The following is a 144,179-nucleotide window of genomic DNA, read 5'->3' as shown; positions in this document are numbered from 1 at the left end:
GGTGCGGAAAATGGTAGAGCAAAACGTCGATTTTGTCTATTCTAACAAAAGGTCTGACACGCAGTTGTCTTTTTCGCACAGTATCGTGAGGCATCTGCAAGACAGTGACAGGAAAACAATGTTCGATCACCTTTTTATCAAAATTCTCTGTTCTCACAATTTATCTAAACCGAAACACAAAAATAAGTTTACGTACATATCTAATTTGAACTAAATACAATAATTGAATTTATTGCAACAGAGAGGGAAAATATTATTGAGAAAGGAATATGGAAGTCTAGGCATTTACAGGGCTTATGACCTGTCGTTGGCTGGTTCAAATGGCTACTTTACACACTGTGTAACATTCACCATTTTACCCATATTTAAACATCCACATTTCCTCAACTCTTCCATCTGTTCCGGATGTTTAAAGTATTTCCGGGTTCAGCTTGTACTTCATATAGAAGATAAGTACATTGAAACATAAATTGTAAAAACCATCAATAATCAGAGATAGAACCGTCAATAAATCGAGACGGTATAAAGTAAAATCGATATTTATGTACGAAAATGTAACGAAATTATCTTCTTCGGTAATCTGTTATTAAACATGTTGAAAAAAATATTGCACGCGTATTTTCCATACAGAAAACCTAATTTTACTTTATAGATAAAATTGAAGATAAATTTCAACATTTCATTGTAAAACTGGCCCCGTTCTCTAAATTATTCAAATAAATTATTGAATAAAATAAGTGTATACCATTATTTAATTGCCCTTGTTTGTCTTTGTTAAACAGTTTAATGTTCTTTTTGTTTATTTTCTTGTAAATATATTTCTTCACATAACTGTTGTAATTGGCTTAGGCCGTGTATATAATAAAAGAATTAATCTATAATATGTGAACACAGAATAAATTCTTTTACTTCAATTATAAACTTTTGGGTAAAATTAAATGGGTGTTCATGAAACCCTTCTGTAAAGCTCCCTTGAGAAATTATCTATTTTGATATTGTAGCTAACGCGCTACCGGCGTCGTGTTGTGGTTCCGCTGCATTCACCAACGCACACGTCCCGATCCACTGGTTGTAAGGCAGCGGAGGCTAGGCGATCTTGTCTAACTCGTCAGGGCCGGAGATGTCCTCAGAAGGGCCTCTTACTTCAGGTTGAAGTTGCCGGTCCGCCGTGGTCAGGAATCCGTAGGGAGAGAAGTCCAAAATCCAAGTCCAGGGTGAAGCGAAGGTGTCAAGCGAAGTGAAGTAGAATCCAGTAGAAAGCCGGGTCGGGGAGAAGCGAGTAGAGAGGAGTAAAAACCAAACGTCAGAGAAGAAGTGTCATTTATTTTAGAGTGTACGCGTTATATACCGTTCGCGCTACGTGCCCCAACACTCACCCCGCCGAGCGGGTCTAGCAGTCGTATGCTGCGCGGAGAGAGCGAGAGCGATGGAGAAGGCCGCACGCCCGCTCTATCTGTCTCCCTCCCTCCACGTATATAGGCACTACCCCCTCCAGCTCTCACGGCATTCTTGCGGCGGCAACGCAGTGCGAAACGATGAACATTCAAAAATATACTTAAAACTAATTTACGAACTAGATGCCTATTCTAAATGTCTCGGTATGGAAAAGGCCACCCCCGAAAGTGACAAATACTAGTCTTTATTGGAGGGGCAGCTCATTTCTAAGACGTACCGAGATCCCTAAATCTAAACACTTAGTCTAGCGCAGTGGCGGTCCCTACAAGGGCCGCTTTCCGTCTTGACGTCCGTAACAGAAATGTTATGTAATTGTACACGAAGAACTAAAACTTGAAAAAAAATAAAGTAACGTTGACAATACAATAATATCAAGACAATATCACACGCAACATTCTAAAACGAGACAAGGACAGTCGAGACTAATAAACCAGGGACTGAAATTATACAATAAACTACCAGACAAAACTGAATAAAAGACTCAGACAGCTTTCTTCTTCTTGAGGTGCCTTGTCAGGTCCCCCAGACGTTGGCGATCACAGCGAAAACATCTCGGTCTTGCGGTACTCCGCAGCCAGAGCAACTGCTTATTGGATGTATTCGCCATAGTGATTCCTGGGAAAAAATGACTAGAGTGGTTTCCCGTTGCCTTCTCTGGTGGATTTTTCTGTCGGGGTTACCTTCCCTTAGCTGGCCGGTTCTGGGTTGGAGGCGCCATAAACTCGCCTTTTACCCTCTCGTTATCTGCTGTGATCACACCGTTATGAATGTGATCCCATTGCTCGGGGTTCGCGACGTGGACGCTAACGAGTAGGACTAGTCAGTAGTGTTGCCGGTGGAATCCAACTGGGCGTTCGCAGCATTTTATAAAATCACACCCTCCAGCAAGATGTGACTCACTGTGTTCCTACTGACAGTTTGAACCCCTACAGACAGCTTTCAGGGTAATTAAATAAGTGAAAAATTTAACCATCTGTAGAAATATCATCTACTAGTAACGTGTTTATAAAATTATGATAAGAGGGTATTAAATGCAAACTTTAAAATTTCCACTGAAGGAACTACTGAGATATTTGCGAAATACTTTGAAAAAAGAATTGTGAGATTTCTAATTATGCTTCACTAGCAAAAAGGAAAATGCTTTGTTTGCGGAGTCAAGAAGTATAATTAAAATCGGTTTTTCCAAGATTTAGAGATGGTTTTGAATTACGCTATTATTTAGGTAGGTAGGTTTTTAATGTATAGTTTATTTTGACATCAATAACTCATTTTCCGTTTTTGTGGAGATTTCTAAGTTTGCTTTTAATACCCTCATACTCGTATGTTTTTGATTTAATGCATTAATTTAAAAACAAAACTATTTGGAAAGTTGTATTCCTTGTCTCGTTCTTAATTAAGCTAGTCTATGTACATACCCAGTATGATCCTTGCATAAGGGTTTGTCAATAGCCAATATCAAAATATCACATTTATTACCACCCTTCCGAGAGTTGGGTTACCTACCTTCATTATATACTCGTATGTACTCGTACATGTCAGGAGGGATTGACATAATCAGGTTGGATCACGCGCCTGTCACTTAAAATGACATTCTAACCACCTGACTTCTCAGCCATTTCCCGACCCACAAGTTACGATTGTATTAGGGCCCAACTGCATTTTGGATTATTTTTTACAATTTAAAAAACAAAACAAATGAAACGAAAGGATAGAACGTCATATCACGGACATTGGGAGCAAATGGACAGCGAAAGAACCGCTAAAAAGATGAACGATGGGAATGTTGATGGATGCAGAAAACGAGGAAGACATGGTATTTTTTTATTTTTTTATTTTATTTTATTCAGAAAACATACAGTCATATAAAATAAGTATTAAAAACAACAATTTTTTAACATAAAAAGACCAATTAAGTTTTCATAAATTAAAAAGATATAAACATTAAATGTGACAAAAAAATAAAAAAGAATTTTAAGTGAGAAAAGAATAATTGTTGACATTTTCCATGGAGGTAACAAATTAAAATAAATAAAAATACCGAATGTACACTCCGAGCCATCCACGCAAACACATGAACGCACATATAAAACATACACAAACATATACATTACATGCGGCACATATACATAGCATAAACCACTCAAGATGCACATTCAGCAACTATGACCAAATCCAAACAGTACTTGAAGATGGACATCTCAAAAAAAAAATTCGGCGCGCGTGCTTGAGAAGACGTGAGAAAGTAGAGGAAACGTGGTCTGTATGCAAACACATAGTGATAATGCGTTCACATTTTTTTTATTACACTGAAGAACAATCGAACGTTTTGATTAGCTTTATATTTTCGTGTTTCTTTTTTTTTCTTTACCATCTTTTCATATGTGTGAAAAAAAATAAGAAAGTCTCGTTGTAAAGTGGTTGGCGCGTTTGAGCACCATTTTTGAGGTCCTGGTGTTGTTTTCTGGCAGCGTGGACATGCAATATCGATTGACCTTTATGTAATAGATCATTGAAATACTTTGATTTGGTTTACGAATGCAACGCTCTATACACCATTGGATGCAAATGGCTGCATCGACTACGAAATCAATATTATTGACTGAAAATAAAATTGTAAGCTGGGAAACGCCAACGAAACGGTTCGAATTTCAAAAGTAAATATATATTTTTTTAGTACGAATTATCAAAAAGAACAATAATTTTAAAAAGACGCGTGATTTCAATTTGGTATTGTGCTTTAATAAATAAACACTCGATATTTGAATACCGAACGATATCTATAATAATAAAAGATCTTACACGATAAAAACCGCCTAAACAATTTTTTTAACGAAGCCGTTCCCATTTTCTTCAAAGTCTCTTTATTTATCAGAGCCTTAAAGTGGATATCCAAAGAAGATTAGTTTTGAAAACTTCCTAGCTTTTTTTTGAAAACTTGAAATTTATTCATTAATTTATTACATAAATCACATATATATTATGTATTAAGGGTAAACATAATTTCTATCTGTTTTTTTTTCAAATTTAAAAATGAGCTAAAAAAAGAAAACAAAATGTTAAAGGTCATCATTCAAAAGAAATTTTTCTTATCCATTAGACATTTTCTTTTCTTTTCTTTCGTTTATTATTTTATTTGATTACAAGCCATGAAAATGAAATGTTAAGTTGACAAATCTGAGCATTTTCGACACATCCTTTTGTTCGCGTATAAATAAAGGAGAAAACAGATAAAGAGAATAAGGATAATACATTATTGACTAATTTGTTGGAATTTGTCTTCAATTTTATTATTCTCATAATTGGATAATTTACATAACGCCATTTTTGTGAAAACCGCTTCAAGCTTACTGATTCTCGCATGTTTTCTTCATTTCGAAAGAATCTTACAAAACTTAGTCTGTTAACACCCATACTTAAGGTAAAAGTTTCACAATGAGACTTTCATAGCCGTTTCCGAGAAAGGCGTTCTTATTTAATACCGACCCCAATAATTCTTTTTCATTTGACAAATTAGTCAAAAATGTATTCCCTCTTAAAATGTATTCACAATTTTTGACTTTTTTTATTGAAAGCAAAAAGAAGGAGAAATCTTAAAGCTAACTTTCGTCTACATAGCTTTCTATTTTAAAGGCTTGTAATCAAATAAAATAAAATTTGTAACGTAAAAACAAACAAAATATCTTGTAGGAACAGAAAAATTTATTTCAAATGACCTTAACCATTTTATTAAAACTTTTAGTGCTTAATTTTTAATTTGGAAAAAAACACACGCAACTTATATTAAAACTCAATTTATTCTTCACGCCTGCGGGCTCCCGCCGCGCCATCCTAAAAAACCGTCCATACGATCTTTCGGTTTTATTCAGCGGAACTAAGGGACGTGGGTTCGACGTAGGAGGAGGCGAGTGTTAGCTGGCGATAGCGTCTGCTGGAGGCATTCGGTGATGAAGAAAAGAAGAAAGAGATTTAAATGAAAGTTCTGTATATTTATTTTGATTATTAATATATTCTTAGAGCGGTTAGCAAACTAATGCATTATTGCAGGGTTTTCCAAACTATGCTCCTTAGTGTTCTGCAAAACAATTAAATAGCGAAATATCAGGTTTTTTTTTACAAGTTCAAAGTAATAAGAGTCTATAAAATAATTTCTAGTACCTACCTAGTAAAAAAAAAATTCATTGCAACGGTCATTGCATTAGCCACGCCCTTAATACGCCACAGTTCATATTTATTTTGAACTTTGTAACCGTTAAAATTTTCATAGAACATCGTCACGAATCTTGACGTCACAAAAGCAATGCCTAATATTTTGCGTTTTTCTAGGGACATATTTTTTTACAATTTCTTTTTTTAAGTTATGTATAAAAACATTTCTCTACAATATCCGTATTAATTTTAAAAATTCATTTGATTTTTCTAAATGCATTTCATATATTTTTATCGGTATTGGTAGTGTGTGATGATGTAATTTCTTTATTATATTCGATAACAACACATTCGCAATTTTTTTCCAAAACTAGTAAAGATGATAACTGGGTTTGGAATCCATTTTCCGTGACTGATAAAGTAGACTTAAGCGATCGTGATTATGAAAATTTTATTGATTTCATCAGTGTCTCTGATCCGAAACCAAAATACTAAGATTTGATGATTTCAAGACGAGCATGTGTCAAACAACCTGTCATTGTTTTACCTCTGTTTTCTACAACGTATTTACGTAAGGTGTGATCTTCTAATTATTTATTTATTTATTTTTGCACCACAACAGGCCAGGAGGCCCCATCACAGTGGTGAATTACATCACAGAACACCCAGGCTTGAGAAAAATCACATTTTTATTTTTTTGTGTTCTCACCGGGAATCAAGCCCGGAGCCTTTCGTGTGTGAGTCAAGCGTCTTGACCACTACACCACGGAGGCCGCAAAACAAAGTCAAAGTGCAGAAATAGGCTCGATGTCGCAACGGATACATGTGAGAATTCAACTCACCAAGTGTCTGATATCAACAAAGTTTGCGATTCAAGAACTCAAGCCATCGAGAGTTTTATTCACTCATATTTGTAAATGTAAGGGTATATATATTTTTAATTTATTTATTGTTATTTTTTTATTTGGAAAAAACAACTGCTGTTTTATAAAAAATATAAAATGTAAAAAATATTACATGCATATAGTTAAAGTTTTCCACAAATATTATGAGAGAACGTGTTACACAGTGAAGAGAAAAAAATAATATATTACGTATGAAAAGAGAAAAAATGAGCAAAGACAGATGAGAAAATAAATTGGAGGGGTGAAGGAAAGGGATTTTTATAATATAGTTGACCGATTCAAATTTTGGTATGATAATAACATGAACATATATTTGTTTATTTTTATTTATTTTTCATATTTATTACAGCAATTTACAATGAATTATTTTTACAACAAATTAATTAAGTAGTAAAAGTAAACAAATGTATGTTTTATTTTTGCTGGTGGTTCATATAAACTGCCTAACTAGGGATAGCTTCCCCGTTCTAAGGCAGTAAATTATGTATTTTATAATAATATGAAACAATCATTACAGTTTTATTATTATGTGTGCTTTTTCAGTCTTAAAAATAAATATAAAATATAAAATTTGAATCGGGTTGTGGTCCTGTGGCTAGTGTCTCGGACTCACGGACCGAAGGTCCGTGGTTCGAATCCTACTCTACCCCGACTTGATTCCCATTTTTAAATAGTGAGTTATTTACAACTCGTTGAAAATGGCCCCTTAAAATTCAATATTTGGGCAAATCATAAGAACGCAAATATTTCTTTAAAAAAAAAAAAATGGAAACATAAATAATACAAAATTTCTATATCCTAAGTCATTACTAGTAAAACAAGAAATCAGCTTACGCCCTTCTACATCGGACTACAAGTTCTTTGATTTCCTCCGACCAATATAGATGAAAAATGCAGTCAACACCTTTCTCAGCCTAGCAATCCCACCACATTTCCATGAATCTAGGATAAGGTTATACATCTTCGGGCCTATATAATATTGCTGCCTTTGAGCCAAAAAAGTATGAAGGTACATCAACTTATTACACACAGACAAATGTTTAACTTTAGACTGTTTTAATTCATCATTCCCTTTTTGCACTTAATGGTGAATAGGACACTGCATTGATGGACAAATCGCGGGGTATCTTGATCATTTTTATTGCATGAAGGTAAGATGATAAGTCTTTCATTTCAGGTGCCAATCCAGGGAGTATGGCTTGTTGTAGTGTAAAAACATCTTTTAAAATAAATATTTCATGTAATCATGTCGGGAATCGAACCCAAAGCCTCTTGCATGGTAGATAAATGCGCTGACCACTACACTACGAGGCCGACAAATTAATTGATAAACGTTTTACAAACACTTTTTATTTTCAACAATATTTTGAGTTTGTCCAAATTTTTGTAGAAGAGGACTGGATTCAACTCCCTGGGGAGCTGTTTATATTAACATATTACAACAGAGATGGAGAACATTCAAGAGAAGGTAATATAGAAGTCTAGGCATATACAGGGCTTATGACCTGTCAATGGCTGGTTTAAGTGGCCACTTTACATACTGTGTAATATTCACCATTCTGCCCATATTGTTGATAAATCCACCTAGTCATAAATAAAGGTTTCAGCTCTTTAACTTCACAAACATCAACAGATGAAAGAATTGAAGGACTATAGATGTTCAAATATAGGCAGAATGGTGAATGTTACACAGTGTGTAAATTGGCTCTTTTAAACCAGCCATTGACAGGTCATAAGCCCTGTAGATGCCTAGACTTCTATATTACCTTCTCTTAAATGTTCTTCATCTCTGTTGTAATATGTTAATTGAAGAATAAGTGTTCCGTTAGAATTTTAGGATTTGCGAAGTCATTTGTCACTAAAAAAACTTTGGTAAATCCTGCGTAATTGTAAATTTACGAGCTTAATAAATAAATTGAAATATAAAACGCATAAAAGTCTTATAAAATATTCCATTTTTTTCAAAGCAACTGGCCCTTAATCTAATCCTGTTTGCAAATCTGAATTCAGGTCAGCTTACAGCTTACAAGCTGATGTGATTGCAATGTGGAATAGCTTCATATTACAATCTAAATGCAACATGTCTATTGTGAACTGTTTATACACTGGCGCCGCACAACCAAGCACAACAAACGGACTTGTTAAGCTGGTTAGATTGAAATGCTAATTTTGGAATGATCAATTGTAGGGTAGGTTTAAACTTGTAACAAACACAGCATTTCATTTTACTAATAGATTTACTCTCGTAAATATTAAAATTAATCAAATGAATTACTCTAAATATCAATCTTCTTATTTTTCTACTTCTTCCTCTGCTTTCTTTAGGACTGCGTCCTGTCATTTCTCGGAGCCTGTTCCTGGGATATGGGCGTCCAACTGTCCCGCCCTCTTTTTGGTGGTCTTCCGTGCTGCCAACTGGTATTGCACCTGCCACCATATTCACCACTCTTTCTGAATCTGCTCTCTCCACGTGTTCTCTCCAGAAACGTCTTCGTCTCTCCATCACGCAACATATTCGACATCACAGATCCTTCTTATTTCGGAGTGTCTTACTCTGTCTCGGATTGTCGTTCCCGTAATGGGTCTGAGAGTTTTCATTTCACTCGTTCTTCGGAGGCTTTTTGTTATTTTAGTGTCGGCCCTTGTTTCAATGCCGTGTGTCATGATAGGTCTAATGCAGGTTTAATAAACCCGTGCTTTGTTCTCCTTCAGCATATGTTTGTTTCTCAATACATCATTTCTTGAGCATCCAGCCACAACGGCGGATTTGTTTGTTTGTTTGTTCCCTTACTATTTAGAGGTCGTTGCTGCTGGATATCTCAACATCAAGGTGCTGTAACGCTTTGGACCGGGAGCATGGAAAATTCAAGAAGAGTCGCTAAGGAGATCCTCCATGTTCCCTGTCACAAAGGGTATTCACCAACCGACTCAGTCTTGAAGGCACTCCAAAAATAAAATATGTTTCACTTGATTCTCGCAGATTTTCCCAGGGTGATCTGACGAATATTAAATGAAATATTTCCAAATGGTATATTACAAAGTTTATTACAAGACAAATGCAAAATATACGGATACGTCTAATATGAGGCTCTAATTTAAATTTACCAAAAGTTTAAGTGTTTATTTAGCGACTAGAAAACTTCTAAGCTACTTAACTAGGTGAATCCAATAAAGTGCAGTTTTCGTAGAATCTCAATCAACTTCTTGAGTATCTTCATCGTCAGATTCCATCTCAATCGTCATCTTCTTAATTAATTTTTCCTTATTGAATATTTTATCCCCCGAAAGTTTCTTATTACGTGGGTAGTTATAACTTTTAGTTACTTCGAGTTTTGTACTTTAATAAAAATAATACATGTTTTTTACGGAATAACCACTAGTATGACACAAATATTTAGTGAATTCTTTATCCAAAAGCTTAAATATTACATCTTACTTGGAAGATGCGATTGAAAAATATATTCCAACATAATTATTAAAAGTATGTCATTGCGATTTAAGATAAAGATTGAGGGAGCCTTTTGTCAAAAACTGTATCTGTATCTCAGGGAGTGTGGATTTTACCCGCGGCTTTTCCCGACTGACTTCTTACTAGGAATGCTGGGCTACCAATCATTGTTGGGGAGAAGGAATATTCATTTTGGTGTTCACTTTTTTCAACTCATTGGTGGTCGCATACATAATTCTGATATTCTGAATGAATTCGGTCTATTTGTCCCTGATCTTCGACAAAGGCAACACAGGTTGTTCTACTTACCACGATGCAGAACCAACCTGTCAATGCTTATGCCGGTAGGTAGAGCAATCGTGTTATTCGATCGTATCGCCTCTGATGTCGATATATTTCATGACAGTGGTATTACTCTTAGGAGGGCAATTTCAAAATTGTACTGTATGTATGTCAATTTTACATGACAATTTACATTTTTTTCTGTTTTCTATTTAATAAATCTGATATGCATATTTTGTAATGTGTTGAAAATTAATTGGATACTATGTAATGTTCTCAATGTAACTAACAATAAATAAATGAAATGGAAATGAAAATCAAATAATATTCGATACTTGTTCAGTTCTACATTGGTCAAATTAAAGATGGGGTGGTTTTGACTTTGATTTGATTTCGGCTCCCAGCTTTCGGGTTTATTGTGACATCTTATTTCAGTATTTTTGTTGGAGCGTTCTGAAGCGGACGTATTTTCGCTGCAGCGACATTTTTTACACGAGCCGCGTTTAAGTAGCGACCTGCTTAACCAACCGACTGTAACGCGGGTTGCCACCCTACGAAATAAATCATCGGAATATTCTTTTGTCACGGTACCTTCTTAGTTGGTAACATGGCAGTACTTACAGTGCATTACTTGCTTTATTAAATAAATATCAATGAAATCATAAAAACATTTCTCTTTCTACAAGTTTCGACACTCATCAGTCTCTTTGTGAGGACGCTTATTATTTTTTATGGCAAATTTTAATTTAATAAATTTACAACTTATCCTACTCTACCTAGGCTGCTACTTTGAATCGTCTCTACTTCCCAGAGAGCGAGTAATTTAAGGAGTTCTATTTTTTGCATATGTTGACACGTTTATTTATGTTATAGGAACATACAGTCATAAATGATTTATTTATTTGTTTTTTAGTGTCTATATTATGCATATCCAATGATGGCTTATATATTTGTAGGTAAAGGTGCGTGTTTGTGTGTATTTTTATGAAAGTAAGTGCGTGTTTGTGGGTGCGTAAGTTAAAAAAAGGAATTTAAAACGTACATTTATATTGAAAAGCGTATTTGAGAGAATTTGGTAAGCGGTTTGACTATAAAAGAAAATAAAAAAAATGTTTCCACCTACTGTCAAAATCTTTTCAAAAATATTTTTATTAATATTATGATGCTTTGATTGAATTTTTAAATGTATAATAAATTTCGAAACCTATATATTGCCACACTTATGATTAAACGTCAAATGATACTTGAAACTTTTTAATAAACGGAATAAAATGAATACGGTTTGGTCAAATATATCTAATTTAGTGTTAAGGGTAATTTGGGTAATGTAATGCAATCTCTCAGACGAATGTGTGGGAAATCAATGAATGACAGGATGACCAACGAATGATGAATTCAAGCGAGAGTGTGAATCTGAGGCAAGTATAATTGATTAGATTAAGAAAGGGTCTCTGAGATAGTTTGGTCACGTAGAACGAATGAACGACAAAAGGATGGTAAAACAAGTATATATGGCAAGAATAAACTGTAACGTGAGACGAGGACGACCAAGGAAGAAGTGGCATGATCAGATAAACCAAAATCTTAAGTGCGGTCATGTCAAAAGCAGACAGAACCGAAGGGCATGTATGACAATATGTATGAATGTGGAGGAATGTATGCCAGGATAGACGTGTATGGCGGTTCATTCTCTATGCCTACCCCTACGGGGAAATTGCGTGATGGTAGTAGTAATAGTAGGGTAATGCTTAAAGTCGCAATAATAATCTTAATGAAAATCATCATGTTTGATTTCTCGGGTTTATATTTATTTTACGTTTAATAATCAGTGTAGCCATATATAAAGCAACGTACTCTCAAAAATTTATTTTAATGTCCTCTTTTGCGTTACACGAAATAAATATTTATTCCATCTGACAGTCTGTAGCACTAACTATGCACAAAACTCTTACGTCTATCGTTCTTACTCAAACTTTAATTCTTCTTTTCATTTATTGACATTTTTAACATGTCCCTTAATTTATTAAAAAATAATTACAACTCATTATCTTTGAGTACAATACACTCTCACTTGCTTGTTAATGATGCACACGCTTACTCACATCTGAACACCTTCACACATGCATTCACACACGCACGTATACACCACACATGAATACAAACGTCGCACACGTACAATTTTGTGAATTCTTTTCTTTTATATTCATATTATGTATTATTAGATTAATATTGAATTTTTTTAATTAACTCTAGTATCGTCAATATATTTCTACTTATTCATTATGACATGGTTGTAAAAATCCTGAATAAAATAAAATAACAATAAAATAAACAGAATATGAAGCAAAGTATACTCGTATGGAAAAAATAAAAATCCTTCCATTTTTTTCTTCTATTCCCCTGCGATATGATCCTCAAAAGTTTCAAATAATATTTTTTATACTTACGCACCAACACACACACACCCACCCTCATTTATTCACATATACACACATTCACATATACACACATGAATACAAACGACACACATATACAATTACGTTAAGTCTTTTCTCATATATTATGTATTATTAGATTAACAGTGATTTTTTTTTATTGGCTCTTGTATTGTTAATATATTAATACTATTTTTTTTGTAATAGCTGTAAAAATCCCAAATAAAAAATAATAATGATAATAATAATAAATGCACTCCTGCTCCTTCAAGGTTCCGAGTTCGATTCCTGGAAGGATCAATAAGAAAAAATATCTTTAAGGTCGTTATCATTGCAATATTTCATTGTCCATGGACTGACTCCTGAAGCTTAAGACTGTTTACTTTACCTTCCTGTAACAAATTATCTGAAAATGTTGCATTCATTGAACTAACGCAGTGCCTTATGCACCATCAGGTGCGGATAAAGGTTTGATGATAACGCGACTTAATCGAGAAAAAATCAATTAAATAATTAAAAACGTGTAAAAACAACATTAAATTTTAATTAGTATGAATGTATTATTGTTTTATTTTTTTCTTTATATATCCTATGTTTTTATTTTTCTTTTTCATGTACTCGTATTTAAAATGATATAAACTCTTATAAATAAACAAATAAAACAGTGTAAGTCGCTCTCCAAGCACTAGAGTTAGTCTCTTTTTTTGGAAAGTTACAGTGATAACATTTAGTAGATGTGTAAAAGTAGATATGTTTATAATTTTACAAAAACATGTACTTTTTATGAAATTTATGAAAGAAAAAATTTAAAAAAATAAAAATAATCAATTAAAATACAAAAGTGTGCAATCACGAAAACAATATTTTGTCGATAAATGCTGGCTGAAATTCGAATATTGACTGCTATTCAAAATAAATTAATTACCATATCCTTCATGTGAATAGTCAAGACTGACTTCACAAACAAAATGGGATTCCAAAATGTTTAATTAACTTTATTGAAATTATTATTTGGTCACAACTCTGATGCTGTACACATCGACGCCATTTCTCCCGCGTCTATAAATTCAATCACAGTAATTAAAGACTGTCATGTAATTACATTAAATTACTTTTCAGGCTAATAATGCAACTATATTTGGAAAAAACATTTTTATACGTTGATTTCATACATGGTATTATCCGTATTTCCACTTTAAAAAGAAGCTGAGTCTTATTGACAATAATAATATTGAGCCTTTCATATTAAGCCTCTATTTTCTCGCCTCGTTTAGGAAAAAAAAGAAATAAAATATCAACAACGAAAAATATAAAAATACTTTACGGATGTTTAAACATGGGCAGAATGGTGAATGTTACACAGTTTGTAAAGTGGTCACTTAAACCAGTCAATGACAGGTCATAAGCCTTGTAAATGACTTTACTTTTATATTCACTTCTCAAAAATGTTTTCCCTCTCTGCTGCAAAAATTCATAATGTGTTTGATTACATGTTTTTCAGTTAACTTTTAAAAAAATATATTTTCGCACCTGCTTACATAGAATTAAGAATAGTCTAGAAAGAGCGTAGAATCATATTTAAATATATCGGACTTTGTCCAATAATACTCTTACTACGCCCTACTTTCACCGCGCGCATTCGTGATGTCGCCGCGTAATGTTGCTTGATGCGGAAAAAAAATCATAACACAAATATAAGGTAAAAAAAGAGCAATCCGCTTAATATCTCTAAAATTTTATCGAAATATTGATCAACACAGCAGAGTAGATAAGTAAAGGGTCATTTAATTAGAGTAATTGAATTAATGAACTTTAAACTTAAAATATAAAACAAATTTTATTTTACATAAAGCGAATATTTTTATATCATGTCAAATAATATTTGATGTTTTGAAGATAATGTCGGACAAATGTTCACCACAGAGTTGTTTAATCTGAGGTCCAATTTTTATTAATTCTCTCATTAGATGAGCAAAGTAGGGTAAAAAAAATTACTACCCTGGCAACACTAACGAAGTTTCCATTTTGTTTCTTCGACAATCTGACAGATGGAAAAATAACTATTTTTTTAAAAATAAATAAAATTTGCTATTTAAACATTCGTTTGCTAATTACACATGAAATGTGATTGTATCGTGTTTCAATAAGATCCTAGCAGTATTTCTACACTATAAAAGGACACAACACGGCATAGTTGAATTCAAATTATTGTTGCGTACTGAGCGACGTCTACAAAGAAACTAATGGGTCAAAACATTGGTTTTAAAGTACCAGTTAGAGTGACTAGGCTAGTTTAACTTTATCACTGCAACAATCATCTCAATATATTCTAGCAATTCAGTACTGAATCGTCTACATGCGCTGGGTAATAAACATTCGGATTTAGGTGACATATTTTTATTGAAATTTCCAGCTTATAAACAATTACTTGTAAAACATTTTAGTGTGGAATCAATATTTTAATTATGTTCTTTCTAAGTAAGCATTGAAAAAGTTATTACTGTAAATACTCCACTGTAAATACTTATGTATGTAAGTACATACTTGTACCGTTAATTATGAGTAGTTTAGTTGCTTTCTGTTTGATGTGCGTATACGGTTTCTGGATTATTTTTAATTCTATGCCTGCATATCAATTCCTTAATTTATTTTAGTTTATTCAGAAAAAAATATATTTAATAAACTGCAACCTACCAGCATATTTATCGAAAATAAAACCATTGGTGCGGTTAACGAGTACATTTACTTTGGGTACGAAATCGAATTGGAAAAACTAAATTAAACTGTGGAACTGCTTAGACGAATCGTGTTAAGTTAGGCTGCTTTTGGAAAGCTGAAACACGTCTTCAGAAATAATGAAATTACAAACAATTTGAAGTCCAAAGTCTACAACTTTTGTGTTCCGCCGGTGGCAACATACTGTCTTGAAACCATGTCACTCACTGCCAGAAGTGTTCACAAAATTAAGTGCCCTCAGCGATCTACGGAAAGACAAATGTTGTGCGTCTCCTTAAGAGACCGAGTAAGGAATGAGGAGACAAGACGCCGTACAAAGGTGACCGATATCGCAGAAATAGTGGGAAGACAAAAATGGCAGCAGGCGGGTCATGTGGCGTCACAAGAATTGATAGGTGGACCCCTAGAAAACTAAATTGCAGACCCTAAGAAAATTGAAGAAAAGTAGGCCGCAGAGCAGATGGACTTATAACATCGTCGACCTCGTGGGACCTGGATGGAAACAGAAGGTTTAGGATATAAAAATATGGAAAAAATTGGAGGCCTACATCCAACAGTAGAAATAAACGGGTTGATAAGAATAAGAAAAAGAAGAAACTAAACTTAGGGACCAATTTGTTATTTAGCTTAGTTTACCAAATATTTCTTAACATTTCGGGTTCTTAGAACATGCATTGCCCATATGCCAGAACAAATATATGTTTACAACTTTTTTGTGTTTTATTACTTTTTTTTCAAAATTCCACTCGTTTACAAAATAATGAACTTATTAAGGCTCTTGAGGCTGTGCCCGTGTCGAGCCATAATAATTATCTTTAAAAAATATATGGTAAAATTAATTCAATCAAATTATAATGAAATGTGATGCAATAGAATAACAATCCAGAAAAAAACAAAGTATAAATAATAAATAATAAAACTCCAAAAAAGACAATAAAAAAAATAATAATCAGATATAAGCATTGAAACACGAATTAGATAGATTAAGATTCATTTATAATCAATCAGTAGTATCGTTCCCCACATTGATTATTGCTCCAGTATTTTATATTTAAGTAATGAAGGAGATCTAAAAAGACTCCAAATAATACAAAACAAAGCGATGAGGATAATATTTAGATGTGGGAGACGAACAAAGGTTGAGTAAATGATTCAACTTCTAGATATCATGACAATTGATCAAAGAATCAAATTCAATGTTGCTAATGAAATAAACAAAATTCTTAAAGATAGTTCAGAGATATTTTCAAAATAAACTCAAAAATAATGAGTTTAACTATGCAACAAGAGGATCTAAAAATATAAGACTGGAAAATAAATTTAAAGCAATGTCCCAGAACTGCCTCATGTACAAGGGAATACAATTATTTGAGGAAATGCCAGAAAGCATAAAAAATGAAATAAATGAAAATATATTAAAAATTAAATGTAAAAAGTATGTATGTGAAAAATATAAGGTAATGTATAGTGTAAATAGTGAATATAATTAATGAAAATGTACATATGAAACAGTGAATATTATAAATTAGGATATTAAGTGTATAATAGTGATAAATAATGTTAGAATAAGTATAGATGCAAATATATATTAGACTATGTTAATCATAGAACTAAATAAAATAAATAATAATAACAACAACAACAACAAACCATCACGCCGTTTCCCCGTAGGGGTAGGCAGAGAGGATAGAACGCCATAACACTCTATCTTGGCATACAGACCTCGCTTCCTCATTTATACATCTTCTTATGCACGCACGCCGATTATTCCTACTTTTGACATGTCCATCTTCAAGTATTTGATGGACTTGATCGTGCCATGTCTTTCTCGGTCTTCCTCGTTTTCTGCATCCATCAACATTTGCATCGTAGATCCTTTTAGCCGTTCTTTCGCTGTCCATTCGCTCTACATGTCCAAACCAACGCAGCACCCCTTTCTTGATTCTGTCAATAATGCATGTCTCAGCCTTACACACTTCACGGATCTCGACATTTGTGCACCTATCATACATGGTTTTACCACACATTCGCCTGAGGGATCGCATTTCGACAGCATTCAACCTACTTTCATCATTATTTTTTTTTATAATAATAATGATAAAAAATTATACGAAATAAAAGTATCATTGAAATTAATAGAAAAAAAATATTAAAAAACATAATTGAAATACGGTTTCTGGAAGCTCACTCTATACTGTAGTAAGGAATGAGAGTAATAAATTATATGCCAATTAACAGTGAGTACTTAACAATATTTTGAGTTTGTCCAAATTTTTGTAGACAAGGACTGGATTCAACTCCCTGGGGAGCTGTTTATATTAACATATTACAACAGAGATGAAGAACATTTAAGAGAAGGTAATATAGAAGTCCGGGTATCTACAGGGCTTATGACCTGTCAATGGCTGGTTTAAGTGGATACTTTACACACTGTGTAACATTCACCATTCTGCCTATATCTGCTCCTTTAACTTCACAAACATCAACAGATGAAAAAATTAAAGGAATATAGATGTTCATATATAGGCAGAATGGTGAATGTTACACAGTGTGTAAAGTGGCCACTTAAACTAGCCATTGACAGGTCATAAGCCCTGTAGATGCCTGGACTTCTATATTACCTTCTCTTAAATGTTCTACATCTCGGTTGTAAGTGAGTATTAATTAAATAAAACAAAAATACATAGTGAAAAACATTCTGTGATCTATTGTATTCTGACATCGTTTGAGTTTATAAGGCGTGTATTTATCTGTCTATCGAACTAAATATTTCCATCGTCAAAAAATACACGTAGGTTTTTGTAGGTTTTTAGAAAGAAAAATCTTTTTAAATTAGTTACTCCACTATATAAAATCAGTTCAAGTCTTTTTTAAATACAGCCTCATTTTTTTTCAACGCTCATCTTTTGTACAATTCTAATAAAAAAATATATATTTAATTTGTTAAAAAAAAAAATACAAAGGAGATGATTTAACGCCCGTACGTAACAAAAAAAGTATTTCCGATAAACTTCGATACAAGGCTTCTAAGCAAGCTCCATACGTTCCATGGAGCTCTGTAATCCCCCAATAAAGAGCTTTAACTTTACTTTATTAAGTGAAGACTAACTCTTGACTCGTTTAATTATGGTAAAATATCTTACGTAATCAAGACTAGTACCGAAATATACATAAATCCTCGAGCCGAGAGAGACTTGCGTAGTGTTTGAAGGAAAATTAATGCCTGAATTTCTGAACGATGATTTAAATAATTTAGACGAGTTGTTGAATTGCATTTAAATAATCAATACAGAGGGAGATGCATTTTTAATTGACAAGGCGAACATAAATTAAGCCGGTGAATGAATTGAAATGAATTTTAGGCGTTATCTTTACTTACCACGGAATTATTTATTAACAATTTCTTATGTACATATTTTGTGCTGGCTGGCTTTAGTAGATACATTTTGGCCGAGTAGCTTAAACAAAAGCAAAAAACTTGATATTTTTTATTTCTAGTTGCCATTTTTTCTCCTTTCTCTATGTCCAGGTGGATGAAAAATACAGATATATATATGTGAAATAGAACCACAAACCTGGACGCGTGTTTTCGACTTGATTGCTACTTTTGGGTAAAAATCCTGACTAAGGAAATGGAGTGGAGATCGCCCGTCTCGTGTAATTGTTGACGTTTTCGTCTATCATTCTTGAGGTCTAGCAACTACGATGCATTTGGTTTTTTAATGCAGTGTCCTATGCATTACTGGGAGTGGAAAGGGAATGATAATGATTAACAACCGTTTTTTTTTCCACATAGTAAACAATAATAATAATAAAATAATGTGACCTCACTGGGGTTAGTCTCGTACCGAAGACACTTAAAAATATACTTTTTAAAAATATTTTAACATATTAGAATATACAAAAAAGACTTAATATGCAGAGGAAAATAACAAAATTTTCAGAAAGTTTTAAACACTACGTATTTATATTTATATTTAATTTATGAATACTTTTATTATATAACGCACAAAGTTTGTCGCAAAAAGCAAAATTAGCCGTTCACAATGAAGTCCTGGTCCCGCCCCTTATGTATGAGAGCGAAGTATGGCCTTGGAAAAACAGGGATGAAAGTAGGCTGAATGATGTCGAACTCCGATCTCTCAGGCGAATGTGTGGTAAAACTATGTACGATAGATGCACAAATGTTGAGATCCGTACATTATGTAAGGCTGAGATAAGCATTATCGACAAAATCAAGAAAGGAGCTCTGCATTGGTTTGTATATGTAGAGCGAATGGACAGCAAAAGAACGGCTAAAAATATTGACGATGGAAATGTTGATGGATGCAGAAAAAGAGAAAGACCGAGACGTGGCATAACCAAATCCAACATATACTTGAAAATGGACATGTTAAAAGTCGGAATAATCGGCGCGTGTGCATGAGAAAATGTATTAATGTAGAGGAAGCGAGATCTGTATGCAAAGATAGATTAATGTGGCGCTCTATCCTCTCTGCCCGTCCTAACGGGGAAACGGCGTGATGGTTTTTGTTTGTTTGAAAAGCAAATACAATACCAACAATATTTTGAGTTTATCTAAATTTTCGTAGACAAGAACTCGATTCAACTCCCTGGGGAGCTGTTAACATTAACATATTACAAAAAAGATGAAGAACACTTTATAGAAGGTATTATAGAAGTCTAGACATCTACAGGGCCTCTGTCAAAAAAGATTTCAGCTCTTGAACTTCACAAACATCGACAGATGAAAGATTTGAAGGAATATAGATTTTCAAATATGGGCAGAATGGTAAATGTTACAGTGTGTAAAGTGGCCACTTGAACCAGCCAATGACAAGTCGTGGACCTTGTAGATGCCTAGACTTCTATATTACCTTCTCAAAAGTGTTCTTCATACCTGTTGTAATATGTTAACAAATACAATGTATTGTAAAGAAGACTATATTTTTTTAAATGGCATACAAACTTCACTATTTTGCATCACTTTTGGTGCTTATTTTAAATTTTAAAAAAACGGACAGTTTATGTTAACACCCAATTCTTGTTCTTGGTTGTTTGCTCTTAAAAGGTCAATCATGGTCACGTTGGCAGGAGGGAAGCACGTCGTTACGATCCGTCTCCATCCTCTTCTACCTTCAGCGCTTCTGGAGGCCTCCTGAAGAGGGACATCAGTCGCTACCACCGAGTCTGTCCATCTGGAAGAGCTTCTTCCGCAAGATCGAGTTTCTTCTACTCGTCCTCGAACCACCAATTTTTTCATATTGTCTCTTCGTCTCGTAACACGGCCAAACTACCTGAAATCAATACTGTACATCTTTTCCCTTTAAATACGTAGGCTTCCATTTTCCCTAATGGAAAATATTTTTCATCTCTGACACAATATTTGTCGAGCAGTTTATTGTCTGGATGGAAACAAGATCATGTTTATGTAATTAATTCTTTGATCTAAATAGTGTCAAATTTCGTTATTTGAGAAATACAAATTAAAAATTAATTAACGAAAATACGGAGTAAGAAAAGCGGAAAGGAATTCGGATGGATTCAAGAAAAACTTAGAATTGTAATAAAATACTTCCCTTTGAATTAATATCTAAGCAAATAAACCATCACACCGTTTTTCGGTAAGGGTAGGTAGAGAAGATAGAATGCCAGGCTAACACTTTGCATACCTACGTTTCCTCCAAATTCATATATCTCCTCATGCACGCACTGCAATTGAACGTATTTATACAGAAAGCAGCCAGCCATAAAAATTTAAAAATTGAGATAATTACACCTTTGTGAAAATAGTGAATTATCAAATCAACGCAACAGTTAGAATGTTTTGACTTTAACAAATGATAAACAATGAATACATATTCTTTTTTTATTATCACAAACAAGAATTTTATTTTACCTATATATTATATATTATAAGAATTTTATCATACCACTAATTTAGTGGTTAAAAACAAAGTTGTTTTATTTATTTTTTTATAATGAATAACCACAAAGTTAGTGCTTCAAATATAAACTTTATATAAGAATTTTATTATCTAATTGACCAGTTATAATGATTTTTAGAAATGAGAACCGTGAGATTTTTCTAACATTGTGGGTGTTTCCTGCAAATTAAGAAATGCCGCTTTTGTAATCAACTCCATTTTCAGATAGTGATTAATAAAAAAAAAATGTATGAAAGCGTTCCTGTTTTTAGCAGAACATAGAATTGACCTTACTGCACCCGATAACATCAATCTCTTTTTTTTTTTAATTGTGGACTGGCTGCTTTCTGCATAACTACGTTTAATTATTCCGACTTCGACTTATCCATTATCCAAGCATTTGTTGAACTTGGTAATACCATGTCTTTCTCGTTATGCCTCGTTTTTTGCATCCGTCAACATTCACATCGATCATAAATCCTTTCAGCTGTTCTTTCGCCGTCCATTTTCTCTACATGTTCAAACTGACGTAGGAATCCTTTTCTGATTTTGTGTGTTATGCTGGTCAATTTATTCAATATTTTAGTCAAATTAATTTCATCCGCACCATTCAAGGTTCAGTGGCTCAATCACAAATAACTATCGACGTGCTTAAAAACATGCCAAGTATTTCACAAACGATCACAGCGAACAATAATGAACATGATTAAGTTATCGCAGTCATAAGTCAACGCGTGTGTAATCTCTAAGTCAACGCTCGTATAGGTTTGTTTTTTGTTTTTCTCGTAAATAAATACAGTTCATTAAACCTTATAGGTAGCGGTAAGGGCAGGTATGAAGGTCATAAAAACGTTAATAAGATGTTGTTACAAATTGAATATTACAACCAAAATTATCCTCTTTTTTTTAAAAAAGAAAATTATTCAATTCTATAAAAAAAGGTTCCAACTAAAATATTTCAAAAAAAATATATTTTTGAAAGTATTACCAAAGGCATAATTTTACGTAGAAATAAAGGAAAATGTCACAAAAATGTATGTGATTTAAAATGCTTGTATTTCTTTTCTAAAACAAAAAAAATAGATTTTACTGCCACCACTTTCATGTTAATATTATTATCTTCAAATTATTCCAACAAATTTTAGTTCAATACTTAATATTTATAGAAATCCCAGATACCTAAGTTAAGTCTAAATTTTAAATGGCGTAGCCTGCCGGTTCAAAAGTAATTATATTTTAGTTACATTAAACTTTTAAGTATATTTTTTTAATATAAATACCTTTCTAAATTATTGTTTTTATCTAATTTATGTTTTTTTATTTTTTCATTATTGCGCAAATAAAAAAAATATTCGTTTTAAAAAAGCAAAATCGTATGATTTCCTAATTTTGCGCGCGTTTTACCAGACTACAGCCTTAACAGCTTCCTAGGGGGCCGAACTCGTGACGTCACAGTCAGTGTCGTTTCGAAGCATTGGTAGGGATTTTTAAAATTTTAAAAAATATATTTTGAGATAGTTTCATAGTTCATCACAAATATATATTTTTATTTTTTGACCACTGAACTTGTATTGAATGTGTCCTAGCTTAAGATTTAATTAAATAAATATAACATTGTAATGTTAATTAAATGTTATTTTTGTTTGTTTCAGACGATTACAACAGAGTAGTTCTCAACACCATTGAAGGGGAACCAGATTCAGACTACATAAATGCTTCTCACATAGATGTAAGTTTACGTATATTTTAAAAATAGTGTGGTAGAAAAATATTTATGTTATTTTGGTTTGTGCCACCGCTTATTTCTATCAACTTTTTATGTATTTTTTGTTTTTATTAATTATTGTGTATTTTATTTGTGTTCGAATATATTTGGTGAAAAATAATATCGACACTTGAAAGAAAAAGGATACCAAGCGACATGTAGCAACTTTACGGAAGAGCCAATTAAAGTTGTTTTTTGTCAAAATCCCAGATGCGTAGACTTCCATATTTCTTTTTTTAAGGTATTCTTCATCTACATTGTAATTTGTTAATCTTAATTTCAACTCAAATGGACTAATCGAATTGAAAAAAATGTTAACAAACTGAGATATTTGACCTATGTTATCAAACGTTTGACTAGTTATGTTCATCCAAACACTAGCAGAATGGTTGAACGTGCTCTCGTACAGTCTTCTCTTTCTTATGGAATAATTGGATGGGGAGGAGCCTATAATAATCATATTAAGCCTTTAGAAACCGTACAAAAACTAATTATTAAAATTATACTTCACAAAAAGTCAGCTTTTCCCTCCATCCAATTATTTCAGGAAGCTGAACTTTTGAACTAAAATAATTCTATTGCTAGCTAGAATATGATTTTATGCGCCAAAATTTATTTCCTAAAAATTTTCATAGATCTAGTCAAAGATTGAATTATTTACTTAAAATCCCTTATTGTAAATCCAGACTCGGGCAAAGACACTCATTTTTCATAGGTCTTAAACTGTTCAATGCATTTCATAAGAACAGTTTGCTATATATTAATTATTTATATATATTTCGATGTAAATTTTTGTTGAAATTATGGATTAAAAAAAACGGATTTAACTACTTTCTTTTTTTGATGAATAGAATATAATTTTACTTTGATTTTCTCATTTTTAGTGACAAAAAAATTGTGTTCTAATATCACCACTCATTTTTTAACATATTGATATCTATTGTATTCTTCCAGTAGTCTTTATTTCAATTAAAAATAAAATATATACCCACACACAGGCCATGCCTTGGTGGGATTTTTTTTGTGTTAATGTAGTAGTTTTTTTGTATTTGTATCTAATGTATACCTATTTTAAATTCAAAAAAATAAATTTTTAAAAAAATGACTCCCGAGGGGGTGAAATCCAGTATTCTGTCTACAAACTCAAATATTGTTGTAAAACAAATTCAATCAAAATATTTTGCAGCGAGGAAAATTGTGCGCTGGTGTTTGTAGCCAATGCAATAAATATGGCTGCAATCTTTACCAAATAAAAGATCTTGATAATAGTGGACTGTATTCAATTTATTTTAAAGCGCAGTGCGCTCCGTGACGGCCGAAGACTTCGAGAAAAAACGAAATAGAGGGCGATTATAGCCCTTGTGCTATCTTTATATACTATGCTATTAGTGCTATCTTTATATACTATGCTATTAGTGCTATCTTTATATACTATGCTATTAGTACCCACCAGAGTAACAATACTCTGGTGTGGCACTCACAAAAATAAATAAGAATTTAAATTAAGAACTATTGAACAAAAAACTTAACACAGCGTGTTGCAAATATTTTCAAGACGTTACTTTATCTTGATTTCAGAGTCTTCTGAAGCCAAATGCATACATCGTGACTCAGGGTCCCACAGAAGAAACAGTCACTCAGTTCTGGAGAATGGTTTGGCAGCAAAGAGCCGCAGCTATAGTCATGCTTACTAAGACTTTTGACTTTATCAAGGTAAGATTTTTATATTTTTTTATTACATTAAAAAATGCAGCACTTCAGTAACAAGTCCGAATATATTAGGAGGCGATCATTATATTTATTTCTACAAAAGACAGCATAACAGGTTTTACGGTGGGAATGTGTATGAATGCCGAAAATGAGGAACATCGAAAAAGACATGCCACGATCAAGTCCAACGAAAACTTGAATGTGGACATGTAAACAGTCGGAATAATCGGCGTGCATGCATGAGAAGAAGCAAGAATGTAGAAAAAGCGAGGTCTGTATCTAAAGACAAAGTGATCAGGCGTTTTATTATCTCAACTTACGCGGAAACGGCGTGATGGTTTGTTTTTTAAACAACTTGCACAGCAAGAAAAATGGATATATTCGAAGACACGTTAAGAGTACTTTATACTTCCACAAAATTTAATAATATGAGACAATAAAATCGTACAATAAACAAAACAAAATATTTGTTTATGGCAATAGCACTATATAGAAGTGCTCCAAAATATATTTAAGTGGTCTCGTGACAAAATATTTAGTTAAATCCATTTAACAGAAGTAATTGTTTCAATTACTATTAAAAAAAATACCATATTATCTTTTACAGAATACTTTATTTTTTCTTTCTTATGTTATACAAAATTATTATAACTGTCCATTATTTACTTTAGGAGCAAAAATTCTTTAACATTCTCTTATACCCACGAACAGGCAATGCCTTTGTGGGATTTTTTGTTTACTATTTTTCTATTAATATGTACTTCATTGATATGTTATTATGCTTTATTTTTTTTAATACTCTGTTTTATTATCACGTTTATTGTAAAAAACAAAAAAAAAAATTACTACGGAAACTAAAAATTTAGTTCGTATGAAAGTTAAATGAATTAAGATAGTAATTAAACGTAGACATATTTTACTTTCATTTACCGACAACTATTACAAAACTAAAAATACTTTGTAAATAATCACAAAAACATACGAAAGTGCAAAATCGTTGAAGATTATATTGAATTTATTTAGCTTTTTAGTGGGGTATCCAAAATAAAACACTTTTATTGGATTTAATTTTCATTTTATTTCTAAAAAACATATGTGACGCGTTTATGGGTATTTGAATATTAATAGATATTGAATTAGTCAGCCTCGTGGTGTAATGGTCAACGGGTTTACCGATGCGAGAGGTCTCGGTTTTAATTACCGATGGGGTTGATGTAAAATATTTATTTAAAAGAGTGTTTTCACACCAGAATATTTTATAGTCCCTGAACTGGTACCTGAAGCGTAAGACGGATCATCTTACCTCCATGTAACAAAATAAATATCAAAAATACGCTGCGATTGGTGAACTAATGCAGTGCCCTATGCACTATTAGGTGCGGGAAGGTAATGATGATGAATTAATTCATACTTAATAGTTTAATGATATAGGTGAATCATAATTTTAATAGTTTATGGGGAATTTTACAAGTATTGAGGATTTTTATATAGACCAAGTAAAGTAACGTAATTGAAAATCATTAGGGTATACTAAGTTCATCTGTTATTTTTTTAATCTGTTAATTTATTAATCTGTCATCACCATCAGTGGCGCTACAGCCCGTTGTGGGCCCTGGCCTCCTCCAGAATTTGTTTCCATTCGTCCCTGCACCCCGCGGCTCTTCTCCAGTTCGTCAGGCCAATCGCTCCTATGTCACTTTCCACATTATCCAGCCATCTTAATTGTGGTCTGCCTCTGCTTTGTCTGCCTTCCGGAGTGGTATGGAGAATCTTTTTTGGGTTACGGCTATAATTCATTCTGTGCACATGGCTCAACCATTGTAATCTTATTATTTTGATGAATTCTGCAATGTTGACTTCGCCATACAGTGCCTCTAATTCATGATTAAACCGTCTCCTCCACACTCCGTTGTGGTTAACAGCACCAAATATCTTCCTAATATTTTTCTTTTTAATACTAATGCCATATTTTCATCTCTTTTGGCCATAACCCAGCATTCGGCACCATATGTAATGACCGGTCTGAGGAGAGTTTTGTAAATAATGGTCTCAGTTTTTCTAGTAAGCAATTTGGATCCCAGATGTTTAAACAAGCCATAATAACATCTGTTTGCTGCCCATAGCCGTGCTCTAATCTCGGTACTATAATTGTTATCATTAGTCATTTCAGTACCTAAATATTTAAAGGAATTGACATTGTCTATGTGGTGTGACCCAACGTCAATTGGCTGTTGTACATAGTTTATTTGTGACTTTCTTGCAAATATATATTTAGTCTTAGATGTATTTATTTTAAGATCCATATCATTTGCAGCCATTTCAAGCTTTCAGAAATCATATTTTAATCCCGGGACAGTTCTGGAGATTAAGTCTAGGTCATCTGCAGAGGCTAGGTGGTCTTTCTAAAAATAGTTCCTATTGTTTCTACTCCTGCATCTCTTATTGATTTTTCAAGAGCAATATTAAACAACAGGCATACCAGTGCATTACCTTGCCTTACACCGTTATACGTCTGAAATGGATCTGATTTGTTGTTTTGAACCTTCACCAAGCATTGTGTTTTAGATTTGCATTTGTATAAAACGTAAATTCAATGTTCCATTATTTTATTTAAATATTCATTAATGCATTTCATCAATTTTATTTTATTTAACTTTTGGTAAAATATATAGTGTTCAAATATCATGTAAGTGCGATTTCTTTTTATTTATGATATTTGAAGCAACCTTTGGAAGAGTAAAATGAGTACGAGTATTGTGATATTTTTTACTGTTTGTGAACTGAAAATAAATAAATAAATAATACGCTACATTACAGTCTCTGTAATTTGAACCTCCAGTAATTCGAAGCATTGTATCTGACGAAGGGTGAGGGATTGAAAGAATCAAAGTTGTTTCCAAAAACCTTATTATTACATGACAATGGTCATCCAAATTGCACCGATTTGATAAGTGATGATGACAAATCACAGTTCTATTTCATCCCCTAATCTAAACTATATTTCACTCATACAGCCCATGAATCAAAATGTTTGCAAGGACCCTTTGAAAATATTTTTTGATAAAGGAGATAGTATAATATTATCTACCGTAAATGTATCTATCTAATCTACCGTATGACTTGGCAAAATGTTGGGAGAAAGTTACTCCTAATCCAATTGCGCAATAAAACATATCAGAATCATGCAGAGGATTCTTGCCTGAAAAATTCTAGATTTTTAATACCAAATACATAAATAATAACTACTATGACTTATTATGTGCGTATATCTCAGATCAATAATAAAAAAATATGAATGACAAACAATATTATAAAGGCTTGTTTATTTTTCAAAGATTCCAGTAATCCGAAAATTCATCAAACCCAACAATCTAAGTTACTTATGAGGAAATTCAATGTTTTTTTTTAAAGACCAATAAATACTCATATAAAAGTCAACTGAATACAACATAACACTACATTTAGCTTTTATAGACTATCGAAAAGCGTTTGACTCAGTTGAAAAATGGGCTGTTATTAAAGCACTCCAAAATGTCCGAGTTGATTCTAGATACAGGTGATTAATAAAATGCATTTATGACAACGCTACTATGGATGTGAAGATTGATAAGGATACAAAAACTGATAAAATCAAAATAGAGAAAGCTGTCAGACAAGGGGACACAATATCGCCAAAGCTCTTTACGCTAGCCTTAGAAAATGTATTTAAAACCCTAAATTGGGAAAATAAGGATGTAAAGATAGATGGCATGTACTTGAGTCACCTCAGATTCGCAGATGACATAGTGGTCATAAGTAAAGACATAGATGAACTAGGCAAAATGATAATGGAATTACATAAGGCTTCAAAAAGGATTGGTTTGGAAATGTATATTCATAAAACAAAGATGATGAGTTCAATAGGGAAAGACATTTTCATTAACAATAATAAAATCGAAGCGGTTGATCAATAAGTATATCTAGGACGCGGAGTCAAATTTGGTAAAGATAACCAAACAACGGAGTTACAAAGAAGAAAAGGGCTAAGTTGGGCTGCTTTCGGCCAACTAAAATATATTTTTTTAAATATGAAGTCCTCTCATGCTTAAAAAGACAAGTATATAAATCGTGCATATTACCGGTGACAACATACAGACTAGAAACCATGTCTGTAACACAAAAAAGTAGCCAGAAATCAAAATGCACGCAACTATTCATGGGAAGACAGATGCTCGGTGTATGTCTAAGAAACAGAGTAAAAAATAAAGAAATAAGGCACTGAACCGGAGTCGTAGATATCATGGATCGTGCAGCGAAATTAAAATGGCAGTGGGCAGGATACGTGGCGAGGCAAAATAATGGCAGGTGCACACCCAGAATGATTAAGGTGGAGACCATGGGCAAACAAAAGAAGTGTTGGAAGGCCACAGAAAAGATGGGATTACCGGTAAAACATGGATGATGAAGGCGGGTGATAGGAAGGAATGGAGACGTTTGAAAGAGGCCTTTATCCAGCGAGAATAAGGCTGAAGAAGAAGAAGAAGAAGATTGTGAGCTCTATGATTTGTTAAAGTTTTGCTATTTTGAAATTACTCTGCGTATGACCCCGCAAGTTCTTTTCCTCTTCATTTCGGTGAGTTCTGCTGATTGATTAGTCGGTTTCCTGTAAACTTGAATTTTATTATAATTCTATATTATTGGTTGGTTTGAAAGAACTATTGATGTCGTTCAAATCAATTAGTTTTCATTAAAATCATTTTTATTTTCTAGAAACTTTTCCGAACAATGAAATGCTTTAATTTTAACGGCGCGTTAAAAAACATTTTTGATATCCAATTTCCCGTAAAACTTAACTTCTTTATTGTTTGGATTATAGAGACTGTACTGCATTTAATACCATCCGCGTGAAAATAAAGAAGATAAATGATTTTTTAATTTTTGTTTCTTAAATATGAAATATTATTTTAAATCAACATTTATTTGGTGTCATCTTACCAAAATTCTAACCGGAGACCTTAAATATCGGTGAAAAACAAAATTCCAGACCACAAAGCAGACAAATATCTGTGGAAAGATTTTCTGTAATTTAATGGAAAAAGTTGAGGTTTTATAGAACTTCATCACGTTCTTTCAGTAGATTTTTCTTATTTACTATTTGATTACAAAATACCTTGACTTGCACAGCTTTATTAATAGTAAAGTAACTTCAAAGTTTTGTACGTATTTTGATTAAAAGTTTGGCTACGAACGAGATTTTATTAGTTACCCTTGTCTATAGCAAACGCGCGATGCTTTATTGTGTTCATACTTACGTATTTGTTCTGGCGAGAAATAAATTCATAAATATAATTTCTGTAGCTCAATCGCGGATGTTTATTAAAACCGCCGTCGATTAAAATCCTCGGCAACTTGACCGATCACAGTGAGACTGGACCGCGATAATAAACTCGCGGAAGCGCCATGGAATGGTTTGTAAAGTTTATTGTAGTCATGAGGCAAAACCCTAAACGCAATAAATTAAAATAATCCCAGTACCAAAAATTTAAACAAATATTTCATTTGGATTGCTTAAATGATAAAACAATCGCGGTGAGAAACGTTAATCGCGTCGATTATTTCCGAAAATAGCATCCATTGTGATTGAGCTGCTGATGTGAATACAAAATATTTTGAAATCCATTTTTTTGTTCAATATAATGATTAAGATGCTGGTACACATTTAATTTTACTGGGTTTTTACGTCGTGTGTGGTCCGCACCCTTTTCGACTTTTCTGATCACATAACAACTTCAATGGGGTTAATATACTTTGTGTGAGTATTTATGTAACCTTACGTGAGTAGAATAAAACCGAGTGAAAATAATTCCACATCGTCTTGAAGTGGTTGGCCCTTTTGCCTACCATTCTTGAGCTCTTGGGTTGATATACTGTTTATTTCCTCAAGCAGTATAGCAAAAATTTATACTATTTATTTGATAAGGAGAACCCATTTTTTATTGATCGAAGTAACGAATATGATGGTTTAAGAAACACAAACGTGTTTTGTTCAAATACAGCGATTACTTAACAGACTGCCCACAGAAATAAAAATGTTTAAAAGAAAATAATAAAAAAATATTTTAACTTTAAAATCTGTAAATACAAATCAAACATAATAATGTGTATGTATTATGTACACATGAATAAAAAAATTCAAATAGAATAATTTTCTAACTTTGTTGCAACTGAAGGGGAAAACTTTTTTGAGGAGGAAATATGGAAGTCTAGGCATTTACAGGGCTTATGACCCGTCATTAGCTGGTTTAAGTGGCCATTTTACACACTGTGTAACATTTACCATTCTGCCTATGTTTGAATATTCTTATTTCCTCAACTCTTTTATATGTTGACTTTTGTGGAGTGAAAGAGCCGAAACCCTTATCATGCTGATAAAATTCATCCGGCTGAACCAATTCACCTACTAGGCAACAAAAAAAAGTAAGTAATTCCAGACAAGATTTTATTACGCTCCATTATTTTGCTTTATGTGGCCAGACAGATAAAAAAAAATTATTTGACTTTTCATACATAATTTAAGTTGTACATTAAATGGCAATTTCTTCTAACAAACCAATAAAATTCAAATGTCATTTCTTTCATTTCAGTTTCAAGGCGTTTTCAATAGAAAATTATATTTAAAAAAAAAGGAAACTTAAGATACACAAAAATGGAAATATTTTTATGTCATTATTCTCATCACTTTTACAAGAGAGAGGGTAGACATCGAGAATAGAAAGTAGAGAGTAGAGATTTGATATTGAATGGGAGATGACACTAAATGAGTTACAGAAGAAAGAGAAATTGTAGATAGGAATTAAAAGGGAGCTTTAAGGATTGGAACGAAGAGGTAAACCATGAACTGATAAGGACCATTTTAGGACTATGAAGTACAGTGAACAGAAGTGAGGAGTGATAGTCTATTCACTGTCTAATTTTGAGCTTTTTCAGTTACCCGCGATAGTCAGATATGTGGTCATATTTTAAAAAGATTAAAAATATATCTAATGCATGTGTTTTGAAGTTGTTCAAGTTTATATAGTAATATAGTTCTGTGTGTGAAACAAAACCAGAATCCTGAACGAGTGTCTTAGACTCGATGGCTACTCTTAGGTAAAAATCCTGAAAATTGAAATCGACCCGGGATAAGTTGGCCTCTTCTACCAGGCTTAAGATTCCTGATTCGATTCCTGGCAGGGTTGACGTGAAATATTTGCTTTTAAAGGCGGTTTAACGATGATTTCTGTACTCGGACTATTTAAAAAATAATATTTTGTGTTAGTTGCAGTATTATTGACTTTGCTAATAATGTAAAAGGTTTATATGTATTTCACAAGTGGACTTCTTTTCTTGGCTATCTTTATTTGAGTTGTGTTGGGAAAGTGACGAAATTTTGGCAATAGTCCTATATAGTAACTTTTGAAAATTATTATTGTTGTATTTTTTTAATTTATTTATAAATCGTAAAACACAATGTATTTTACAAGTATAATATGTTAAATTACATTCCCAGAAATAACAACAACTCAATTCGGGACATAAATAATATAAACTTACATAAATATATACACAAGCAGAATAAATAATAATAATGAATTAAAAAACGCTTTTAAGAATAAAAAAAGTAGTGAATCTACTAAGGGAGATAAGGTCATTAACATCACATGCCACGCAGATGATGCAGCCATAGTGATAATGAGAACATATCTATCTCTGTTAGTAAACATTTTAATGCCTAAGAAATGTCGTATAGTACAATGAACACGTGATTATTGGAAACATAATTCGGATAAACAAAACGTGTGTCAGACCGATCATGGTGTATGCAATAGAGGCGAGGATAGATAGAAAGAAAATTAAAAATACGAAAAACCAAGTAGAAAAACTAAATAGAAAAACTAAATAGAAAAACCAAATAACTGCTCCAAACGTCAGAGATGAAAGTACTAAAGGCAATCGCAGGGAAACCCCAAAGAGGCGGAATTCAAAATAGATTATGGAGAGATTACGTCAATAATTCCATTAATGGACAGCTCCAAAATCCCCTACACCATTGCCTACTCATAGAACTCAATTAAGCTAGCCAATTTAAAAGAATATCTTTTGTAAAAAAAAAATCTATGCATGCTGTGTTCCCATATAATTGATGAACAATACCTAAATTATGTGATTATCATACCAATTTCATATGTATTGTTTATAGTTAGTGGACCATAATAAATAAATAAAATAAAAAATTACGTTACCATTTTCTTTTTGCTACATAAAAAACAAAAAAAAGATGTTATACTGCGAGAAATGAATTTAAAAAATGCACCAATACAAGTCGTAATGGTTTTTATAAAAAATATTTTACATAGTTGTTTTTGTAAGTTGCGAAATTTAAAAACATGACGGTTGGAATGTTGATTTTAATAATAATAATTTTGTCAAGCGAGATTTCATTTTAAGTTACCTTTGTCGGTAGCCAATTTGCAATGCTTCGTTGAGTTTATACTGTCGATGTAAATGAAATCGTGAATACACGAGAGTGTTTTAATTTAAAAGGACGGTGTTTTGCAATTTAGATGCTAAATTGAAAATTTTTACTAGTGAGACGCTGGTTTTAAAGAAAAGTTTACATTTTAAATATTACCACAGAGATTGAGAACATTTAGGGAATGGAAATATTAAATTCTAGGCATTTATTTATTGTAAATTTTATATTTAAAGCACTCACTTTGTGGTTATTCATAAAAACAAAATAAATAAAACAATTTCGTTTTTAACCTCTATTTTTTTTCCTCCGACCAGTTTCATTGCAAACAAGCTTCTTCGTCAAGGCTTACGTAACTAATGCATTATTTTTTATTTTATTTTATCCATGTTTACTAAATACTACACGTGGAACTAATTAATCAAGTATTTTTTTTTCCTAAAAGAGTGGTAATTTGAGATACATATTTTTGAAAGAAATTTTGTTTATTTGGTTATAAATTGTTTTTTTCTTATGATAAATCGCTGTTTTAATCCTCTTTTCTTCTGAATTTTGCTCTTGCCTTTTCCATAGACAATAAGAAGTTGAATTTTTAGAAATTCAAGCGATATCTGGCAAGAAACCTCGTTTAAAATGTAATTTTTTTTAAAGTCGTCAATATTAATTTTTAATTTATTTATTTCAACAATGTTTGAGTATGTCCAAATGCTTGCAGACTGGCTGGATTTCCTCCCAAGGGAGTAATTCATTTTTTAATTTATTTCAACAGAGAGGGAAAACATTTTTGAGATGGGAATATGAAATTCTAGGCATTTACAGGGCTTATGACCTGTCATTGGCTAGTTTAATTGGCCCCTTTACACACTGTGTAACGTGAGATTGTCTCATTCGCCCAAACCAATATTAAATCAACTGCTCCACAAGCGTATAGCTTATGTTAGGTTTTTTTTATTTTCATTGTGCGTTTTGTAATATAAATAATATAAATGTACATGTATACCTTGTTTTTAAAACAGTCTAAATATTTTGTTAATTATCTCTGTTTATTAAGTTAGTCTTCTTTGTTTATTCTCAATTGTAAAAAACATTTCAAAAAAGTATATTGTTAAGTGTTTTCGGCACGGGTAACCCCAGTGAAGTCAAATTATTTTTATTATTGTTTATTGTTTGTAAGAGTAAAATATGAATAAATAAATAAATATACAAAGTGTGGAAGTATGAAAGCATTACGTATCATTAATTTTGTTCTTTTATCGAAGACTTCGAGAGACTATACAAATTAAATTGCCGCTTTTCGGGTCTTATTTAAATTCGAGTCCCGATTGAACGTGGCACCTGGTAGAAAGTAAAGGGACATTTGTTTGGTGATAGCTCCTAAGTCAGGTCGCACTCCCGAAGGAACGATTCTGCAAATCTAGATAGGATTCCTGGATAAACGTCTTGGGACCTTTCTTAACCCTTTACACAGCAAGACTCTGGAGAACTTAGAAATTGTCTTTTAAAAATGCTTTTATGCGTTCATAAATTATTGTATTCAATGGACTAGATCTTTTTTTGGAAAAGAAAATACATGATGATGGTAAAACGCTTTACCAGAGAACGTTTTAAGAAGCAAAATATCACTAAATACATAATACCACTTTATTTCCATGTGTTTTTTAAATTGGAAATTGTGGTTATGTTTCCACAATCTCTCAAACAAGAAAGTAAAATATGTCAAACAAATAAAAACTGAGACATTAACTTGAGCATTATTATAAAATAACCACAATTTTTCTCTGGCGGAATTCTTTCATAAATAACATATTCGCGGCTTGACTGAAATAAAACGTTTAAATGAAAAAAGGTAAAACAATTTAAATATTTTTACAGAAACACAATTATACACGGGATTATTTACAGAGTAATGGCTTGTTTTATTGGTTTAAAAGTGGTTTTATAGAAATCATCCTTTGTAGGATGAATTGCCAATAATTAAAATAAATAGTATATTATTAATATTTATAGCATGAATTTGTGGTCAAAAATTAAAAAAAATGTTATTAAATATTTGTACATAACCACTAATCGACTTTTCTATGACTACCAGTATCGAGACGTACCCGTCTCTTCGTTAGAACACCAATTAAACCAACATGCAAAACCCACTATACGCCTTCACCATATTTGTTGCACAAAAATATAAAACCAACACGACATGCATTTTAATAAGCACATGCATTGGTTAGGACAAACATGCTTGTCTTGCAAAAAAAAATGTTTTAAGGGTATTATGCCTTGTCCAAAAGCCACATGGCCACAGTTATCAGTTAATTAGTTCTTGAAAACCTCTGTAGTGGTTATATAAACTAAAGGCTAAGGAGGCATTTTTTATCAATCAAAAAAGTGTTAAAAAAGCATTTTTATAAGTATTTTACATTATAGCGATAAATAATAATGTAAAATTGATTAAATTATTTTTTTTCTTCAGCTAACGAATAAAACAGTCTAAAGCACAAGCCATAGAATTAAGAACACTTCAGAAACCGCATACGCGCATCAAACAGATGGCGACTAAACTACTCTTAAAAGAGTAGATTTACGTTTTGACCCATTAGTTTCTTTGTAGACGTCGCGCAGTACGCAACTCCCGATTTGAATTTAACCATGCCGTGTTGTGTCATTTTAAAGTGTAGAAATACTTCTGGGATCTTAAAGAAACAGGATGGGTAGGTAGCAAATGCATTATATAAAAATTGGATTATTTTTCCATCTGTCAGATTGTCAAAGAAATCAAAACGGACATTTCGTCAGTGTTGCCAGAGTAGTATTTTTTTTCCCTACTATGCTCATCTAATGAGAGAACTAATGAAAATTAGACCTCGGATTAAACAACGCCGTGGTGGACATTCGACCGACATTATTTTTAAAACATCAAATATTATTTTAAATGATATAAAAATATCGGTTTTATTTAAAATAAAATTTGTTTTATATTATAAGTTCAAAGTTCATTCAATTACTCTAATAAAATGACCCTTTACTTATCTACTCTGTTGTGTCAATCAATGTTTTCGCGTGCACAATAAAATTTTAGAGAAATTAACTTATTGCTTTTTGTTTTACCTCACATTTGTATTATGACTATATTTTTTCCCATCTGGCAAACATTACGCGGCGACTTCACGGATGCGCACGACATTGGGACAAAGTGGGGAGATTTTTAGACACAGTCCAATGGATTCAAATATGATTCTAAGCTCCTTCTGGACGTTTCTTAATTATATGGCACAAGCCGTCAAAACCATGTCTGGATGATCGAAAAGATGCACACTGGAATAACGTAATTACCACTTTTGAATTTTCGTTTATGTACTTTATTTTCTGCGTACAGTTTTATGAACCGACTGCCGCGTAATACAAAAAGGGGCAAACCCATTTACCAGAGAGCGTCTGTAAAATGAAGAATTGGCAATAAATATTATTTTTCCATACTTTTTGTATGAAAGATGATCCTTATGGCAAGTGGTAAAACGTATTACCAAAGACCGTTAAGGGGTTAACTCCCTACTGGGCTATGAAAACCTTACTCAGAGAGGGTTCTTACATCACCCGGTAATGTCTTCAAGTAGATTCTGAAATGCTTTCATAAAAAGTTTTTTCATCTCATATTTTTATATTCTTTTATTTATATTTTACTTATTTATGCATACATTTTATGTTTTTTCGTCCGCCCCGTGGCCTCATGCTCAGCGCGTAAACCTACCATTCAAGAGGTCTCGGGTTCGAATCCTGACATGGTTGACATGAAATATTGATTTGATAGGCTGTTTGCAACTAGAATATTTCATAGTCCCTGGACTGGCACCTGAAGCAAAAGACTGATCATTTTGCTTTCGTATAGCAAAACTTATCAAGATTCGCTGCTTTTTTCTAATTATGTTAAAAGAAACGTATACTTTTTGTGTAACTAAACAAAATAAGTGTGGTCATAGTCCATGATCGATGACACACACACGCGCTAAATCACTTCACCTGAAATATAAAACGACGACCGATGAAATTAATCATCGCTTTATACTGAATACAATAAATTATATTTTTCAAGACACGAGAACAACGTCATGCAGGGCATTAAAATCGTTCCTCCACTATAAGAAAACCACATGGTGCAGTCAACGCACAGTCACATTTGCAAATGATTTATTCGCCGTGAAATAAATACGCATTAATCAGAAATTTTTTGTCATCTGTCAATCTCTAATTGAGTTAGTTGCTCCAACTCTCAGCACCTTAATTCTTGCATATGTTTTTATTGTAATTTTTGTAAAAAGCAACTGTGCTGTACAAATTAAATAAAAATAAATATTATTCATTGTATCTTAGCATTATTTTCAATATAACATGAACACTTAGTGATAAATTAAAGTTTTGTAATCAGTGTTAATAATCGTTTTTGTAACATGAAGGTAAGGTGATTAGTATTAGCGGCCTCCGTGGTGTAGTGGTCAAGACGCTTGACTCACGCACGGAAGGTTCCGGGTTCGATTCCTGGTGAGAACACAAAAATTAAAATGTGATTTTTCTCAAGCCTGGGTGCTCTGTGATGTAATTCACCACTGTAATTAGGCCTCCTGGCCTGTTGTGGTGCAAAAAAAAAATGTAAAAAAATAGTATTACGCTTCAGGTACCAGTCTAGGGACTATGAAATAATCTAGTGTAAAAACGCCCTTTTAAATAGTAATTCATATCAACCATGCCGGGAATCAGACCCAATCGAAACCGAATCAGTGGGATACATTTATTTTATTAAAAGTAACATTACTTTAATTTCGGAAGAGCACTGCTCCCATTGACAGAAAATACAAAACTTATATGATAAATAAACAATAAAAAATACCTGGTCCGCACCATGCGAAGGAACTGATAAAAGGGTACTCGCAAAGGTTTGCCTTTGACCTAATAAAACTCAGCCGAAATCATGTTAAGGTTTTCACTTAGGCCCTTACCGGGCACTGCAGATTGAATAAACACCTTGCTTGAATGATTTTTTCCACAACTTCTAGATGTAGGTTTTGGAGTGCAAATGAGAAAACACCTACACATATTCTATGTTAATGTGATGCTTTACATCATAAAAAGAGCCTCATCCTCGGGCTATCACTGGTTAAACCTGAGGATGTTAATGAACTCGCTGCCTGCTTTATTGCCTGATACTTTACAAATATGGGCTGAGCAAAATGAAAACTTTCGCTTTTCACACAACTTATTTATTTTATTTTATTTATTTTGTAAATTTATTGCATAAAAATTAGTAAACATATTTAATAACAGGGAATCCATATAAACTAATGAATAGAAAATGAAAACGGAGTGTTCTCTGTTTATGATAGTCTCTATCTTACATGGCTCAGCCTGTTCTAAGATGGAGATTTTTTATCTTTTAGAGCATAAGTAGTTCTATACTAATAAAACAATAAGAAAACAAAAAAAAAACTAAAACTACTTAATTATAAATATCTAGCTAATCAAACGTAAGAAATTAAACATTATTATTATACAAATATAAATTATAAATATGTGCCAAGAATACATATAAATTAAAAATAAATAATTTAGTGTAATATATAATAAAAAACTAATATAAAGTATAAAAATACATAAAATTAAAAATAATATGTGTACCAATTATATAAAATACTACGTTTTTTGATCTACATATATTTTTCAAAAAAATCTCTCGCTACACTATTTATATGTGCAGCTATTTTTATTTTAAAATTTGTTTTACATTTTGAGTATTTTATATTTGGCAATAAATCATTTAATATTTTTGGAGCAATTAAATTACATTGCTTTTTACCAAATGCGGTTGATACAAATGGGACAATACAGTTAATTTGTGTTGTTGAACGAGTGTTTATATTTTGTTGGGTTCTTTTGACCTCTCTTAATTTATCATAAAATTTAAGTAGTAGCCAATAGGCTTTTTATAGATTGAGGCTTGGAGGGCGAGAATTGTTCATGAAAACCCGTCACAATAGATCTTCACAGGTTGCAGTGGCGTCAGGAACTTGCATAGCACTGACCCTCCACCTACCTATAAGAATAAGGAAAAGAATTAAGTATCTTTACAAAAAACAAACAAATAAATCAGGGGTATAAACTAATGCCGGATTGGTGGGTGGTATTCGTCTTATCTAAGGTGTTAACATATATATACATATACGTCTCCTTGTTCCAGTTATAGAGGAGAGATAAGTAAACATGATCAATGGAGGCAAGATAACGTTTAACCTGAAATAGGTTCTTGAAATCTAGGCAACTTTAGTTGTGTTCTTTTAATACAATAAACGCGTAAAACTTATAACAGAGTTTTTATTTTATAGTAATTCATAAATATCGTTTATTTTCTTCGTCATTGAATAAGTTCTTGCTATTTCCCGACAGATAGTGTTATCTTAACCTTTTTACTACAGTACTTTATCCAAATTCATCAGGAAACTTCATCATTAGGCTTGAAATGACAGTATTTGTTCTTCCGCCAAATTTTCATAGCGTTTAACATGTCGTTAAACGTCTTCGATCCAAAATAAAAGTTTGTGCTTGGAATTTTACTGCATCAATTTCCGCAGCTAAAACATACGTAATAGGGAAATATTAAGGTTTTTTTTACATTTGAAGTAATAAAGATTTATGAAATACTGTCCAGTAAAAAAAAGTTATTTGCTAATTATTACTATCATAAAAAGTACTTTCAAATTGTAATTTAGAATTTCTGCAAAAACGATCATTTCATTTGTAACGCCTCTAATAAGTCGCGATTCATGTTTATTTATTCCTTGCCATTTAATTTGTGTAGAAGAATATCACGAATCTTGACGTCACAAAAACCAAGGCCAACCCCTCGCGTTTTTCTACGAACGTATTTATACTGAATTTCCTTTTTACATTTATATTTAAAAACATTTCTTTACAATATCCATATTGATTTTGAAAATACAATTAATTATTCTAAATCCATTTCGTATATTTTTATCGGTATTCGTAGGATTTTTTTCCTATTCTCCCGGAGACTTACGGTGACCATACTCTGTCAGAACATCACCGAATATTTTCATCATCATCATATCTGCTTTGCACCTTAATCGACTGGGGGTAGTGAATTTTTTCATATTTTTTATATGTGAGTAGCATTTATTATTTACCTTGCTTATTTTGTACAAGGTTCATCGCATACATATGAAAAGCAATGTTCGTATGTGTGTCTTCGATGGGCTGAATAACTACTGGACCGATTTACGTGCGGTTTTCAGCGAAATGTAGATCTTTGCCATGAGCATATTTATAATTATTAATATCGTCAGTTTATTAAGTAGAAAAATGTAAGAAGCGAAAACGTTTTTTCCATCGTTCACCAGGACATAGAATATGAAAAGATGTTATTTTTTTGAAAAAAAGTTTTTTTGGAATGTTTACAAATTTTCGTTTTTTAATGGACAGATTATTATAAAGAGTGGAGGAGGAATGCGAAGGAAAGAAAGGGAAGAAAGGAAAAACTTAAATATTTTTATGGTGATATTAAAATATTGATTTAAATGTAAATAATGAAGGGGTGGCTCTCACCATTAGTGGGTAGATTATTATTACACAGTCGAAAAGCTACTACTGTGAAAGAGGAGGCAAAACAATAAAAGAAAATAGTGCAGAATGTAAAAATAAACAAATAAGCAAAATTAATATCTAAGCAAACATATTAGGCACTGTCTATTTTTACTGGGCATAATAAATACCTGTTCTTAAGTAGACAGTATTTTCCTTTTTTTAAATTTTAAATACAGCATATTTTTTATTAGAAACAAGTGGACCCGACAGACGTTGTCCTGCCCGAACGTTAACTTGCCTGCTATTAGCTAGTTGAACAAACATTTTTTTCGTAATTAATTACACACGTTATTTATTTTGAATTTTTTTAAGCTAATTTATATATTTGTAATAAGGGTTTGTTTTTTTGTTTTATCTCCACGTGTGAAGAGGCCTCGCTGTGTTCAAATAGAAAACGTGCAAAAATCACTGCTATAGTGCCATAATCCATGGAGATAATACGGAAATACGTGTTAATGAAGAAAAGTCAGACAACGTTTTACCCTGAGCCTTCTAAAATTATGACATTTAACTCATGCCCAACGCAAATTTAGTCATTCTTAAACAGCCAGCCGTGTTTTTATGTCTAAAGATAATTAATACAAAATTGAATAACATATAGAAATATGATAATCTTACAAAAATTAACGAAATAAATTAAATCAAAACCGTCAACGTATGTGAAACTGAAAAAAAATATCATAATGAAAAATAAATGTTCACAGACAAAAAATAGAGCGGTGAATTAAATGCTATCTTAATTTAAATTTGTTGCAACAGAGAGGGAAAACATTTTTGAGAAGAGAATATCGAAGTCTAGGTATTTACATGGCTTATGACCTGTCGTTGGCTGTTTTAAGTGGTCACTTTACACCCTGTGTAACATTCACCATTCTGCATATGTTTGAAAATCCACATTTCTTCAACTCTTCCATCTGTTGACTTCTGCGAAGAACAGAGCTGAAACTTTTATCATGTGGGTGAGATTCATCCGGCTGAACCAATTCACCTACTAAGCAACGTCTGAAAACAATTTTCCAATTTTGATACTTCTTCTTTTACCAGTTAGTTAATTCAACAAAGTTTTGAGCATGTCCAAATGTTCACAGACTGGCTTGATTTCCTCCCTAGGAAGAGATTAGATCTAAATAACTCCTTAGAGAGGGAATCCAGCCAGTCTGCCAACATTTGGACATACACAAAACTTTGTTGCTATCATAACCATGCTATCTTCTTAAGATTCTGAATATTGTATTTGTAAATGTAATTTATCAACATAAAGTATCAGTAAACTCTACGGGCGTTGAAAAAGTGATGAAAGTAAAAATATATAGCTCCACCCGCGGCTCTTGGGGGGAAAAATAACTCGGGAAGTTGTAGAAACGGGTGTTGGGTTCACAAGAGCGGTAAATTGCGACTACAAAAGAGCGAATTCATGAATAAAGATTTCTGAAGGAATTACTTTTCTAGAGCTTTGCCCAATGGCACCACATCAGAATCACCTCCACCGTTGGGAAAAGAGATGAAGACGAATCACTGAATCGGTGACCCAGTTTAAATCTTCAATGAAACGAAGCAGTATAAATTGTTCAGCATAAATCTCTATAAATTATTTATCTTGTAGAATCTATTTATTATTACTCCAGAAATGATTGATTGCGTCTGTCCTGTACGGGCTTATTTTGCCCACTGATGAAAAATGTTTTTAATAAATAATAATAATAATAATAATAATAATGTTTGGATAATTTATATAGGGCCATTTTTGTGAAAATTACCTCAAGGGCGCTGTACAATAAATAAATATCTCAACACGTCTTGCAGCTACAGAGCGCATGGACAATAAGAAATCTAACTCCTATTTACATTTTTATTTTTAATTTTTTTATTTGACAATGAAGTTTAGAGTTTAAGTGATATAATAAAAACGAAATAAAAAGCAAATTTATAGAATTAGAATTTAGATAACAACAAGTCTTGCAGCTACTGAGCGCATGGGCGGTTGAAATTCTTGACCCCGTTTTACTAAATTTAGATATTTGATAGTTGATAACATTTACATAATATGATAAAAATAATATGATAGCTAACATCACAAAAAGTCTTGCAGCTTCAAAACGTATCGAAAAATGGAATTTCAACAATATAAGAATGATTTTAAAAAGTTAATATTAAAAAATAATTTCAAAAAACGCAATAATGTAAGTATGGCAATTAAGTGAACACGTTACAGCCCAAATAGTAAAATATAAAAAACTAAACAAAGATGGCATTCCTTAACTTATTATTAAGGTTAACAAGACAACAGACGATACTCAAACTCAAACTAGTCCCTGTTTTATTTTGGTGCGCAGTAAACAGGATCTATTGTCTTTTTCCTAGTAAATAACTGTAAAAACACTTGGTTCTCATTTGGTTGTTCCCTGGGAGATGATAGTAGAAACGCATCTGTGTGCGTAGTGTAGAGTGTAGGTACCAAGGAATATATCCGGTTATTTTTAATTTTGTTTGTTATTACTATACGCATGTTTCCCGCTTAAAATTTATGATTATATATGTACTTCCAAAGCAAAAAAAATCGTGAACGAGTTAAAAGTATGTGATTTTGGTTCATATATTGGATAAAATTTTGGTTTCAAGTTTCACAAATCGGCCCCTAGTTGGCAGAATATTTTGATGTTTTTATTTTGCTTATTAAATTATTTTTTCTTTAACGTAGGTATAATTTACACGCTTATTGAAAGGGAATATATACATATACGAATAAACGAAACAACACAAAGAGATAGTCAGGTTTCAATAAATAACTAGACATTCGACGACGAATAAACACCTTCGCTGCCCTGCTTCGCCAAAGAGCCTGGAGCCTATGGGAACGCCTAAAAAAGTCTAATAACGAAATTCTCCAAGCTACTGCGGAGTGGATCCAATCACCGTTGTTCAAGCGATGGCGCGATATGTTAAGACCACCATAAGTGCTGCAATATAAAATTTTATTTTATGTTTATATTTATGTTTATTGTTATATTTATTTTTATTGTTATATTTTTGTTCATATTTACATTTATGTTCATGTTTATATGTTTATATGGTTGAATTGGCTCTGCACTTTATAGCAATTTTACTGGAATAAAAATTTAAATAAAATAAATAAATTTTCAAAATAATCATATAAATTAACATAAATAAAATAATATTCTCAGTTCTATATACTACTATCTTCCATGTACTCATCTAGTCCGTAATAGGCCTTTTTAAATGTATGCCGTTTACCTAAATTTTGAATTTATTGTCCGTCATAAATAGGACATTGTCGGGTATTCTATTGTAGAAGCGTACACAGTGCCCCACAAACGATGTGCTTACCTTACTAAGCTTTAATTTCGGGATTACTAATTTGTCGTTACTTCTAGTATTGTTTTGAAAGAGAGATATATATTTACACGCAAACATAAACCAAAACGCTAAAACCAATACCATACAAAATAATGTTTACCATCGCATTCCGTATAAAATTCTATCAGGTTTGTAACATTTCCAATAATACCCCATAAATTTTTGCCGGTTAAGAACAAATAGCAAAAAAGAAAACATTTCCCATGATTGGTAGCATTCTATGTATAATATTATTCCTTTCGCAATGTCGGGGCCTTATGCTAGAATCATTTGTCTTAAGAATCGTATGCAATTTACATAAATTGATGAACATTCTTGAACCCCCGCGCGCATGTGAGTTTGGCCGGGTTCTTTGATCTGTAGAAATAGTAAAAAATCAAAAGTAAAAGTTGAAGTTTTGAAAAATAATATTTTCCTTTTTTCTTACAAAAAAGATACCTTTTTTAAAATTGTCTCTTATTACTTCTAATTTTTAATGATGACGAGAATGGTTGACTTCTTCGTTCTTATTTTCAAAACATCCTCTTAATACCCATCCACAATTGAACGTTGTAATGCAGAAAGCAGCCAGTCCACAATTTAAAAAAATATATATATTGGAGTTATCAAGTTTGAGAAGGTCAATTCTATGTTTTGCTTAAAACAGCCAGGCCGCTTTTGTACAAAAAAACTGTAATAATCACCGTCTGAAAAATCCTGGATGTCAAAATGTCATGAAAATTTATATCACCTCATAAATTCTGAGTTTATATGAGGTTTCATTCTATATTGGATCTGGCTGTTTTCTGCAAAATGCCTATTTTAGGTTGCGCAGTCTGACGTAATAGAATCATTAAAATCTACTTAAAACAAAATTTAACTATTTTTAAAGTTTTTATAAAAAAAAATATTTAGGGATTCTTTACAATTAAGTACTCTGATCAATTTACTCGTTTATCAAAATTTAGGTTATGTATGTTTGTAGCCGGAAATTTCGGAAAGTAATCGATAAAATAACTCAATTTTTTAACATATTACAACAGAGATAAAGAACATTTAAGAAAAGGTAATATAGAAGTCGTCGGCCTCGTGGTGTAATGGTCAGCGCATTAGCCTGCCATGCAAGAGGTCTCGGGTTCGATTCCCGACATGGTTGATGTGAAATATTTATTTAAAAGGGTGTTTTCACACTAGAATATTTCATAGTCCCTGAACTGGTACCTGAAGCGAAGACTGGTCATCTTACCTTCATATAACAATAATGATCAAGATACCCTGCGATTGGTGTACCAATGCAGTGTCCTATGCGCCATAAGGTGTGGAAAGGGAACGATGATGATAAATATAGAAGTCTAGGCATCTACAGGGCTTATAACCTGTCAATGGCTGGTTTAAGTGGCCACTTTACACACTGTGTAGCATTCACAAACATCAACAGATGAAAGAATTGAAGGAATATAGACGCTGGAATGTGGGCAGAATGGTGAATGTAACACAGTGTGTAAAGTGGCCACTTAAACCAACCATTGACAGGTCATAAGCCCTTTAGATGCCTAGACTTCTATATTGCCTTATCTTTAATGTTCTTTTTCTCTGTTGTAATATGTCAATATAAACAGCTCCCCGGGGAGTTTCATCCAGTCCTTGTCTCAAAAATTTGGACAAACTCAAAATATTGTTCATTTTTTTACATTGCATTTGTAGTAGCATTGCACATAGTAGAAAATTTTTTCGATATACTTTTTATTTGGAAGTTCTAGCGGAAACGGAACATTCTATGCGTTTTAAATAGACTCATAATTTGTCATAGTAAACAAGTACTGAATGACAGTTCTACTCAGTGCTGCCATTCTAAGAAAAAAATAAATTTCAATGGATTTAAAAACTGAATTATATCTGAAAAATGATATTCCTGCTTTCAATTATTTTTTTTGCCACAGCAAAGCGTGGCAGGATTCAGCTAGTATAAACATAAATAATATAATCAATACATTCAGTCATAACACACATCAGAGTTTTACCAGGGCTGACTGTTTGCTGCAAAATGTACATCTTAGATTGTTTGGTCAGCCCGACTCTAAAAATCATTCAATCTTCTCATATATATTATTGGATTATTTTTATATTATAAAAATACGAATGCATGCATTATTTATCATCAATCAAATTAAAAAACTTTCCAACTGTTGTGTAGATTTGATTATTCACCCTTTTCACAAAAGTGCTATTATCTCAGTTTCATGTTTCTTTGGCTGACTGTTTTCTATATAACTACGTTTAATTTCTTCTTTTTCTCTAACTTATATAGTTTCCATGCGGCTTGACTGTGTTTTTTCTCCCATCTCCCATCCACTATCAAAGATGTTACTGCAGTATCTCTGTTTAAATCACACCGAAAAAATATATCCTTTCTCTTCCTTAATATCTCCTCTTTTCCTCTTTCCTCTTTATTCCCTTATCCCATCGAGTAATAGTATTGATTTAAGGTTAATTTATATACAAATACAATTATTTCTACATTTAATATATTTAAATTAAATAAAATCACTTTGTTTTTATGTACCACTTATATTTCTATAATTTGACAACCAACTAGTTTTGGCAACACTATGATTTCTTCAGGGTTAATTACAAACTAACATAACATTTATAAATATTTCGCAGTGAAGGTAGAGTGGGCGTGGCTACGGGAGTAGAGAAGAGAGGAGGTTTGTGTGAGGATTCCTACAAGATCCATGTATTTTATTATGTTCCATGTATTTTTAAAATTTATAAGGTTTGTCTGTTTTTTCTGACTTGTCTGTAATATTGTTTTGCTCCCATTTAACAAACACTGTTTGTTTCTGGCTAGTTTTACCAAGAATGGTTAAGGCCATGATAAAGAAAAAATAAAGAAAAAATATGTCATTTTGGTTTCCTGTTTCCATATAGTTGTTGCTTATAACATATTTTAGATTTAACATAGGATTCATACATATTTTTTTTTTCCATTTTCGGAACAAATTTTTTTATTTTCGCAAAAAAAACTCGATAATTTTGGCAATTTTGCTAATTAAATTATTGATGTGAGCTGTCCATGTCAATTGTCTGTCTATTGTTAATCCTTAATATTTTACATGTTCAATTTTAACTAGTCGTTCTTTGTTTATGTAAGCATTTATTTTATGTATTTTTTTTTTAGATTCAAAATTTATAATATTACATTTTTTTCCATTAAGTGTAAGTTAGTTTGAATTTGTTCATTTAGTCAATATAGTTAAGTCATCGTTTATGTCTTTGTTAGTAAATGCGTCAGTTTGGTTTTTGTAAACTAGTTGTATGTCGTCGGCATTCATAATTATTTTTACTGTAAAATTGTACAGTGATAAAATATGTAATAGTGGACCCAAAATAGATCCTTGTGGTACTCCAAAATTTACTGTTTGTATTTTGATTTTTTTTTGTTTACATATGTATACTGCTTCGGATTTGCTAAGTGTGATTTCAGTAGTTTATATTCTTGAAATTTTACTCCAATATTTTTCAATTTTTTCATCATTGTCTAAACATGTACCGTATCGAAGGCTTTTTTAAAATCTAAAATTACTCCTGTGATTGGAATTCAAGTATTCATGTTTGTTTGTCTTTAATTTATTAAATTTACTTAAACGGTTCCAGTTCCTTTTTTTTTATCGAAGCCGTGTTGATTGAGAGATTTTTTTAGTATGATCCATTAATCTCTTACAAATGTATTTTACAAATATTTTGATAAATACTGGTAAATTTGCGATTGGCCTGTAATAATTTTGATCTATTTTTTAACTTGATTGTTGCTATTTTTAGCTCATCCGGATATGTACCTTCTTTTATGTGCAGATTGATTCGGAAAAACTGGTGATGTCGTTCAAAGTCGTTTGTTTTTATTAAAATAATTGGTAATATTTTATTCACACCTTTTTAAGAAACTTCGCGTACAATTCAATGCGCTAATTTTTACCGCGCGTAAGAATACGTTTTTATGTCCAATTTTCCATGGGGCTGAACTTCCTAATTAAAGTTACTATTTAAGAAGAAGCTTCTTATTATTTATTTATATGTATCGCTTGATTTAAGATCACCAACAAGCTACAGAAAGTGGCTTGGTGGGATTTTAGTTTTAGTAAAAATATAAAAAGTGAATTTTTTTTTAAATTGTAAAAATGTATAATTTTACTATTAAAATAAAATTAAAAGAAAAAAAAATAAATAGAAAAAAATTACTATCTGGTATTAAATTAAATTTAAAAAAAAACGAAACTTTAAACGGTTTGACAAAAAATGTCGAATCGGTGACAAATTGTCGGGTCTTTCTAGCATAAGGCCCCCGGTCGACTTTCATAGGTAATGTCTGGCGAACATTTCTTTAGGCGCTTTCCGTAAACTTCCACCTAATATTATACTTTAGTTGTAAACTTTATGAAATATGTAAGTATTCCGTCTGAGATATTCCAGATTCCAGAGCTTACAGTTAGACTTAATATTTTATTTTTAATTTCGCTAATGGAATTTAAAAGTCTCGAGAGAGCGCTTGTTTTGCAAAATCTCAAGACAACTTTTATATCAGTTACACGAATTCAAGTATTCACTTAAAAGTTTCTTTTTTATTTCATTTAAGTTTACGTCCGTATTGTGTTTGTTTTACAATTGTTGTGGATTATTTTAAACAACCCATATTATTCAATAAACTAATTTATTTTCAACGCCTGATTCTGAACAAATGTGTTTTTTTAATTTATAAAAAAGCTTTCTTCAAATAAATATATTGGGTGTAGCCGTTGTTTTTTTGTGTTATTTTTACTTTTAAAAAAGATACATATATGCAGTGGCGGTATTTCCATAGAAGCCCATAAGCCGGGCTTGCCTATTTATTTTATTTCTAAATTACCAAATCTGGACTAAACGCTTAAAAATAATTCATTTCGTTGTTTAAATTTTGCGCCAAATGAGAATTAGAGATCTGTTCGACGTTAGTACTGTTCGCATCCCGAGATCCGAACTGTATAAAATCCGTATGCGCGAACGACACTATGTCTTCTTATCTCGCTCACGCACGTGGGGTTCTTATGGGGCTTATTTCACGGTGCAATTCGCATGTGATGCAAACAGTAAACTCATAAAATGTTTGTATATGTTGAGTTTTATATGGGAATCTGAAGCCAGCTTCTTTAAGGTAAAGTTGGCAGAGAGCGCCTCTTGTATTTCGTATCGAACAAACTTTACGATTGTTTATTATGCTCTTTTTTACGGAATTTGATAATTTTAAACGGTAATTTTTATCTTAATTGATTAAAGAGCCGTACTGGTTAAGATTTATGATAATTTACTTCATTTTGTGCAAACGTCATATATAAAAAGAATTCGGAGATGGCCGACGTTTCTTTTTTATTTGCCTATCTACTTTCCTTTTCCTTTTCCAATATTCTATATCAATTATAATTTATCTTTATTATATTTATGTATCTATGGGTTCCGATGACTATTATTCAGGTCTACGCATTCTTTATTTTATTAATGTTACTTATTGGTAACGGTTGATATCTGAGGAATTACTTTATATAAAACAATCTTGTTTTTTCTTTATTTCATTTATTTAAACGAACTCAGAAAGATTATCCAATGCATGTTTTCATAAAATATTGTTATTCGTCATAATATATCTTTTGGATGCTTTGTAGACTGTACAACTGTAGTGAAGAAAGCATACATCATGTCTTCACACAAGTGAATTCATCATCATTCCTTTTCCGCACCTAATGGTGCATAGAGCACTGCAATCGCAGTGTATCTTGATCATTTTTGCTACATGAAGGTAAGATCATCAGTCTTACGCTTCTAGTACCAGTCCAGGGACTATGACACATTCTAGTGTAAAAACACCTTTTTAAATAAATATTTCAAATCAACCATGTCGGGAATCGAACCCGAGACCTTTTGCATGGTAGGTAAATGCGCTGACCATTATACAATGAGGCCGTCAGGGAATTACACCACATGTGAATTAAAAATATATATACGGGCTTGCCTTACTCGTAAACCCTATGCATATATCAATGCTTTGTTTTATAATAAAAATATATACAAATATACCTTCAACATTTTTATATACCGCTGATTTTCTCAAATTGAACGGTTCGGGTAGGTAGGAAGAAATTGCCTTAAGGCAATATGCCCGCCCTTATGCATATGTATGTAAACTGTACAGTACAAATATATATAAAGTGTTGAAATAAATAAATATCTCGATTGTCTGTTACCCGAAAGCAAGGTGATCAGTATTAAGCTGCGGGTCAGGGGACAATAAAATCCTGCAATGTAAAACCACTTACTACTACTACCATCACACCATTTCCCCTTAAGGGTAGGCAGAGACAATGGACCGCCACAGACGTCTATCCTGTCATATATTTTTAACTTCTTCATCTTGTCATACATGGCCTTCGGTTCTGTCTGCTTTGGACATGACCAGACTTAAGATTTTGGTTTACCTGATCATGTCACGTCTTCCTTGGTCGTCCTCGTCTCACGTTACCGATCATTTTTGACAAATTTACTTAAAATAATAAAAATACGTTTGTAGTTTTATTCCACTTTCATTTATAAATTTACCAGTGACCGGGTTTCGTCGTGACCGACATTGTCAGACTGGTGGGAGACTTGACGAATTTCTATGTTATATACCAGTGCAAGCAGGGGTTGAAAATCCCGGTCACTGGTAAAAACTTATTAATAAAAGTGGAATAAAACTATATACTTATTTCTATTATTATAAAACATTTAAGTTTGTAAGTGAAAATTCTTGATGGAAGTTCATTGTAATTTATTATATAAATAAAACACGAGTGATACTTTAATCCACAAATTTGGAATATCCAGTGACCGGTTTCATCGCTTTCGCGACATCTTCGAGACTGGTATCTTTATTAAAAAGTTAAATGTATTTATACAGAACAGAAGTAAGGATAGATAATTCAAAGTTATATGTAAGTAAATTAAATAAAGTTATTTTTATCTTAAGGATCATTATCAACAAATTTTCTATGGGTTAACTAATGAATTGATATAATGCTATTTTAATGAGTTTAAGTATTTTATTTTATTTTTGGTGTCTCATCCTTCGTGAGTGTTATTATTTATATATTATTTACAAAACCAAATAAAAAATAAAACAAAACTTAATAAAAAATAAAAAAAAATACTTAAACTCATTAAAATAGGATTATATCAATTCATTAGTTAACCCATAGAAAATTTGTTGATAATGATCCTTAAGATAAAAATAACTTTATTTAATTTACTTACATATAACTTTGAATTATGTATCCTTACCTCTGTTCTGTATAAATACATTTAACTCTTTAATAAAGATACCAGTCTCGAAGATGTCGCGAAAGCGATGAAATCGGTCACTGGATATTCCAAATTTGTGGATTAAAGTATCACTCGTGTTTTATTTATATAATAAATTCTATTATTATAATTAAAACGCAGTTCTACCAAGAAATGTCAGTAGAAAAACTGTAAATTTACTTGTTTTACCATTATTTTGTCCTCCATTCGTTCTGCAAGACCAAAACATCTCAGATACCCTTTCTTAATCTTATCAATTAAACTTGACTCAGATTTATACTATCGCCTGATTTCATTAATCCTAACCCTGTCGTTATTATAATAAAAGATACAATATCGACGCTGTCTTCATTACTATCCATATACATTATACATACGTTTATGTGTATATCATCTTTGAATGGACTTAAAAGTGATGCATAATTATTTTGAAATATATGTTTTAACTTTATTATTATTTTTATTAAATTACATATTCTACCACAAATGTAGATATGTTACAATTGTATTGTTTTGTATTTATTTTTGCTATCAATAAATTACCGAATTGAATTATAATATTACTATAAATTATTAATAACAAATTGCCATGTAATATTAAATAACGTTTCTGCATTCCATTTTTAAACACGTATAAATTTTTATTATTTATATTTTTCTATTATTATTTATTATTCTATTCATTATTCTAACGGCAACGTTAGACGAGGACGACAAAGGAAGACGTGGCATGATCATATAAACCAAAATTTTAAGTCTGGTCATGTCAAAAGCAGACAGAACCGAAGGGCATGTAAGACAAGATGTATGAATGTGGAAGAGGCTAGGATTGTATGCCAGGATAGACGTGTGTGGTGGTTTATTCTCTCTGCTTACCCCTACGGGGAAATGGCGTGATGGTAGTAGTAATAGTAGTAGTAGTTCTATTATTATTTTGTATTTTGTTTTGATTATTTTGTTTATTGTTTTAATATGATAAATGTTTTTGAGTTATATATAGAAGAGTCCCGACTTAACACGAAATTTTCTAACAAGTCGGGACATAAAAAAATATATTTATGCTGTATGATAAAATTGTGTATTTTGTGCATCAAATAAATAAAAAAATATTTAAAAAATATTTCCCACACTCTTAAGAGATCGCATTTTGACCGCGTTCACTCTGCTTTCATTCTTCTTCTACCAGTTTCATGTTTCACTTCCATAAATAAGTGTCGGGTCTAAAACTTCGTTGTGCACTCCCAGTTTAACACTTACTGTGCTTAGTGCGCCGTTCATTTTGTTGCCCGCATTCACTCTCTCATTTCTGTTGAGCTTATAAAACTCACCCTTCTGCAGGTATTTGACAGGTATATGCTGTTTCTAGCTTTGCAATCAAATAATAATTATCATTGCATCGATATACATATCGCACTGCTAGAACTACAAGGCCGTAACTGCGAATAGCATCATTTTGAGTAATTTGAGATAAAATATTTGAAAATTCATCCCAATTCAAATATTGACTGTGGATAACTGAAAATCGTATATTACCAGGATAATTTATAGTTTTTTGCCTTGCTTTAGTTAAATATATGACTTTTATCCGGAAACTGAATTAATAAATCATCAACAAATTAGCATATATTATGGCTTCATAGTTTTATTAAAAATATATTGAATCGGGTTGTGGTCCCGTGGCTAGTGTCTCGGACTCACGGCTCAAAAGTCCGTGGTTCGAATCCCACTCTACCCCAATTTGATTCCTATTTTCTATTAGTGAGTTATTTACAACTTCTTAAAAATGGCACCCAAAAATAAATATTTGAGTAAATCATAAGAACGCATAATTATTTTTTTTTTAAATATACTAATAAGCCCGTTTTGATCAAGAAATTACATTTTTAAAATTAAAAACCTGTGTTTTTTATCAAAATTACTTCTTGTGTGAATTTTGGAACATTTTTTATGTAAATATGATGCAAAAAACTTAATGAAATGCCTCAAAAAGAGTAAGTTATAACGCCATTATAACTGAAAAACATCGTACGTATGTGTAATATAGTGCCAACTTTGAAACCCCAGAGCCAAAACTGCAAAGGTGACGGTCTAGCATAGAAAATTTTATTCCACAGATAAAATTCAACGTTTTTTTTCATATTGATAGAAAATTCCATGTAGTTTCATTTTATTATTCAGATATAAAATTACCATACGGACACAACCTTAGAGTAATAACACACCACTGGCTATTAGAGTCGCCTATGTGGACAAAACTATTATGTGATTATCAACCACGAAGTTAGCTACAGGTCACAGCAACACAACAGGCCATATGTACTCGGATCAAGAATAGCGAGCAAAAACCGAAACCGTCCGTTTCACGTTTTTTGTTAAACTAAAAGCCAAACCGAAAATTGGGTAAATTCCAAATTATTCTCGCTGCTTGCGTTTATTTATTTTTATTGGTTTCTTTATTTATTTATTTAAACACCTTGTAGGTTTTTACATGTTTTACATATATTTATATTTAAAGAACAGACGTATTTTACACAAAAGTAGCAAAAAATTAAAAATGAAGTAATAAGAAAAAGAAAATAAAATATATAAAACTAATCTTACATATAGTACATACATGCATACATATATTCCAGTAGAGAGAACAGAAGTTTATTTTTTCTCATCGGTTATATTAAAAGAATCTTAAAATTAGAAGACTGTAGAATAATAAAATTCAAGAATACAGATATAAGTTAATAAAAGGTATACAATATAAAACAACAAAGTATTATTTAAGAATTTAAATTTGGAGATAATAAATTGATACACTGCCTTTTAAAATTCAAAAGTATTGTATTAAATATATCTATATCATTTGCGTATTCATTTGCAAACACATGAATTCTTCTTATGGGCGAGTGTGCACTGTAGTTAGTTGTAGATACATTTATATAGCAGAGTTTATTAAATCGAGTAATCCGGCCGGGCACGCGCAAGTTAATTAGTTTTACAGTTCGGAATAGTCAAATATTGAATTTAATATTTTAAATAAACGTAACAATTTTTTTTTCTTCTAGTTTCTAATGTGTGTAAATTTAACTTTTTATTCAAGTATGTATAATTAATATGTTCAACTGGAATACCTAATTTAAAATTAACGAAACGTAAAAATTTATCTTAAATTATTTCGATATTATTTATATTCACTTTATATAAAAGTTATAACGGTTTTCAGTATATAGTATACTACCGGATACCTGTATGGCGAAAAATCTCAAGACGAAAGCGGGGGAGAGGTGTGGAGTTTTGAGTTATAATTAAGTACCACATCTAGAACACATGTGCAAAAAATCAGCTGGATCTGAAATATTTGATATTTAAAACATAAAATTCTTGCGTCATAAAAGGCTTTTCTATGGGAGACTATTGGTACCAAATAGCAATTAATGCCACATAGAATAAAAACTTTCATTGATAAGTCATTTTGGATTTTTTTGCAGATGCGACTCTTTAGTTCTCGCAGAGCGATATGCACAAGTAACATTATGATACAATTTAAATTCGAGAATTTAATTAAGTTTCAATTATTGTTTTCTATATTATGTGTAGGCAAATCAATTTAGAAATTCAAAGCGCTAATAAAATCACAATAGTTGGTCATAATACAATCAAAATTACTATTAAATTTCATTCAATTTTTGTATTTCGATGGCTCAGTTCCATGGAGAGAAAACTAAAAAAAAAAAGTTTGGCGGTATTTATTATGATTTTGAAAAACACCCTTTTATAATTCTACAAAGGTTTAACTCTTAAAAACTATTGGTTTTCTCTTTACAAGGGTTTTATTCATATGGAAATAAATAAGCTAAACGATCTTTTAGCTTCATGGAGGGATAACTAAATAAAATGAAGTTATTATTTATGCATTATATTTGAAAAAAAACACTCCTTTTCAATTTTTCAAAGGTTTAACTCCTAAAGACTATTGGTTTTCTCTTGGACAAATAATGTAAAAATAAATTGAATACTTAAACATTGTTGAATGACTACCTGGTAAAAGAAGAAGTATAAAAATTGGAAAATTGTTTTCAGGCGTTGCCTAGTGGGTGATTTGGTTCAGCCGGATGAATCTCACCCGCATAAAAAAGGTTTCAGCTCCTTTACTTCACAAAAGTTAACAGATGGGGGAGTTGAGGGAATGTGGGTGTTCAAACATGGGCAGAATGGTGAATGTTACACGGTGTGTAAAGTGGCCACTTAAACCAGCCAATGACAGGTCATAAGCCCTGTAAATGCCTAGACTCCCATATTCCCTTCTCAAAAATGTTTTCCCTCTCGGTTGCAATAAGTTTAAGTATGAATAACTCCCTAGGGAGGAAATCCAGCCAGTCTGCAAGCATTTGGACATACTCAAACATTGTTGTAAGGAGCTTAGTATTTCGTTTCAGGTGCCACTCCAGGAACTTTGAAATATTTTAGTGAAAAAATCATTTTTTTATAAATGTTTCATGTCAACCATGTCGAGATCCGAACCCGAGACCTCTTACATAGCAGGCAAATGCACTGATCACTACACCACGAGGCCGACAAGCGAAAGAGTTAGCAAGATTACTTTTTTGCAAAAGAGTTTAAAACATTTGTGTGTGTGGGTGTTTGAAATCCTAGGCATTTACAGGACTTTAGATCTGTCATTGGCTAGTTTAAGTGGCCACTTTACACAGTGTGTAATATTCACCATTTCGCCTATGTGTGAGACTTCCATATTCCCTTCTCAATTTCAGTCAACGTTGTTTAATTTATGTTAAAATTTGAATCGGGTTGTGGTCCCGTGGTTAGTGTTGCGGACTCACGGATCAGAGGTCCGAGGTTTGAACCCCGTTCTACTACAACTTGATTTCCATTTTCTCATACTGAGTTATATACAACTCGCTGAAAATGGCCACCAAAACTGAAATATTTGGGTAAATTATAAGAACGCAAATATTTTTTTTTCATAAAAAAATAAATATGTTATTTATGATTGTCTAAACATGCAGATTTTTCTTTTTTCTACACACTTTTTGAAATTTATTTAAGTTTTTACCAGACAAAACAAAATACTGAAATTTCCAATCCGATACACCAGTGACAAAATTAGTTGGCTGGGTTTCTACCCAAACCCGTATCGGGATATGGTATAATCCAACTAAGCGTTGGCGTTGTTGACTTTTATCGACCTTTTCCCTTATCGCGAATACGTCCAAATGGCAATCGACAGTGAAAATATATTACCAGGGCCGCATTGAAAGCGAATAAATTAAATATATACACTTTATTATCAGTACCCGTATGTCGCAATTGCGCGATAATAATGGCACAAGTCTAAAATTGACATTTTTAATTTAATATGCAGAAATGTTACTCAACATATTTTAATCGGTACAATTAATGACATCATTTAAAAATATGTAAATATGGCCCTAAAAGCAAAAATTACATTGTTATATCTTTGACCATATCGGCCATTCGTCAGTATTATTTTTTTATAAAAACACACACTAGGATTTCCTAGTGATTAATTTAAATATTTACAACCAAAAGATTCTTCTTCATTTCATTACTTCATTTCATTTTTTTTTTGCACTACAACAGGCCAGGAGGCCCAATTACAGTGGTGAATTACATTACAGAACAACCAGGCTTGAGAAAAATCACATTTTTAATTTTTGTGTTCTCACCGGGAATCGAACCCGGAACCTTCCGTGCGTGAGTCGAGCGTCTTGACCACTACACCACCGAGGCCGCCTAATTCTGAATTTGAATTCTGAAATAACAACAGCAACAAACCATCACGCCATTTCCCCGTAAGGGTGGGCAGAGAGTATAGAACGCCATATCACTCAGTCTTTGCATACATATCTCGCTTCCCTTACATTCATACATCTTCTCATTTACGCCCGCCGATACATGTCCATTTTTTTTTTAAATCAGCATTTTATAAAAAAGAGATAGCTAAAATATATATTTATTTATTTATCTTACAGAAATAAACAGTTTTCAATGATATAATAACATAAAAAAGATACAGTTTAAAGACGGACCAGCGAAGTCTTTAAATAAAAAGCATACATTTTAAATTGAGGTACAACAAAAGGGTGTGTCTATGTGTATTTGTATGAGAGTAAGTGTAGAGGTGTGTTTGTGTGTATTTGTGTGGGAGTAAGTGTTCAGGCGTGTGTTAGTGTGAGCATCATTAAATAGCAAGTGGGATCGTATCGCAGCCAAAAAGAATCAGCCTAAATTTATTTTTAAATAAATTAAGGGGCGCGTTAAATATATCAATAGATAAAAAAAAGCATTATAGTTAGAGCAAGAATGATAGAGGAAAGAGTGTTATGCATAGTTAGTGCTACAGACTGGCAGATGGAACAAATACTTATTTCTTGTCACGCGAAAAGGGACACTAAAATAAATTTTGGATGGTAGGTATATATAAAAATTTAGGATTATTGAAAGCATACTTTAACAAAGGATTGAAGAAAAATAGCACATAATTTGTCTAATTTAAAATACGTTTGTTTCTTTTTAAAACCAAAATTTGGTTTTTTTCTTTATTGTTTGTTTTTTCTTTTTCAATTCATTCTTTAAACTTATTTTATAAAAATACTTTAGTACTGTGTTTTTATATGAGTAGGTACCAATGTAAAAGAGATAAAACCGTTTTTGACGATTCACCAACTAGGGCAGAATAGTGAATGTTAGAGTGTGTAAAGCTGTCACTTAAACCAGCCAATGACAGGTCATACGCCCTGTTTATGCCTGAATTTCCGTATTTCTCTCTCAAATATGTTTTCTCTCCCTGTTGCAATTTTTTTTTTCTTGTCCAAACTATTCTAATCCACTGAAATTTGAGTATTTTAAGTTAATGACGCGGTATGAACCTTTAGATGACGTATCGTGGAGTACTTTGCGTTATAAATTTCTTAATACGGTCCTGATAAGTACGAAAAGTCGCTTATTGGGTTTATGACGTTTATCTGAAGTGTCCCACACTTTAATATAACGGGGCCCTCTAGATTAAATATTATTCAATCTTTGACATTCACAAATATTATTTTATCATATTGATGTTTAACAAATTAACAAGTACATGTGATATCTATTATATTATTATTCTATAATCAAAGCCCAAATGGTGTTGCTGTTTTACGCAAATAATTTTTTTTTTTTTTTTTTTTTCAAGAATTAACGGTACAAGTACCTTTTACATTACATACATACATAAGTATTTACAGTGGAGTATATACAGTAACAACTTTTTCAATGCTTACTTAGAAAGAACATAATTAAAATATTGATTCCACACTAAAATGTTTTACAAGTAATTGTTTAAAAGCTGGAAATTTCAATAAAAATATGTCACCTAAATGCGAATTGTTATTACCCAGCGCATGTAGACGATTCAGTACTGAATTGCTAGAATATATTGAGATATGATTGTTGTAGTGATTAAGTTGAACTAGCCTTGTCACTCTAACTGGTACTTTAAAACCAATGAGGGCCAAAATTTCAGGGCTGTCCAATACTGATTTAAGGATTTTAAATAGAACTAATAAATCATTAATACGAGTAGTTCTCCAGTCCCTTAATTTAATCAATTCATTACGTATTCCTAATTTAAAATTAACATATCTCAAAAACTTATTCTAAACTCTTTCTATGGTAATTTGGTGAGAGACATAATAAGGGCTCCATATTGTAGAATTATACTCCAAGATGCTTCTCACCAAGGAGGTGTATAAAATTTTTAAAGTGTTTATATTTTTAAAGTCCTTAGTGATGCGCAAAATAAACCCAAGCGTCTTCAAAGATCTACTACTAATATCATTAAAGTGACTGATATAAGACAATTTCTGATCAAAAATCACACCCAAATCCCGCATCTCAGTAACTGAATCCAATGCAGTGTTACCAATTGAGTAGTCAAATAATACAAAAGGTTCGTTTTTATTTTTATTTCATCCAGTATCTTCCTTCATTATCTTTATCTGTTGATTTGAGGTAATTACTTTTTTCGTATTTTGTTACCGTTAAGCTAAAATATGGTTATGTAAACTAACAAGTCGAAAAGTTCAAAAGTCGTCAAAACTTTCTTGCTACCCTTTTAAGTCTGCTCACGCAGGTGTTCACTATTTAATGTCGGAACGATTATAGTGAATATATTCTCTCTAGCAAGATAATAATTATTATTTTCTGACGAAATTAAAAAATAAATAGCGAGAATATTTTTTTAATTCCCGTGTAACGTAATGTAATATTTTCATTTTCAATCAGTTGTGAATCCGTAATTGAATTAACATTATTAGGTTCCTGAGGCCGCTTTAGAAAGTGATTCAGAAATATTTATTTGAATTTATTTTTGGTTTAAATATAGCGCACCCGAGATTCTAATTAACCAAGGCCCGTAGAACCGTTTACCTGAGGCCCAAATGGCCGATTAATTAAGGCTAAGAGGACAGATTCTCTAAGGCCCGTAGGGTCGATTGAAAGAGGCCCAATTTACTAGCATGTAACTTATTAAATATGCAAATAAATTTTGTGCGATTTTAGCAACATTTTGAGTATCAAATTTGCCTTGATTACATTTAGCTTGCTCCAGACAGTGAAAATGAAATTGTGAAGCCCAAAAAGGCGATATTACTTGATGCCCGAGATTCTCATTAACCGAGGCACAAATGGCCATTCAACTAAGCACTGTTAGGCCGACGAAACGAAGTTCAGAGGGCTGATTACATGAGGCCAATGGGCAGAAATTGTTATCATGTAACCGCCTGCGATAGCCGACTGTTTCCTGCTACTTAAAATTATTATAAGAAAGAAAAAAAACATAAAAATTATATTTTGAAATTAAACCTATGATCTAAAATTTAAAAAAAATAACATATATTTAGTGATAATATTAATTGACTAAGAAGTTGTTAAAATGTTCATAATTTTAACAAGACGTTTTGTTGTGTTTCAGTGATTGTATTTTCTTTTTTAAATTGCAAATATTGTTTTTGTATTAGGGGGATAGTGTTATGTCTATTTTTAAAAGTTTAATCAGCCACTCAACAAAAGGGCTAGGCCGTTTATTAAATGCCGGTATTCAACTAAATGGCTAGCGTTTAAAGAAAGGGTTGAACGTCGCTTACCCTTTTCAATTTTAATACGACAGTAATAATTGTTTAATTTTATTTTGTTACGTGAAGTTAGGTTAAGTTAGGATAGGCTGGATTATGATTTTTATATACTTTTTAAAAATGTGTTTTTACCCAACTTTATCCTTAATTTAATCAATGTATTAGTAATTAAGTAAAAAAAAATAACCAAACCCGGCGGCTTTTGGTTCGGCCATTTGCAAAGGGTTAGCTTACAACCAGCCAAGATGTTGAACGTTGAATTATCTTAATTCTTTCGGCATAGCCATTCATGTGCATGCCGGCATTTAAGGCTCTGTTGAGTGGCTGAATAAGCTACTATGATGATAAGCTATTCATGATTTATAATACCACTGAATTTATTTAATCTCCAATTTCGTAAATTTCATAAAAAAAAAAAAATATATATTTATTGTTTGACTCATTCAAATTTACAATAACAAATTGAATTCTAGAATACTGAATTAATTTCAATATTGCTTATAGTTTTACCACCAACTTTCGTTCAACTCGTTTGAACTTTTGATAAATTTGAATAATTTCTAGGTGATGTGCGTCCAATACTGGCCCCCCTCTAAAGACAAGGATGAGAATTACGGTGGAATCCACATTGGAGTAGCACAGGAAGAGGAGCTGGCCAACTTCCACATCAGAACCTTTCGGCTCTACAAAAAGGATGGAGACGTGAGTAAATAGAATAAGTGGGCTGTATTTTATGAAGGGTCGGATATCAATATAGAACCATCACTTCGCATCATTCCAACAGAAGAAATATTTCTGATTATTGAACAGTTCATTCAATACAGATATTTAGGTTAATACTGTAAACGAAACCTTAAATTTATTTTTTTTAAATCCCATCGGAAATAAATTCAGCGAGTTAGGTAAATGCTCGCGAAAATGCGTTTGTGTTATGCTCCGTGCGCCTGTTATTGACATTTTACTGGGAAAATCCTTTCATAATCCCAAATAAAATAAGTCATTACAATAAAATTAAGAATCGTCCAGAAGCCGCATACGCACATCAAACAGAAGGCGACTCAACTACGCATAAATGAGTAGGTTTACGTTTTGACCCATTAGTTTTTTTGTAGACGTCGCTCAGTGCGCAACTCCTGATTTGAATTCAACTATGCCGTCTTGTGTCCTTTAAAAGTGTCAAAATACTGCTAGGATCTTAAAGAAACAGGATATATAAACAGAATATTTTTTCCCATAGTGCAACGTTACGCGGCGGCATCATGAATGCGCGCGGTGAAAGTGTGAATTATTGGACACGGTCCGATGTATTCAAATATGATTCTACGCTCCTTCTGGACTATTTTTAATTCTATGGTCACTACTCTAAATGTAATAAAATCCCTTCAAATAAATTAAATTATCACTGTAATTCACTTCATTTCTGTTAGTAGAAGCGAGCAAACGTGAGTGATTACAAACCGTAAAGTGTCATAGTCACAACAATACTAAAACTTACCTACATATTATTATAAAGCGTACGTTCGGACGAGCGACGCAACGTGTGACATTAACATTGAAATAAATTAAATAATTTCAAAAATGAAATAAGCAAAATTACTATGTTAAAGATTTTAAAATAAAACTCGTTCTTGAACAAAAAACTGGAAGCTTTGGAAGAACAAATGAATATCGAAATATCACAATTATAAAATCGAATAATAACTTTACAAGAAAAGATAATAAAAAATAATAAAGACTACATTAAAAAACTTGAAAGATTTTTAAATAACAACAGAAAATCATACGCCACTACAAAACAACAACAACTTAACCAAAATTTGCGATAATAATAACCGCAAACAATTTTATAAATTAAGAAATAAAAAACAAAATCGAAAAAATTGGAGACAACAAAATAATAAATAATTGCTCAAAAAAAATATGATCTAAAAGCATAAGGAAAAGCAAAGGAAATAAACAAAACATATGAAAATGAAATAAGTGCTGAAGAAAATTCAAAGTAAGTTTTAATAATTTTTTTGCACAACTGCATTAAATTTTTACTAGTATGAATGTAATATTATTTTATGTTTTTCTTTTTATACTCGTATATTCTAAATTATATAAATTCTAATTAATAAATACCTATAACAGTATAATTCACTCTCCAGTCACAAGAGTAAGTTTCTTTTTTTGGAGAGTTACAGTTATAACATTTACTAGATGTGTAAAAGTAGATTGGTATAGAATTAAAAAATATGTACCATTTATGAAATAGATCGATTAATAAAAAGTTTAAAAAATTCAATGAAACTTAAAAGGAATATTTGGAAACGATATTCGCCCATAGAAATTAGTATTAGGGTTTTGACTCATCGCCGGCACAAAATAATTCTAACAATTTATTCAATAATTTCTGAAAAACTCATCAAGCTAGATGCGTGTCAGTTTGAATTTATTTTTTTTGAAAAATATAAGGTTAGGTGTAAGACTGTAAGTACATAAATCACCTAGCTTGAGGGGTCCACAAGTTTGTATCTTGGGTCTTAATTAATAACTTAAATGTTGTATATTTCGTATGCGTGAATTTCATTTACATGAATTTAATGTCATTCGGGGGTCCTTGTGACGGCTGAGAGGGTCTGTGGCATATTGAAAATTCGGGGTGCGTGGATAACATTGAAGGGTTTTGCGAAAGGTTAATAGAAATAAAAATATCAATTTGTGACATATTTGTGTACAATCTATATATATATAAGGCAATGTTTGTATGTGTGTCCTCGATGGACCGAATAACTGTTGGAACAATTGACGTGCGGTTTTCTGTTCTACGGTATATTTGAATAAAATGAATAATTGTGTCTGTATATGTTGGTTTACAGTAGATATAAAAAAAAAAAACTTTTTATTGTTCAAGGTAAGTCAAAAAAGTTTTTTTTTTTTCTGTTTCTAAACTATTTCCATATAATTTTTATTTTAATTGATAAACTCTTACGGGTTACATACATTTAACAAAATATTTTTTATTTAAAATTTAAATTCTACTGTTAATGATAATATTTTAAACATCTTTTGTAAAGGTTGTCTGGGTCTTTTGCTTAGTTTTGTCTGGTAGTTTATTGTATAATTTCAGTCCATGGTTTATTAGTCTCGACTGTCCTTGTCTCGTTTTAGAAGGTTGTACATGATATTTTTCTGATATTCTCGTATTGTGTCAACATCAGTGGCTAATTTATGAATAAATTTTAAGGATTATTATTTTTATAGATAACTTATAAAGCGCCATATTTGAAATATAATACAAAGTTATTCTACTGATAAATAAATGAAATTGAAGCATTTAAATTTGAAATTTAATTAAAATAATGTATTTTGTTATCACGTGCTACGGATTAATTCAAATGATTTACGTAATGAATTTAGAAATTTCTGAAGTTCTCCATCTCTGTAAAGAAATTAACTTTGCTTAAGATCTTTGCTCGGTAGAGATCCTTTAAACAATATTTGTGATGAAACTCTGAACTTACATGTAAATATAGGCTCAAGATTCCCATTCATTCTTCCCTGTATCCTCTGTGTTCCTGTTATTTAAGGGAGAACAAAGGGATGATTGCGAGAGTGTAAGGATGTAAGTGTTTCTATTTACAGAAAAGGAGTTCCTCTAGTCTCGTTTGACGTAGTGGCAATAAATATCCTGCGCACCTTGGATTTCCCAGGAGCCTTCAAAGGACCAGATTTTAAAAATTCACCTACCTTTTCGTAATGCATAAATCATTTCAATAATTGGTATTATACGTTTATATTTTTACATATTTCTATGAGATAAAATCCAGTACTAGTCTATAAAAAAATTGACAAATTGAAAATATTCTTAATTAACCGGTGTAGCAAGAAATTCAAAAGCCTTTTAAGGCGTTGCTTTTAAGATAGGAGTTTTTTTAAATTCTTTTTTGCCTTTATTATGTACAAGACTTAAATTGACTACCATATATATGTTCTTTTTAACTGCTCCAACTATTGTGTGAGGATCTGGTGGGATTGCAGTGGCCTTTTTGAGGAAATTCTTTACTGGAGATGAGTAATGAGAATTCTCGATTACGTGAAAAGCAATTATTTATCATCGATTTATTTATATTATTTATATTTGTATAATTTATAAAGCGCCGTTTTTGTGAAAATCACCTCAAGGGCGCAGTACAATAAATAATTATCCTAGACCGTCTTGCAGCTACAGAGCGCATGGACAATAAGAAATCTAGCCCCTATTTACATTTCTTTTTTTTTTTTGACAATGGAGTTTAGAGTTTTAGTGATATTTTAAAAAATGAAATATAAAACAAATTTATAAAAATAGAAGTTAGATAACAACAAGTCTTGCAGCTACTGAGCGCATGGACGGATGGAATTCTAGACCTCATTTACTAAATTTGGATATTTGATAGTTGATAACATTTACCTATTGAAGCTAGATTACTAATCGTCTTGCAGCTAGAAAGTGCATGGACGAGTGAAATTCTGGCAACTTAAAATTGTCAATAAATTTACAAAAACAAACATTGAGCATAATAGTAAATTTGTAAAGTGTTCGTGCTAAAAAGTAAACAATAAAAAAACTAAACAGATAAAGCACTTCAACACTATGGATAGCATAACAGATAAAAATATCCGAAGGGTAGCTTTCGTAGATGTTCGGTAGTCACTAGTCACTGTCGCAGTTTCGCACATGTGCAAACATATGTTTTTGCTAAATTCCTAGAAGATGGTCCGGTCCACGTGTAGTTGCCGGAGCGGAGGGGGGAAAGAAGCCTATTGTTCCAACGACTTTGCATCCATTTTAGTCTGTGTTATTTCGTTTTATAATGAGTATGAAATTCCCGCTCAATTTTATTAGACAAACGTGTGTATGAGAGTGGTTAAAGAATTGTCATCATTCTCAGCACCTGATGGTAGACAGGGCACTAAATCGGTACACCAATCGCAGCGTATCATGATCATTTTTGTTACTTGAGGGTAAGATGATCAGTCTTACGCTTCAGGTACCACTCCAGGGACTATGAAATATTCTAGTGTAAAAACACCCTTTTAAATAAATATTTCATGTCAACCATGTCGGAAATTTAACCCGAGACCCATTGCTTGGTAGGCAAACGTGCTTACCACTACACAACGAGGCCGACAAGCAACTTTTAAGCGCGTCATTTTCCTTAACAAAATCTATTTATGTCATGTATTTCTATTGATTCATATTTTGACGGTTGGATAATACCGTGGAAAAATGTTACACATGTGTAAAGTGGCCACTAAACCCAGCTTATGACAGGTCATAGACCATGTAAATGGCTAGACTTCCACATATAAAAATATTTTTTCTCTCCATTGCAACAAATTTAAAACATAAAAAATATTTTATTTCAACCATGTCCGCAAAGAAGAAGTTCATAGGTTTTTTTTGTGTTAATAGACTGTTAAACTAGACCATTTTTTAAAAAAATTTATGTATTGTATTACCAGCGCTTTGATTTTTTGAAGTTTTGTGTTTCTAAAACTATTCCGCGTGTGATGTCTCAAGTTCTCTTCCGCTTCAGTCTGTTCTGCCAATTGGTCCGTTGACGGTAAGTAAACAAGAAATCTTCCACAACTTTCTTGTCATTGGTTGATACACATGAATTACTGACTTCGTTCAAAGTAGTTTATTTTTATTGAAATATTTTTCAATATTTTTTTCGTACATTTTTAAGAAACTTTGCCGTATAATTCAATACTTTTCGTAAACAATTTCCTATAGGGTCTTAGGTATAAATTAGTAATTACTTATGACTATAGACTTACATTTTACGTCATATTAAATTTCTTGTTTACGTAATTTTTAATAAATTATTTTGTACAATAAATTTTATAAGATATTTACAAAAGAGTTTCCATAATATTATTTTGCAGTTTAATAAGTTTACTGTCAATTAAATGAACTTTTTTTTATTTTTATTTTTTTTTACTTATTTCCAGGAATTTTAATCATCAGTGCGTAATATTTTCTTATTATACTATATCTAGCGAACATAACTCCGCTAACCAAGTTATTTCAATTGATAAACCTACATAATATTGTCTCTATTAGGTTATTTTTCCTTGTTAATAACAAATATACGCTATGGGTTTTGAAAGAACGGTTTATTAAAAGATATGTTCTTTGTAATATTTTCTTTTATTAATTCATTTATGTGAGCAAAAAACTTGTTTTTTTTTAATATTTCATTTTTTCTCTTTCTTCTGACTATACGTAAAAGATAGAAGTTGTTTTTTATTTATATTCATGCATTTTCTATAATCTTTATTTATTATATTAACAGCAATTTACCTTTAAAATGATCTTCTAATTTTGTTGTTACTTCTACAATATTAATGTCAGTTTCCTTTATATTTATTTAATTCAGTTTATTTTTTTGTGTTCCTTAAAACCTTGTGTTTTAGAAATGTATATTTATTTCTGTTTTAATATCTTAAACATAAATATTACTATTGCCTTAGGTTTTATTTGTATTTTTTTTAATCGTGAACTCTTTATTGTAATCTTCCAACTGACTCATAAAATTAAGTACTGTGTTGTTAAAATACATTAAATTATTTTTTATTTATATATATTGTAACCTAATTAATTTAGCTGTAGTTACTTACTGAAATTCGTGCTTTTATTCAATGTCTTCAACGTCTTCCTGTGAATCTTTCCACTTTTTCCACTCTAAGTTCGTCATTCAATCCGAAAGTTCAAGTATGCTTAACAAACGCTAGCCACTAGACAGAAAAGAGGACTACTGATATAATATTGATACAGAGAAAGTTTTTGAACCTTTTAGTCCAAAATATTCAAGAAAATGCCAGAAAAAAACCATCGCTGTTTCCCCAAAAGAGTTCTTTTTCGTTATTTTCATTTCTCCTTTTGTCAGACAGCAGTCAACAATCTGGAACTCAAGTAGTTTTCTTCCATCGTGAATGTTTACACGTCTTTACACTCTCAGAACTAGTGATGCGCATGCCAGTTGCAATATCGTTTTTGAACATTGAAGACTAGAAGAAAATTATATGACCTTTTGTATCTATATTTCTATACAAGATTACCAGCGGATCCAACAGACGAACTAACCAAGGACCCACTCAACTACACAAAAAATTTCATCAAAATCGGTCTAGCTATAGTCCGTTCAGAAAAAGTTCAGTGACATGTACACGTACAGAAGAATTATACTTATAAAGATTAGCGGTAAATAAGAAAGGTCGTACTGTTTGAGTAATATCAAAATAGGCGTTCCTAATGGCCATCTAAAATCTAGAAACGTTTAACATGAATTCGTTCATTAACTTAGAGTAATTTCAATTCAAGTCGAGGCATTTACAGGGTTTATGACCTGGCTTTGGCTGGTCGAACTCTTAAAAGACGTATAAAACAACTTTATTACTTTACTCACGTAAACATTATTCTCTACCTTTCGTTACGTTACAAATACAAGAGTTACTAGATACTTCACCCTGATGCTGCAGAAAAAAAAGAAAAAAAAATACAACCGTCGCGTCGATCAAAGAGGATTGGCCTACTACTCGGTTAAAGTGTACAATCTACTTCCAATATCCATAAGGACAATGAGTAAGTTCTCACAATATAAAATTGCTATTATGAAATGGATAGTGGAGGTAGGTCGCACATAGATTGATGAGTGGATCAAGCCAAAGAGGTAAAATGTGTGTACTGTTTATGAAATTTGTTCCATTGGTCTATATAAATTGGTTAAGTTTTTTATCATTATTTTACTTTATATTGTTTATTATGTTAATGATAATTAAATTAATTGGATTAATTACGTTTTTTTTATTCTTATTATTATGTTAACTTTGTTAAATAGCTAATTTAGTGCATGTTTTACATTTCGTAAAATGTTTCCCTCGGCACGGGACACCCCAGTGAAGGAACATTATTCTGTATAAAAAAAGAATACAAACAATGTAAAAGTATAAATAAATAAAAGACAAATGTTACATCGTAACAAACTAAAGACGGAATATTCTACAGTTGACATCTGATAAAAAAAAAACATGGAAACATGCTGATAAATAATTCGTTTTCCATAGTTTATAAATATAAACGTATAATTTAACCTTGTTTTAGCAAAATAAATTAAAAATCATAAATACGCCGGTCATATTACGTGCGTGCGTGTAGCCCCTAACACTGTCAATAATAGACTGAATCTCTTTTCTAACAAACACCGGCTACAGAACAGAGTCTCCGTCTTTCTGGTCATGGGTTATACCTTCGTGCTCTCTCTTGTACATAGTTATTACTGTATTGGCGTCACGTGTATTCTTTGCGTAGCAAAAATAAATATTTTTTTTTTTTTAAATCCAGCATAGTTATGCAAATTTTACTTTCCAAATCCGGTGTGAAAATGTCCTTTTGAAGATAACAAAAAATACAATTTTATCATTTAAAAAAGTATTCATTTTGCAAAGTTTCACCTTTTATTTTGCATTGCAGCATGCTTTTTGTTTCTACATGTACACAAAAAAAGGGTGGTTTATTTTCAAAATTATTACTTACCATTTTTGTACTTAATTGTATATTTTTTATGAATGCTCCTTGGGCGTATTGTAAAATTGAATAAATAAAAAATATTTTGTAGACTGGTGTGACATCACAGCCACTCAAGAGTTAAGTGGCCACTTTACACACTGTGTAACATTCACCATTCTGTCCATGTTTAAACATCTACATTTTCCTAACTTTCTGTCCGTTGACTTTTGTGAATTTGAGAGATAAGCATTATCGACAAAATCAAGAAAGAAGCTCTGCGTTGGCTTTGGACATGTAAAGCGAATGCTAAAAGCAACAGCGACAGCTAAAAAACGGCTAAAAATATTTACGATGCGAATGTTGATGAATGCATAAACAGAGGAAGACCAAGAAAAACATGGCGTGACCAAAACCCAACAAGTACTAGACAATGGACATGTTAAAAGTCAGAATAATCGGCGCGCGTGCATGAGAAGATGTATGAATGTAGAGAAAGCGAGATCTATATGCAATGATAGAGTGATGTGGCGTTCTATCGTCTCTGCCTACCCTTACGGAGAAACGGCCTGATGGTTCGTTTGTTGTTTGTTTGAATCTTGTAATTTTTCTATAAAATAGAACGTGTATATTTATTTTCATTTTTTTATAGAAACAAAAATCAATTATAAATTTACTCTATACTATGAAAAGAGAAGGGCGGATTGGAAGGAAAAAAGGAGGAAGGAAAAACTAAAAGCTGATTAGTGTTAGATCATGAAATGTTTGAACATCCATAAGTATTTCTTTAATTTATTCATCGGTTGTAGTAAAAGGCAAAGCTTTATTGATATTGGTGAAATTTCAAAATATGATTATTCAAACACCAGTAAACGCATGTTAAGAGTAATATCATCATCATTATTTTTGTTCACCAAATGGTGCATACGGCATTTTATCAGTGTACGAAGCGCAGAGTATCTTGATCGTTTTTGTTACACGAAGAAAAATAATCAAGTCAATCTAAAAAGATGCCATAAAATAAAATAATATTTCAAGTAAATCATGTCGGAAATCGAATCCAAAGTCTTTTGTATGGTAGGCAAATGCGCTGACCATTTGACCATGAGGCTGGCAATAACATATTACCTTTATTCAATGGGTAAGTTCCGAAATTAAGAAAATATATTTTTATTTATTTAGCTCGGTAAAAATTAAAGCATTTAATTGTAACGCGAAGTTTCCAGAAAATGTATGAAACAGTAAATAAAATGATTTTTAAAAAAATGTACTACTTTGAATGCGTCGCAAGTTCTTCTGAATCAACCAATGATTGTGATAGGTTTCCGGTTTTTGGGAAGAACTCACCAATCGGCAGAGCTCTCCGACGAGAGCTTGTGACGTCACGTCACAAAACTTGAGAAATCTGATTTTGATAATACGATATATCAAAACATTTTCTTATTGGCTTTGTTTGATAATTCAAAAATAAAGTTTTTTTTAAATCACTGAACTTCCTCATTACTTTTTTAAAAAACTGAATTAACTAAAAATTAATTAAATGAACGAAAACTGGCCGGTTTTTTATGGTAACTGTGTTAATCGATTATTCGTTTATTCGATTATTCGATTATTTTATTAATTCGGTATTTCCGTATCGCACTGCACTGTTCAGAAGCATTCGGGAAATATTATTATGAAAGGGTTTTATTGGCAATTACACTCAAGGGCAGATAAACCACTTGTAAGTGTTAGGGTCACCCTTTGTTCTCCAATCTCCATTATGGGACATTTCGTCACTCCACTGACAATGCGCTAGCAACCAAACCCCGATGATAGGGTAACCATCGATACTTAAGCTAGGGTTTCCTAGGACAGCGGTGCCCGTATTTTAACGGCCGTAGTAAACGGTGATGCAGTGGACAGCCGTCGTAAAGGTGGTTAGAGAGTGGTTTCCTAGGAAAACGGTGTTAAATGGTGTTGATAACACCGTTTTCCTAGAAAACCACACTCTAGTCACCTTTACGACGGCTGTCCACTGCATCACCGTTCACAACGGCCGTTAAAATACGGGCACCGCTGTCCTAGGAAACCCTAGCTTTACAGAAAGGACAGTATTTATTAGACCGATGAATTTAGTGAAATATTTGGTTTAAAAATGAACAAGAATATTTTTGAGACTAGGACGTGGACGTCTAGACAAATACATAGATTGCTCATTTATCATTGGCCGGATTAAATCATTTTTATAAAATGATAACATCGGAAGCTATATTGGCGGCCTCCGTGGTGTAGTGGTCAAGACGCTTGACTCACACACGGAAGGTTCCGGGTTTGAACCAAAATACATAATGAAAGAAAAGGCATTAATTTAATGAATAAATTTGTTTAATTTTAGTGCTTTTTGGTTCTTTTACTCACATTTAGCTATATTTTCATCCATTTCAAAAACCATCACTTTCAATTTATCAACATTCATAAGAAAATCGCATTTCTTGCACACATTGTGGAATTTTGTCCCAAGAATTGCAGGTCTTCTTTGTTGCTTTTGCTGCTAGCAAGAAGCACGGCATCGTCAGCATACAAAAGACAGTTAACATTTCATTTTTGCTCCCATCCTTAAATCTTTCAGTTCTTTCATGCAGTTATCGATGTATATGTTGAACAACCTTGGCGACATTACACATCCTTGTTTACTCTTTCAGAAATGTTAAACCACGATGTGAATGACCCATTCACCTCCGTGTCCTTGTGCAGTGACGCAATAGCCCTTGTCAGGTTACCATTCACTCCATACTCCAATAACTTTCCACAATTTCTCTTTGTCAACTCTATCAAATGCTTTTTGTAGATCGACAAATGCGCAGAAAAGTTTTTGGTATTTAGCCAGAAAATCCAATTCTAAATCCACTGTGTATATCCCACACTCTATCTTAAGTCACTTTTCTTACTCTCTCAATCAGTATTCTGCCATATATCTTTCCAACAGCGTTAAAAAAGCTGATAGCTCTATAGTTTCCGCAATCCACTCTCCTTCAAACTACTAACTTTAGTCAACCAATCCCACAATCAATCTGGTTTTTATTTTTTAAGTTAAACAATGGCAATACAATAACTAATTATTTGAATGGACAACAACCCAATATCTCTAATTGTGCTAATTCTTCACTCGAGTACAGTTGAATATAAGTTTCGACTCAGCCAAAGTTTGGGACAATTTTGACCGAAACTGAAACCGTGGTCAAAACTCGTTTTATTGGTTGAAACTGCCTGAAGCTGAAACCGAAACTTCGGTTCATCACCACTCGCCTATTCAGAGACTACATAAACTTGCTGAGCTTAATGAGTTTAGCTCTATTAATGTTTTTGTTCCATTTCAAAATATGAAATAATACAAATGAATATTGGCGGTAGAATAAAAATAATATATACTGGGTCCTTTGAAAAGAAACACAGTCTCGCTTTTTTTCATACAAACGTATATCCTCCCTGGGTTGTACCGGCTAAGGCAATGATTTTTTTGATCGTGTCCCCATAGTTATTATGGAAACTAAACCCATCTTAAAACCCCTAAAAGCGCCCTGTTTAATCTGTTGTCTTCGGACGAATGGTATACAAATATAACTATTTTTGAAAAACGGAAAAAAATTAGCAGTTCATAATGGAGTTCTGGTACCAACCCTAATGTATGGAAGCGAAGCATGGAGTTGGAAAAAAAGGGACGAAAGTAGACTGAATGCTGTTGAAATGCGATCCCTCAGGCGAATGTGCGGAAAAACAATGTATGATAGGTGCCCTAATGTCGAAATTAGAGCAGAATGCAAGGCTGAGTTAAGCATTATCGACAAAATTAAGAAAGGTCTTTTGCGATGGTTCGGTCATGTGGAGCGAATGAATGATGAAAGAACGGCTAAAAATATTTATGATGCGAATGTGTCTGGTTGTAGAAGTCGAGGAAGGCCGAGAAAGACATGGCATGATCAAGTACAACAAATTCTTGAAAGTGGTCATGTGAAAAGTCGGAATAATCGACGTGCGTGCATGAGAAGATGTATGAATGTGAAGGAAGCAAAGGAAGTGTGCCCTGACAGAGTGGTGTGGCGTTCTATCCTCTCTGCCTACCCCTCCGGGGAAATGGCGTGATGGTTAGTTAGTTAGTTAGAAAAGGGTATTGACACAAAAAAAATCATTCTGGTACTTATCTAAAGAAAACAACAATATTGGCTTAGTATTGAGGTGAGATGATTTTGTCGGGCTCGTGGGGGAGTGGCCAGCGCGTTTGCCTACCATTCAAGAGGTCTCGGGTTTGATTCCCGACATAATTGACATGAAATGGCGGTCACCGTAGTGTAGTGGTCTAGACGCTTGACTCACATACAGCAGGTTCCGGGTGCGATTCCCGGTGAGAAGAAAAAAATAATGTGATTTTTTTTCAAGCCTGGGTTTTCTGTGATGCAACTCGCCACTGTAATTGGGCCTCCTGGCCTGTTGTAGTGTTTTTTTTTTTTTTTTAAATGTGTTTTTACACTAGAATATTTCATACTCCCTGGATTGGTACCTGAAGAGTTAGACTGATCATCTTACCATCATGTAACAAAAATTATTAAGAAACACTGCGATTGGTGTACCAATGCAGTGCCCTATGCACCATTAGGTGCGGAAAGGGAATGATGATGATTAAAGTGCAGAAAACAGGACAACAAAACCTCGATTTTTTTTTATTTTTGTTAGGCATAATCAGTCCGACGTACAGCTGTCTTTTTCGTCAGTATCGGAGAAAGATTTACGAGAGAGTGTTTGTATCGTGTATTTTGTTCATTTTGTTCATTTGCGCAGTTTATGATTGTGTTTGGAAATCATGATTAAAAATGTAATTATAAAAATATATGAACTGGATTAAGAATAGTTAATTGTATTTTTAATGTCAATTTCGGGATCGGGTTGTGGTCCTGTGGCTAGTGTCTCGGACTCACGGACCAAAGGTCTGTGGTTCGAATCCCACTATACCCCAACTTGATTCCATTTTCTAATAGTGAGTTATTTACAACTCGTTGAAAATGGCCCTCAAAATTAAATGTTTGGGTAAATCATAAGAAAGCAAATATTTCTTTTAAAAAAAATAATTCTAAAAATATGGATATTGTGGAGAAACGTTTTCATGAATCGTGACGTATTAGGGGCGCGGCCAATGCAATGACCGTTTTTGCGGGAATTCAAAATTACAAATTTGAAAATATTTTTTATGCTACTAATAAGTAACAAAAATTTATTTTTTTACTGGACCGTAGGGTGAGCCGATAATTTTTTTATCCGAATTTTGAAATGAAAGAGGTCTAAAAAGTTGCCTCTTGGATTACTCGGAATGCAAATAATATTTTTTTAAATATTTGATACTACTTTTGGCTCTCAACCAGAGCTTGAAGTTTTCGAAAAGGTCAATTTTTTGCGCTAAACCGGCTGTCATTTCGTATTTAAGTAAGAAAAACAGTCTCATTAAATTTCATGAACCTTATTAAATAAGCGTCTAAGGGCGTGAGTTGCACTTTGTTTTGTAATAAATGGGTAGCATTGTTTTAATGAGCCATTGTTTTCGTCAATATTGGCCAGGCGCTCAACGGAATGAGTTCGGCGGAGTGGTTTTACTTATACTTTTTGCGATTCGGTAGTTTTAAAACGTGTTTGAATTTATAATGTTATTAAATTATATCTTTACTAACAAAAAAATAATTTTACCAATATTGATAATTAACAAAATGTTCAGACAGTTTTAAATTTTAAACGTCGATTGAGGGCCAAAAGTAGTATACTATTTTAATTATTATAATAATTATAATTAGTATGGAATATTTTTTACGTTCAACGTTATCCAAAATGCAACTTTTTAGACCCCTTTGATGTCTAAAAAAAAAACTTCATACATCATCAGCTCACTCTACTGGACAGCATTTCATAGACCCTTATTACTTTAAAAATGTAATCAATAAAAAACGTGATATTTCCCTATTCTGGGAAGCCATTGTTGTTTATATTTGACGCAAAATTACACCGTTTTATTTTTGCTTATAAAAAAAAATGTATTAATTTCTTTAAACATCTATTCCTCTCCAGCTCAAAACAGTGGTCAGCCTATTAATGATATTTTACACATCCGCTTACTTCGTTGTGTGCTGATCAATGAAGTGAGATGTTATTATGGCTGTAGGAAGACCATAAGGGTATGATAGATGGCACTGAACTAACTCCTTTACTTGTACCAAGCTTCCTGACCCCACTAGGGAAAATTGCTTTCCAGTGAAACTTGGACAAATTTCGACCAGCGACAGACAGTCCCTATTTAGAAAGTTTTCATGACGCTTTTCATAATTTAACGAAGACGTTTTGACTGAAATGGAGGTGTCCTGTGTGGTGGTGAAATGAATATTTGTACCAAAAATAATGTTTTAAGATTTTTTTTTTTTGCCAGCTTAAATATAGATTTCCTTTTTTTTATTTCCCCTTTATTTTATTAATATCAATTATTTTCCTTTTTTGCACACTGTTATGGAGAATTTCGGGGGCGAAGCACGCGCATTGCTTGCTCATTCACTGATCAGGGCCTCGATTTTTAAGGGAAGATAAAATTTATCTTAAATTGATGAAGATAAAATTTCTCTTAAATTTTATGTACAAAGTAAAATTATTTTTTCCGTATGAAAAATAGAATATGTTAACATTTTTTTTTCTAACAATGTTCAATTACCGGTTACCGACGAAGACATTTTGAATTTTCATACAAACATACACACAAATATACACACTTTCATAGATATTGGTTTATACCGTCTCAGTATATACCGATGAAGATAGACGTTCATAATTGCGGCCCAGATTAGTCAAGTAAAAACGGAGGCAAAACTAACCTTAGACAAAACAAAACACAAATATTCAAATAAAAAGCTTTTCTCGATTTTCATCAACAAAAAAAAACAAACAAAACAAAACCTTCAATTAAAAATATTCTCTAAAATATTTGAATCAGTTCACCCTATGAAATATTTGCGAATAATGATTGAAAAATATTTTTAATGGACAGAACCCATACAGAATATACATAAAAAAATTAAAAAACTTTCCCATATCTTCAAGTCGATACGTAACATCTTATCCCTAATTAAACTCAAACAATTGTATTTATATATGCCATCTTTTTTTTTGTTTGTTTTTTTACAATAAACATAAGAGGTAAAACAGAATATTAAAAAATAAAGGATAATTACATAGCAATGAAATACATGTTAATAGTAAAAATAGTAAACAAAAAATCCCACGAAGGCATGGCTTGTTCGTGGGTATACAAGAAAATGTTAATGAATTTTTGCTCCTATAATAAATAGACAGTTTTAATATTTTTGTGTAATATAAGAAAGAGGAAATAAAATCTTCTGTACAAGATTATATATATATTTTTTTTGTAATTAAAAAAGGAAATTTAATAAAACATAAAAATATTCCTCATTATTAAAGGGCAACAAAATATATCATAAAAGAGTTCATATCTTTAGTTTGAATCCAGGATAGTGCGTGTTTTTTAAAAGAAGGAAAATTTTGAAAGTTTGGAATCAATGAAATATTATTAGTAAAAAAAGAATTATCAATTTTTGGGCCTGACTCTCTTCATATATATTTTTACTTGTTGATTTATCTTACTACCATCATTGCCTTTCCGCACCTAATACTGCATTGGTTTATCAATCGCAGCGTTTCTTGGTCATTTTTATTGTATGAAGGTAAGATGATTAGTCTATTTGCTTCATGTGCCAATCCGGGGACTTTTACATTTTTCAAGAAATATGTCATGTCAACTATTTTGGAAATCGAACCCGAGACCTCTTGCATGGTAGAAAAATGCGCTAACCATTACACCACGAGGCGGATTTTTTCTCTGTATCCAGACGGATGGTGAATATATGTGAAATAGAACCAGGAGCCTAGACAAATGTTTAAGACTCGATGGCTGCTCTCAGGTAAAAGTTCTTAATGAGGAAATCAAGTGGAGATAAGTCCGCTCCGTCGTGTAGTGGTTGATGCGTTTGTCCACCATTCTTAAAGTCTTGAGTTTGATTGCTGCGAGAGTCGACGTGAGATTTTGAGTTTAAAGGTTGTTTTAACTTCATTATTTAATTGTTTCTTGACTGGATCCGAGAGTCTGTAGCTTTACCTCGGGACCACAACCCTGTTAAAATATTTGGGTAAATCACAAAAACGACGGGCATTATCAAAATCTTTTTTAAAAATATCATATTACATATTAAAACATCTCGTCTAATAAATAATATGTTTATCTCGTCTCGTTTACCCCGGTGACACGACGAACATTTTGGTTGTATATTTTTTAAGATTTGTTGAAATGTAACATGTTTTTTTTTTGCTTCTGCAGAAAGTGATCGAGGAGCGCTTTATCCTCCAGTTTCACTACACCCAATGGCACTCCCATACGTGTCCTTTCTCCAACGCCATACTGGAGTTCAGGAGACGCGTCAGGGCCGTGGTGGGACATCGCCTCATGAGCACCACGGACAGCGGACCAATGGTGGTGCATTGCAAGTAAGTGACATAAATAATAAATTAATTAAATAATATCTAATATTGCATAAAAAAAATTACTGCAATAATTTGTAATTATCATCACATATTTTTAATCGGCAACTTAAAACAATGTTTTATTTTACATCATGTTACACATGGGTATATATCTTTTATACCTTTATTTATTATAAAACTATAATACTGTTAACTTATTACGATAGGTATGAATAACATTTTACAGAAGGGAATATTGAAATCTAGGCATGCACAGGGCTTATGTCATTGGCTGGTTTAAGTGGGCACTTTACACCCTGTGTAACATTCGCATTCTGCCTATATTTGAACATCTGTATTCCTTCGACTCTTCCATATGTTGAAGTTTGTGAAGTTAAAGAGCTGAAACCTTTATTGTTGAGGGTAAGATTCATCTGATTGAATTATTATTTAACTGTTGTTCATTTCGCGATTTTATTGAGAAAACGTTCCTTATGTATGCCTGCATCAATGGAATTTACAGTACACATTTTTTTCTTCGGCGCTACAACCCAAATCGAGCCTTAGCCTCCTTCAACTTTTGCCTCTAATTCCGCCTGTCCTCAGCAGCCATTTTCCAATTTGCGACTTGTAGAAGCTGTGCTGCATCTTTTTTTACTTCATCCTCCCACCTCAGACTAGGTCTTCCAATTCTTCTCTAACCCCCTGGATGTCGTCATGACTTTCTTAGTTTCTCGCGCATCGAGCATTTTTTGTACGCGTCCAGCCCATCTCAACCGGAGCAGTATGAGGGTTGAGATACTAGGAGCTTCGTATATGCTATACAGTTCGGCATTTTGCCTAATGCGCCACTCTTCTCTATCTTTCACGAGATCACAGATTCGGCGAAGAACTCTCCTTTCAAATTTATCCAGCATCTCAGCGGACCTTACTGTTAGGGTCAGTGCCTTGCATCTATGCGCCAATACAGTCCTAATAATGGTCTTGTATAGGGTTATCTTCGTTTTCCTATGGACGCTTCTTGACTTATACTCTGGCACCAAAGAGAAATGTGTTCTGTTCCCCGCCGATATTCGTTTATTTATTTCTGTAGTTTCCTCGTTACATTCCATGAAAAGAGAACCCAAGTACGTGAACTGGTCGACTACCTCAAATACGACTACTTAAAACAAAAATAAACAAATTTGTTCATATTAACACTCCGGGAGCCGTGTAAACACGTGATTATATAACCATGCGTTGTGTCCCAGTCCCGTGTTTTCAAGTGGTTTACCAGCTGTCTAAAAAGGTGCATTTAATTGACATCTAATAACTTTTATTAGTTCTTTTTTGCTGCTGGTAAACCGCGTGAAAACACGGAACCGGGACACAACGCATGGTTATTTTTTTTTATTTTATTTAAATCTTAAAATAGGGCACACATATCATACATATTGTTATGTGTGTTCTAATAATAACATTGCAAATATATTTAATTTATAAATTGTTTATCACATATGTCTTGACCATTATTTTAAATTTTGATATGTTTTTTTCTTCATAAATATTTTTTTCCATTTCGTAATACTTTTTAATTGCTTTAAATAAAATTGAATTTTGTGACTTTGCCTTTTTCCTAAATGGAAGTCTAATTTTGTTCTTTTCTCTAGTATTGTGATTGTGTTCATGCTGGTTCCGATCAATTTTTTTCAAAAATTCTGTTTTTTTATTAGAGTTTATAATTTTATGAACAAATATCATTGTATTGTAAAATATTCTTTGTTTATATGTTAATAATTTCATTTCATTTACCATCGACTTTACCCTCGTATATCTGTTTTTTTTCAAAATGATTCTAAAGGCTTTATTTTGTAATACAGTTAGTTTATCTATGTTTTCTTTGTTTGATAAAAATAAAATGCTACTACAGTAGTTAACGTGTGGTTCAATAATTGCTTTGTAAATAGTTTTGCAGGAGTCCTTATCAATAAATCTTCTGATCCTTCCCAAAATTTATTATAATCACGTGTTTACACAGCTCCGGGATACAAAGCACAAAAAAAGAGTGAGGCCCTGTATTGGTGCGAATATTGCAATGTGGCTCTTCATAAAGGCCAATGTTGGCAAAACCATCATACAAAAATTATTTATTTAATTATTTCAAATAAATCTGAAAAGTTTGAATTAATTTAACCTAGTATTTTCATAATTATGACGCTTTTAAGAAACCCTTCACGAAGCATGAAATTTCACAAAAAATGGGCCGGGCTCAGGGTGAATTTTATGTGTATTCGGCCGGTGCTCAAGTGTCAAACTTTGTACCTCTGAGGCAGACGGATGCAAATCCAGAATTTGCTGAAATGACATTTCGATTCCCGTATCCAGTTTATAATCATGTCCATTGATTTTGAAGAATTGTAAGTCTCATAATGAATGAACCAATGTATTAAGATATTGAATATACAAATTAATGCTATAAATTATTATAAATCACTCAGAAAAAGGATATTCTTTAGGCTTGTGTTGAACATTTGACGTTAGGATATGCATCCGTCTGCCTCTGGGGTATAGAACTTTGGTTTGAACAAAATAAAAATGCGCATTTGTGTCATATTTTCAGTGGCACAAAGATGGTCGCAGTAATATAAGTAGACTCATTTCTGTCCCATCTTTAATGGTTCAGGTAGTATATCTGGAATATTTCTGTTATTTTTACAAATTACTCAAATGTAGTGACAGAAATGAAATGATCTGTAAATAATACCCCAATTAGCAAAAGATGAGTTTTGTAGCTAAATAATTGGATTCATAATACCGTTTTTTTGCTCTCTTGAAAATTACACATTTCAAGTTATACATTAATGTTCGCCCATCAAAGAAATATGATATGTGACATTTAGCGGGCCTATTTCATCGTTTTACCACATCAAAGCCAGTTATGGCATGGAGTAAGTTTATATGGTCATTATTCTAGCTCTCTACCGGGGATGCGATGTACCTATGTAAATATTATGTCTTCCTGCAAAAAGCACCACTTACTTACTTTAGAAGATCGCCGTCTACTATTAGACATGGGGGTGCTTCATAACATACTTAGTGGACGCCTTGATAGTCCGGCTTTTATGTCGGAGTTATCATTAAATGTCCCCGGCTACCGCACCCGTCACACGACGAGCTCTTTATTTCATGTGCCATCAGTTTGTACGAACTATGCCCAGAACTCTCCACTTATACGTTGTGCTCTTGAATATAATTTGAACTTTCCCTTTATTGATCCATTTGACTGTAAAAAAATAACATTTAAAATGCGCGTCTTAAAACAAACTTTTTTGTCTTATACTTAGTTTCAATAATAAAGTCTTATTTTATCTTATTTTATTTTATTTTATTTTGTCTCTAATTCTTAATATTTTAAATATATATTTATATTTTCGACACTTTACACTTGTGCAATATTTACACACATGTCCACCCTCATTCCAATATAACACCCACTCACCCACCCTCTCACTCACTTACACTCACACAAACACACTAGTATGTATTGTACGTGTATTTAAAGTATTTCTGTGGATATTTGTCATTGGTTTTATTCTCTGTATATTTTATTTGTTATTTTTTGTTACATGTATTACTGTTGATATCCCCAATATTTTTTTATTTTAAAAAGAAAAAACAAAGAGCTAAATACAATTTGAAAATGTGGACTAGTTTTTAAAGGTAAAGAAGAACTTACTGATGAAATTAACTATATTTTCCTCGTGAAAATCATGATTCAGGTGGCAAATAAAACTGACTCCTCAATAATTGGTCAATGGCCCTGATAATTATTTAGATTTTTTTTACGATTCACGTATTTTTACAATGAAACAAATTAATTTATAATACCCCATTATCTTCTGAGACATCTTAATTTTCTAATTCTTGTATTATGCGAAAATTCGGCTATTAAACTTTTCGAAGATTACTAGTAATTCGGAATGAATTTTCTTAGGGAGTACTTTAAATTATTCATTCTGAAGCTGGCTGTCTTTCGGCGAGCTTTTGATCTTGAAAGTTTTTATCAGTTACAGCTGTGGTCTTCAACCTAAAACTCGCAAAACGGCTTTTTTCTATTATCTTTTTAACTAGCTAAAAAACGAGCAATTGAGTGCTTTTTTTTTAATTTTTCAGACATTTTTTAATAAAATTTCTAAATTAAAATAAATGAAAATTTATGAGGAAAGTTTAAAAAAATATATCATTATCTTTCTCTTCGTACTTCAGTTTTTGTTAATATATTTTATATTTAAATTATTTTTATTTCAATTATATTCACAAATTAATGACGACTCATGAGCCGTGTAAATGTTCAGACTTCTATATTACCTTCTCTTAAATCTCCATCTCTATTGTCTTTTGATCAAGATTCTTACAGAATCAATAATAACGAATCTCTTTGGCCGGGTTTAACTATAAATGTATAATATTTAAAAAATGAAAGTTAGTAAAAAATAGTACTTAACAATTCTAAAACAAAATCTTTTTTGTATGAAAAATTAATACTTTTACTACTACTCCTGATTTTTAGCAAGAACAAATAATCAAACAACCCGGCTTTACTCTCTTCGGTTTTGAAATCCGATAAGTTTTTAAAAATTTTAAATGAAATCATTTTGGTCCTTTTTCTAATTGGTTGATGACCCCCGACCTAGAAGGCTTCTTCAGAATTCAAGACTTAGAACAAGTTTTAAAGCTGATCTTTAAATTATTTTTACTTTGAGAGTCTTTCGCCAAAACCATAATAAAATAAAATTTGATTAAGGAGGTACAAAATAAATCATCATTGTGTTTAATGAAAATAGCTAATTTAATTATTAAGTGGTAAAACAACTAACTTAAAAAATATTTTAGAATTGGTTTTACTGCTTACTTTAACTTTTAATTATTATAAAACTTTGCTTCCGCTGTTTTCCTGTCGATGGTTTTAGCAGTAAGTAGTGGTCGAAATAAATATATCATAATATATAGTACGTCATGCAATCAACTTGGGCATCTGTCAACGAAACAGAAAGAAACATAGAAACATCAGTCGATTTGTGTCTGCGTCATAAAGTTATTCTCGATTGAAATTTTTTATTTATTTATTTTTTACATATTTATTACAGCAATTCACAAGTAATTATTTACACAACAAATTAATTAAGTAGTAAAAGTAAACATTTACATTTTTTATTTTTGCTGTTGGTTCATCTAAACTGCCTAACTAGAGATAGCTTCCCCGTTCTAAGGCAGTAAATTTTGTATTTTATAATAATATTAAAAAGTAATTACAGTTTTATCATAATGTGTGCGTTTTCAGTCTTAAAAGTAAACAATGAATATCCAGAGAAAACATAAATAATACCAAAATCTCTATATCCTAAGTCCTAAGTCATTACTAGTAAAACAAAAAAACCAGCTTACGTCCTTTACATCGGACAACGATTTATCTGACTCCTTCCGACCAATATGGATTAAAAATGCAGTGAACACTTTCCTCAGCCTGGCAATCCCACTACATTTCCACGAATCTGTGATAAGGTTATATACCCTCGGGCCTATATAATATTGCTGCCTTTGAGCCAAAAAAGTATTAACTCCTCTCTGTAGAATCAGATCCTTATTGGAGTGCCTAGCATTATGAACATGACAAACCCTTGCGTATTTTTCCCTGTTGAGATGTGTGACTGCTACTGACTTCAATATATACTGTTGACATGATAGTTTAGGAGCAATATTCTCGTCATTTGCGGGAGGTTGTAATCTTCTTCTTCAATATGAAGAAATTTACGTCTGAGACTCATTGAATGCTCTCAAATACTTATGGTGAAGCTACCATCAGTGAAAGAACGTATTATTAGTCATAAGTGGTTTCACCGCTTTAAAAACGGTGATTTTCATATCGAAGACAATTATAGCGGTGGAAAAGAGAAAATTTTCGAAGATGCAGAATTTGAAGGGTTATTTTATGAAGACTCGTGTCAAAGTCAAAAAGAATTGGCATGATCATTAGGAATGACTCAACGAGCAATTTCAAAATGCTTAAAAATCTCGGGAACGATTTAGAAACAAGGATATTGGGTGCCGTTTGCCGTAAATTAGGTGATTTTTCCGGATCACAATGCTCGACCCGTATTGCGAAAGTGGTAAAGACATACTTAAAAACGTTGAAATGGGAAGTCCTACCTCTCCCACCGTATTCTCCAGACGTTGTTCCCTCTGCCTATCACTTATTTCGATTAACAGCACGCGGTCAGGCTGACCGGCACTTCCAGGCTTATGAAGAAGTAAAAAAATTAATCGATTCGTGGATCGCTTTAAAAAATGACAATTTTTTCAACGCGTGATTTGCACGCTGCCCGAAATTTGAGAGAAATTAGTGGCTTGTGATAGACAATACTTTGAATCATTAATGTATGACTAGTTTTTTTACAATAAGGCCTCCAATTTTAGAAAAACAAAACGAAGGAAGCAAAGTTAGCTCATGCATTAAAACAAAAATAAAACGTGTCCATGGGGATGAAGAATTTGGTTCTGAGTGTAAATTTTACCAGAACCTTTGACTTGTATTTTCAACTCAATAACTACTCTCTGAGAGTTTATCTGAGAGATCTCCTGCAACCTCTGTCATAACACGGGCTTTCTTTTCATTCTAGTAAAGAGAGAACCCTTTTAATACCCATTCACCGCTCCATTTTTTTGCCTCATCTTTTACAGTTGTAGCTGCTCGATTATAGAATAATCTACCCACTAATGTCATAGACTCCCCTTCTTTATTCACATTGAAATCACATACGAAATGTTACTTCCTAAATAATAATAATTTTGAAAAAAACAGATATACGAGGGTAAAGTCGATGGTAAATGAAATGAAATTATTAACATATAAACAAAGAATATTTTACAATACAATGATATTTGTTCATAAAATTATAAACTCTAATAAAAAATCAGAATTTTGGAAAAAAATTGATCGGAACCAGCATGAACACGATCACAATACTAGAGAAAAGAACAAAATTAGACTTCCATTTAGGAAAAAGGCAAAGTCACAAAATTCAATTTTATTTAAAGCAATTAAAAAGTATTACGAAATGGAAAAAAATATTTATGAAGAAAAAAACATATCAAAATTTAAAATAATGGTCAAGACATATGTGATAAACAATTTATAAATTAAATATATTTGCAATGTTATTATTAGAACACACATAACAATATGTATGATATGTGTGCCCTACTTTAAGATTTAAATAAAAAATAAAAAATAAAAAAAAATATATTTGTAGTATTCCTTTCTCCTCCCTCTTTCCTCCTTTTTTTATCCCCTTCTCTCTTTATAGTATGGTGTAAATACTTAGTTTTTTTTTATTTAAAAAAAAGATAACTATATACCTACAGCAATGCTTTGTTTTATAATGAAAATATAATAATATACCTACAATATGTTCATAAACCACTGATTTCCTCAAACTAAGTTTGGGTAGGTGGGAAAAAATTTCCTTAAAGCAATATGCCTGCCCTTATATGCAATTAAAGAGCATAAAAAATATTTTCAATTCCCGCGAAAACGATTAATTGTTGATTGATCGTCACGATCCGGTTCAATTTTTAACTTTGTTGGAGACCGTTTAAATTTAAATAGAACATCGTCACAAATCTTGACGTCACAATTGTCAAGGCCAAACATGCCGCGTTTTCGTGGAGAATTATTTTTTAACTAAATTTTATTTTAAAAGTTACGTATAAAAACATCTCTCCACAACATCTATTTTGATTTTGAATATACGATTAATCTTTCTAAATCTGTTACATAATATATTTTTATCAGTACCTATTCGCAGTTTGTGATATTTCCCTACTGTTACAAGCTTAACGGGGAAAAGAAAATTAAGATAAATTTTAAACATTAACGCATTAAAAAATTAAAACACTTAAAAAAAACTCCGTTTTTCAAGCAAAGTGAAGTAGACACATTCCTATATCTCTAAACTTCAATGTTTTTACGCGATTTGAGTTGGAATATATTAGCTGTACAATTTAAGTATGTGTCAGAGATATTTTGAAAAAGTTGTTTTTTTATTATTTTTAATATATATTTGGACCCCTGTATTTAGTAGCCTTACGTGTCACGTACAAGGCTAAGGTACTCGGAAAAAATCGTTTTTGTCCGTCTTGGAAATGGGATGTTCGATCACTGATTTTGGTTTATTACCTTTATGAGTCCAATCACCATTGTTGCAAAGTTCAAGAACAATGGCGCGTGATAACTACTTTTAACTACAGTGTGGATATCTGTTAAGGATATTCCATCTTTCCTGCATTCTGCTTCAAGATTATGGCGTTGCAGACTGTAAAATGGGCACTGAAATAACAGATGTTCGATACTCTGTGAAGAAATATCATCGCATGGAGAATAGTCATCATTCCTTAATTTAAACCTATATAGATAACTTCTCATAGCTCCGTGTCCGGTAAAAATTTGGATCGTTTCGAAAGTACTTTGGTGATGATGACGGAAGTTTGCTGCATCAGCCAGCGTTGGGAAAAACATTTTAGTGATTTTACCTGTAGAAGAAGCGCAGTAATAAAACAGTAGTTTAAAAGCAGTCCGTTTTAAGGCAGGCAGTTTTGTCCGCCTCATGGTGTAGTGATCAACGCGTTCGCCTACCATGAAAGCATCTCTTTTTAAAAATATTGTTATTACATTACAATGTTTTCATAGTTCCTGAACTGTGAGACTGATCATCTAACCTTCGTGTAATAAAATCTAATTAATTGCTATGAGATATATGTACCAATGCTGGGCCCTATGCACCATTATGTGTTGAAAGGGAGTGACGATGAGTTTAAGGCAATATAAACAGAAAAGTGGCTTTCTTCGGTTGACGTTCTAGATTTCATTCTGGTGATATATTTGCACGCGTACTGTGCATCGATCTATGTAAGAACGCTGCGCGCTGTACCTACAGCAAATTATCGGCAAAGATCCTTATACAAAGATACACATTATCATTTTAGTTATATTTCATAGATTTTTTGTATCAAAGAAATAATTATTGTTCTCAAGCATTCCATATAATTAAAGGTAGTTGCCTAATGAAATATTCACATTAGGCTTTATAATATCAAGCAGGTGGCTCATTAGTAAATTACATTCCTCTTTTGAGACTAATTTAACGAATACATTAGCTAATTATTTACTTTTTGTTTTAATGCTCCACAATAGCGGATTAAATTTAAATTACTTTTGTTTTACTCGTGTCAGAGATAAAATAAGAATTATAAAATTGTACAATTAATTCAATTTATAACATAATCTTATTCAGTTAACTCTCGCTTTCCGGTAAAGTGTAGCTAGTACCCACAACATCTAATAACTTTACAATAAGATTTATGAGTGCAACTCGAAAGATATATTAAATACAGTTTTGGGCATTCATTAAGCCAATTTAAAAATCTGAAAATCCTTATTGCATTTAATACTGTTTGACATATACCCAGGAAGCAATCCGTTTTTTAACCTTTAAAGAAAAGTCCGAGTATTGAACAAAATTATTTTTTTAATATCCAGGATATTTAATTTTTCAAACATAAATTTGATCCTGGTACAAAATAGACCACTTGTATTGCCCTGTACTCCTGTAATCGGTTATTCTCATTTTTATGGATTTTTTAATTAGCTAATATATTAATAAAAAAAAACCTCAAGATAAACGGATTTTCTTATAAAAATCTATTTTGAAGTAAATAAAGTATTAAAAATAAAGGAAAAAATAAAGGATTAAATTCTAGTCATTTGAATAATTCTAAAAACGAACAATTCATCGACGTCACGGTCATCCATTATTTTTCCAAAAATGTCTATGATTTTTATAGAGCTAACGTCTGCCGTCGGCCGTTTATTAACGTTTCACTTATTAAACGTTATTACGAGCACAAGGTGTCAGGCAATTATAGGTATCTAATAAAAATGACTTGAAAATTTCATTTGTTTTTATTATCATCTTTCAACGCCTGGAATGTGGAACGTAAAATGGGGGTGAAAGGAGTATAGACAATAATATCACATCGTATACGTGTCTTTTTTCATTTCATTTTTTTTGCACCACAACAGGCCAGGAGGCCCAATTACAGTGGTGAATTACATTACAGAACAACCAGGCTTGAGAAAAATCTCATTTTTAATTTTTGCGTTCTCACCGGGAATCGAACCCGGAACCTTCCGTGCGTGAGTCAAGCGTCTTGACCACTACACCACGGAGGCCGCCTTTTTATTTCTGTTTATTGAGTTGCTTACATTAAAACAAATGCATCGCTCTTGGACTTACGTGACTAAATTTGTTGCCAACTTGCAAAACTGCCGTTTTTGAGATAGTGAATTTTGCAAATAAAATTGTCGATTTTTACCGCTATTATAAAATAATGCATTACCTTTGGACTAACGTGATCGATTTGTTACGAACCAAGTCATACGACGTCTTTCTTGGTATTTTTGAAGTTTTATGTTATATTTTTTTCACAATTTCCACTACATTTGGCACTACGAAAAATGCAGTAAAACTTTGAATTTATTTCAACGGAGAGGGAAAACATTTTTGAGAAGGGAATATAGAAGTCTAGGTATTTACAGGGCTTATGACCTGTCATTGGTTGGTTTAAGTAGCCATTTTACACACTGTGTAACATTCACCATTCTGCCCATGTTTGAACATCCACATTCCTCAACTCTTAGACCTGTTGACTTTTGTGTAGTAAAGGAGCTGAAACCTTTATCACGTGGGTGAGATTCATCCGGCTGAACCAAATCACCTACTAGGCAACGCCTGAAAACAATTTTCCAATTTTTATACTTCTTCTTTTACCAGGTAGTATTTCAACAATGTTTGAGTATGTCAAAATGCTTGCAGACATATAAATAAATTTATTTTACCAGAGAGGGAAAATATTTTTGTGAACGGAATAATAAAGTCTAGGCATTTACGGGGCATATGACCTGTCATTGGCTGGTTTAAGTGACTTTAACCAGCCAATGACAGGCCATATTCCCTTCTCAAACATGTTTTCCCTCTCTGTTGAAATAAATTTAAATATGAACAACTCCCTAGGGAGGAAATCTAGCCAGTCTGCAGGCATTTGGACATACTCAAACATTGTTGCAGTAAACCTTGGTTATCTGTTACATAAAGGTAAGTTGATATATTTTCCGCTTCGGGTCTAGTCCAGAGATAATGGAATTAACTGAACCTAGGACCTCTAGCATAGTAGGCGAACACGCTTAACACTATATTTCGAGCCCGACCTATCCTCACTCGATCTTCTTTTTTCCAGATTTGACCTGAGACTTATAACAATACCTCCACCATTGTTGAAATATCAATCCAATATATTATTGGTACTTGCTAGAATAAATAAAGAAACAGCCCCAAGCATGCAAGTGCTTGCAATAGGTAACTAAATTAAGTATTGCCAGATCAAAGCTGTTAGATTTTTCCCTCCATTTTAAAATTAATACCAAATCCGTTTCCGGTGCTTCGAGCGCTTGGCGGGAAATGTTGAAAATGGAACAAAATATAGGTCGGGGGCACTTTTCAGTAAACTAGGGTAGGTTTATATTGAATTTATGTTCCGTCAAAGTAAATTGCATCCGAGTCAAAAGGCGCATAGCGAAAACTTTCTGACTAAGTGCTTTCCTGGCGTCTTAACGTTTCACAAACTAAAGTTTTTTACAATTATTTCGCAAGTGAAGAATACAGACCTTTCTGGAACACAACCAGAAAACTGGACTGATAAAATAAGAAAATAAGGCAAACAAAAAAAAAAGAAAAATTAATAAATAAACATAAAATATTGCGGTTTTTGTCACAGAGAAAAATAAAAGATGCTCATAAATGCAACTAAAACAATGTAATAACCCAATGATAATGTTTTAGTGTCTGTCGTTGAATCATCTAAACATACAAAGTTTGTCCGTTTAATATGTACGAGTATATTAGAATGATTTATATGAAAACTTAAACTTACGCCCATATAAAACAGATGTTATTAAATGTGAAATGGATTAGATGAAACTTGTTATAGTTTAAATAATATATAATACAGTGATAAATAAAAAAAATAGAATGTCCAAACTTGAAAAGAATACATTTTAATATTTTTGCCCAGCCAAAAATTAAAAAGAGTTCTTTTGGTAATACAATAGTGCGGCGTTTGTGGGCTGAAAAAATAAAGCTTGCAAAACACTGTGGTGTCTCAGAAGTAGGTATTACCAAAACTGGTGACCCCGACGTGATCAGTGTGGGGAAGCCTATTGTCGGGGTCGGGTTCGGGTTATGTTGATCACCAGTTGTCGACTCTTCTATTGTCTCTATATGTAAGTCGACCAGCATCTAAGTGATGTTTTTATACCTGTACTGCAAGCTAAAATGTGGTGCAGGAAGTCGTCTGAAGTCCTACATCCAAAATCTCACGCGTGGCCCCCACTTTGTTTTTGCTTTTGCATTTTCAAAAATATGCTTAAAACTTCATAAATAAAAAGAAATCGGTACTTGCATAAGTTTTGACCACTATTTATTTAAGCAAAAATAAAATGAACGAGATGTGTAAAATAGCGTGATGACCGAAGAAAGCAATGTCCTCATTTCTATAGAATTCAATACAACATTATGATGCAACTATAACAGTATTGCACATAAATCGGGAGCATCGTTCTGAAGTACATTCACATCGTCCTTACCATAAAGAAATGAACTACAAAGGAACGTGGTCTATAAAAAGACCATAGGAAGCACCGCCAGTCAGTCAGCTAGTCCAACAAGTTCAGTCAGTCAGTCCAGCTTGACGAAGTCATTCAGTTTCAGCATGAAGTTCATGTGCAATAATAGTGATGCATAATTATTTGTAAATATATATTTTAATCTTCATTATTATATTTATTAAATTACTTATTCTACCATATATGTAGATGTGTTACAATTATTACTTTATTGTATTATTTTGTATTTATTTTTACCATCAATTAATTACCGCATTGAATTATAAAATTACTATAAATTATCAATAACATACCTATTGCCATGTAATATTATATAACTTTTCTGCATTCCATTTTTTGACATGTATAAATTTTTAATATTTATGTTTTTCTATTATTATTTTATATATTGTTTTGATTGTTTTGTATATTGTTTTATATGTTAATAAATGTATATGATTTATATATAGAAGAATCCCGACTTAACACGGAATTTTCTAACAAGTAGGGATGTAAAAAAAATTAATTGTACTCTACGATAAAATTGTGTATTTTGTGCATTAAATAAATAAATAAAATAAACAAATAAAACTTACCAATATTTCTGGTTTTCCAAAATATGAAAAGAAAAATCGTTATCTAATTCTATTTTATTTATTATGGTTCACAAACAATAAACAATACCTATGACATTGGCATAATATTCACAAATTATTATTTTAGATATCGTTCATCTATTATATGTGAACACAGCATGCTCAAATAAAGAAAAAAATATAAAGTTATTATTTTTTAAATTGGCTTGCTCAATTGGATTTTATGATTGTTATAAAAAATATTACAATTATTTATTAGTAACAGGTTATTACAAATTATTTTACCTAACTAACATAAGTGACTATTTGATTCTATAAATTGCGTTACAGTTTTTTCTTATAATTATTTAATGAATCGTTAAAGAAAGTCTGTTCAACCCATCATCGACGTATCACTCGTCCAACACAATTTACTATTTATTCGCCATGTTATAAAAAAATCATCAAACAGCAATCTCTTGTCTCTGTCAATCTCTAACTGGGTTAGGAGCTCCAACCCTCAACAACCTAATTCATAGATATATGCTTATCTACGTCACTGATTCTCTGTGTTGCCAACTCGTCGTGTTTGTTGTTTATATTTGACGGTTGGCGGTACCTACTTCTGAGACACCACACACTATTCGATAGGTTTTTAAAAAAATAAACAAAGTATCTACAACCCGCATTTAAAAAATAAATAAATAAAGTAAAAAATATTTCTTATGTTTTACATACATTGTGAAAACGGGTAACATAAATTCATTTGTAATAATCTGAATTTTAATAAAGAGCACGATCTCACTCAGTAATGCTTATAGGATCACAATGGATTAACTCTTTCAGATCTGAATATAAGGCCTGCGGATACAAAAAATATTTTGATAATATAACAATAGAAAAAAAAAATTAAAAAGCTTAAGATATATAAAAATAGAAATAAACATATCTGTTTATAAATTACCTTAAATCGAAACTATTACTTTTTTTTATTTTTATTTTGTTTATTTGATTTAATAGCATAATTATACGTTTTTACAATTGAAAAAAATTTCACTTCTTATATTTTTACTAAAACTAAAATCCCACCAAGCCACTTTTTGTAGCTTGTTGGTGAAGATTATATTTATACTGACTTAATAATATTATTTACATTTATAAAAACAATGAATAACATATAAAAATTAACATATAAAATTAACTCAATGGGAAAAAGGAAAAAAGAGGAAAGAGGAAAGGAGGAGAGATTAGGGAACAGAAAGGAGATGTTTCTTCAGACGTGATTTAAACAGAGATAATGTAGTAACATCTTTGGTGGTGGATGGGAGATGATTCCACAGTCGAGCCGCATGGACACTATATGAGTTAGAGAAGAAAGAGGAATTGTGGATGGGTATTAAGAGAGTGCCTTGAGAATTAGAACGAAGAGGTAAACCATGAACTGATAAGCGTTGAAATTTTTCACGCAGGTATATAGGAGCGTTAGGACTATGAAGTACATTGAACAGAAGTGAGAGGGGGTGATAGTCTCTCCGCTGTCTAATTTTGAGCCATTTCAGATGCCTACGATAAACAAAGGCATAATAAAAATAGAAACGTATATAGGTACAGCAATTAAAAAATCAAATGCTGCTTTTTAATTTTGGTAGGTACGAGTACATGAGCAAATATTTTTTTAACCTGTACTTGAATGAACGCTCGGGCTGAAAGGGGTAAGGATTCGGGGATCTTTCCGGTCCTGTATCATGCTTTTTAGAGCTTTCAGTCGGAGCTTTATCGTCCTTCGTCAAAATTCACCATTGTGCTTACAATTCCTGGAACCGGACCCAAGATTAAAAGTGCAAAACGAGTTAACCGTTTTACAGGTCAGTATAATAAACGTTTATTTCGTTTTATAAAATATATCGAATAATGCTAGTATATTATTATTTTATCATTATTATTCCATGTCCTTTCTCTAGTTGGCGCACATGGTGTCCACAAAGATCCTCCGAGCATCTCTGCCGGCTGCCAGCTCCTGTGCATCCTCCCAATTCAGGTTCGCGTCTAGTAGTTCTGACACGACCTAATACCCGAATATAGAGATAAATATAGAAACGGATGATATTTTCGAAGAGAAAATATCAAAGTCTAGTCATTTTAGGGGTGTTTTTTTTCCCTTTATGGGTCTTCTACCAAAAAATGATAACATCCAGGAACAAGTTAAATTAATTTACAATTAATATAAAAACAACAGAAACAGAAAGGAATAACAATATAGATAAAGACAAACAATAGACGACAAAAATATATGTAGAAGAATGACATCAAATAATAATTGCAATAATAAACATATAACGAAACTAGCAAAATTTTATAGGGGTTAATAACCTGTGACTTGCAGGTTATCAACCCCTAAAATGACTGAAACATTGGCATGTTGAACTTTCATATTAGATATATGTTTGATTTTTTCAACTAATTATTGTAAATTTCAATTAAATTCAGACATTAACTCTGAAAATATAGTCTTCTGATCAGGAAGGCCAAAGTTCTAACCCCGCTATCTCACAACTTCTATTTTCTAACACGGTTATTTACGATTGAAATAAAATGGTGCCAAAAGTGAAATAGTTGAATAAATCGGAGGATGATAGAGCGGCTTGATTACGGAAATATCAAAACGATCACTGAAAAATGCCCTACAGAACAGTACAAGACCGGGAGACTGTTTATTGGAGAAGCCTTGCCTGGAATCGGACGTGGTCACCATCCTCAAACGTGAGACACGGATTGAAGGGGGAAATCTTAACATTTTGATCACTAGGCGAATACACGTAGAATTTACCCTGTGCCCGGCCCATTTTTGTGAAATTTCATGCTTTGTGAAGGGTTTCTTAAAAGTGTCATAATTATAAAAATACTCGGTTGAATCAATTGAAACTCCGCATGTTTATTTGAAATAATTAAATAAGTCATTTTGTATGATAGTTTTGCCAACATTAGCCTTTATGGAGGGCCACATTGCGCATTGCAATGTTCGCACATATACAGGGCCTCACTCCTTTTTTTGTGCTTTGTATCCCGGATCCGTGTAAACACGTGATTATAATAACAATGCGTTGTATCCCGGTCCCGTGTTTTCACGTGGTTTACCAGCAGCGAAAAAGTACTAAGAAAAGTCACTAGATGCCAATAAAATGCGCTTTTTTAGACAGCTGGTAAACCACGTGAAAACACGGGACCGAGACACAACGCATGGTTAGATAATCACGTGTTTACACGACTCCGGGATACAAAGTGTAAAGAACGCAAATATTAATTTTTAATTGAAAAACTATTTTCCCGATATACAATATAATACATCTCTTTTGTTATTTAAAGCAATAAATTTGCAGATAAGCGTTTCAACAATTGTTCGTCATCATCATTAATAGCTCTACAGCCCGTTGTGGTTCTGGCCTCCTCCGAAATCTGTCTCCATTCCTCTCTGCAACTCTTCTCCAGCTCGTCAGACCAATTGCTTTCATGTCGCTTTCCACATCATCCAGCCATCTTTATTTTAGTCTGCCTCTGCTTTGCTTTCTTCCGGAGTGCAATAAAGTATTTTATTGGAAGTACGATTATCACTCATTCTGTACACATTGCCTAACCATTATATGTCGATTTCGATTAATTATACAACTTTGGGTTTGCCATAAGCAGGTACGAATCGTCCATATAATTGATTATGCGCATTATATTTGATTGTTATTTATAACATGTTATGGTCACTTTATTTACAGAAAAACAAACAAATAACTATTACTTCTTTTATAAATATTTTCTTCTGTTTTTATTTTCCTTCAAAAATTTATTTATAATACGCGCCTAGCGCCAACAGTGAGCCAAGAAACTAGCCGATTATTCCAGCTTATTTTTTTACTCAAATAAGTATACTGTATTTTTAATATCTTAAATCCAGTTGCGATTTTTTCCTCTTTAAGTAAGCTTGCAGATTACACAAATTATTTTTAAGTTCTCGATTCGGAAAACAGTACTTCGAACATTATGCTCAAAGGGCTATTTTTCTTAGAAATGATACAGTTGATACATGACCACCATTACTTTCATGCAGTCATATCGCAGGATATGTGGCGCTCGACGCGGTTGTTTTTGGCAGTTTTCATCTCTAGAATAAATCGGTCAGTTGACATTTTAATCGTAATGGGAATAATAGTAAAAATTTAATTAATGATCTTTTTTTATGGCTCACCTATAAATATAATTGCCATTCGACACAGCTATTCTCTAATTTATGGTTAAACTATCTCCTCAACACTCTATTTTGGTGATAATAATAATAAATGTTAGTAAATACTTGTTTATGACTACTTACCGACTTTTCTATGTCTGCCGGCTTTAAAGCGTACCCATCAGGGCATGAAATTACTCTAAAATACAAATCTAAACATCGTTCTATTTAAACTTATCCTTGTTTAACGATGGAACACTCTAGACGCTGTATCAATATTAGTTGTTGACTTAAACTGATCTCCTAATCAAATCAAGTAATCATTTTCGAGGCTAAATTCCCAGCTTGTTACAATATTATTCCTAGATCGATAGTCGAATCTGTTTACAAGTGAATAATACATGACTCCATTTCCTATGACGTCACCGCCCATTCATGCGCCGAGCTTTCCGCCCACCTCTCCCGCCCACAACTTACGATTCCCGCCTTGGCATAAAAAAACAAAACGCCGCGCCGTCTACATAAACATTCTTATGCATACGAAAGAGATCGAAGTGTGGGTAAATAATAAATTTACGACTTGAAACGGTAAAACGTCAAAATTGAATTTGTTTTTTTTTCTCATTTCATTGTAAGACATTTTGCTATTTTTATAATATTAGCAGTAACAGTTACCGTTTTTTAAATTAAGCTGTTTCGTGAAGACTTAAAAAAAATAAAGACTGTACGACACTTCACAACTCTCCTAAAATTCTGAAAAACAATGGTTTAATGAAATGCGGGTTTTTCGCTCCTGGGTATTTTAAGTTCTCAATTTTTTGGCGGCTTCCCATTTATCTTATCGCTTTAAATATTATGAATAAAAATTTAAAAAGTTGTTTTTCCGTTGCTCAATTTTTGTTAATTAAGAAACATAAACGTACAGATTTTCTAAGACGTTTTTTTTTAAAATTTATTATTTAATACGTTTTATGAGAACCTTATTTTATGGAATAACTTTCATATTATTTAGCTTAAAACTTTTATTAAATACAATTAGAAACATACATTGATGTTTTTTGTAGATATTTTTTCATAAAACTCAATAGTTATTGATTTAGATAAAATTTTAAATAAAATATTCAACAAAACTTTTTTAAAGCCCAAAAACGCATTTTCAGGACTGGACAGGTCAGAATCCAATAAAAAGTTAAACTAAACCTAGAAGTTTTATTGATAATTTTATTTACAATTCTATCAAAATCATCAACAATTATAAACCTTTAAATTCAGAAAATGTCATTAAATTTTTTTTTTTTTTTTTATTATTCCAGTAAAATGGCTATAAAGTGCAGAGCCAATTCTACCATATAAACATAAACATAAATATAAATATAAACAAAAATATAACAATAAATATAACAATAAACAGAAATATAAACATAAAATAAAATATTATATGAGATTATTAATACAAGAGTGGGGTTCGAACCTCGGACCTCTAATCCGTGAGTCCGCAACACTAACCATTGGACCACAACTTTGAAACTGAAAATTTTAAACTTAAGGAAGTTGATAAAAAATATTAAACCGATATTAAGAGCAATAAAAATTGCGGTAAGGAAATTTAATTAAAAAAAAAAAATACTAAAGTATATTATGTGATGTAAGAGAAAAGGGGTAAGTACTTATTATAATAAGATCAACAGGAGTTTTTTTTAAAGGTTTTCATATATATATTAGGAAGTGAATAAATATACCAGGTGGATCAAAAGCTTGGAATAATCATGAGAGATGACGTTAGTATGCACTAGTGAGAATCAATCATCAAAAGCTTCATCCTTCATTAGGCGTCTGTCAAAATTTCAGCCATTTTTTTTTTTACGCATTAACAAGTTACAGCAGTAAAAAACAACCAGTCTCCGTGTTTTTTTTTTTAATGGAAAAATCTGAGTTTCGTGTTCTGATTCAACATTATTATTTACACAAGAAAACAAATAAGTTTTAATAAAAAAATATGTATATAGTTTTATTCTACTTTTATTTGTAAATTTTTACCGTTTTGTCACGACGAAACCCGATCACTGGTAAAAATTTATAAATAAAAGTGGAATAAAACTGAGAACGTAATTTTATTATTATAATTAAAATGCAGTTCCACCAAGAAACAGTAGAAAAACTCAATCTATTAAAATAAATAAAGAGATGGCTCTCCCGTAAGCGATTTCCTTTAAATGAGGAACTCTCGGCTGAAACTGAGGCCTATTTTGGAGAGCTTCCGAAGGACTACTTTTTGGACGGGACAAAAAATAATTAGGGGGCAAGTATAGCGTGTGAGCTCGCCAATACATGACAGTAAAATTTTTATTGTCTTGAATTTCCTAGAGTTTTAACCATCGAAAAAAAAAGAAGATTGGAAATCAAGTCAACATACAATGGAAATTTGATGAGTATTATTTTAATAGATTGTCTATAACAGAAAAAATACATAGAAAAATATGCATTTTTATTTATTGTAATAAAAACAGTATAGTAAATTAGAATAAATAAAAATACGCTTTATATTAACAATATTAATTCAAATGCAAAAATTACATTGAATACTTGAAGTAGAAGAGTAAAGCAAACAATAAATAAAGTGTTACGGTAAGCAAGAAAGACATTTTAAAGTCAAATTAATAAACAAGCAAGCATATATTACCACGAAAAAATAAGAAATGAAAATATGTATCTATGAAATGCGTATTTGCCAATACTACAATGCAATTTGATATAATAGTAAAAATAAAAAACAAGTATAAGGTAATAAAAATAAACAAGTAAGTATTTCTTTTTTAATTTATGAAATTGAATTGTCAATAATAGTTTGACGAGCAGCTACAAATAAACTTGATATTGTAAACTTATAAGATGGTAAAGAATTGGACAGAATGTCTACAGCCGTTCCATAAGTGTTACCTAACCTATGCAGTCTCGGTATCAATGAATTGTTTTGTTGGTTGGAAGAAGTACTGGAGCAATGAAATAATAAAGTACTCCTAGTGTTGACAGCAGGTACTCTAAAATTAATCAATTCAAGTATTTTTGGTGCGTCAAAAAGAGAGTTTACAATTTTATACAGTACAGTGAGATCATTAATAGTTCTTTCAGAAAGTGTTGTTAGGTTAAGCAGTGTTAATAAATAGTCATAATTCACATTTTGTATTGGAATGTTTAGTTTGTAGTTTATATATCGTAGAAATTTATGTTGAATGTTTTCTATATTATAAACATGAACATTATAGCAGGGTGACCATATTGATGAATTAAAATCTAAATTACTTCTTACAAGAGAACAGTTTAATATGTTCAATGATTGGATGGACTTGAAATTTTTTGTGTTTCTCAAAATAAAGCCCAACATTTTTAATGCTTTGCTTGAAATTTCATTGACATGATATACAAAAAACAATTTTTCATCAAAAAATACCCCGAGATCCTTTATCACTGATACTGTAGAAAGATTGACACCGCCAATACTGTAACAAAAAATGAGCGGTTTTTTTATTCGATAAAAACGAATGATCTGACATTTTTTAGTGTTTAAGTACATTTTATTTTCTTTACACCACTCATCTAGAGAATTGAGGTTCTTTTCAACGGAAACACAATCTTCAAAGGTTTTTATCACCGTCGTTATAAGGAAATAATTTAAATTTTAAAGAATGCTTAATCACTCAAATTTATTTTTAAACAAATAAAGACATTACTCCTGAATTACTTAAATATTTTCATAATTTTTTTTTAATAAATCGTTAAGTAAAAACATTTGACATTATGAAATGATCCATTTCTTGTAATTAATAATGAATATTTTTATTTCTTAATAATTCAATATCTTAATAATATACAAATAATTGTGAACAATCAACAATAAAATATTGTCATTGACTAGTAGTTAAGTAATGAAAATAAGAAGGTTGGTACTTTTTATCCAATTTTTGTCTATTCACTACTGTAACCAGTTTAGCATTATAATCACCAATCACAGTTGAAGCATGTCATTCGTACATTAGCGCACGAATTTTAAACGGGATATACTTATTAGACTCGCAAAACATAGAATTTAATTGTTATTACATTGTTAAAGACTCTTTATTCAATAAAATACACACATTATTACAATATTAATACATTATAAAAAGAAAACAAAGTATGAAAACATATTTTTGTCCCGATAAACTATTAAATAATAGTTTGTCATCGAAGATAAAACCAACATTGGTAGCGTTTTAGATTTTGTATTTAACCTTTATACCATGAATATAAAACGTGCAAAAATCACTCGCGGATCTATGATGTTTAATAAATTATGCATTTTGTGTGCTTAAACTAATGCCTAGCGAGTATTTTTGTTTTAGCAACGCCTTTTATTTATTTTAACGAAGCGTCAATCTCTTTTTATAAATCAAAACATTCACAACCTATAAAAAATATTAATCGACACGTGGTCAAATACAAATTATGTTAATAGTTCGTCTTCATTTTTTTTTTGGCTTTTCCACCTCCCAACCGATAAAATGCTATTAGTTATCAAACCAAGGTGTGCTTTAAAGTTCCGTATGGCCAAATAATATTATTTATTATTAGAATATTATTGACATGTAGTTCAAGCATTGCTGCATTCACGTTGCTTTATTTCTGAGAGCTCAACTGTTATGTTTTTCTATGGTTATGTTTACTGTCATCTGTCATGTATTGGCGAGCTCACGGGCTATACTTACGCCAAAATTAGAAAATCGTTGGACTCGCTTAAAAGTAATGTACGTTGAGAAATAAAACCGAAATAAGTGAAACAGAAAAAACGGTTTCTTTTCTCACTTATTCCAAACTTTTGGATCCACCCAGTACATATATATATATATTAATATTCATGCCATAGAATTCTAGTAAGTTCGCATAAAGCTCTCCCACCTCTCACTTTAAGTGTTTTGATACCTGTTTGAACATGTGTTTTTGACATTTCCGTCTCCACCCCACTCTTACCCCATATCTGCCCCACTTACGCTGTTAGACGAGTGGCTCTTATGTCAAACGGAGTAAACAAGCGTATTAAATTGAAATCTTCTACATGCGAAACCATTATTTTTGAAACCCTGAAAACAATCAAATCGAAAGCCGCTTCGTTGTGTAGTGATTGACGCGATTACTGAAGGTACGGGATTCAATTCCTGACAATGTGTAAATGGAACATTGAATTCAAAGGTTGTTTGAACTGCAATATTTCATTGTTCCTGGACTGAATCACCTCACCTTCATGGTAAAGATTATACAAATCATCATGAATTCGTTTTTTTTTTAATTTTTATATATTTATTGTTGTGCACACAGTGCTATTCATTTATTTTATTTGGGAAATCAACAGTTCTACATACATATTTATAGTAAACAAACAGATATTGTGCATAAACTCAGAACTAATAACATATTTCCACAAAGTATACAAAGTTAGTAAAGAAAATATATTACATATCAAATAAATACATTTAATAAAATAAATAAAACAACTTTGTTTTTAACCACTAATTTTTATTTTCCACCTACCGGTTTCAAAGCAAACAAGCTTCTTTGTCAAGGTACGTAACTACAAACTAGTACGTAACTAATGAATTGATTCCTTTCTATCATGTTCACTAAATACTACACGTGGACCCAATAAATCAAGTGTTTTTTTTCTTACACGGGTGGTAATCTGATATCATTATTTTCGAAGTAAGCCAGGAGAGGACTAAAAGAAATATTGTTTATTTGGTTATTAATAATTGTTTTCTTATTATGAATCGCTTTTTTAATTTCTAAAATTTCTAAGTTGTCTAATTTTAATATTTTATTTTCAATATGAAGTACATTTAATCCAGTGTCTTTATTGAAGTTATGATTATTTTCTATCAGATGATATGCAAATATTTTGATTTGAAGAAATAAAATAAAAAGGAATCAATTCATTAGTTTCGTAAACCTTGGCAAAGAAGCTTGTTTGCTTTGAAACCGGTCAGTGAAAAATAAAAATTAGTAGTTAAAAACAAAGTTGTTTTATTTATGCTATTATAATGAATAACCACAAAGCTAGTGCTTCAAATATAAACTTTATAAAATACATTTAATTTTATGCATATAAAAATGTTATTTTCATGTACTCGTAAATATTTTTCAATAATCAAATATTTTTTTTATTTTTATTTTAAGAACATTACGTGTGCTGTTTATAATACAGTAATATAATTACAAAAAAAACACAATCCTAATCCAGCATTAAATATGTACACAACACATCATATAATACGATTTCTGAACAGAACAACAAAATGTGGTAAGAATATGTATTACACGTGACTCTGTTTGAGAACCGTTTTAACAAAGCGAAATATCTACAAAATGTAAATTTTTCTGGAGGTTTTTTCATGTTAAAAATAAAACGATTACGATTTTCAATAAAATAAAAATGTAATTTTATAGATATATAAAATTCTTACTCATATACTTAAAATTAAGACTGTAGAATCAGTAGAATTATTTATAAAAATGTTCTAAATTTACGAATTTTCACAAAAAATACATATCTACATATTTTTGTGACAGGAATGTATGGATAATTGATTTATGTTGGGAATTAAATTAGTTTACTTTTGCGCGAAATCATTTTAAACTGATTTTTTGTAAATTTATTTGTCTACTGACATATCTAAGTACCAATGTAAATATACACATTAAGGTATTTACCGCCTTTATATTTTTTTACATAATAGCACAAATAAAATGATAACAAAATACATTTGAAATAATATTATTTTGATATAATTTTTTTTATAATATTCATAAATAAGTCTCTTCTAATAAGTTTCTTTAAGTTTCTAATAAGTTTCTAATAATATTTTTTGTAATATTATTATATTATTATTTATTTATTTATTTATTTTATTTTATTAGGGAAATCAACAGTTCTACATACATATTTTTAGTAAACAAACAGATATAGTGTATAAACTCAGAACTAATAACAGATTTCCACATAGTATACAAAGTTAGTAAAGAAAATATATATTACATATTAAATAAATACATACAATTTATACATATAAAAATGTTATTTTCAAGTACTCAATAATCAAAGATTTTTTAAATATTAATTTATTATTATTATTATTATACAGTGGGCCAGAAGTTTCTTCACGTCTTCTTTTTTCCTGGCCAAAATTATGTTTTATTTGTGATTTTTTTTCAATTTTAAAAAACTTAACACCCCAAAAAATATTAAGATATTTCGCTTTGTGAAAACTCTATGAAGTGTAGATATTTCGTTTTGTTAAAATTCACGATACTTGAACCGCTACAACTTCGCGCATATTTCGATTTGTTAAAATTTTATTTCACCAATCGATAGAGCTCACATGGAACAACCCATTTCAATAAAAAAAAGCATTTGATTTTTATTGTAGAAATTTCACTTTGTGAGAACGGTCCTCATTTGTGTTGGTATCTCCATTGTTGTAAAATATGTTGTGTGGAGTGTGGCTCATGAAGTGTGGCTCATGTGTGTAAAATGTGGTGTTTGTTTTATAAGTATAGGAAATATGGTATTTTTTGTCTTTGTTTTAATATTATTTTTTTCAAAACTCTTTTAGCCTCTGCTAAAGTGCACTATGGAAAGGAAAATTATGATATAAGATATGCATGAAACATTCCGATTTCGCAATTATATTCCTAAGCCATCAAATTTACTTGTGATAGCTTGCAACATTTTTAATACAACAAATATTCATTTTAAAACGTTTCTTAATGCATTTTTTTTTTAAACTCATTAAAGCCGATATAAAACTTTATTTTTCACGCAATTTTTTTCTCTCTTTTTTTACTTGTATTATCACTATCTTATACTCTTTCTGAAGTTATTTTTTTCGAAAATTTTAAATGTGTGTCATATACGAGTATATTATTATCTTATGCACTTACTGTAGTTTATTTTTTTACTATTTATTGTTAATATTAATTAGTAAATATCTTTTTTTTTATTTTTTCAATATTCACAATTTGCTTTTCATATTTAATATTTTCCCTCTTTACTTTATATACTTACTATTTTTTCAAAAAATGCGTATTGTTACACCTAACTACGTATTAATGTTACAGTGTCTCTTAATTTTTACCTTTTTTGTTACGCTAGTCTTACTTTTAATTCTGCATTGCAGCATTCTTTTTTTATTTTAACGAGTCATTAAAAAAAAAAAAAAAATCTTTTTATTTTATAATTCAAAAACAGTCACTCTGTTTGTACTCACATTATTTTTATAAATGCCCTTTGGCCGTATTGTAAAATCATTATTATAATTTTATTTTTTTAATATTTATTTAAGCATTAAGCCCTTAAAATTTTTGTACCTACTTGAAATTTTATTAAAATAAATAAAAAATCCATGAAATTTAAAACTTCTCCATCTATCGTTTTAGTAATACGAAAACTGGCAACAAAAATATTTACTCCTTAATTTTATCCGTTAATATTAATATTCTGAAATATTGGTAAATTCGGACTCGTGGTAATGAAAATCCGATACCTCATAGTTACGAAATGACAGGTGATTATTGAATGGTGCCAAATAACGATAAAACTGTCAAATTCATACACTCTGCAAAGGTGGAAAAATCAGAATGAGAGATGGGATTTTTTGTTTGCTGATTTTTATTTGACAAAAAATGCTTTTAACGTAACACATATTTATGGATGATAAAATATGGGAAATTAATTGATTTCCATTATTAGTGAACCTTTTAAAAGTTTACAGATTTTATAAAGATTATTTATATTTTTTATTTTAGCATCATAGGTGCCGCTTACGTAAATGTATAGAGTGTTTGTACCTCATGAATAGAAATTTAAATAAGTACGATTAGTAAAAAATATGTATAACGGATATTTTTGGTCTTGGGAAATTTGCCCACATTTCTGATTATCGTTGGCAACTGAAGTGGCCCAAAATTATAGTGACAGCGAAGAGACTATTACTCCCTCTCACGCGTGTTTACCAAACTTCATAGTCCTGACGCTCCTATATACCTCCGTGAAATTTTTCAACGCTTATCAGTTCATGGCTTACCTCTTCGTTCTAATTCTCAAGGCACTCTCTTAATACCCATCTACAATTCCTCTTTCTTTTCTAACTCATATAGTGTCCATGCGGCTCGACTGTGAAAACATCGCCCATCCACTATCAGAGATTTTACTAAAGTATCTCTGTTTAAATCACGTCTGAAGAAACATTTTCTTTCTCTTCCTTAATCTCTCCTCTTTTTCTCTTTCCTCTTTATTTCAATTGAGTAATAGTATTGATTTAAGGTAATTTACATACAAATACAATTATTTATATTTTTGTATATCTTTAGCTTTTTTATTTTTATTTTTTATTGAATATGTTTTGCAACTTGAATAATAACACTAAAACTTTTATTTTGATGGTTGGTTACAATAAATTGCCATTTGGCAATAAGCCCGCCAATGTACAATTAACATTTTGTACAAAAATAAATCAATAAACAAAATTTGGTGTAATATCTAAATTCATGTCATAAATTGTAAAAATATTTCAATTCAATACTAAAACGTGTCACCGACTCACTGATCAGAGTTCCGAGGTTCGAACACCGCTTTGCCAAAAATTTATCCCTATTTATATTTATTTATTTATTTATTATATATATACGGCCTAAGCCAATTACAACAGTTACATGAAGAAACATAAATGCAAGAAACTGAACAAAAAGAACATAAACTATTTAGCAAAGACAAGCAAGGGCAAAACAATAATAGTATACAATATATTAAAAAAAACGAAAGATCAAAAACTGAATAGTGAGTTTATTATAACTCGTTGAAAATGGCCAGAAAAATGTAAATATTCAATCATCACCATAAGATCGAGAGCCCTGGGTAGCCCTTAGCTGAAAATCCAGGAGTCTCCTCCACTTTTGCCAGTCTGCTGCCCATCCTTCCAGTTCCTTACTTGCAACATTGTCATATCTGAACTGATGTAGTCCATCGATCGCATTTTGGGTCTTCCTGGTCTTCGTCGTCCTTGTGGCACAGTCAGAGTTAGGCGCATTATGGGGTTTTTGTCGTCCATTCTAATTATTTGACCAGCCCACCCCACCTTACATCGGGCGCTCCGTAGATTTCGTATAGCTTCCTATTGTAGCGACGACGCCAATGCTGGCTTTCTCTCACAGGGCCATAGACAACTCTGAGGATTCTTCTTTCGAAAACTGCAATGATTTTTTCAATATTCTTATTCATAACCCAGGTTTCGGAGGCGTATGTATGGATTGGTATATTGAGAGTTTTGTACAGTATTATTTTAATATTTTTTCGTCCTTGTTTGGTCCGTAATTGTTTCTGAAGCGCGTAGTAGCATCGATTGGCAGCCATTATTCTCCTTTTGATTTTTTTTGTGTATTATTGTCACTGCTGACTGTAAAACCTAGGAATATAAACGACTTGACACCTCAAATTTGTACTTTCCCGCTGTGAAAGTGTGGGGGATTATGCCGAGGGTTTGGGAGAGAGAAAGAGTCCCATATTCCTTACACTTAATTCAAGCGCTACGAACACTTCTCGGGCGGCTTGGAGAGATCTTTCGATGATATCAATATCGTCCGCGTAGCCAAGCAGCTGAACTGACTTGAAGAAGATATTGCCCCTGGTTTCTATTTTTAAGTCCCTGATCACCTTTGCCGGGCTACATTGAACAGGAGACATGCGAGCGCGTCCCCTTGTCATAGGCTATTATACGTCTGGAAAGGTTTTGAGAGATCTTTATCCTTCTTTTCTTTGGATATGGTTGGGTTCATTGTTTTTTTTACAAGTAATCAGCTTATTGGGGATGTTTAACTCACATTTCGTTTCTGTTTACACTGTCATAGGCAGCTTTAAAGTCGACAAATAGGTGGTAGGTGTCTATGTTGTATTCTTGACACTTTTCCAGTTTCTGTCGCAGACCATTTGGTCAGTTGTATCTTTACTAGGTGTTAAACCTCACTGATAGTTGCCAATGATCCTATTGGTGTTGTTAGTTTCGAGAAAAAGATGTTTGCGAATATCTTATACGCAGTATTTAACAGTGTTATACCTCTGTAGTTCTTGTAGTCCAACTGGTATCCATTTTTATACAGTGGGCAAAGTACAACCTCAGTCTACTCCTACGGTATTGTTTCAGCTCTCCAGAATACTTTGATTATTGGATGTACTGTTTGAGTCAGGGGCTTAAGTGCGTATTTATATAGTTTGATAGGGACGCTGTCTGCGCCAGGGGCTTTATTGTTTTTCAATTTCTTTATGGCTTACTTGACTTCTGTCGGTGTCGGTCCTTGTGTTTAAGCCTCGGAAGATGATTCTCCAATTGCAATTGCACTAATGGTGCGAAGGGCACTGCATTGGAATACCAATTGTAGCGTATCTTGATCATTTTTGTTTCATGAAGATAAGATAATCATTCTTAATCTTCAGGTGTCAATCCAGGAGATCAAGGGAAAATTTCATGTCAACCATGTCGGAAATCGAACCTGAGACTTCTTGCATGGTAGATAAACGCGTTTACCACTACACCACGAGGCCGACATAAAACGTACTAAATAAAATTAAAAAAACTACCTGGCGGCCTCCGTGGTATAATAGGAAGGACATTTGACTCACGCGCGGAAGGTTTCGGGGTATAATTCTCAGTGAGAACAAAAAAAAGTGGTTTTTCTCTAGTCCGGGTGTTTCGTGCTGAAATTCACCACTGCAATTGGGCCTTTTGGCCTATTTCGAAGAAGAAAAATAACTTATAGAAAATAATAAAAAAACTAACTGGTACCAGAAGAAAAAAGATACTTCAAATATCAGGCAATATTTTCAGATATAAAAGGTTTTCTCTTTTACTTCACAAAAAACATGGATGATACGAAATTACACCTTTGTAGTTAATTTGAAAGGAGCAATTATTGGCCAAAAATATAAAGGAATCGTGATTGATTTTTGTCAGGTGCTCTTTCATAATGTTTCGTGATTAATTGATGTTGCTTTGGTGATTTTTTCTTGCCTCGTTGAAGATTCTATTTTAGCTGACGTCATCTTGAGACCCTTTGCACAAACTTACCTCTCGCGTTACTCATTATTGTTAAAGGACTTACCTTGAAACGTATAAATAAACCAGCTTGCGTCATACGAAGCGACGCGACGCCAACGAGCAAGATTAATTTTGGGGGTAATTTTATAACAGGGCCAGGGTGAGACAACTCTGAGAGGAAAATCGGAATTTCGCAACTAATGGACTACAAGTATAATATTTTAGTCCATAAATTGCTTTACTTCAAATTAACGACTAACACTTTTTTATTCTTATTTGGTGGCCATTTTTAATAAGTTAAGAAAGGTTTGTTGTATGGGTATTGAAATACAGTTTTTCTGTAGATATCTCCCCAAATACTAAGAGAAAAAACTGACTGCGCGTCGGACTGACTATGCCAATCTAAAATGGACAAAGTTGAGGTCTCGGATTGCCATTTTCCACACCCCAAAATTTTACCGATTTTGATCAAATAAAATAATGAAAAAAATTCAGAAAGAAATTAACTGTGCTAACGCGTTTTGCTTTAAAAAAAAAAAGTTTTCATGTTTGTATACCGTATATAAAAAAATGGCAGATATAACCAGTTGCTTTCAGGGGTTTTTTAATGGTCTTAGCTTCCATAAAAAATAAAAGAACAATATGAACACCTAAAATGGTGGACATCAAAATGGGTGTGGGAAAAAATCAATACCATAATACAGAGAGAAAATAAGGTAATACGTTTGAATGGAGAAAAGCCAGACTACATATCCCCTTAAGCATGGAATACTCTCTCAATATAAGTAGTATAAACTCTTAAAGTGAAATAATGTTTAAGAAAAACTTACAACCCACCTATTTTTTCATCGTTTGAACCTAATTTTGTTTCTATTAACACTCCCAGAAGTCAAACTAGTGGATAGGTCATTGAGTCTACCACAAGCTCTGAATTCGGGCAAAGAAATTTCAGGTTTCTGGCCCCCAAAATATTTAATATGTTACCGGAACATTGCAAAACCATAAACCGGATACAATTAAATAAATTTGTAAAAAAATGGTTACCGGGTTTAGGTAGGGAAAATTCAGAAAATTTACTCAAAAACGTTCTTAAATAATGAATGGTATAAATAAATATTGTACAACAGTATTATAAATTAACTAGTAGCTAGTAATTTTGTTGTTTAGTTTGCATAAAAATGTCTGTCTTAAAACAGTTTGTACCTAGTTAGGCAGACTAGACATGATCCAGAGATATCTATTACCTAAATGTGTATGTAGTAGATAAATAAATTGTTATTTTTGTTAATAAACCGTGATTATTATTATTATTTATAAAATTGTAAATAATAAGCTTGATTCCCCAGAACGAATTAATTGCTCACAGTGTCCCCTTGAAACCAACTAGACTGTCTGATATTTTCTATATCCCTAACATTAAAACTAATCGTCGTAAACATTCTACCATCCCTCGTATATGTGAAACATTTAACACGAATTTCAATAGTCTTGATATATTTGACAATGCATACTCGTATAATAGTTACAGAAAAGAACTAACAAGCTTGATTCAGAATAACAGAGAATAAATGTTGTATTTTTTATCTTTATTTCTCGTCAACAAATTAAATGCAATTTTACAACCCTACTTGCCTTCATTCATCCCCATCACTCCTTATCACGTTTTGTTATTTTCCCCTCCCACTATCTCCATGTTTTGTCTCGATTTCTTTTGTTTTAATTTATATCACGAACATCGTTTCAGTCACTTTCCTTCTTTATTTTTTATATTGTTGAAACCGTCTGTTTATTTTTTTTAAATAAGTGAATACATATTTAAATTTATTTCAACAAAGAGGAAAAACATTTTTGAGAAGGGAATATGGAAGTCCAAGCATTTACAGGGCTTATGACCTGTCTTTGGCTGGTTTAAGTGGCCATTTTACACACTGTATTACATTCACCATTCTGTCCATTTTTGAACACCCACATTTCCTCAACTCTTCCATCTGTTGACTTTTGTGAAGTAAAAGAGCTGAACCTGGGCAGAATGGTAAATGTTACACAGTGTGTAAAGTGGCCACTTAAACCAGCCAATGACAGGTCATAAGTCCTGTAAATGCTTAGACTTTCATATTCTCTTCTCAAAAACGTTTTCCCTCTCTGTTGAAATAAATTTAAATATGAATAACTCCCTAGGAAGGAAATCCAGCCAGTCTGCAAGCATTTGGACATACTCAAACATTGTTGAAGTGAATACATATAATTGAATGGAAAGCCCTACTACGTATTCTTTTTTTATTTGTTAGTTCCTAGGCATATAATTGTAACCTGAAAATCTGTTTGTATTTGAAAGAAACAAAATAACATAAAATATGTTGTTCAAAGTTTAATATACATTATTTATGTACAGTGAACTTGGACCAATAGTTTTTACTAACAAACTTAAAAGTTATACATAAAGTTTAATTCACATTGACTTCAATATCACGTAGAACAACTTGTGTGAAGCACCTTTAGGTTTTAATGTAATTGAATTACTGCTCTATGGTCCTAGTAAACGAAACAAAATTTGAAAAATAAAATAATATAATTATCCAGAACAATAAGATAGTATTGAAGTGTAGTAAAATATACATGAATAAATTTCACGATAAACTAGAATTGTAACGTAATGTAGTAATTACTTAACTAATATTTGTTATATTCATGCCTTGCGGTATACTGATTAGCGCGTTTGCCTACCATGCGAGAGGTCTCGGGTTCAATTCCTGACAAGGTTGATATGAAATATTTATTTAAAAGGATATTTTTACACAATAATATTTCATAGTCCTTGCACTGGTACCTGAAGAGTAAGACTGATCATCTTGCCTTCGTGTAACTTAAAATGATCAAGATACGCTGCGATTGGTGTATCAATGTAGTACTCTTTGCACCATTACGTGCGGAAAGGGGATGATGATGATGATGAATATTTTTTTAATTAGTTTTTACCCGCGGCTTCGCTCAAGTGGTGTAAGGGAGAAATCAGTTACGCAATTAATTAGTGTTGCAACAAAAGCAATTTAGCAACAAAGTCCTTCTGATGACACTCTAGCTACCTATATACTATATAGATGTTTATTTAAACGAAAACAATCGAGTATCCCTCATCATCCCCTTAGGTGTAAAAATAATAATTTTGTTTCATTTCATATACGTTCTTCCAAGTAAATAAGCGGACTATTCTTAAGTGACATTTTATTTATTATTATTTAGTTCAATAACGCCCAAGGGGCATTTACAAAAAATAAAATACTTAAACTGCTAACATACTTAAATACGACACAAAATATACAGAAAAAATATGTGAAATTATTTAAGTTAAAAAAATTAGAAAAGATAAGACTTTCGCAGCCCGAATGCGTGAAGTCTCCGCGTAATGTTGCCAGATCGCCAAAAATATAATCATAACACAAATATAAGATAATAATATATTTTTTCAATCAATTTTATTAATTTCTCTAAAATTTTATTGTACACGCGGAAAATTTTATTGACAAAACAGAGTAGATAAGCGAAGGGTCATTTAATCAGAGTTATTGAATAAATGAACTTTGAGCTAAAAAAATAAAACAAATTTCATTTTACATAAAACGGGTATTTTTATATTTATATTTTTCATAAATAATATTTGATGTTTTAAAGATAATGTCAATCGAATGCCAACCTCGGCATTTTTTAATACGAGAGGTTCATTTACCATTAGTTTTCTCATTAGATTAGCAAAGTAGCGTAAAAAAGTTGACTAACCTGGCAACACTAAAAAAATGACCATTTCATTTTTTTTGACAATCTGACAGATAGAAAAACAGTTAAATTTTAAGTAATGCTTTTGCTACTGACACATACATTATTTGCTACTTAAACATGAAATGTGATCTCATACTGTTTCTTTTTGATCCCAAGCAGTATATCTACACTTTAAAACGACACAATACGCCATAATTTAATTCAAATCGGGAGTTGCGTACTGAACGATGTCTACAAAGAAACTAATGTACAAATACACACACCGCCAACACATGTTTTGATAATTTGACCCACTCTGTTCCATTTAAATATTGCGTATTGTATCTCTTTCAACTTATTTTTTAATGTATCTTCACTTAAGATAATATTTCGTTTTAAATCAAAATTATCCTTTCACTGTTTAATATTTACCAGTCTGAAGATGCCCATTAGAGGGTGAAAGCGCTAATTGGTCAAACAAATAAGTGGAAGTGTACCAAGTATTTTTAACTAGTAACTTTTATGTAAATATAAGTAATTACATGATTACAATGAAATTCCATCAAGAATTGTCAACAAATAATTTTAATCAAATTATTATACAAACAAACAAACCATCACGCCGTTTCCCCGTAAGGGTAGGCAGAGAGGATAGAACGCCACAACACTCTATATTTGCATACAGATCTCGCTTCCTCTACATTCGTACATCTTCTCATGAACGCGCACCGATTATTCCGACTTTTGACATATCCATCTTTAAGTATTTGTTGGAATTGGTCATGCCATATCTTTCTCGGTCTACCTCTATTTCTGCATCCATAAACATTCTTATTGTAAATATTATTAGCCGTTCTTTCGCTGTCCATTCGTTCTACATGTCCAAACCAGCGCAGAGCTCTTTTCTTGATTTTGTCGATAATGCTTGTCTCAGCCTAACATAATGTACAGATCTCAACATTTGTGCATCTATCGTACATAGTTTTACCACACGTTCGCCTGAGAGATCGCATTTCGACAGCATTCAGCCTACTTCCATCCCTGTTTTTCCAAGTCCATACATTGCTCCCATACATCAGGGACGGGACCAGGACTCCGCTGTGAACTGCCAATTTTGCCTCTTGTGACAAACATTTATTTGCCAAAGTCGATTTAAGTGCACCGCTTACTCTGTTCCCGGCACTCACCCTCCTTTCAATATCTTTCTCAGTCATTCCATCTCTAGTGAAAATACTTCCCAGATACACAAATTCCTTATTATTATGGGTAGTCAAATTATTATTGGTCAACACAAATTATTATTGGTAGTAAAATATAATGGTGGGCTGCCCATAATCGCTTATATAGACGATTCGCCCCTGCAAATACTAAATACGTCAATGTTATTAAAATTGTCGTTATACATTTTCACGATTCGAAGGACATTCGTAAAATATTGTAATACTCCAAGTTACGTTTGGAAAAATGCTGAAAATTTTCTCTTAATTCTTTATACCTGCCTCTCCACACACCGTGACAGATACATCAACCACGAATACTTAGTTTAGAAAAGAATGTTCCACGCTTATTCATTTTGCGTAAAAAAGTTTTACCAACAAGAAAACATTTATCGCACATATCCTCGTTTATATATAGAGCAAGTTCTAAAGGGAAATTAGTAATATCAGTATTCAAATGGTGTTTGTCTTTTCATCGGCTAATTAATTGCAGACTCTAGGGATTTATTTGAGGGGACTTTGTTGAATCCAATCTTTACATTATTTATTGTTTTCATTTGGGGGTAATAAAATTACTGTGAAATGTGTACCTTCTTCAAATCATAAAAATTAAAACATTTTCATTAATACTGTTATTATATTTGGATAAAATTAACCAAAATTTATACATAACCTTATTTTATTGTTGTCATTATTTCGTATTTACTGCATTTTGTGGTTACCTACCGTATTGTATAGGACTCGTCGCACATTATTCATTCGATGTGTATCAGTTAAATTTTAAAATAAAATGCTTTTTTTTTTCAGAATACGGTTTTGAAATTTAACATACTTAAAAAAAAATACAATTTAAATCATTTCGTCATTTGAATTTTAACAAAAAGGTTTCTAACTTTTTACTAAGCTCTTTATTGTAACATTTTTAATACAATTTACAAGTTTTAAACAATTATTTTTTTCATACTTACGCACCCACACACACGCACCCTCTCCCTCTTTCATTCCCACACGCACATGTATCCTCTCCCTCATTCATTCACGCATACACACATTCACATACACATGAATACAAACGTCACACAAATACAATTACTAAACTTCTTTTCTTATATATTATGTGTCATTATATTTACAGTGGATTTTTTTAATTGGCTTTAGTATTGTTAAGATTTTTCCAATTATTTTGTTTATGTAATAGCTGTAAAAATCCCAAATAAAATAAAATAAATAAATATATAACAAATAACTTTGTAGTTTCTATGATTAATACTGATTTATTAATATTTTTACGTATGTTAACATTAATAGGCGAAGTCACAAAATTCAATTTCATTAAAACCATTTCAATTAAAGATAAAAAATTCAAAATTTAAACAGAAGATTAAGAAATATGTTTTAAACAAATAATGTAAGCCTTGTAAATGCCTAGACTTCCATATTCCCTTCTCAAAAATGTTTTCTATCTCTGTTGCAACAAATTTCATCATCATCATCATTCCCTTTCCGCGCCTAATGGTGCATAAGGCACTGCATCGGTACACCAATCGCAGCGTATCTTAATAAAAAAAATATTACATGAAAGTAAGATAACCAGTCTTACGCTTCAGGTACCAGTCCAGGGACTATGAAATATTCTGGTGTGGAAACACCCTTCTAAATAAATATTTCATATCAACCATGTCGGGAATCGAACCCGAGACCTGTCGCACTGTAGGTAAACGCGCTGACCATTACACCACGAGGCCGACTTTAATAGGACGACAGCAAATTTAAATATGGATAACTCTTTAGCCAGTCTGCAAGAATTTGGACGTACTCAAAACATTGTTGAATTAATAGGAAGTTAAAAATAAAATGATATTTTTAAAAAACATTTTAAGATTAAAATAACGCAATTTATGATTTTATTTAATTTACGTAAACGCCCGGAGGGCTTTTACAAGTATGGTAAATTTATAAAATATTTAAAGTAAGAAATAAAATATAGCATTTGGTACATTCAAATACATATTCCTACATATAACTATTAAGTACCCAGTAATAAAAACTTTAAAATAAAATTGTTGCCATACTAATACATACATAGTTGTAAGCGGGTAGAAAATAAAAATTTAAACAAATTATTTACATGCTTTAAAATGTTTGACGTATGTTAAAAAGGAGTAAGCAAAACTTAAAAAAATAATGAAAAAATAAAAAAACTAGATTCACTATCTATTAGAAATAATCAACAATAGCAAAATATTTTTTTTATTGAAACACATAACAAACAATATCAAAAGATAAAACTATTGTGTTTAAATTAAATAAGAATGCGTGTTACAGATTTATAATTTATAACGTAGATAATTTACAACATATTTTCTTTTATATATATTTTCAATAGTCAATAGAAAAAGATGGCAATAGTTTTTAATTAGTAAAAAGGAATCCTAAGACAGGTTGCCTTCTTCACAGAAATACGCAAAATAAGCCACCACATCAGAAAATTAATTTAGGAAGAGACTCGATCACAAAAAAACCAATTAGCGAAAATCCAGTGTTCAAGGAATATATTGGATGAAGGATTTCCTATTAATTGTAATTCAGAAAATATTAATTTATTATTCATTTATAATTTAAAAGGTTCGTAGAATATTCATAATCGTCACGGCTTTCTCATATTTTTAGAGAATTTTTAAGAGAATTTTTAAGTCTCTGTAGAGATTTTTTATGTATATATTTTTTTCTTCTTCTTCTTTTGCCGCTATCTGAGATTTCTGAGGCATGATGCTCTTTTCCGTCCCACGTCTCGCCCTCTATCTTTCCTTCCATAATAAGTTGGAGAAGGGCATACTTCTCACTGCGGAGTATTTGACTAAAGTATGAGGCTTTTCTTCTTTTGACAGTGGTCAGTGACTCCGTCTCTTTGTTCATAATGCTTAAAACTGCTTAATTGGAGACAAGATCTTACCATGAGATTCGAAGCACTCTTCTACACAGCTAAAGTTCGAAGGCCTCAATTTCGATTATTGTTGAAACTTTAAGAGTCCAACCTTCCACTCCATACAGCAACACTGGCAATACATATGCTTTTATTGCTCTCTATTTTGTGCTTAGTCTCAGATCTCGGTTGCACAGAAGTTTTTGCATTTTATAAAAGGTTGATCTTGCAATTTCAATTATTGTCTTCGTTTCATAATCTGGATTTCACTCATCGTTCAGCTAGCATCCTAAATATTTAAAACGGGTACCCTGTTCTATCCCACTATCATCTACAGTGAGATGGATGTTAATGCCTCTCCGTTTGCTGGCCACCATAGCATAGCTTTGGTTTTTGGAGCGTTCATTTTGAGTCCAAATTCCATATCTGCATTATTTACCTTGTCGACAAGTTACTGTAGATGATTTTTAATGGCAGTATCATCATCGTATCTAATATTATTGATTACTTCACCATTTATTTTAGTTCCTATGTCAACATCCTGTGAGGTTTCTCTAAATACTAATTTGAAAGATAAGTTAAAAAGCATTGGCGAAAGTATGCAACCTTGTTTTACACTTTTCAGGATATGTATGTTATCAGTTTTAATGTAATTTATACGGACGTGTGAGTTTAATTCCAATAAAGGTTATAGATAGTCCTTTTATCTTTCCCATACAACCCAATTTTGTTTAGACGGTCTAGAAACTTATTGTGTCTTACATTATCGAATGCCTTCTCATAGTCGATAAATACATATAGACAGCTCTTTGTTGGTCAAGACATTTTTGGGTTAGCATTTGAATAGAAAAAAAGGGACTCCCTTGGGCCATAACCACTGCGAAAACTAAATTGCGTCTCGTTTATATGCATATTAATATTTATCCAAAGCTTATGCAAGATTCTTAAAAATATCTTAATAGCGTGACTCATTAAACTAATCAATCTGTAATTGTTATATGACTTAGCGTTTGATTTTTTAGGCAGTGTGATGAACTCTGATGTTATTACGTCAAGTTAGTTCAAGCTGTGACGAATGTCTACATACGATACAAGACTTGATATATCTCTCTTTTTTTTAAAGATGATATATAGACTTCAAATAGACATTTTTCCGCTGAATTTAGAAAGTAAAATTTGTATAACTATGCTAAATTTTAATACAAAAAATATTTATCTTTACTACGCGAAGAATGAATGTAACGCCAATACAGCAATAAATCTGTATCAAGAGAGCACCAAGATAGAACTCATAACCAGGACGACCGAGACGTTGTTCTGTGGCCGGTATTTGTGTGAGTGTGTATGAGGTTCAGTTCAGTTCAGGGATGCGCGCATGTAAGATGATCGGGGTATTTATGATGTTTATTTATTTTGCTTTAGCATGGCTAAATTATATGTATTAAGGATTTTTTAAAGATAAATTATGGAAGAGCAATTATTAAACAGTGTGTCGCCATATTTATTATTGTTTTAATGTCTGAACTTTAACACAAACAAAGCAATTATTTACCACAGTCTTTAAGGAGTTAACTAATATATAGCTTAAAGGCGGCTATTTGCAAAAGTAAAGCAACTTTATGCAAATGTTAAAAATACTGCAAATTGTCATGGGCATAAACATTTAGCTCATTTTGTGGTTTTGGACAAAAAAGTGTCTGTTTGCTTATGACGGCATACTCTAGATTTGAGTCATTGGGTCTGTCTTGTATGGGCCCGTTTCACACGCATCATACCAATGCACTTGATCCGGTAAAATCAGTATGGATGGACACTTTTTATCATTTTCTTTTTTCGTCTTATTTATTTTTGTAGTTACTACTCTCGGGCAAAAATTTTGCTAGAAGAAATTGAGTGGAGATTAGTCGGCCCGGCCCCATGGTGTACTGGTTTATATGTTTACCTGCCGATTGATAAATGTTTTTATTTTATTTTAAATATTGATCAATCCATTCTACGTTCTTTTATCAGTCTCTTTTCTTCATTGTATATTTTTGCGGTGTTGATCTGACCGACCATACGCATTTTAAGGTTAAGAGATTTTGTGTTAAAAAAGAAGGTTTCCACGTGTGAAATTAAAAAAATATTTAAATAGTTTGGACCCAAAGGGTTAATACTGAAATAATAATTATGTTGCTTGGATCTAAAAGGGCCAGTGTCAGATTTCATATTTTACTTGCCGACATTTTGAAATGTCGATGTTAATTGTCAATAATGTCAAATTGGTAACCATAAAATTTTTCATTATAAATAAATTGTCTATGTTTTATGAATGTATGTATGTGTTTGCGCATGGGTGTATGTACGTGTGTATATATATATATATATATATATATGTATATATGTGTATGTGTGTATGTATATGTATCAAAATGTGTATATGAATAAGTTTATATGGTATTAGTCTGTGCTCTCTATTAATTTGTTAACTATCATCATATATTAGAATATAATTGCCTAGCTTGGAACGTGTACCATTGTTCGCTGGGCAAAATGAACGTAAAATTGTATTTTTGATAAAAGGTGTAAATAAATAAATAAAAATTAAAAACTTGTACGTGTACATACAAACAAGCAAAAACGTCAAACTAGCTAAATAAATGCTCTTCTGTAATATTAAGATTTGCGACATTGGCCCCTTATAGATCGAAGCCATAGAATAATCTCTAATGCCTAATATTTTTAAGCTTCCCAGCTTAAATATTCAAACGATTTTCCTAACTTGAAATTTTGTATCGGTGAAAATCACATTCACTTGTGAACAAAAGTTAAACTTCTAAATCTAACTCGACGCTCCATACAAAGTTTAAAGGAAACTTAACTTAGGTAAGCAGTGGATTATGACCTTTAGAGACAAGTTTTCAATAGGTATTTGGTATGCAAATGAAATGTGAAACTACTTTGCTGTGAAATTAAGACAGTTATTTACGGGAGTTTTAGAAGTAAGCGGTTATTTTATCTTAATATTACGCCGATTATTCGTTTACTATCTTTGTAAATCCTTTCAGAGAAACCGATGTAAAATATTAACTTAATTAATTATTTGTAAAGGGGAGTAATTTACTCTTTTATAAAGCGTACAACAAATACAATTTAAACTGTTAATATTTTTAAAAATGTTTAATCCATGCATGTTTTTTTTCTTTACTTTTAATTTTGAAAAATAACAATACATTTTACATCAATGGAATTATTGATAACTTAAACAAAATTAGAAATAATGTTGAGAAAAACCAAACACTGTATTTTTATATTATAATTTAAAGGTTCACCAAGAAACTTTAGTAGAGAAACTCAATCCAATAAACACAATACTTTAAATGTAATATTCTTAATGGGCAGATAGATATAAGACTAGGTATACCAGTAAAAGTATCACTTTTCAGGAAAGTAAAAAACGTTATTATAAATCTAATTATTTAGCTACAAAACTCGCTACTACTACTACAACCATCCTGCCACTCCACCGTAGGGGTAAGCAGAGAGAATAGACCGCCACGCACGTCTACCTGGCATACATTTCTAGCTTCTTCCACATTCATACATGCTCTTCGGTTCTGCCTGCTTTTGACATGACCAGACTTAAGATTTTGGTTTATCTGATCATGCCATGTCTTCCTAGGTCATTCTCGTCTCACGTTACCGTTTGTTCTCGCTATATATACTTGTTTTACCATTCTTTTGTCAGCCATTCGTTCTACATGACCGAACCATCTCAGAGACCCTTTCTTCATCTAATCAATTATACCTGACTCAGATTTTCACTCTCGCCTGATTTCATAATTCGTAACCCTGTCGTGTATTGTTTTCCCACACATTCGTCTAAGAGATTGCATCCTTCCTCTGCCAGTTCCATGTTTCACTTCCATACATAAGTTTTGGGACTAAAACTCCGTTGTGCACTGCCAGTTTGACATATTTTTATTAGCAAATACTGTGCTAAGTGCGCCGTTCATTTTATTGCCCGCATTCACTCACATATTTTTCTACTCTTCCATCTCTTGAAAACGTGCTTCCCAGATACACAAATTCTTCTATTTATTCGAGACATTCGTTGTTTACATTTATTATGCAATCAGTAACCTCACTTCCCCTTTCAAATACCATCACTTTTGAATTATTTTCGCTAATCACCAATTAGCTCTCCAGGCATACATCATACATTCTAGAGACTATTTGTTCCAAATCCTCCTTGCTGCTTGCTAAAATAATTGCATCATCAGCGTACAACAAGCAAGTCACTGAAAAACTACTCATATTTTGCGAAGTGGGTTATTATTTACAGATTATTTCATCTGTGTAACCACATTCGAGTAATTTATACAAATATAAGATTTATTCCACATAAACTACTTGAACCAAATATGGGACAGAAATAATCCTGTAGCAATTGCACAGAAATCTTTAATCCGAGCTATTTTTAAAAAAAACATTTCGTTATCCAAGTGACTTGCTCTTCAAAGAATTCAGAGTACTGAATATTATTCAACAGTATATATTGAGAACGGTTGTGGTTACACACATAAATAGAGACATTTACCCAAGCGTCAACCACAACTATAATACAAGATACTCTAATAGGGATATGATACTAAGTGAAGGGGTCAACACCGTTCTGGCATCGAAACAACACTATTACGTAGGCAAAAAAGTCCATAACCTTTTGCCAGAATCGTGGAAAGACGGAAGTGTTGTCAAGTTACGGAACGTGTTGACCTCGCTCTTTCATGACATTGGTCGTAGGGAGTCAGAAAAGTTGATGCATGCCACGGATTGGAGATTCTTACTGGATGTCGAAAATAAATTTAAAAAAATAAGGAACATTTAAAAAAATATATATTTATAGATGACAACCATGAAGTTTCGCATAAATAAATTGTCTATGTTTTTATGAATGTATGCATGTGTATGCGCATGGGTGTATGTACGTGTGTGTGTATGTACATATGTATATATGTGTATATATATATGTGTGTGTATATATGTGTATGTCTGTATGTATATGTATCAAAATGTGTGTACGAATAAGTTTAGTTTGTCTGTGCTCTATATTAATTTGTTAACTATTATAATATATTAAAATGTAATTGCCTAGCTTGGAACGGGGTATGTATCCTTGTTAGCTGGGCAAAGTGAACATGGAATTGTATTTTGATAAAGAGTGTAAATAAATAAAATAAATAAATAAGTATATTTATACTACTAAAACTAACAACTTATACTATTTATACTTGTCAACGAATGATTGAAATCAGATTATTTATATGACTGTATGACTGAGACCATCTTGGACTATTTGCTGCTGAAAATATGATACAAATGCGCATGCTTATTTTATTAAAACCGAAGTTTAATAGGCAAGTTGTTTATTTGTGTTTTGAGAGGTCGTATAAGTGTACTGTTTATACCATTGATGCTAGCACACACAAGGAAAATTTTCTCATATAAATCGTAAATGAATAAAAATGCCGTTATGCTTTTATGTCCGCCCGTCAAAGATATATGAAGATAAATAATTGCGAAATATATCTCCAAACATTTTTCTAGCGTGATAACATTTATGACACAAACATTTAATGATAAATAAATAATAGCAATTATTAGATATATTCAAAAAGCCTTTTCGTTGTAAATCAGAACAATTATTTCGTAAATCTAATATATTACAACAGTGATGATGAACATTTAAGAGAACGTTATTACCTAGAAGCCCAGGCATCTACAGGGCTTATGACCTGTCAATGACTGGTTTAAGTGGCCACTTTACACCCTGAGTAACATTCACCATTCTGCCCATATTTGAACATCTATATTCCTTCAATTCTTTCATCTGCTGATGTTTGTGATGTTAAAGAGCTGAAACCTTTATTTATGCGGGTGAGATTCATCTAATTAAATTACTTCCATATTACCTTCTCTTAAATGTTCTTCATTTCTGTTGTAATATTTTGGTGTGAACAGCTCCCCAGGGAGTTGAATCCAATCCTTGTCTGCAGAAGTTTGAACAGACTAAAACTATTGTTTAAAAATCCACCTGGTCCATGAAGAAGTATAGAAATTGAAAAATAACATTTTCAGGCGTTGCTTAGTATGTAGGTAAAATAATTCAATTAGATGAATGTCACCCGCATAAATAAAGGTTTTAGCTCTTTAACTTCACAAACATCAACAGATGAAAAAATCGAAGGAATTTAGATGTTAAAATGTGAGCAGAATGGTGAATGTAACACAGTTTGTAAAGTGGCCATTTACACCAGCCAATGACAGGTCATAAGCTCTGTAGATCCCTAGACTTCCATATTACTTTCTCTTAAATGTTCTTTATATCTGTTGTAATATGTTAAAAAGCATTATATCAACTGCCATACGAATATTTTAAAAAGGATTTTGAGAACAACTTTACGTGGGTGTGGGTGGCTTTAAGATTGATGCTGATTAAACTGGCCGAAGAGAAGTATGAAAAATTAAAGGGATGTTCGTTTTTTTTTAGTTATTAAAGTGATTCGCTAGAATCTCACCCACAATAATAAAAGTTTCAGCCCTCTTTTCAAATATAAATTCAATAGAATTTCATTTTCAATTTCAGAATTTCATGGGGTCGATTATTTGGGATAGTTGCTGAATGTACATCTTGAGTGGTTTATGCTATGTATATGTGCCGCATGTAATGTATATGTTTGTGTATGTTTTATATGTGCGTTCATGTGTGTGCGTGGATGGCTCGGAGTGTACATTCGGTATTTTTATTTATTTTAATTTATTACCTCCATGGAAAACGCAAATGTCAACAATTATTCTTTTCTCACTTAAAATTCTTATTTATTTTTTATTTTTTGTCACATTTAATGTTTATATCTTTTTAATTTATGAAAACTTAATTGGTCTTTTTATGTTAAAAAATTGTTGTTATTAGTACTTATTTTGTATGACTGTATGTTTTCTGAAAAAAAAAAAAAAAAAAAAAAAAAACTCATTAGTTAACCCGAAAAAAATTTGATAATGATTCTTAAGATAAAAATAACTTTATTTAATTCACTTTCATATAATTTTGAATTATCTATCTTTACCTCTGTTTTGTATAAATACATTGAACTCCTTAATAAAGATACCAGTCTCGAAGATGTCGCGAAAGCGATGAAACCGGTCAGTGGATATTAAAAATTTTTGAATTAAAGTATCGCTCGTCTTTTATCTATATAATAAATTATAATGAACTTCCATCAAGAATTTTCCATCAAGAACAAACTTAAATGTTTTATATTTTGGAGTTCACAATTTTAAGTGCAGAAGTTAAGTGACATCGTGTGTTGATGGACAATGTCTCACCGCTTAACTCATACTAAATTGAAATTAAAACCCTCTCACTTCACAAAGCTTTGAAAATGGGACTGGGGTGACATTCATTTTTTTAACATGACAGCAACAAGCCTCTGAATATTCAATTAAAATCCGAAGCGATTCCAGGAAATTCAATTAATATCGCGCGCGTATTGAATAAAGCCAAGTTAGATTTTATTTTAGTTAATTAATTTTTAAAAAAATCATAATCCAACAACTTGAGCACAGCAATTGAATACAGGATATATAAAGAGGAAATAAAGATAAGAAAGGGAAGCAAAAAATGATATGATTTGTATATATATGTTTGAATAATTTATATAGCGCCCTTGAGGTGATTTTCACAAAAATAGCGCTATGTAAATTATCCAATCATATATATATATAAATCATGTCATTTTTATTCGGTCTCTTAAGGAGACGCCCGACATTTGTCTTTCCATAGACCGCTGAGTTCACTTAATTTTGTGGACACTTCTAGCAGTGGGTGATATCAGTTTGAGTGTGTCTAAATGTCCGTGTCCAGGTGGTTATGTGTGTGAAATAGAACCAAACAGCCTCCGTGGTGTAGTGGTGAGAACACCAAAAATAAGTTCAGCGATGTAATTCAGCACTGAAATTGGGCCTCCTGACCTGTTGTGGTACAAAAATAAATAAAGCTCTAAGTTGTTGTTTTAACTCGATGGATACTCTCAAGTGAAAATCCTAAAGTATGTTTTGTCAGACAAAACAAAACAGCAGACTATGTATTTTTATAGGGTAAAAAATATTTACAAACAAGTATGTAATATGGATACATAGCAGTTTGTGAAGAAATAAAATATCTGATGAACAAGCATGTTTTATTGACAGCACAATAAAATATGAAACAATGGCTCCATTCACAATTGCAAAACTAAAATGCCAGACAATATAGAACTAGGTTGATTGAAGTTTTGTAAACACGCTCGCACATAACAAAAACAAACCGTCACGCCGTTTCCCCGTAGGGGCAGGCAGAAAGAGAACGCCTTTCACCATGTCTTTGCATACATACCTCGATTCTTCCACTTGCAAATATCTTAGGCACGAACGCAGTATTAAGTAAAACATACTTAATTACTTAGAGGCTCCAACCTCAGGGGGCCTTGGCCAAAAATCACCTAGTTCTGCCTCTGGGCCTGGGCTTTACACGTTTCTATGTGAGCTTTTTTTATAATGTCAAAATGTCTACGTAAAAAATTTGAAGGGGGCCCTAGACTCTTAGGGCCCTACAGGCCCTAGATCTCTTGCTGCGGTTCGGTAACCTTTTTTTATATAGTAGTTGCATTATTTTTTTCTTTGCTTATAATATACAAGGTTTATATTTCAAAAAAGGATTTTCTTGCAGTTAAATTACTATATAGAACAAGAAGGATATTCTAGAATGGGCCAATCAGGAACTTCTTAGCATTTGCTCACATGGAGAGAAAACCACTTAAAACTCTTTAGGAGAAGCTATGAGAAGCTGACAGTAGTCAACAGGCCTTCCGTTCCACTAGAAGAGTGTTCGGCATTTTGTTCCCTACATTGGTTTATTTTATCTATTGCCTGCACTATATTGAACATATATGACACTACCTGACGTGTGAGTTCTTTATTACCTATCACCGATGGGATGTAGCTAAGATCTTCACCCAGGCTTCAGCAGCGCGCCTCCAGCTGTTGTCTTTGAAAGCTGAAAAGGGGACAATGGATCAACAGATGAAGGACATCTTGAGGAGTTTCATTGTCGCATCAGCTATCGATCTCAGAGAGCTAGAAGTGATGCAGGTAGCTCATGAACTCATCATGACCCTGGTAACCTGCAACGCAAACAACACAATTGGCATGATCAGATAAATATTTTTTTAATGTCTAATCAAGTCAAAAGCAGACACAGATTGTGGAAGAAGCTAAGAATGTATTTTAGGAAATACGCGCTTGGCATTCTATCCCTCTGCCTACCGCTAACGAAAAACGGAGTTGTGGCGTGATTTATGAATTCCTTCAACAAACACATCCGTTGTTCCTAGTTTGCGATACAAATTAGTTTGTTTATCCTTTCATTAACGCAAAACAAAAGCAAAATTTGCAATAACTCGTGGCGTCTAGATTGTAAATTAAATGTACCAAGATATGCATACAATAGACTATTGTTAAGATCCTTTTGTTCTGCTAGGATACACAAGTGTGGTTGAAGTGAGTCTATAACAGCTAGCATATTGTGCAACTAAGCAACTTGATAATTGCATCGAGAGAACAGAGAAATAATCCCGTGAAAACTTAAAAGTAGAAAACATTTTCAGCTGAAATGCAAATTATTTCGCTAAAGTATAAAAAGCTTGTATTCTGAGCATATCCAGAGTTGAATATTAATGAATATGCAAAACGTTTCTTTGTTTTTGATTATTTCTTTGCCTTTAGTTTTCGTTTTAAGGCAACTCTTTTACTTCATAAAAATTACCAGAATATGAGTAGAGTTGAGTCGGGTTGTGGTTCCGTGGCTAGCGTTGCGGACTCACGGATTTATTAGAGGTCCGAGGTTTGAGCACCCCTCTACCCCAACTTGATTTCCATTTTCTAATAGTAAGTTATTTACAACTCTTTGAAAATGGCCACCAAAATTAAAATTTGTGAAAATTATAAAAGCGTTAATACTTGTTTAAAAGAATGAAAATTTTCAGTGGTTTTTTTTTCATTTGTTAATAGACTAACTAAGCCGAAATATATTTTTAAAGTTTTTCTGAAATTACTCCGTACGTGACGTCTTAAGTTATCTTCCGCTTTTTCTCGGTCAGTTTTGCCGATTGATCCGTTGACTTGTCCGTAAACTGGAAAACTTTCACAGTTCTCTTAACATCGTTCAAAGTAGTTCGTTTTTATATTATTAGTATTTTTAAGTATTTTTTGTATTTTTTTTTCGTGCATTTTTACGAAAAATTGCCGAACAATTTAATGCTCTAATTTTTAGCGCGCATGAGAAAACTTTTTTTACATCCAATTTCCTATAGGGCTCAACTTCCTTATTGATGAAATATATATGTTTAAATAAAGATCAAGTTATGCTGCAGAAAATGAAGACAAACGACTATGACCAAAAACGACATTTATTTATTTATATTTGGATGGTTTATATAGCGCCGTTTTTGTGAAAATCACCTCAAGGCATTATAAAATTAAGCAAATACAAATTAATATCGAAAATCTGCACAGAACAAACGGCTGTTTCCAGGCACCCAATCAGAATGATATGACAAATAAATTCAAATCAAGACCTGAATTTTTAAAGTTAAATTGATCTGTTTAATAAACAACTATAAAAAAAGTAATTGTTATTCGTTTTTCCCTAGTTAGCGTATTATTTGTCCTGTATTTATTACGTGTGAATCCTGGCACTTCACCAAACTTTTGAATTTGAAGAGCAAGTGCTTGAGGAAAGTATTAAGTATAAGCTGGTTCAATTTGCCAACGTCGAAGTCAGAGAATGGATGCAGCAACCTCTCATAATGAGCGTTTTGGGAGTGCGGAGTAGATCTGGCTCGGGCATGTGCTGCGGATGACTCAGAAGAGCCTTAACCCCATTTGCCTCTTCTTTACTTCTAAATATTTAGCCTTATTTTATTGTTGTCATTATTTCGTATTTACTGCATTTTGTGGTTACCTACTGTATTGTATAGGACTCGTCGCACATTATTCATTCGATGTGTATCAGTTAAATTTAAAAAATAAAATGCCTTTTTTTTTCAGAATACGGTTTTGAAATTTATCATACTTAAAAAAAAAAAAAACAATTTATATCATTCCGTCATTTGAATTTTAACAAAAAGGTTTCTAACTTTTTACTAAGCTCTTTATTGTACCATTTTTAATACAATTTACAAGTTTTAAGCAAATAAATTATTTTCATACTTACGCACCCATACACACGCACCCTCTCCCTCTTTCATTTCCACACGCACATGTATCCTCTCCCTCATTCATTCACGCATACACACATTCACATACACATGAATACAAACGTCACACCAATACAATTACTAAACTTCTTTTCTTATATATTATGTGTCATTATATTTACAGTGGATTTTTTTAATTGGCATTGTATTGTTAAGATTTTTCTAATTATTTTGTTTATGTAATAGCTGTAAAAATCACAAATAAAATAAAATAAAGTCTCTCGCAGTTCTGAAAAGACGTTGTAACGATCCTTTACCTTACCTTCATCTCAACAAATAATTGAAATACGCTGTATTTTGTTTACTTACCTATTTAATCTCCTATGCGTGCGGATCAGGCCCCTTGGTACAATAGAAAGTTTTTTTTATTTATTTTTTTATTATAAAAAGAAATATTTTCGTTCTTATAATTTACGCAAATATTTCATTTTGAGGGCCATTTTCAACAAGTTGTAAATAACTCACTATTAGAAAATGGGAATCAAGTTGGGGCAGAGTGGGATTCGAACCACGGACCTTTGATCCGTGAGACCACAACCCGTGCCTAGTGTCGTTAACATTAATCTTCAATTTTATTAACAAAATACAGTTCAGTTTTCCTTACGACTTTTTTGTAAATTTTCTAGTAAAGATAACACAATACGAGATAATCAGAATATAACAGTATTCTAAAATGAGAAAATAGGGAAATATGACTTTTTTTAACATTTTAAAAGTAAAAGGTCCATAAAATACTGTCCAGCAAAAAAAAAAAATTTTGCTAACTTTTTCTAATACGGTCATTCCATTGGCCACGCCCCTCATACGTCACAATTCATATATATTTGTTCCTGGCCATTAAAATTCGTTTAGAACATTATCACGAATCTTAACGTCACATCATCATCATTCCCTTTAAGAAGCTGATGGTGCATAGGGCACTGGATCGGTTTGCCAATCGCAGCATATCTCAATTAATTTTGTTATATGAAGGTAAGGTGATCAGTCTTCCGCTTCAGGTACCCGTCCAGGGACTATGAAATATTCTCGTGTGAAAACACCCTTTTAAATCAATATTTCATATCAACCATGTCGAGAATCGAACCCGAGACCTCTTGCATGGTAGGCAAACGCGCTGACCATTACACCACGGCCAAACACGTCGCGTTTTTCTAGCAACGTATATTTATTTATTTTTTTAAATTTAAATTTGAAATGAAAACATTTTTCCACAATATCCATATTGATTTGGAAAATACAATTAATTATTCTTAATCCATTTATATTTTTATAGGTATTTTGTATTATGTGTTGTTTCCCTTTTGAGATTAAGATTTAGACAGTTGAGATAAGAAAATGAAGACAGTTAAGATTAATAAATCACTAACTGAAATTATACAATATACTACCAGACAAAACTAAACAAAAGACTCGGACAACCTTTACAAAGAATGTTAAAAATATTATCTCTGACAATCGATTATGAATTGAAAAATTAAAAATAATGTTGTTGAATTAATGTAATTCGTGGGGGTTTATAAATTAATTTCAAATACATAAAAAAATAAGTTAAAAATAGAAAACGCACAAAAGGTTTTTTTTCTAAACATGTTTAATTACAGATTTCCGACTAAGGTATTTCATTTTTTCATACAAATGTAGGATTTAGGTAGTTGTGGGTTGGTTGGAGCTCTACCCCTGTTAGAATTTGACAGAGAAGACACGAGGTTGCTGTTTGACATTTATTCATTACATGGCGAATAAATAATGAATTATGTCGCAGGAGTGTTACGGCGATGAGGAATTGAAGATACTGCGCTTGAACTACATTCTGGAACTGAGTGACTTCGACGACTGAAGTGATCTGACTGAACTTGTTGGGCTGACTGACTTTGACTGCGTCCTGAGGTCTCTTATAGACCACATTCTTTTGAAGTTCATTTTTTCATGGTAGGGTTGATGTGAATGTACTTTAGAACGATGCTCCCGATTTCATGTACAATACTGATAGAGTTGCATTAAATGTGATATTCGATCCTATAGAAAATGATAGCATTGCTTTCTTTGGTCATCACGCTACTTCAGGTGAAACGTTTAAGCACGTGTGTGTCATCGATTATGGACTATGAACCCTACACAAATATAAACATTTTCGTGCAAAATATTTTTTTTTAGAACGATTTTAAAAGTAAAGTAAGGGGTAAGTATAATATCTATCTATAAAGATAGACATTGTACTTCCCCCCCCACCCTGGTGCGAATAAGGGTATGCAGTTTACTTCCTATATTTTTTGCAGAATTTCTATTGATTTTAATCTGACATTTATAAACACGTAATAAATAATCTTGAATTTGGTACATTTTAATTACAGTAGAAGTAAAGAAAAAAAAATGAGGGAATAAAAATGTCTAGGCTTTTACTGGGCTTATGAACTGTGTAATGTTCTCCATTTTGCATATTATGAACCGAGTTGTGGTCCCGTGGTAGCATTGTGGACTCACGGACCAAAGTTCTGAGGCTCAAATCCCACTCAACCTCAACTCAATTTCCATTTTTTCGGCTCAAGTTAATACTTTTAATAAATGGTCTGAGAATTAAAATATTTAAGTTAATCAGTTTTTCTCTCCTTAAAAAAAAATGTTTGAGTATGCATATTTTTTTCTATTAGTTGAAGAAACTCTATTGAATTTTTATTTGAAAAGAGGGCTGAAACTTTTATTATTGTGGGTGAGATTCTAGCGAATTACTTTAATTACAAAAAAAAACGAAAATCCCTTTAATTTTTCATACTTCTCTTCGGCCAGTTTAATCAGCATCAATCTTAAAGCCACCCACACCCACGTAAAGTTGTTCTCAAAATTACTTTTTAAAATATTCGTATGGCAGGTAAGGAAATACATAAAGTAACCAGATTTATTATTTTGAATGAAAATAAATACATTTATCGTCTTGAGCTCGTAAAACCCAAGTATGCCAAAGCACACACATTATATTTTGAATTTACGAGAGGTTAAGGTTTTTAAATCTTTATAAAATTGGTGTAATTTTTCATGTTGTATTTTTGGATTTCTTATTTGTTGGATAAATAATGTATTTATTTAATGAATAAGAATTTAGGTATTAACATAAGTTTTGTTTGTTTTTTTTAATTGCATAAAACATTGCTTTTTGTATGATCGAAACCGATCTTTTGAACGGGTTTTCGCGTATGTTGAAGGAATTATTTCACTGTTATTTTGATAATCACCTCAAGGGTGCTGTACAATAAAACAACACGTCTTACAGCTACAGAGCGCATTGGCGGTTGGGATTTTGGTTCCCCATTTCTAATTACGTTAAATAATAATTATTATATGGGAAATAGATTACAAAACGTCTTGCAGCTACAGAACGCACGGGTGGTTAGAAATCTTGACCCCATTTACGTTTCATAAAAAATTACTAAAAAGTGTTTTAAACTATCTCTTTTAAAAAAGAAAAAAATGCGTTCTTATTATTTACCAAAATATTTAATTTTGCGGGCCATTTTCAACGAGTTGTAAATAACTCACTATTAGAAAATGGGAACCAAGATGGGGTAGGGTGGGATTCGAACCATGGACCTTTGAGCCGTGAGTCCAAGACACTAGCCATGGGACCACAACTCGATTAAACGATGTCCTGCAGCTACAGATTGCACGATTGGTTAAAAGTCCAAATATGCATATATTTATTTTTATTTTTTAAATTTAATTTTTATTTTTTTTAGGAAACATACAGTACAGTTACATAGTTTTATAATTTACACAGTTAAACTTTACTTTAATGAACCAGTGAAATTCCCATATTATAAAGTAATTATATGTAAGGTTATTAATGAAAGTACAAAAAAGAGAAGGAAAAAAAACATAAATGGAAGTTGTTCAAAAATTAAAATTTAAGTAAAAAAGTTATTTTAAAGTTTGTAGTTTGTAGTTAGTTTTTACAAATGGAAATAATATTAAAAATGAAGAAAAATTGTAAAAGTAATTAAAAGTTAAGAATTAAAATAAAAAAATGAAACATGCTCTGATGTAAAAATAAAAAAAATTAATAATCTGCATATTGTGTTTTTAAGTATTAAAATAATATATTTTTACGGTATTAAGGAGCCGAACCCTAGTTAGGCAGGCACAGCAACTTTATATTCATATTTAAAGTTTATACGAATATTTTGTTATATTACTATAAAAAATAAATGAATATTAAAAGAACAAGTATTTAATTTTATTTTAACAACATAAACGGCAAATCTGCCCTAGACAAAAAATTATAATACTAACATATTTGGCTTACTATTTTATTTTTTTAAAACATAAATTTCCTTATACCCAAGATTTATAAAAAAAATTAAACCTAAAAATTATTCAAGATTTATATTTAAAAAATTGACCTAAAAATTATACCGCATATTCAGTAGAACGTTTAAACAATTCAAGAATAAATGTAAAAAACAAAATTAAATAATAAAAAATTCTACAGTAATACAACAAGAAAATCATAAGTACTGTTTCATACAGCTGCGCAAAGTGAACAAAAAACTGTATATTTATATATATATTATGAAATGCATGAATAAATAAATATAATTACCATTTACCATCTTTGAAAAAGTTCAAAAGGTTTGTTCCATAGGAACAATGCCCTACACTAAATATATCAGATACGTGAGAATAACTATTGGGAGTTCGTCTGTTTAATACGACATTACAAGTATACACTGTCCGTGAATTGTTGCTACAAAACGGTGGCACCTGTCTAGTCATTCTTCCAGGCACCCTGAGGTTGATGATAGATAATAGTTCAGGGCAATCCCATATTGAATTTACAATTTTGAATAAATTTAAAAGATATATGTATTCAATCGAGAAATATAATTTTAATTTTAATATTGTGCTCACCGTAAAAATAAGAGAGAAATTGTATTTTCTTGCTGTAAATTTCTAGCTTTGAACTTCCTTTGACCTAGTATTGTGCAGTTACCGGCATCCCCTATTGTCAGGCTGACAAAGCTTCCCAACTACCAACTACCAACTACCACTTCACTAAATAATAATACCGTCTCCTGCAACTTGTTCCGCTAATTGTCCCTGCCTCCGTTTGCGCCCCGCCCCACTGAAGGCAAAATAAGGGAGATATTTGGTTCATTAATTTGTCCTGAGGGTAGTTTACATCTCATTAAATTAAGATAAGGGGTGTTGTTTGACATTTAAATGTAGTAATCGTGTCATCAACGCGATTACAGAATTATTTTACTTTAATTACATGCGAAAAATATCAACGGTGCGGGATTAATTCATTTAATAGGTGTCTTAGGGTGTTTGTTTTAAGGGAACTCTAAACAAATGTGTGTTTGTCCGCTTCGTGATCTAAGTGATTTAGTGATCAACGCGTTTGCGTGCTATATCTGATGTCTCGGGTCCAATAGAGAAATATAACATTTTTTTAAAACATTTTTAAAGTAATAAAAGTCTATGAAATACTGTCCAGTAAAAAAAATATTTTTTGCTAATTATTAGTGGCATAAAAAATACTTTTAAAATTCCCGCAAAAAAACATTAATTCCATTGGCCACGCCCCTAATACGTCACGATTCATATTTATTTGTTCCTAGCCTTTGAAATATGTTAAGAACATTATCACGAATCTTAACGTCACAACAACTAAGGCCAAACACGTCGAACTTTTCTAGCAAAGTTTTTTTTTAAATTTCTTTTTTACATTTATCTATGAAAACATTTCTCCACAACATCCATATTAATTTTTAAAATACAATTAATTATTCTAAATCCATTTCGTAAGTTTTTATCGGTATTCGTAGTATGTGATATTTCCCTATTCCCGAAAACGTTGACATAAAATATTTATTTAAAACAATGTTGAAAATTAGATGGTTAAAACACCTCAAAACAGTTTTGTTTTGTTTTTCTACGTTTTATTCAGCTATAAAAGGACATTGCCTCTGCGCCATAAGGATATGGCCATTGGCTGCCATACTGGCTACTTTGATCCCAGGGTATCGTATTGATGGGAAGATAAAGACTTGATACCCTTCACCTTGACGGTATAGTTGAAGATAAATTTCCTTTAGCTATTACAAAGATATACTACCGACCCCCGACCTTCAAGTTTTGAACATCGATATGAAACAATGGGAAGCGTACGTCACGGTACACATATCTGCGCTCTAAAATGACGAGTTTCAGTATGACGTCATATTTGAAGATAAAAGTCTTCCGACTAACTACAAAGATATACTACCGATACCCCCACCATCATTTTTTTATGTAAGTACATCGTTTTATACCGACGGGTCTATAACCCCTCGATACGTTTATCTTTGCATTAAAAGTGTCAAATTTTTTATTCCACCGAGCAATTTTTCCTTTAATTATGATTTATTAAAACTTGTAATCGTTTTGAGGTTGGCACTTTTTTTCTTAAAAGCCTAATAAAAATGTGAGAGAGAAACAAGTAAATTTTGAAGTCGAATTAAATTCCGACACAACTGTCAGTTTAATCAAATGAACGCCTAGATGCGAAAATTATGTCAGTACGTTCTATCCTATTAACATATTAGAGTATCTAGGCGTTAGAAAGTTACTTCTGTAAAAAATAAATTTAGTTATTATATTTTTTCCATCTGTTTTACCATCAGATATTTCTATATTTCTCAGAGAACATATCAAGAGTCGGCCTTGTAATTGCTCAGTACTACCTTAGTAGATAAATGCAGACAATCGTTAAGTATATCGTTTTGACAATGGTTAAAAGTCATAAAAAAATCATATTTAAGCAATCTTTTTTAGCTTGAATTGAGATTTATTGTAGTTTATAATCGCATTTAAGTGGGCACTTTCTATCACAGAAGCTTATTTAAAATATAAATGAGAACTATTTTAAATGTTAATGACGTAAGGAACGCGGACTAATTGTTTGCGGTCATTCATTGGCTTGTTTCGATTATATAATGTCGATATGACAAGTAGGTAGAACACGCCGAGATAGATACACATAGCACAGAAGTTAACTGTATCTTCCGTCTCGATGTATACAGATGAAAATAGCGTTCATAATCGAGACACAGGTTCGATTCTAGAATAGTTCTAGAAGGCAAACTTGGTACTGACTACAAATATAAAATATTATAACGAATTTTCAAATAAATATTTATTTTTAACTAGGTTAAAAATAGTACCTAAGACCTCATACAAAAATATCCTCAGACGCAAACGAACACAATACCGCAAAGTGGTTTAGTAAATAGGTGAAAATATACCTTATTACAATTCGCTTTTAGTTTATTAAAGTCCATAAATAATTTTAAATATAAAAAATATATTATTTTAATGTATATTACGTATTACAATTTTTTGAGCTAAAATACTTGTACTTAAATCATACAGCTCTAATAATCTTGTCTTCGAATTCCATAGCAATGCTTTCAATTTATTATTTGCAACACGAAGAAAATAATTTGTTTTATTTCTTCAAATTTTTACCTGTTACATATCTACTCAATTAACGTTTCAAACAAAATACGCTTTCAAAGAAATATTCTAGTTCTATCACTAACAAAAATCAAAGTTCGCTTTGCAGGAATAAGTTATATTTCGTCATTATTATTTTAATGTCTTATGATTTAAAACAAAAATGTAATTAATTACAAATTATTATTTTATGAACTGTGTTTAAAGGTGTCATTTTTTTAAGCTAGAAATAACAAAGCTTATTTATTTGGAAATAATTCTTACCCTTGTGGAATCTTTATTCTTAACAATCTAATTATTATGATATAAATAAAAGACGAGTGATACTTTAATCCACAAATTTGGAATATCCAGTGACCGGTTTTATCGCTTTCGCGACATCTTCGAGACTGGTATCTTTATTAAGGAGTTCAATGTATTTATACAAAACAGAGGTAAGGATAGATAATTCAAAGTTATATGAAAGTAAAATAAATAAAGTTATTTTTATCTTAAGGATCATTATCAATTTTTTTTCTTCGGGTTAACTAATGAGGTGATGTAATGCTATATAATTTACTTTCATATAACCTTGAATTATCTATCCTTACCTCTGTTTTGTATAAATACCTTGAACTCCTTAATAAAGATAACAGTCTCGAGGATGTCGCAAAAGCGATGAAACCGATCACTGGATATTCCAAATTTGTGGATTAAAAAGTAAAGTATCACTCGTTGTTTATTTATATTATAAATTTCAATGAACTTCCATCAAGAAATTTCACAAACTTAAATGTTTTATCTAATTATTACATAAATGCTATTGGTTTACCTTACTTTTCAATTGTTCATTTTTATTAGAAAACCTATGGTGAAATTATTTTTTAGATCATCGTTTCGTTCGTGAAATACATAACTGAGTATTATTATTTTTTTTTCGTAATATTTATTATTTCGTACACGAAGGTACCTATTAACATATTTATATCCTTAATTTGGTACCAAAACTTATTGCAATTTTTCTATTTTCACAGCGATGGCGGAGGAAGATCAGGTGTATACTTGGCTATAGATGCCAATATGGAATTGGCCGAAGAAGAGGACTCTTTCGATGTCTTCGGATACCTGAAGAAGCTCCGACAATCTAGAAAAGGATTGATTGAAAACATTGTAAGTCATATTTCTATTACTCCGACTGTACTTTCGCGAACTATAATAGTGTTGATGCTTATTTTTAACAAATTTGATGGACTGACTAATAAAATATTTAAATACTGAAAGCCTGAGAGCTTACATGAAATACAAAACTCAGAACATCTCACACATTACATTTATTATCCTAAATCAAATCAGATGTTTTGATGTTGATCCGATTAACTCAATTATCTTTCGTGTCAAGGTGTATGTTAAGTTTATATTTTTATATTCTAAAAGAGAACATGTATGTGTTTGTTTGTTTGTCCGACACAAGAACTTCTCCGAACCTGCAAGTCAGTCGAAGCGACGTGAAATTTGGACACATCATTTAAGATGCAATTTTTTTATCCCATTTTTTTTTTGGTCTTCTCGATATTAAATCACACTTGAATGGTAAGCCGCGGTGACGTCATTTAATACATGGATTTGTTATATATATGTATATATTTTTTAACCTGGAAAAAAAGCCTTTTGTAACATTTTCAAGATCAAATATAAAAGACAGTCAATGTCGCATTTTTTCCTCATCCGTCAAAATTTTTTAATTTTTACCGCGCTTAAGAAAATATACTTTCATCTAATTTTTCGTTGCACTGAACTTCCTTATTAATGCAAATTATACTATTCGTACCACGTTTTATAGAAACCGAAATATTTATTTTAGTTCACTTCTGTCTAGTTTCGAACGTATCCATCTCACATTACCATCCATTCAAAACAAAAAGACTTGATTTATTAATTTCATTAACATCATACTGATAAAATAAAAAATAGTTAAGAATTCATTAGTTAGGTATACCTTAAAAAAAAAGCTTGCGTGGCTTTATTCATTTATGCTTTATTAAGTTAATTATAATAATAAAAATACGGATATACTTTTATTTCACTTTTATTTATACATTTTTACCAGTGACCGGGTTTCGTCGTGTCCGACATCGATGAAATCGGTAAAAAATTATAAATAAAAGTGGAATAAAACTACATACGAATTTTTATTATTATAATTAAAAATGCAGTTCCACTAAGAAATGTCAGTAGAAAAACTCAATATATTTATTAAGATTAGTTAGTTCATAAGATTTTAAGAACTTTTAATAACACTACAATTTTTATATCAAAATTTCTCAATAATATATATTTTAAATTCATTTGAAATATTTTGATCTTTTATATCTCCTTTATTTCTTCAGGTAACTCACTGTACAGCTTCAATCCCTTGTACAATGAGTTTTGAGATTCTGTTTTTCTCCTCATTGGTAATCTTATCTTTTTTTATCCTTTGTTTCATATGTATGACATTGTTGGTAAAGTTTTATTATTGTTTTTATTTTATTCATCCCCTTAATTATTTTATGTACAAAAATTGCTACATTATATTTAATTTGCTGCTTTACTGTGAGCAAGCCAATTTCTTTGTGCATTATTTTTACATTAGAAACTTTATTTCTTTGAAACCGGACGGTGGAAAAATTAACAAATTAGCGGTTAAAAACAAACTGGAAAAAAATGTATTTAAAAGCAGTTTATTTTGTCTTGACTTATATTACAAAATCTATTTTTATTATCGTATGCGTCTATGCGAAGTTAATTATAACAGTTAAACTGACAGTTACTTATGAATTATTCTGTTTATTGCCTTTGCGCAAATCTATTACGTCTCATCCGCTGTATTGGATTTAGGGATATAGGCGGTATTGCTTCGCTTCTCTAGTAAGAAGGATTCATTCACGGTACCTACTGAATTTGATCAAATACAAGAAGTTTTTTGGTCAATTTCTCTATTGGAATTAATATCTCAGTAATTTGTTCCCGTTAAGCTAAAACTGTAAAAACGGATAAGCAAATAAATGTTCAATTCGAAATATAGTGAGACTTCAAATGAATACTGCGGATGTGCTGATCCTTTTTTTGGACTTATTAACCGTTCAAAAATATTTTGAGTTTGTCCAAATTTACAAAGGACTGGATTCAACTCCCTGGGGAGCTGTTTATATTAACATATTACAACAGAGATGAAGAACATTTAAGAGAAGGTAATATAGAAGTCGATTACAGGGCTTATGGCCTGTCAATTTACACACTTTACACACTGTGTAACACTCACCATTCTGCCCATAATTGAACATCTTTATTCCTTCAACTCTTTCATTTGTTGATGTTTGTGAAGTTAAAGAGCTAAAACCTTTATTTATGCGGGTGAGATTTATCTAATTGAATTATTTCACCTACATACTAGGCAACGCCTGAAAATGTTATTTTTTTCGGGTATTTAAAAATAAGTTGAAAAATATACATTACGTAATATTTCAAGAGAAAAGAGTAAGACAAATTATTGAAACATGTGTTGGCGGTGTACTTTAAGAGAATATTATATTATATGAAAAACATTCATTGTTTTATTTCAATGTGCAGGGTCCGACTAAGGGGGCTAATAAGGGTGAGCTTTTGAATTCCATCTGCTGATTTATTAAAATTCTATCGCTCTTATTTTTATCATACTTATTTCTAAAATTTCAAATCTATTTAACTTTTGACCTTTATGTCCCATATATAATTTTTTTAATTTTTTGATTTATCAAAATTATGTTTTAATTCATTTAAATGTGATGCATAGTTTGATATATCGTTATTTAATCTATGTGAAGCTAAATGTTCTTTCAGTCTAAATAAGTGGAAGTGTACCAAGTATTTTTTAATTAATAACTTATTTTTATTTATTTAAAAGAAACAAACGGTCAACAATTATATGGTAACATTTAAATAAATACAGTTAAAAGACAAACCAGTAAAGTTTCTAAATAAGAATCATACATATAAGTTATTACATCATATATAAACATGTTTATATACCAATCTATAGGGGTTAATTTTAATATTCTTTCGATTGGTTTAATTTTAATATTCTTTCGATTGGTTTAAATAAAATAATAACAATCATAGTTTATTAACAAAAATAACCATTACTTTATCTACTACATACACACTTAGGTAATAGATTTCTCTGGATCATGTCTAATCGGCCTTACTAGGTACAACCTGTTTGAAGGCAGACATTTTTATTCAAAAATAAACAATAACATTACTATCTACTGGTTAATTAACTATACATGTTATACAATAGTAATTTATTAGGAATGTATTTTGAGTCAATTTTCCGATTTTTCTCGACCTAAACCCAGTAATCAATTTTTTTACAAATTTGTTAAATTAAATCCGGGTCGTGGTTTTGCAATCTTTAGGTAACATATTGAATATTTTGGGGCTCAGAAACCTGAAATTTCTTTGCCCGAATACAGAGTTTGTGATAGACCCCACGACCCATCCTCTAGTCTGACTTCTGGTAGTGTGGGAGTGTTCTTTTTGGGATTTGATAGAATAATTTACTTCCACAAACATCATTATTCCAAAAATACATCATTGTCTTATATCTAAAATCTCAAATTCCTCAAATAACTTGACGCTGGGGGTACCTGAAGGGCTATTTTAAAGTCATTTTAATGATGAAATGAAAAACTGTTTTATGTCTGTAAATTTTGTGTGGTTTAAGTAACATTATTGTGATAATATAGCAGACATATTCTTCTTTATCACATTTAAATTGCTCGGAACAGCAAAAATAAATTGTTAGGCTAAAAGAGGATACTTCGAGGTTCCCGAGATCCTAATCAACCGAGTCTTGAAGAGCCGATCAACTAAGGCCCTTAGGGCCAGTAAAACGACGCCCAGATACCGAATTTCTTAGCTTGTAACAGTTCGCAATAGCCGACTTTTGCCTGCTGCTAATTATATCATTATTACTCATTTTCAAAGTAATGTTGAAAAAAATGATAACCTCGTTATTCTAAACCGTGTAAAACAAGGTTCCATTAATCTTGTATTATCCACATTTGAAAATAAAAAAAAGAAATAAATATTGATAAATTACAACAGGGATGGAGAATATCTTAAATAGGGGAATGTGGAAGTCAAGGCATTTACAGGGCTTATGACCTGTCGTTGGCTGGTTTGAGTGGCCACTTTACACACTGTGTAACATTCACCATTTTGCCTATGTTTGAACATCCATATTTCTTCAATTCTTCCATTTGTTGATTTTAGTGAAGGTAAAGAGCTGAAACATTTATTGTAGCGAAGAGATTCATCTATTTCACATACTAGGCAACGCCTGAAACAATTTTTCAATTTTTAAACTTCTTCTTAGACCAGTTGGTTTCTTTACAATATTTGAGTTTGTCTAAATGTTCGTAGACAAAATACTGGATTTCACATTCTCCATCCCTGTTGTAATATTCTCCATATTCTTAGATTCTCCATCCCTGTTGTTTTTTGTTAATCTTAATGACTCCCGAGGGGGTGAAATTGTCTTTTGTCTACGAACATTTGGACAAACTCAAATATTGTAAATAAATATTGATTGTTAACATATTACAACAGAGATGAAGAACATTTAAGAAAAGGTAATATAGAAGTCTAGGCATCTACAGGACTTATGACCTGTCAATGGCTGGTTAAAGTGGCCACTTTACACACTGTGTAACATTCACCATTCTACCTATATTTGAACATCTATATTCCTTCAATTCTTTCATCTGTTGATGTTTGTGAAGTTAAAGAGCTGAAACCTTTATTTATGCAGGTGAGATTCATCTAATTGAATTATTTCACCTGCATACTAGGCAACGCCTGAAAATGTTATTTTTTCAATTTCTATACTTCTTCATGGACCAGGTAATTTATCAACAATATTTTGTTCAAATATAGGTAGAATGGTGAATGTTACACAGTTTGTAAAGTGGCCACTTAAACCAGCCATTGACAGGTCATAAGTCCTGTAGATGCCTAGACTTCTATATTACCTTTTCTTAAATGTTCTTCATCTCTGTTGTAATATGTTAATATAAACAGCTCCCCAGGGAGTTGAATCCAGTCCTTGTCTACAAAAATTTGGACAAACTCAAAATATTGTTAAATATTGATTGATTTGGTGTTTATTTTGTAGAACTTCGTATTTAAACTTATAATGTTAGAAATCAAACACTGATTTGAGTCTACTGAAACACTTTATTTTATTTTTACAAGTATAAAAACAAAAATTTCGTGACAATTGTTTTGCCTTGTTAGGGCATTTTCAAACGAATGTAAAGATTAGATGGATTCACATTCGTTTAAAAATACCCTTACAAGGCGAAACAATTATCACGGAATTTTTATTTTCATATTCTTTATATTTGTAAAAATAAAATAAAGTGTTTAGTAGACTCAAATCAGTGTAGGATTTCTAATAATCATAAGAAATAAATACATAAAAAACAACCTTCTCTGCGTGGTTAGCGCGTCTTCATAGTACTTATTCGGAAGTTAGTTCTCTAATAAACATTTTATGATGGCATTCTGCTAGCGGTAAAATGTATAATACAGATTATATTACCTATTAAATCAACACCGCTATTAAACACACCCCGGATTAAATAGATAAATAGATACATATGTACGTATATTAAACACTCGTTATATATCTATAATAAACGGAAGTTAATCATAATTATGTTGGCAGATTTAATGTGCTGGGAAAGAAATATGTGTTGTATTATTATGAAATGTGCGTATAAAATATTAATTAATTCTCTTATGGCAATTAAATTCCAAGTTTCGACACTAAGACCACCTGCTGACTGTAACTTTTTGCTGCAGTGACTTTTTGTCGCAGTGACTTTTTGTCGCAGTGACTTTTTGTTGCAGTGACTTTTTGTCACTGTCACGTTGTGTCACTGTGGGTGCGCTCACTACTCACTCTACTGGTGACAAAATGTTCATTTAGCGATGGATTTCGAAGAGGTCGCAGTAATTTGCGCTCTTGAATTACGCAGAAGAAAAATTAAATGAAAAAAACACTATTGGGTGCGTCCCATATATCTTATTCTTCTTCTAGTGTCTTGCCAGGTCCCCCCGACGTTGGCGATCACTACAGCGAAAGCATATGTATCTGTCCTGCGCTAATTTTACATTTCGCAGCCAGGACGACTGCTTATTGATGTTCTCGCCGTAGTGATTCCTGGGAAAAGATGACCAGAGTGGTTTCCCGTTGCCTTCTCTGGTAGATTTTCTGTCAGGGTTACCTTCCCTTAGCTGGTTGGTTTTGGTTTTGAGGCGCCAAAAACTCGCCTTTCATCCTCTCGTTATCTGCTGTAATCACACCGTTATGAGTGTGATCTCATCGCCCGGGGTTCGCGACGTGGACGCTAACGAGTAGGACTAGTCAGTAGTGTTGCCGGTGGAATGCAACTGGGCGTTCGCAGCATTTTATAAAATCACATCCTCCAGCAAGATGTGACTCACTGCGACCCTACTGACAGTTCGAACCCCTTCCCATATATAATGAACGATTATCACAAGAAAAATGTTACTCTATGTATTCTGAACTACGTCAGTATCCTCTCAAGTTTTTAAAATTATTTTCGTATGTCAATAAAAAGTTTTTAAATAATTGAATTGAAATCTCGTCCAACAATTTCTTTTTAAAATGAATATCAGAGAATTTTGTATATAATGCTGGCCTTTTCTCTATGTCTTCTATTTACAATTCGTTGTCAATATCATATTTGTGCAGAGAAGCAGCCATCTTATTTCGCCCGCATAAATCAAGGTTTCAGCTCTTTAATTTCACAAACATCAACAGATAAAAGGGTTGAAGGAATATAGAAGTTTAAATATGATAGAATGGTGAATAGTGAATGTTTTACAATGTGTAAAGTGGCCACTTAAACCAACCAATGATAGGTCATAAGCCCAGTAAATGCTTAGACTTCTACCTTTTCTTGTCTTAAATGTTCTTCATCACTGTTGTAATAATATGTTAATCTTAAATAAAACTTAAAAATTCACAACACAAGTCTGTTCGGTAGGCGTCTGCCGGCAGAGTGACAAAAAGTTCCTAGTGAGCGCACTCCCATAGCAATGTTCAGGCCGGGGCCGGATGACAGTCACGTCAGGCTGGAACTTTTTGTCACTGTATTGCCCTGTTGCCACAGTGAGCGCACTCTCATATATCTCCAAAGCACTCGACACTCTGACAAAAAGTCACTGTGACTTTTTTCCACAATAAGCGGGGGCTCTAAATACGGAGCATTTTTGTTCGTTATGTATTTTTTTTAAAGTAAAGGTGTGTGCTTCTTGTTGGCAGCAAAGAAGACCTGCAATTCTTGGTAACAAAAGTCTACAATGTATGCAAGAAAACCAATTTGCTAACGAATGTTGATTAATTGAAAATGATGGTGTTTGAAAGGGATGAAAATATAACTTAATGTGAGATCAGTGTGAACGGAGATATTCTAAATCAGGTAGAAAAATTTGTGTATCTGGGAAGTATACTAGGAATTCTATTAGAAACTGTTCAAAAATTTGCTTCACAAAAAAATGCTTCACAAAAATCGCATTTTTCCCTCTTTCTAATTGTTCCAAGAAGCTAAACTTTTAGACCTAAGATATATCGTTTTCAATGTTTAAAATATATATTTAAGAACCAAAATTTATTTACAAGTAATTCAAATAGATCAAGTCAACGAAGGAATCGTGTGATAGAAATACCACATTGTAAAACGAGGCTCGCACAGAGACATGTATATTTTATAGGCCCAAAAATTTTTAATTCTTTTTTTACTGATAAAATTTCATTGATTCCAAACTTTCAAAATATTCCTTCTTTTAAAACACTTGCACTATCCTGGATTCAAACTAAAGATATGAACTCTTTTTTTCTATGATTTATTTTGTTGCCCTTTAATAATAAGGAATGTTTTTGTGTTTTTTTAAATATTTTTTATTTCCTTTTTTAATTACCATAAAAAAAATACTTTTAAAAAAAGTTTGTTTTTGAATGTTTCCGAGCAGCATTTTTTGTGGATTTCAATCAGATTCTTTCCTTAAATTCCTTATAATTTCTACCCATTTTTTTATTTATACTAGGTTTTTGATAATACCAAAATAATATTCAATTCAATACATTTTTAAAAATCGTATTCCTACATTCGTACACCGTTAGTGTTGGTGAGAAGACCGGAATTTGGCGTTTGCAAAAAGAATGCCATATTTGAAAAAATATTCATTTTATTTTTTGGAATTCAACCATAAACAAATACTAAGGTACTTACTTGAATTCAATATTTGAATATGAACAATTTTTAGTTTTGAAATTTAATCACAAACAAGTATCTAGATACCTACTAATCAATGAAAAGTCTTTTGACAACGTTTGGACAGGAAAACGTCTGTCGGGTCCTCTAGTTTTAACATAATAAATATCCATAAAGTTAGTACTTCAAATATAAATTTTATGTTTCTCTCAAATCATTCGTATTTCAAATTTTCCCGGAATAATTAAACGCCGTATATCGCAATCAGTAGGATCTCTCTATGGCGAATCTAAATTGAATTTATCCTAGTCTCGTTGCATACAAAGCCCTTAGGTTATATCATTTCCAGGGTGTTAGCAGACAAAGCGATTCCATTAGGTGGAGACAAGAAGATTCATGAAAGAAGATTGAAGAGGTAAGATCGAGAATTGGAAATTAAGATCGGTGTTGGATGGATTTCGTCTGGCAGATTTTGATTAGCGATGCGAATAAACAGAGTGGTAAATAATAGTTATTATAATTCGATTATTTCTATCGAAATCCCAAAATAAAATAACACACCCTTTTTTTTTCAACACATTTAATAATTTATTATGATATGATCGCGTCCGCCAAATAAGGTGTTTTT

General features: G+C 31.9%; 1 protein-coding gene across 1 annotated transcript; it reads left to right on the top strand.

Moving 5' to 3' along the window:
- Nucleotides 1-22,986: 22,986 nt before the first annotated feature.
- Nucleotides 22,987-135,395, top strand: LOC148273291 (receptor-type tyrosine-protein phosphatase epsilon-like; the record flags this gene model as incomplete). The annotated part of the gene is made up of 5 exons (XM_088238922.1): nt 22,987-23,063; nt 24,678-24,812; nt 61,368-61,505; nt 77,735-77,901; nt 135,260-135,395. Coding segments are annotated over 5 exons (653 nt in total), but the record flags the coding sequence as incomplete, so codon positions are not given.
- Nucleotides 135,396-144,179: the final 8,784 nt, after the last annotated feature.

The sequence above is a fragment of the Micrasema longulum genome, unplaced genomic scaffold (assembly GCF_059751315.1).
Source record: "Micrasema longulum isolate JH-2025_06_02 unplaced genomic scaffold, ASM5975131v1 h1tg002002l, whole genome shotgun sequence".
NCBI classification, from domain to species: Eukaryota; Metazoa; Arthropoda; class Insecta; order Trichoptera; family Brachycentridae; genus Micrasema; species Micrasema longulum.
The sequence above is the reverse complement of the archived record's forward strand: the minus strand, read 5'-3'. Positions and strand labels throughout refer to the sequence as shown.